The 144179-nt window shown below is 43.5% G+C and overlaps 4 protein-coding genes and 1 long non-coding RNA gene across 7 annotated transcripts; 2 read left to right on the plus strand and 3 right to left on the minus strand.

Annotated features, from left to right (window-relative positions):
- Positions 1-15037: 15037 nt before the first annotated feature.
- On the minus strand, positions 15038-35419 carry gnai1 (guanine nucleotide binding protein (G protein), alpha inhibiting activity polypeptide 1). The gene is made up of 9 exons (XM_030440099.1): positions 34911-35419; positions 27104-27146; positions 24851-24992; positions 24456-24613; positions 21969-22097; positions 18175-18304; positions 17930-18083; positions 16696-16923; positions 15038-16320 (listed from the first exon to the last, which is right to left on the minus strand). The coding sequence occupies exons 1-8, from the start codon at positions 35026-35028 to the stop codon at positions 16733-16735; spliced, it is 1065 nt and encodes a 354-aa protein (XP_030295959.1). The 5' UTR covers positions 35029-35419; the 3' UTR covers positions 15038-16320; positions 16696-16732.
- A 5513-nt stretch (positions 35420-40932) lies between these two features.
- cd36 (CD36 molecule (CD36 blood group)) lies at positions 40933-47059 on the plus strand. The gene is made up of 12 exons (XM_030440140.1): positions 40933-41291; positions 41697-41857; positions 41956-42097; positions 43889-44044; positions 44135-44226; positions 44431-44480; positions 44555-44624; positions 44867-45054; positions 45144-45262; positions 45347-45420; positions 46325-46379; positions 46493-47059. The coding sequence occupies exons 1-12, from the start codon at positions 41169-41171 to the stop codon at positions 46667-46669; spliced, it is 1407 nt and encodes a 468-aa protein (XP_030296000.1). The 5' UTR covers positions 40933-41168; the 3' UTR covers positions 46670-47059.
- Positions 47060-48162: 1103 nt separating this feature from the next.
- On the minus strand, positions 48163-95059 carry sema3c (sema domain, immunoglobulin domain (Ig), short basic domain, secreted, (semaphorin) 3C). 3 transcript variants are annotated; one of them, XM_030440139.1, is made up of 18 exons: positions 94783-95059; positions 89419-89592; positions 72001-72161; positions 71257-71319; positions 67149-67268; positions 64552-64642; positions 62625-62744; positions 62384-62526; positions 61929-62043; positions 60755-60824; positions 59048-59192; positions 58181-58403; positions 55981-56069; positions 54926-54967; positions 54521-54678; positions 53603-53670; positions 51752-51882; positions 48163-50126 (listed from the first exon to the last, which is right to left on the minus strand). In XM_030440139.1, the coding sequence occupies exons 2-18, from the start codon at positions 89552-89554 to the stop codon at positions 49701-49703; spliced, it is 2301 nt and encodes a 766-aa protein (XP_030295999.1). In that variant the 5' UTR covers positions 89555-89592; positions 94783-95059; the 3' UTR covers positions 48163-49700. The 3 variants fall into 3 exon arrangements, with proteins under 3 accessions (XP_030295999.1, XP_030295997.1, XP_030295996.1); XM_030440137.1 differs by lacking the exon at positions 94783-95059 and adding an exon at positions 91561-91728 and having other exon boundaries at positions 49701-50126; XM_030440136.1 differs by lacking the exon at positions 94783-95059 and adding an exon at positions 91255-91537 and having other exon boundaries at positions 49701-50126.
- LOC115595532 (uncharacterized) lies at positions 78625-79555 on the plus strand. Its single transcript, XR_003986715.1, has 2 exons — positions 78625-78759; positions 78984-79555. It is a non-coding gene; the product is annotated as an uncharacterized LOC115595532 (long non-coding RNA).
- A 28491-nt stretch (positions 95060-123550) lies between the features above and the next one.
- On the minus strand, positions 123551-129246 carry fam180a (family with sequence similarity 180 member A). Its single transcript, XM_030440141.1, has 3 exons — positions 129022-129246; positions 124432-124529; positions 123551-124144 (listed from the first exon to the last, which is right to left on the minus strand). The coding sequence occupies exons 1-3, from the start codon at positions 129095-129097 to the stop codon at positions 123815-123817; spliced, it is 504 nt and encodes a 167-aa protein (XP_030296001.1). The 5' UTR covers positions 129098-129246; the 3' UTR covers positions 123551-123814.
- Positions 129247-144179: the final 14933 nt, after the last annotated feature.

Genomic DNA, 144179 nt, shown 5'->3' on the forward strand with positions numbered 1-144179 from the left:
TGTGGCCGGCATGCTGAGGAAAATGATAATACAGGCTTTACGCCACAGACCCCCCTCTCCACCTCCTCCGACGCTCCCCTGCCGTCGCCTGTGGGCAGCCCCGTGACGCGACTCCCAATGAGTTCCTCTGTCTGACAAAAGTGAAGGACGACGGTTTCAGAATGAGGAGCAAGTTTGGAATGAAATGCAACGGCAGACGTGAGCCCCTCCGTGGGCAAACAACGGGGTGTTGTGTTTCGGAGGCACGATCGCATCAGCGGGGAGGGAGGGGCGGAGTGAAACAAACACACCCCACGGCACAAATCGATGGCTTGTGCTGCGGCTTATCTGTCATCCACACAGACGGGGAGACGGACAGGAGGAAGTCAGGGGACAAACTCTGTTTTTACGCTTGTCCAGTCAGTCACTTCACTGTCTTTCACACAAAGTTGCTTCCCGTCTTCGAGGAGTGAGACACACGCCTTCACGGGATTAAGGGTGTTGCAATATGCCGACGAAACAATCTCTTTCCATTCTCGTTTTGCCGTAGAGGGTTGCGGTGAAGAACCTTAAAGGATAAGTTCACACAAAATGGAAATCCAGTCACTATGTACTCAACCTCTTGTGGATGGAAAGTCAGGTGAGGTTTTGTAGTCCACAAAACTTTTCTGGAGCTTCACAGGAAAACACGACTGAAGCAGATGGAGACTTGTTTCAAAATGCAAGAAAAACAAAACAAAAAAACTCCATAAAAGTGGGTTCACGCACTTCGTCTGGTGTAATCGAAGTTGCCAGAAGCTCTGAGATCCCAACTTCATTTCAAAAGAGGTTATTTGCACCTTTACAAAAGCTGAAATCTTCACTGTAGCTGCTAACAGCATTAGCGTTTAAGACCTCGACGGTGTAAATAACGTCTTTTCAAATCAATCTGCAGCTGTGTAGCAAAGCTGTGTAGCGCTGTTCAAATGATACGACAATATTTACACTTTATCATGTGATCGAGCTCATGCAGCCACCTCAGACGGGCTAACGCTTTTAGCTTAGCAGCTACCTGAAGATTTCAGCTTCTGTAAAGGTGCAAATAACCTCTTTTGAAATGAAGTTGGGGATCTTATCATTTTGGGATCTTGGGGATTCCGGAGACTAGGATGACACTGGACAAGCAGTAAGAAGCCATTTTCTGTTTTGTTTTTTTCTATTTTAAAACAAGTCTCCATCTACTGTAGTCGTTCAGGAGAATGCCGCGATGATGTTTTGCTGAGAAGCTCCAGAAATGTTTTGTGGACTACGAAAAAATCTTCCCCTGACTTTCCATCAGCATGGAGGTGAGTCGTTAATGACTAAATTTTCATTCTTGGGTGAACTGATCCTTTAACACTGGTTGCATTTTTTTTCTTTTTGTAAATTTTTTCTCTATCATAGCAACAGACTCTCTACACCTCCCTTATTTTGAGTGTTAGTTGGAAAAAAAATGATGTATTTAACTGTCTGCTTGAGGATTTCTTCTCAGACTTAACAGGATTTTATCATGAGCATCAATTATTCAGGCCATGTGTAGTGAAAATCTGACATTGTGACGGCCCTGGCGCTGCTTTTTCATCGCGTCCTAGTGCTCGGCTGGCTGTTTCAGATGCAGGGAATCCTCCACTTAACTTTATCCAAGCCGTGGACTCACTGAAGGCGCTCTGGCAATCAGGAACTAAATAGTGGAACATCAAAAACATCAAAAACAATGTTGTACTTCAAAGGGACATCTGTTCATTTTCTCTGCCTTCCCCCCCCAAGAAAACATGATTGGATTGGGCTTTTTTCTGCTGTGATGAAATGATAGAGTGGTGACGAGAACACGCACACACACACACAAGCAAAAACAGAGACACACAGTCTGATAGATGCCAACCATGCGTGTCCTTGGTTGATGTGCTGTTTCCAGAGCAACAGGGGGGGCTTTATCGTCATCACACGGAGAGCCGGGTTACGCCGGTGCAGGAGTTCTTTAAATAGCCATCAGCGGCTCAGAGCAGCACAACTTCTGCCGACTGCCTGCGCCGTCCCCGACCATAATCACAATAACAATAACAATAATAATCCTTATTTATAGAACAGCTTTCACAAACGGAGCCGCAAAGGTGCCGCGTGTTCCGGAGAAAATGAAAAGCTTGAAGGAGCGGCGGAAGAGGAGACGATTAGAGTTCGTGTCTCGGTCTGGAAAATGGAAAATACACAAGTGGTTACAGGTGCAAAGACAGACGGAAAGAGACGAGATTATAAAGGCTGCATAAACATAAAGAGGGAAGAGTTTGTAAGTGATGACAGATAACACCTTCACTCGTCTTCAGTGCTAATTGAAACAGTGTTAGGGGAGGCTCAGGGAGGCTATTAATATTATTATTATTATTATTACTAGTAGTTAAGTATAGAATATACTCATAGGATTGCATAAATGTATCTAACTTGGTTAAATGCACGACATGTCATTTCTGTTGCGAGGGGTCACCCTGGAGGAGAGAGTCGCATGCAGAGCCAGAACTCCTGGACGAGTAAACACCCCCGATTCACATCCGATCCGGTCAACGACGGGAGGAGAGCTCGGAGATTACTTTTTAACTTCCAGTGTTGAAAAGTGGATTTTCTTCACTTCCGTTTATCAACCTGACCAGTTGCGTGCACAGATTTCTTGAAGGGCAGGGGCGAAAATACAGCGCGTTCTCGCCACTGAAGAGGGCACTTTAGCGCACGTTTTGGCTCCCAAGAAGGCACTTTAGCGCGTTTTTGCCACCAAGGAGGGCAGTTTATCATGTTTTAACCAGCTAAGGGGGCAGTTTAGTGTGTTTTGCCAACCAAGAGGTCACTTTAGCGCGCGTTTTCGCTCCCAAGAGGGCACTTTAGCCACGAGGGGGGGCAACCCCCGATGATGCTGCTAGATTAAGTTATTAACGTGAACGTCTTTAAGTCATTTTTATTACAATTCATCCAAGAGTTGCCGAGAAAGATCGCAAATGTCAACCTCATCTAGTGCCCGATGACATTTCACTGGATAATCCGACGTGATCCCCCAAGTTAGCAGGGTTCATCCTCTGTGGACTACAAATGTCTGCACAAGATATTTCAGTCCTTACACTCTCGAGCTGCGCCACAATACTGGCTTAACAAAAAAAATACAAAATTGCCCAAACTCGTCGACATAAACGCACAATTTATTCTCGTCTCAGCTGAACTTTACTTTGGTCGTTAGCCCGGTGAAAAACAACAAAGATGAAGTGGAGTTTAGTGGCCTGATTATCTCAGAGAAGGTGATAATCCCTTCTCTTCAGACAGTATTTATCATGAATAATCGCCTGTAATTCTGCTGTTTTTGTTTTGTTTATCCACCGGTGACAGACGCAGCCGGCTTCGCGGATTTACAAAGCAAAGCTGCGGAGCCTTTTTTTTTTTCTTCTCCCCTAAACATGTTTTACTTCCAGTCCTGATTTTCATGCGGTCTTGTGTTGAGTCATCCTCCCTAATGTGAGTCGTCTCCCTCCTACAACACGGAAGAATCGGCGGCACTACAGGTTAATTGGCGGTTGTAGAGCCCCACAGGGAGAGCTTTTAGCTGCCATTATAATTTCTTTCCCCCTTTTTGTTTTTCTTTTCCGTCTTGCATGGCAGCTGTTTGAAGGTTAATTCGTGCTCATGCAGACATCAGCCAAAGTATATTCCGGGGGACTAAAAAAACATTCTATGAATAACTTGGTTCCTCTTCAAAAACAACAAAACAACGCAAAAAAGAAATTATCCGCGGCAAGGTGAAGGAGGCTTAATGAGTTTTTACAGCTCCGGCGAACGCCAGGACACACACCATCAACTCTCACTATTTATACCGCCGTCATTTGCAGTTTGATTACATTACATTCATGAAAAATGGCTTTCTCTGCTGTTCACACTTGACACTTTTTTTTCCTCTTTTCGTTGGTAAGTTTATCATTTGCTTGTTTTGCTCTCGTGTGGCGACCCTGCTTAGTGTTTGATGACCGAGCATCTCTTCGGCGACTGGGGTGGAATTTTAAATCCGACCCGCACGCTTTTCCGCATATAAAACACGTGGAAGTGAGCAGCGGCGGGGGCCACAGTGACCCAGTTTTCGGAGACAATTTACTGTCTGAGCGGTGAAATGGTGATGGAGGCAGGGAAAGAGGTGTCACGGTGTTGTCAGACTTTCTGGGGAAATGAACTGCGGATGCAAAATGGACAAGAAACAGCTCTCTGAAACAAATACACACAATTAGGTTGATTTAAACATACTTCATATATTTGTAGTAGCGAGATGTTTGACGTTTACGTGGAAGTTTAAACTTAAACTAGTCAAACTGTCAGGAGTAAGGATCTGAATCGGCTCTCACCTTCCTGCTCTATATGCAAATATTCACATTTATTACTAAAACAAACTGATATAACTTATTCTTAACATAGAGACAATGTGCTAAATTTAAAAGAAGACTCACACTATTCAGATTTTGGTGTAGAAAATGTTTCACAAAGTTTATAAAGTTTCTCCAAACACAGCCGGACTCAAAATTGAGAGGTTTCTTAAGGGAGTCTGGTGACCATCTCCACTGACGTGAAAGCTAGTTCAGGTTCACTGTTTTGGTAAAATCTATGAATCAAATGTCGTCTCCTCTCATGAATTTTGTGCAAAAAAGCTAAACTGCTAAATGTTGGGAGGTCAGAAACACTTTAGACACAGTGACAAACGGGCTTGTACGGCATCACTGCAACACTTTTCACAAGAAAAGACACGTCTTAATGTTTTCTATCCAATGCCGAATTAACAAGATGGCTGGAGTGATTTCGAATTTGCCTCAGCAGTTTAGCAACATTTGTAGTTGTTTCTCCTCACGCAACAACTCTTAAAATCACACGATTTGTTAAGGGAGTCTGGTGATATTGTGGCTCCTGGTTCACTGGCACTAGTGTACATTTTGTTGTGGCTTTGTCTAGATTCTTGTTCTTCTTGCACATCAGGAGCAGTCTGGGGTTCAGTTTCTTGCCCAAGGACACTTCAGCATGCAGACCAGGGGAATAGAACCAGCGACCTTCCGCCCGGTTAAAAGGTACGATATTTGCGTGGAAATATGAAGTAGCAGAAACAATGGAAATACTTTTTTTTTTAAACTATGCAGGATTTGAGTAAATGTGATTAATTGTTTGTGTGTTTCAACAACCTAAATCTGTCTAATCTACATCTGCATATACATCTGACATTTCAATAGATCTTCAGTATCTCCACTAACACTCTAAAATAGATGCAGATGCATTTGTGCTTGCTGCATTGCCCACAGTCAGCAGAAAAACACAGACACACAGAGATATCCCCCCCGTGGCCACACATCATCTCCTCCACAGTGCTCACTCACAGATGAGATTATCAGAGAGTTGTGTGTGTGTGTGTTTTGGGGGGGCTGACTCATGCAGGATTACATTAATCAGAGGCTGCGTCTACATTAGGGTGTTTTGACATCGCCTGCATCTTCCAGCAACTGGAAAAACGTAGGAAGTGACAAGAGTCTAATCCAATAGGATCTAAATGTCCTAGCGTTATATCGCCCCGGTTATGATATTACAGCTCGGGAAATTCACCCTAATTTGGGGGGGAGTTAGTGTGAGCTCATGCGCTTCAGGTGCAGTGCTGCAGAAGTGTCTCTAGAGGGAGCTATGAGAATGGAAGCTGCATGAGGGGAAGGAAGGGAAGTCCAATGTGAAGCTGTTTAGATGGATTTTAGGTTTAATTCTGGTCAGATCAATAAGAAACTTTCAAAAATGTCCACTTAAAGATACAAAAATAGCTCATTTTCTCTCACTTCTTGAAGAGATTTACAAAAGTGTCACAAAAAACAGACAAAAGAATAAATGAATGGACTGAAAATCAAGGTGATCTGCTGTGGAAATACACTGAATCACCTCACGTTTGCCCTTGTGAAGAAAGGTAGCATGGTTCGATTTTAACAGATAGTTAAATTGGATAATGCTGCAGCCTGCTAATGTGCAGTGACACCACATAAAGCCATTAAGTGGAGGCTGGCCATGATGAACCCACTCTGACACTGTTTACTGTTGACAGTCAGCTCCTCCTCCCTCCCAGTTCTGTCTGCCTGCTGGATCACAGACTGCTCTGGCTCAACCACCCTGACAGCAATTTCCGGATACAGACATGAGGCGGGCACTCGTGTGTGTGTGTGTTTTAGGAGGTTATGGGTGTATGTGTGTGTGTGTGGTGGGCAATCACAGAGTGATAAATAATTAAAGCCAGTTTTCTGGCATGAAACACGTGGGAACAGAAATGATTTCAAAAGAGTCAGACGGAGAGAGGCTGATAATTACGGCTCCTATTGATTATGTGCTTTGCCTCAGAGAGATTTTTTTTCCCCCCCCTTTGTAATTAGGCATCGGATTCCACCGGAAGTGCCTCTAAACGACCATTTACAGGATTAAATATAGATGAGAGCTGCTCAAGAAGCTGTTCTAAGCCACAATCCCCGTTCCATTAACAACTATGTCTCTTTATGATTCACATCATAAGCTGATGAATTCAGATACATTCAGCTGAGACCATGCATAAGCATATTTACTATACCTACTGTAGGGACATTTGCGTTCCTGCATGGATGAATCTGAAATGTGCGGGCGGTCAGGTCAGGCAGAGTTCGAGAGAAGACGCTCCCACACTGGATTTGACAGCAAAGTGTGTATGTTTTCATCGGTGGGGGGGAAAAGAAATGGAACAAAACAATAATTTGGTGCCAGCGATCTTATGAATAAGAAGTGATTCATTCAGCAGAAAGATGCTGCCCACGGACAGGCTGGGTTATAGAGGACGGTGGGAGGAGGGTCGGCTCAGCGAGACAGAAGGCTCACATAGGAATGTGACAGGAAGCTGAGGCGAACATCACCGCTTAACTCCAACGGATGGAATATAGAAATCCAATCTAGTCTTTTCTTGTAGCTCATTAACTCAATTAATTAGTTGAATACACTGAGGTAGGCTAGAGGAGGAAAAAGAAGCTAATTGAATTAAAACTTGAAATAACCCCCCCCCCCCCCAAAAAAAAAAGACTGTGAGCTGAGCAATTTGTAAGATACAGCCAGGATTTTAGCTTAAATCATCCAAAAACATTGTTAAACAATGTAGAGAAACAACAGTGTTGACATTCTCAAGTGTTTATCCCTCCAGAGGCCCACGGCCGTCTGCTGGTAAAACACTAACAGGGTCGCTCGTCATTTCACAACACTGGCGTCCCTACGCTCCGGTCTGTTAGTACATTTAACTGCACAGCAAGCCATTAAAAGTTCTCCAGAAGGCACCTATAACACAAACACAGCCAGGTTAGCTGAGGAGATGCCTGTCACTCCCAGCGGCCACGCCCTTAATTCAGTTAGTTACATAATAATCACTGCCATACAGTTGTCAATCAGAGGCGTAATTAGATATTGAGACCTTTCTGCTGTAGAGTCGGGCATTTTAACATCTCTTATGAGGACTGACTCGCTTTTATAGCCAGCCTCATATGGCCATTACTGGAACTGCAGTATTTCGGTACTTCCGCATTGGCTTCATTTTTCAGGAGGTTTGACGCTTGGTTGGCGCCAGACATACACGTAAACGTAGTATTTTGTTAATGAATATGTATTTGTAACAAATTAAATTCACACTGGTATCACGCACCTGAAAATGTTTTGTTGCATTTGTACTGGATATTGATATCAAGGATTGAAGTTGCCATGTCAACATATTTTTTGTTCTGATTCCTCAAATATGGTTATTAAAAAGACTTGTGACAAAAATTTGTTATGGAGTCGGGGTATGTTGCAGTGTAACACAGAACTTCCCTTGTCCAAAATGACATCAGTGAACAGGAACAGTAAACTTTACTGGGAATTGATAAATATATTTTTCCCCCAAGCTTCTTTTGCTGCATCATAATCCTTTGAAAAAGGCAGCAATTAAAAATACGATTTGGTTATTAAAGAGTATCACTTATGATATCAAAAGTTAGTAGACTCTTGAGTAGAGACCATTTAGTCAAGCAGCTAAGATAATCAATTTTGACAACTTTTAATCACTGATACACTTTCCAAATTTGGCAAAATGTTCTTTTTATTCTAATGAATCAGGAAAGCCAGGCGATTGCCATCCAGTGTTGTTGTCATCTTTTATCAGAAAGAGGTCACAGCACGACTATTTCTGGACATGTAATGTGATATTGGAATCTGCGTGGGGGAAAATTAACACCAGTGTAACACGATGGCAAGTGTTGTCCACACTTTCAGTTGAAAAAAGCTCATGTGACTGACGCCGGACCTGTACTGTTCCTCAGTGGTAGCCACACAGGAATGTTAAGAGGGTGGAAAAGCGCTGTTTAATCCCAAACATCCTCATCAAAGCCTGCAGGCCTGCTCTCACTGGACCATTGTTCAGACTGAGTGGGGAGATGGAGGCAGACCTGCTTTGAAACTCAGCTCGACTCTTAGCGTGCCCTTTACTTGTTATTAATGAGGGGTTTTGTGTAGACATGGTACACTTCAAATAAATACACATGCAAAAGAAATGAACGTTTTTTTATAAACACGGACACAAAGAGCAGTGTTCCCAACATTTTTCAACTTATGAACCCAGGAGAAGAAACAACGTCCGTCTGTGACTCCTCCTCTCATGTCGTATACGTCAATACATTTAAATTTGTCCTCATCAGACTGTGAATGGTGAGTATCACCAACAGGGAAGGATTTGATAATGAAGAGTTACTAGAGAACAGTCTGGGAGATACTACGATGATGAATCAGTAGGTAATGATTAGTTTATGAATAATTACAACAGCATACTGACCTCTTTGTTCACAACTTGTTCCCGCTTAACTATTAAGCAGCTCCTGAGTGGCTCAAACTAGGGACGACCGATTAATTACTAATAACTTAATCATTAGTTAATCTTTTGGTGTAGGTCAGGTAAACATATTACACAGCAGTTACCAGGTAGACTCATTATTTACTAATTACTTAATAAGTAGTTACTTTTTGTGAGTTTTAAGTAGTGAAACATAGAAATAAGTAGCTACAAGGTAGCCTCATTAGTTACTAATTACTTAATTAGTAGTTACTTAAATTAAGCCTCTTTTAAGTAAATTGAAACCTAATATTGAGTAGTTACCAGGTAGACTCATTAGTTACTAATTACTTAATTAGTAGTTACTTATGTTAAGACTCTTTTAGTGAACTAAAACCTAATACTGAGTAGTTACCAGGTAGACTCATTAATTACTAATTAATCAATAGCTACAAGATAGATTCATTAATTACTGATTACTTAATTAGTAGTTACTTATTTTAAGCCTCTTTTAAGTAAATTGAAACCTAACATTGAGTAGTTACCAGGTCGACTCATTAATTACTAATTATTTAATTACTTTATTTCTGTGCACTGTCAAAATAAATGAAACATGATAAGTAGTTACCAGGTAGGCTCATTAGTAAATAATTACTTAATAATTACTTACTTATTTTAAGCCTCTTTTAAGTACATTGAACCTAATATTGAGTAGTTACCAGGTAGACTCATTAATTACTCATTACTTAATCATTAGTTACTTTTTTTAATGCATCCTCACGTTAAATTAAACATAATTCCTGGTATTTACAATGATTGTTTCTTAATAACAAACTCAAACCCCAAAATATTGTATTCATTATATTCAAACCACATATTAATATTCACATGCACCAATGATGCTGACGCCATCTTTGAACCTGCCGCTCAAACTGTTAAGTAACATGAGAGGGGGACAAATTGCGCAATACTACATGAAAAATCCGACGTTTGGTCTGATAACGTGGCAAAACAATTCTAAACTACATCTAAACACACTGAAAGGAAGCAGCAGAGGACAGTCTGCCAAAGATCTCCGCTCTGAATCAATTTCTGGCACCTCTCTGTTGTCAGTTTTGGTTGTAGTTTCTGGCTCATTCATAAATATTGCCTTCACAGCTCTGATTTACTCAGTTGATTTTGCAACTGGGGGAAACAGCTGTCATTGAGTAAAACACCAGAGCTGTTTGTTTTGCTGGAGAAATCGACTATCAACCATGCATGTAGTTCATTTTTAAAAGAAACATAGAGATGCAGACAGGCCTGACAAAATGGCAGCATGAGGAATGAGACCTGGTTGACCACATTCACAAGACTGCCATGAGAGCTCTGATGTGGCGCCCAGGGTGGGAAGCTCAAATGTCATGCTGTGTTCCAGATTGGGGCCATATTTCAAGGTCGAACCACAGATTCATAGCCCACAAGCTAATGTTAGCATTCTGTTACTTCCTAGCTAACAGTACGGTTTGATTACATCCCATGTGCTTCATTTCCAGACTTGCATAAATGTGTCCAAGGTGTGCGTTGACATTTTACAATTATTCTTGTTATATCATGTAGGCTAACACTAGCGACGTACGGTAGTTGCTCATCAAATGCGCTGTTTTACTACAAAATATGGCCTGTTGCCCCTCCAGATTTTCACTGCCCATTGTTTTTAGAGTTGCTAGTCAATACGGGAGGTGGTGAAGTGATCGTTTTTTGGATTCCCTACAGTTATACAACTTGCAACCTGGAACACTGAAGTATGACGCAAGTTTCCAACCCTGAGGAAAATGGCTGCCATGTGATGTCTATTTCATGTTTTTCCCCTTTTCCGTCTTGCTAATCATCTCAGGACTCCTCTGATTCATCTCGTGACACCTCCGGGACGCTTCCAGGCTGAAAAAGCCCAGACAATAAAATACACATTCACGCATCAACTGACTACAGCGCGGAAAAGAAACGCTCCCAGAAAAGACTGAACGCCCAATTGAACACAGGAAGTGGCGGGGTCGAGAGAAACCGGGAGGGGACGAGGCAGAGCAAATTAAAGAGCTGCGGGGGAATTAAAACCAATCAAATGGACGCAGACAGACGACTGATTGAGAACAGACAACGATAAGAAAGTTATTAAATGAATGGAGCAGATATCCACGCCCAGCTGTGAGCCATTTTTAGCTCATTCAACTTGAAGCGCTTTCTGCTCCACCTAACGCGTTGATGAAGGAGAGAAATCACATGCCTATTTCTGACAGGAAAAAAAAAGTTTCTCCCACTGGCCGTGGACGAATGGCGTCACTCTGAGTGGTCTGAAATTGCCACTTGACAAAGACACAATGTTCCCTGGTGACCAATCCTCGCCCTCCCCCGAGAGACCCAACCGTCCCCATCGTCGGACACGGAGGAACATCAGGAGCTATTTATAACGGCTTCATCCCCTCACCATGAAATAATATCTGTCCTTTTTCCTTCCCTCATCCTCTCTTGCTTCCTCGCTCACTGTTGCCATGGCGCTCCGAATCGATGACATCACAGGGGGAAAGAGAGTGTGTATGCTAGCATCTGTGTTTGTGTGTGTGTGTGTGTGTGTGTGTGTGCGGAGATAAAAGCTGGAGACTGAATGAGCATGGCCGGCGAATATCAGGTGACGAGCAGAAGCACAGACAGCAGGCGTCCAGCTGGAGCGTGCACACGCAGCTTCCTGCACATAACACACACACACACGAACACACGCGCCGTAAAAAACACACCAAGCTCATACATCCTTCCACCCGCCCACTCGCCCGGCCCACACACAACCCATCTGTCACATGCGTTCATAAACAGACACACAAATGCACCCTGCGAAAGAAACAGCTAATTGGGTTAATGATGATGACTGAACTTGCACTTTCAAAAGACCGCAAAATTTGTCAGTGCAAGCGGGTTATCACGACCCATATTTGCGTTTAGCGGTGACCTCTGGTGGACGGAGTTATAACGGCGGAAGCAAAGGAGGACGTCAGGTGATAAAAGAAATGGCAAAGTTCGTAAAAGGAGGCTGAGGCGGTCGGTTGGGTCAAACAAACAGGACCGGCACACAAGGTCTCCAAATCTACGCCATGCAAATCAACGGCCAGCTTTCCGATTTGTTGGCGTGACGTCATGGTGATTCTAGAGGAGTTTATAGAGGAACCGTTCATGCAGCATATTCAGGATGTCGGAGAATTCATTAATCAAAGTGGGCGTGTGAGAAAACCTGAATATCTACAATACCACCTAGCCTTTAAATATCTCTGACTGACGGGGCCTTCTCACCGGCAGCGTGAGAGGGCCACTTAAGAGCGTGTGGCCGAAGCAGCAGAAAATAGAAATCGCTCGGGAGATAGAGGAGCTATGCGATAAAAACACTCGAGCGTACGTTTTCTACCGGGCTCCAGAGACAGACTGCAGACTCACATGGCTTCTGTACACTGTGAAACATCCCAGTGTGTGAAAGAATGCGCAACACAAGCTCAGAAGTGTTGTCTAGTTCGGTGCTGCGACGCGTCCCGTCCGACGCGGCCGCAGAGCCGATAAGCCCGTCTTATCTCCGTTTCCAACCCACGGCCCCCGGAGAAAGTGACCGAGGGGAGAGCAGACAGCAAACATTGGGAAACAACGGTGAAATAATGCCTCCATTGTTCCATCTATTTACACCCTCCCTCCCTCTCCCTCACGCACTTCAAACATTCCCCATCCTCTGTTGGCTGCGGGGAGAGAAACCTCAACAGCGTCACCCGTGTTGCTTTTTTACACCGTTACATCATGGCCGCCCCCTTGTTTACTCTGTCTTCTTCTTCTTCCCTCTCATCTTTAAAAGGTGCTATAAATGCAACATATGCACCCTTCGCCCACGTGCGTACACACTTCCAACTCCTCCCGACTGGCAGCACACATGGGCTCCAAACCCCCGGCTTCATAGCGCATCGTCTCATAAACCTAACACCTCATTTATCTCTCTCAGACTCGTCCCACCTTCCCGTCAACTTGTAATGGGAGCTCAAACGCGGGGATGCCCGGGGGTTAACGCCTGCCCGCCGCAGAGGAGTCTGCTGGCACACATGCAAATCGGCAGCGTTCGTCGTGTGTGCAAGCAAACCCAGCACATGCAAAGCGCTTGGCTTTCAGCGCACAACTGGAGAAAGGCATCCCTCATGTCAGCAGAAGACTTGAAGTTGTGTTTCCTTTGTTTTTATCAAACCAGAAACTCCTTTTGACTGTGTCACTTCTAAGAGAAGACTTGACATCCTTCCTGTGACAGATTAAAGCTAAATTCATAAGACTATGAAACCCTGTTGCTCATGTGGTGTGACCTGTAGCTAACTGTGGCTAACGTTAGCGACCTGTAGGTAAATATTGCTCTGCCACAGAAAAAGCAGCCACCAAAACGCTGAGGTGACCAGGTTAGCTCACCTGTGATGATGAAGTCCAATTTGTTGTAGGGTGACCTGGGCCTGTAGGGCACAATGCATCTTGGGAAATAAAGTCACTGAGGCTCAACATTTGGATGCTTCCAGGTAGATTTTAGGCTAAATGAAGAACTATAGTATGGCGGCTAATTTAGGGCTTGGGACTAGTGTTGGGTTCTCTGCTGAAAAAAACACCACAGACCAGCACCAAAACACAACATATGCGGGTCTTGCTGGTTTTAGTGCTGGTCTATGCTGTTTTTTTCAGCAGGGTTTAAACGTCTCTAGTTGAGTGAGGAAGCCTCTTTAGCTGTTGAATTTTCCACTATGATCAGCAGCTAGTTGCTAACCTTATCTGCTGTTTGGTGCTAGGCAGGTACGTAAGCTAGGCCTGCTAGCAAACCCAGATGAGAGCAGTGAGACTCAACCAAAAATAGCTAAGTTGAAGACCTTTAAATGTAATACAAAATGACTCAATACAGTCACGCATCTGCTCGTGGTTAATTAAAACCAGCTAGCTTCCCTTTGCGTCTGTATTTACCGATTACTATTCAAACAGCTAAGCTAGCCTACATTTTTTTTTACAGTTTACAGTTAGCACACCTAGCTAACATACCTACCTTGCACCACACAGCAGATTAAGTTAGCAACTAGCGAATGATCACAGTCTTGGGACTTACATGAGGCCAACTAAGCAGCTAGCTTGGGCTCCCATTCTTTCGCCTCTGTCTTTTTATGACTATTTAAACAGCTAAGCTACCCTACACAGGATGCAAAAGTTGTTGAATTTTTATCACCAAACTTTTTTAGTTTTTTGGGGTCGCCGCTTACCATTTTGGTTGAGTCTTACTGCTCTCATCGGGGTAGCTAGCAGTCCATGCTAACGTACCTGCCCGGCACCCTACAGTAGATAGAAGTTAGCAACTAGCTGGCGATCATAGTGGAAAATAAAGCAGCTGATGAGTAGCTATGAGTAGGTGGATGCCAAGGAGAGTGATTATTGGATTTGCTAGGGAAGATGCGTTTAAAGCTTCAAAATAAGCAACGGTGTCAAATTCTCTCATTAATTCATCTCCTCTGCTTTTTAACACACAAGGTGACAGACCGCACCTCGCCGTCTCTCCTCTGAGGAGACATTGTTAGAAAGGGAAGCGTCTCTGATGCTCTTCACAGGTCTGTCACAGCACATTTACAATGCAAATCTTGTTAGGGCGACACGCGTCACAGATACACATCACCAGCCTTCAGAGCTTTATGTAAGAATAGTAAGCAAACAGGAAACACAAGATTAGGGTGGTTTTATATCAGTAAGTCGTGCAAAGTCAACCTCTGCGGTGTGGCTGAATGTTGAAGAGCGATCAATTTTCATCCCAACAAACATTCGTATTGAGTTCCACTGCAGGTGAGACAGCCCGTAAAGGCCACGGAGGAATACAAATGTGATGGAGGTTGTGTGTGGAACTGACAACGTCGTCTCTAATTGCCTCTGCGGGACTCCTTGTTTGGAGATAACAAGGTACCTGGCTTTATGAGGAATGCATACGGGCTGCACAACAGTACCAGCGCACGAAGACGCGGCACGCACTCCGGCCGCGTGAATAGAGGCATCAAAGCGTGACCTATTACGGATCTTCATCTGCATCTTCTAATTAAGTGGGTTTGGCATTTGAGAGCCGTGAAAGCAACACATCTTTGAGCGTCTTTTTTTCAAGGAGGGAACCAATTAAGATCATTAACAAGACATCCATTTGGTCTGTAAATGGTTTTTATTAGCAAAATAAGGGAGATGAGTCTACAAAGATCCTCCATCCGTGGAGAACATACACATACATTGACAGTTGTGGCAGTTTCTTTACATGAACAAGATTCAAGGACCGTAATATAATTCTCCTCTTGGCAAAGTAGTACTGATCTAACATCACAGACCAGGCTCCCTTTGACCATCTCAGTTTCCATCACCCCGAATGAAAGGGTTCTCGGATCCTCGAGCAGCGCCGCTCTACTCTCAAATCATCACTCGACAGGATCCAAGAACGACGTGCGAACCTCAGCCTTTACAACCATCGATTCTGTGGTTCAGTTTTTCTCTCCTTAACCCCCAAAATACATTAAAATATACATTAAAATGTGCCTACTCTGGTAGTCTGGTCTTTGTACTTTAAACATGTGAGCGTATTATAAGCTCGAGCCTCGACTTACCATTTTTCTGAATGGTTGGGATGAATGGATATTTTGTACAGTGTTTAAAAACCAGAACCCCAGATCTTTGGGGTAAATGTAACAATATACATCTCAGTATTGTACTGTGTGATTGGCCAGTAGGCCTTCCATTGTCATGGCGGTAAGGGGAAGGGTTGGAGGTTGGTGGGGGGGGGGCTGTGGAGGCTACATGTTGGTCACCATGGAGACCCATGTGCCTTTAAACCAGAGGGAAAATCCTCCTCCTCCTCCTCCTGATAGCTCAGTGGTGTGCACATAGAAGATAGCATGGACACTAACATATGAAAACAGTTTACCTCTTTATGTTTAGAACAATTCAGCAGGCAACAGAACAAGCATTGGGACTAAGACCGCAGTAAAAAGGCATGCGAAGGCACAAGTACCAACAAACTGGACTCAAAGTTGTACCCCTTTTCTTCCCTTTTGGTTGTAGGGAAGGAAGAAAAGAAGCATTTCCACCGACAGCAAAGGTTTTTTTTTTTCCTTTTTCCAGAGACAGCGGCAGAAGGAACAGCAAAAACGTGATCTTCTCCAAAAAAAACCCTTAAAAACAGAAAAGGAATTTTCTTTCTTTAAAATAAAAAAAAGAAGAAGGTGCAGATTTTTTGTTTTTTTTTGCGGTGACGCTCTTACAATGATAACAAACATCCTACACAAATGTGGTAACGCTAGTTTCAAAATGTTCCAAGACAAAAAACATAAATAAAGCTGTTAAAAGTGGCATATAGTACAGCACTGGTCCTTTGACTGGTCCTCCCGACTCTTCTCATCTTCCCCACCAAGAGATGCACAATAAACTGGCTCCACTGCCTGAAGACACAAGAGGAGAGAGGAAGAGGCATGAGGGGAAGCGAGGAAGGATGAGGGATGGGTGTGAGAGGGTTTGGAGAGCTCGAAAAACATCTAAATGGAGCAGAAAATGTATTTATGCCTCTGATAAAAGGAAGCAATGATTTCAGCAATCCAGTGATTAAATTATGCGTTTAATCATGATGGATTGTGTCTTTGTGGTCAGCAGCTATGGCTGCTTCATAATTCTGGAAACTAACCATTTGAAGCCAATTTGTTAAACACATCCGAGAGAGAAAAGCTAGAGTTGTAGGCACACAGTTAAAACCTAAAGGGGGAGCTCTGGTTATAAGAAAGATTCAGGAGGGACGATGATCACGATGAAGAGCTCCTTACCAAGAAAAAATGTTCTCCTCTTCTTTTGTCATCATCCTCAGAAGAGACCACAGTCTTTCAGGTTGTTCTTGATGATGACGTCGGTGACGGCGTCGAACACAAACTGCACATTCTTGGTGTCTGTGGCGCAGGTGAAGTGGGTGTAAATCTCCTTGGTGTCCTTCCTCTTGTTCAGGTCCTCGAACTGACACTGAATGTAGGCAGCTGCTTCCTCGTATGTGTTGGAGCCTGGAACAGACGGGAGGAGGAGGAGGAGGAGGAGGAGGAGGGGGGTCGGGAAGTGAAAGAGTCAGGAAGTCGCAATGCAGGAGAAGGCATTGAAATTGTATATCTGTATTGTTTTGAGGGCTGAGCGACATGGCTGGGCTTCATCCTGGAGTTAACAACTGTGGGGGGATTTTCTTGTGATCGTATGGTTTCACATCAAAGCAGAGTCTCATCACAAAGGACACATTTTGGATGGACAGCCTCAGAGTGAAGAAGACATCTTGTTTATAATTATAATCATTTATAAAGCTCTGCAGTTTCAGCTTCAACAACGACCTCACATCTCTTGAACTACAGTACACAATGTTCTCTCTGCTCTGTTGGTGTGAGCGGTTCAATCAGAGCAGACTGGGCATTCAGGAGTGGGGGGACCTTAAAGAGACCAAGGAGCTCAAACAGTCAAGAGCTGCAGACTGTTATTGAGCATTAAAGCACTCAAACCTATTCTAGGAGTAAGCCAAAATAATATTATACAGTCGTGTAATCTCGATGAGACTGCCTCGTTAAATAAACGATTAGATAAAATAAAATAAAACTGTTGAGTCGAAGTTTTATGGAGATCATGTGCTGAACTATATCTTGGCTCGGGACTCCCCCAAAGAAGTCAAGTTGGCCGCTTGCCAACATCATGAAAGAAGCAAGCTGCTTTCAGCTTAGGAACACCCCACTTACGTCAAGTCAAATCAAGTCAAGCTAAATCATTATGATTTAACAAAGCGGCAATTCATAAAGAAAGGTATCCCATGACACAATTTGAGCAGGTCTAGACTGTTGTCTGTACACGGGTCCTACATTAATGAGCACGCACCTGGCAACAGTGGGGAGAAAAGCTAGAAACAGGCCCGGACTCAAAGCTGGTTATAGCTTTATATTTGGCAGACAGAGACAGAGGTGAGAATGGTATCAGTTAAGCAAAGTAGTCCATTTCCCAAACTACGTTCATTGTGTAAACTGCTGCCCGTCTTACCGGCGTATTCTGGGTAACAGATGGTGAGAGGACTCTTCTTGATCTTCTCCTCAAACAGATCCTTCTTGTTGAGGAAGAGGATGATGGAGGTGTCTGTGAACCACTTGTTGTTGCAGATGCTGTCGAACAGCTTCATGCTCTCGTGCATCCGGTTCTGAGGGGGGAAAAAGGGAGATGATGCTGATCAGTGATCGGTAAACACGTCAACATCTTAAAGGGAAACTCTCGCTCCTTTAGGAACTCACCATCTCCTCGTCCTCGGCCAGCACCAGGTCGTAGTCGCTGAGGGCCACGCAGAAGATGATGGCCGTCACACCCTCAAAGCAATGGATCCACTTCTTCCTCTCTGATCGCTGGCCGCCGACATCAAACATTCTGGAGGGAGGAAATAATGAGTAAACATGTTGACATAAAAACTTTTGCATACACAATGCACGCAGTGTTTAGGAGGCCCAACAGCAAAGATAATAGAAGCGTCGCTGTGGCTGCTCTGGTCTCGCTGCAGGCTTTATTGATGACAGTGATAAACGGAAAAGGAAGCAGAAATTCTATGAGTCGACTGTTTCTTGAGATTAGTTTCGACAAACTGTAAAGATCTCAGAGCCACCCAGACGCCAAAATTATGTCAGCTGTAAACCTTTCTACACACCACTGATTCGTTCATGTCTGTGTGTGTCATAAGTAGGCTATTATGTCGACATTTCTACAAAAGGGATCAGCTTTCATGTTATCGACCTGACTGTCACGGCGGGAGGTGGAGGGGATGGTGGCTGGATTAGGCAACAATTCTGCCAAGCCAGTGTCCGCTGTCCACGACTGCGTTTCAGGTCTTACATATTCAAGTATAAGATATATTCAGGTACATTTAAGGTGAACTCAGGACAATTTCCAGGAGACCTTGAGACGTCTCTGGCCATGTTTCTGGCATCCAAAACCGGTATTTTATGACAAAACATCTACTAGGTTGTGCAGAGAATTCTCAAGTGTTCGGCAAACGTCTATACTTAACTGTGCACACAATGAATGTATAACAGCAGAGGAGAAAACAGACTTTAAACTGTAGCTCTGTGTTTGTCGTCCATTTGTGCAGTCAGAATGTACAAATATGGGAACATTTTATTTCTTGCTTTAAAGTGTATAATTAAGGGCCATTCTGGTTAAATGCACACCACGGCACATTGCTAACATTCAGAGAATTGCAGGGAAAATGCAAACAGCCGCGGCACGTTAAAGGAATCGGCAAGAGGCCCATTTAGCTGCTGTAACAGCCCCAAATGGTTTTAGGTTCAGGACAGGGACTGTCAAAGAAGAAAAACTTAATGTATGATTAGTGGCCAAAGGCAGTTAGTTGTCAAAACATGTCACAGACTGACGTCCTGGATCAGCAGGTAAGCCACCTTTTATTCTGTTTACGATACAGTTGGTCCTTCAACAGCTGGAACCATAAAGATGGAGAAAAACTTTGATTTTGATGGAGCTGAGTTAGAGGTAGATACAGTTAGTTAATGCTGTGTAATTCCTACATTACACAGAGTGATGGCCGACTTACAGAAGAACTGTAAGGTGTTGTGACACACAGTATTGTGTCACCATGACTGAATGAGTAAACAGAAACATAAGGTTGTATAGTTAAGCAATATTACCCGAGAGGGTGTACTTTAACGTCATTTGAGCACGACAGTGATGCGGTCAGGTCCGCAAGCAGCACTGAAGTGCTCAAATGACGTTAAAGCACCCTCGAGGGTAATATTGCGATTATACAACTAATGCCAAAAAAAATAAAATGTATAATCAAAATATATCCACGTTGATGGACAAGTTGCTCTCAAATTGTAAAGGTTTTTGCGAGTGTGCGTCGCATGTCAATTGACACACATGGGGTCTGACTAATAACTGAAACAAACCCAGTCATGTCAGTAGACTCATACGTGTAATGGAACGTAGTTTACCACTCATTCAAATAATCCAACCCTTAGTAACAACCTAGCAACAGAAAGGATTTTCTAGTCCCAGATGAGGAAGTCTGAGCTGACGTCAATGTTTATCGCGGTCTCGGAATTTCCCAAACTAAATCAATACTGCACAGATAAACAGAAAAGGCTTATTTTTATCGCCCAAGTTATAACAAAGATGTCGATTTTTTTTCTTTTATATTTTTTATAAAACATTTTCACCGCGGTCACAATAGTGTTCTCACACTGAAGGGAAAATAAATAATAGCCGGGGCGTTTATTTGTTTCAATCACTTAACAGACCAGGCGTTTATTTGGGACCAGGCGGCAATTTGGGACAGGTGTTTAATTCCTTCCTCTCAAAAATCCGGGATGAAAATGTCACAAACTTCGCCAGCTTCTCTGTGAATTCTCCGGCATCCTGCTGGGCAATAGTTGTCTTCTGCAAGTGAAGTTGTTGCGGCGGAGGAAACGATTCAGCCAACCAGCACTCACAGATAACTCTTCATCTCTGCTGTCACACGCGGTGGTGTACATTTGTTTCGCCATCGCCCTGATCATTTTGTGGGACACTCTCTCTTTGCTCCTCGCTCGCCTTCTTCCTCCCTCCAGCAGGCAGCCTGGTCCTGTTGCTGTCCTCCTCGGACAGCTCCGTTATATTTTATCGCCAATCTCTCACTCTCTTGGGGTCGACAGAGAAACGTCTCGCGGCTGCTTCTCCCGACTTTTCCTCTGCATATTTTACGGCAGAAAGTTTGAATTTCAAGCCGTACTTTTTATTTTTTTTGCTCCAGCTCTGACAGTTACTATGTTGCCATGGAGATGGATACACTATTGCCACAGACTTGGTGGGGTAATATTTTGAGTAATGAGTCAGGCGTGCTGTCATGCTGATTTGAGCACGGTCTAAATGTCTTGTTGACCAATCAGAGTGCTTGGTCGGAACTACTTGTTGTATAATGAGTGTTCATGCACTGTGTAACCTGATACCTGCGCCTCCAAGAGCAAGACCCTTCAGTACTTTTCCTGGTGTTTAAGCTGGTTGAAAAATGATTTCCATGTACGTTACTGTTGTACAACCAGACATCGAGTTTTCAACAATGTTTTCTGTTTGTCCTTTATTTTCTTTAACTGTTTATGCACGTTAGTGTGTTTTGCTTATACTGTTGCTATGCTATGTGCTGTTTGTTTGGTTTTGTTAACTATATTATTAGCGTAAAAAAGTTCCACAGAGATACCTACTGATGTTGGCATGTTAACCAGCTAGCCATGGCCCGTTTCCAGTCCAAACAAAGCTCCTGTGCTAGCGGGCTAAATGGCAACACTCCTTGGGTACTCTGAGCTCCCAGTCCAAATTTGCTAGCTGCACTGCTAACTGAGCTAACTAGCTCTGAATTCAACAGATGGCCAATTCTTACACACTGCACCTTTAAAAAAGCAGAGGTCTCTGGATAAGTCTCTTTTTTAGTGGAAAAGGACAACATATCTGCCCTTCAGCGTTTCCTACTTGTACTCTTGTTGGCACTGCTGTCCTTCGAGTAGCAACTACCAAAAAACAGGACAACCCGGGACATTAATCAATTATTTAGTCTATAATGGAAATGTCAGCCTTCTTTCTCCTGGGAGATTTCTTGCCCAGTGGCAGACATAATAGCTTATTGAAACAAGGCTGTCGTGTCATTGTTTTATAGCCATTACTCTGTGCGATGACATTTACTTCTAAACCTTAAGTTAAAGTAAAACTCATCAAATACCAGATTAATGCATGTGTATCCTCATTATTATGTGAGTAATAAACTAAACTCTCTTATTTGTGGCCATCCGTATGAACTTCAGTAACACTGCCAAACGTTTGGTATCATGACATCACCAGGTCTGCTGCCCCCACTTCCTGTTTCTGGGCTCTTACTGAGTCATCGCCGATGTGAACACCGTCACACACTGTGTCACAACTTACAGCTGGGCATAATCAAAGGGAATTTCTATGGCAGTGAATGAGTCAGTAGTAACAGGAAGGGGAGCTAATCAAGCCAACGCGCAGAAGATCTTTGAATATATGCCAGATGTGACGGGGATAGAATTCTCACTTGAAGTGCAGGTCCTTGAATGTGAAGTGTGTCTCCACAATGCCTGTGGTCTTGACTCGGGTCCTCAGGACATCCTGCTGAGTCGGGATGTAGGTGGCCTGGGATATCCTGTCCAAGTCGTTCAGGTAGCTGCACAATGAAAAGGAGGCGGGGAGACGGGGAGAAAAGAAGAAAGAGGGTTTTGAGAAAGAGAGCAGGAGGAGAAACAAGTGGGAGAAACTGTGTCAGAAGTATCAAGGTCAAGTGTGTAACTGAACAAACAACTCCCGGTGCATTCTCACCCATCAACCAGGTTCCGTATTTCAGACTGAAAACAAGTCAGGACTTGTACCTCTTAGGTGAAGTTTAAAGGTGAACACACAGTGAAGTAACAAAGTAAGCCACAGAATTTGCCTGTGGTAAATTTAGACATGATGGTTTAGTGTTCCCGGGTTTGAACCTGAGCCCTGGTATTTTCGGTGATTGTGCATTGTTGTCTCTGTGTGGTGGATTCCCTCTGGGATCCTCTCTGGGGTCTCAGGACTTGCTGCTAATTTGGAAACTCCCTACATGCAAGTGTGAATGTGTTTGTCAGTCTACATTAGTTCTGTAATGGACCAGTCATCTGTCTAGGGTGCTGTCCCACATCCAAACGCCTGCTCCGAGCTCTAGTGTTCTCATGGTGGAGAATAGGAACATATAGGTACAAAGAACGGATGAAAGTTTATTTAATCTTCATAACTAAAAGTAAGGCTGAGTTAAGAGCTCAGTGGAGGTAGATGTTCTGTTGAGTGAGTAAAACTTTAAAAGGCTTTCAACGACACTGATGAGAACATGTTTGTATCTAAAAGGACATTCAGCTTCTGTCCTCTGCTGTTTGTCCGTGCTGGAATTTCACACACACGGCATGAGGCTTCAGACTTCACGATGCATTCAGGTGCACCTCACAAACTTGTAAATCTACACTGCTTTCTGTGACATGGTGTTTGTGCCAAAAAGGACTTCATGGTGCGTTCACGCGCATCTTGTGATCGATATTCAGGTGCCACAAGGGTTGTTTAAAACGAGACTTTCCATATTTTTCTTATCCTCTAATTTTGAAATATATCTAATATTACTTCCTATATAAGCATTTTTAATAAGATCCCAAAATCTTACTTATCTTGCATTAATTTCTGCACAGGCAGATTTTAAGCACGAATTTCCGAAACCATTTAAATTCTTCATGTCAACATTAATACTTAATAATAATAATAATAATAATAATGCACCAGACTTGAGGGTTCCTTGTACGATCTACAGCATTAGTTCCCTCAGATTCTCTTCCAAATCCAAGCAAACTTGGTGTAACCGAACTGGGTCGACTCGAGCCAAACCGAATATGGTGACACGTCCCACAAGCTGGCACCAAGTATCTGCACCGCTCTGCATTTTTTAATTATATTTTAAAACTTCAGTGTTCTAAAAAGCCACGATGAGAGAGAGAGTTTCAACTGTTTCACAAAAGAATATAGAACAAACTCTCACCTTTTTTTTCATTTCCTGTCTCATTTGCTACACCAGGGCCCGGCCCGAGTGCCGCTGCTCGCACCTTTAATATGTGGCGTCATTACATGCTGCCTTCGCAACGGATTTCACACATACTGTAACCTACATTTTCACACACTCTGGGTGTACTGTAACTCAAGCTAACACCTCAAGGTTATTGCTGATAAATAACGAGGAGAGAGAGATTAGTGACCTCTAGCTGCCAGCAGACAAACACAAGTAATCTCCCCCTTCACGCAAACAAGCCTTTTGTTTGTCCTCCAAGGCATTAAAAGGAGTAAAGAACACACAAGGTTTAGTAATGGTGTTTCCTATTCATGAAAAGCCCCTGGACAGCGGGATTAGAGGAACCAATTAGAAAATGGCCAACAACGGCAGCCCCCCCTTGGCCCGGGACGTAACCGCTGATGTTCGTGCTGCAACAGCAGCAGCAAAACAAAGCAAATACCCTTTCTCCTGATAAACCACGATTGCTGCCATGTGATGAAATCATTTGTCTCAAATCCAAAAGACTCTTGCACAACCTATAACAGATTTGGTCGAGTGCAAGTATCGAGCAGTTTAGCTTCTCTCTGCGTTTGTTTTTTAAGCATGTGGTGAGTGTTCCTGTGCTGATTTGTAAGGTCAAAGATTAAGCGGTCCATCCAGCCCCTGCTCTTCAGGCTTAGCAGAGGAGGGCAAATATTGACAGTGTAAAAGTCCAGACTGATGCATGCTACTGTTGCTTTCTGCTCTCTGAGGGCTCGGACTACTCGTGTTTGCTAACTTGTGGCAGCAGCTTTTTGTGTGTTCGCAGTGGAATGGCAGCAATTTGTGCGTCCAGTCATTCTGATGTGGAAGACTTTGTTGTTTAAAGTCATAAACTGGTGTGTGGGACCATTGAGACTTTTCAGTGGGTGACTCACAGTTCTGGCTGCAACTGCTACCTCGGTTGTTTGTGTGTGCGTGTTTGTGACTCACTATGCTGCCGAGTCGTTGAGCTGATATTCGCGGGAGCGGCTGAAGCAGGCTTGAACACCTCCGTCCTTCCACAGCCGCTTGATGACACCGGCCAGCTCTCCCGTCATGAAGCCTTCCTCCGCCGAGCCCGCCAGCACAAACAGCTGCCGCGCATCGTCCTGGGAGGGGAGTGGCGCAGATGTCGATATCATAACTCAACGGTCAAAGCCGCTACACCACCGTTATAATTAACATTTTTCTTCTGCCCTGCTGAAAAACCAGTGGCAATATATTCTAGATATTTTAGAGACAGCTGCTGATCATATCACCACAAATAATCCGCTCTCATATTCCCTTTCTACGCACGTGTGACAAGTAAACGTTCTAAATAACACTCATCTTCCTCCCTCACTCACTGCTCTTGCGGCATCCCCGAAGTCGATCTTGAGGCGCCCCATGGCTCTGATGATGGCGATGATGGACTGGATGGTGTTGCTGTACACCACAGCCTTGTACTGCTTACATTCCTCTTCTGAGTAGCCCGCCTCGTGGATGATCCTGCAGAAAAAGAGGGGGGTAAATATGGTCAGCGCCACTTTTTAAAAAAAAAAACGACAAACAGCTGCAATCAATTTGTTCCGAATGCTACACTCATCAAAAAAAGATAAAATCATCGTCATGACCAATTCTCTCCACTCGATGAACTTCAATGGAAAGAATTGAACTTATTTTTATCCTGTTATCCAATATCTCTCGTAATACTCCGACCTTCCTCACTCATTGTAACATCTTCAGAAATACTGCCAGGCACAGCGGCCCTGATCTCTGCCCTCCTCATTGTTTGCTGCTTTAATCATGGCCGTCCAGGGAGTAGAGGCGCAGCTAAAGTTCGAATAAAACTTACTCTGGATAAAACCTGAACACGTACAATGTAAATTTATCATCATGTATCTGACCAAAGAATTCAGAGACTTATAATTGGTTGTCTTTATCATATTCATCTACATCTTCATCTACAAAATCACATTTTGTGGTTCTCGTCTTTGTACAAAAGTTTCCAGCAGTAAAAAAAGGAAGCTGTGTATTGTGATTTTAAAAGTAAATAGTACATATTAGGGACTGTGTTGAAATTTCAGTCATGCATTTGTCATGCCAGTGAGTATTTATAGCAGCAGACTGGTGAATGTGATCGACTCAAAACACAATTTTAGGGCCCATATTTATTATAACGATAGGAAAATGTCACCCAGTGCAGAAGGTCTGAGCTGCATCAGGCTACTGGTTACTGCAACTAACAAGCTATTTTCTCAATCCATTCATCTGGCAATTACTTTACAGATAAATTAACTAATTCTGAAGTGTATAAAAGGTGAGAAGGAGGATAGATAAGTCTGTCAAGAATTATTTAAACCCCGGTTGACATTTCAACTTGCATGTTTTGTTTGACTGAGAATACAAAACCCCTGTATTTCTATTTACCACCATGGTCAACAAAGAGACAAAGCAAATCCTCGCTATGGGCCTGTAACCCACGGATGTTTTACATTTATGCCAGAAAAACTATTTCAACGATTCATTGGTTAGCCGCAGATGAATCCCTGATCAATCACCCAAGGCTTCAGGCTTCTTTACTGTCATTCAAAGTACTCTTTCCTCCAAACTGTACTCAGCTGAAGCACTTCAGTGCATTTATTTACTGTAAACGTGTGGTGTTGTCACATTAAACTGCAGTTCATTCTCCTCTGAACAGAAACTCTCGACGCTGCTGTGTGTTTATCACTTAGCTCTATTAGCTCCATAGCTGCTCACTCCCTTAACCAATCACACAGCACGACTCTGCTGCCCACAGGCTGCTAACAGCTATCAGCTACATACTTCAGTCAATTTATCTTACATTTTTTACAATATTTTCTTTGCATCGCACATCTTGGTGGTCAGCAGATCAATATATAAGTGCACGTTGTTAAGCTAGACAGCTTTTTCAAGGCACTTATTATTCCGATTCATGATTATCCCGATGATGGAACTGCTTATCCTGAGCGTTTTTATTTCCCGTCCCTTAAAGCAACTCTCACCAGCTAACAGCATGCAAATATATTCTGTCACCTTCATTATGCTACAATAAGTACACACAGTAAATCTAATCATTTCCTTACATCAGACAGACACTGTACTATCATATCTCTCAGCACCCAGTAGATTTATGACTGTTCATTGCGAGTAAAATAACATTTCTACAGGAACAGTTTCACTGCTCTGCACATCCTGCACAGGTAGACAACCAACAGAAAAAGCAATATCACAGCTGCTTCTGCTGCGCATCCGACATGTCTGCTGTTTGATGAGTGTTATCTATAAGGATGTTTATGCAAGATATAATTCATATGCAGGACACACACACACACACACACACATGTGGATGATGCATAGGCAGAGTCTACATTAATGTGCTCTGCTGGGTTGTCTTCATGATCCATTATGCATGGTACCTGTTTGTACCGCTGTTCACAGAGCGTAACATCACCCGGAGAGACGCTATAAAAGCCTGATTGGTGTTTGACACTGTTTGTGTTGTGGAAAAAAGGAGTACTCTCTCTGTGCCATTATGCATATCTGATGAGAGAAGAAGAAGAAGAAGAAGGAGAAGAAGAAGAAGTAAATTAACTCACTTCATCTGCTTGACAATTGTACTTTTCCCCGATTCTCCAGCACCTGGACAACACAAAAAAAAAGTGGGTTATTAAGGGAGTGTAAATATTTCACGAAGTCAATGTTGCACGCTACAAGTAAAATGATTTTCGAAATCAATTTTAAATGCTTTTGTCAACCAGCTCACTTCCTTTGTCTGCATATTCTTTTTTAAAAAAGCACTTAGTGTTTTTTTTATCACAGTGATCTAATGTGGCCGAATGGCATGACGAGGAACCGTGATAATGAAACCGGAGCATAACCACGTCAACCTGAGGAGAACTGAGAAACAAAGAGTGTGTGTGTGTGTGTGTGTGTGTGTGTGTGTGACTTGAAAGGAGTTGAAAGGAGTCTGGTCTGGCCTCCGCTCCGGGCCGCTCCAGCCTGATACGCTGATTAGTTTGCTTTTTAAGCTCGCTCTAGTTTAACGTTCCTCCTTCTGACATTGTGTAACGCCAACTGTGTTCGGAAAGTTAACAGCAGCGACTTCACATCATCAAGGCTCTAACGATAAAATAGATTATTATTGACAGTGCTGCGAAGGCGCTGAAGACCAAGACGCTGTCGTGGCAGGATGGGCGGGCGCTCGGCGATGGCGACTTATTGAATTGACGGCATTGTAGTTGAGACACAGTTGAGACAACGCTGTGATGGAGAGCGCCGAGTGGGAGGGAGAGATAGGGCGAGCATGAAGGGAATCAGACTGTCGGCTTCTGCTTTTGCGGCTCTCTCAAACGTCACAGTGCCATGGCAACCGCTCTTGTTATATCCAGGACATCTCGAGTGTGAGGCCGCAGTCACCTGAGTAGGCTTTGTGGTCGTGAGCGTGTGTGTGTGACATGTTGTCTTCCACCGTGACTATTATGTATTATGCATCGGCTGCTCTCCCCAAAAGCAGTCGCTTGGAAGGGCCCTTTAATTTCTTTTTTTCTTTACCAATCAAAGTCATCTGTATGGAAACCCATTTAAGCCAGTTTGATGAGCCATTACTATGAGATAAAAAGCCAATTTATGGAGGTAAAAAGTCAATTTTGTTAAAAAAAGTAATTTTAACCTTATATTTATGACTTTCTTTTTCATAAAATCTACATTTTGTGACCATTTTTGCAACTTTTTTTACTTTTTAACTTATAGTTTTGAATTTTTATCCCATAATCTTACTTTTTTAAAATCTAATTTTCAACTTTTTATCTTATAAATCAAAGCAATCTGTATGGATATCCATTCCTGCCCTCTAATAAAAATAAGATGAAAACTAAACTTGGTGAAAAGTCAAAGTTATGGGATAAAAAGAGCCAACATTTTGATGCAATAAGACAAAATTATGAGATAAAAAAACAAAATAATGACATAAAAGTCATAATTATGATACAAATAGTGAAAAATGACAAATTAATTAATAGTTTTTTCTCATAATCTAACTATGACTCAACATGGGGTTTCGTATGTCATAAATGTTTTCCTCTTACTGGCAGATATGGGCTTCCATACAGCTGTGATGTCATCATGAACCCCATTGATTAGACTCATCCTCTAATGGGTATTACCATAAACTACACTAGCTCCACTAATGTGCCCTCCTCATGTTACAGCAGCAGGGGACTTGATCATAGCCGGGCAACTGGCCGACTGACACTGACGTAACGCTGCCCTGCCGGTAGGGAAGATTTTTCAACCCTCTTGAGAGCGTCTTTTCCCAAAGTAAACAGCCCCCACTTCTCTCTCCACTCTAGAAACAGCAGAAGAGGAAGCGGAACCATACCATGAATTCTACCATTATGTGTGACCTCGTGATTCTGTCAGCAGAGACAAGAGGGTTTACTCTTTCATCATAAATCATTTGCCTATCTAGTTCCACTTTATCTGACGTTGCGTAAACAACTTATATTGGGACATTTGTGACACATGCCACTGGTAGAACAGCCTGATTCATGCCGTCAGTGACGTTTGTAATTATTTTCACTCAAAAAGATTACAGATTTCTGTCTGAATTCCAACAAACTTTCCTCTCAGCATTATGTGCAGGCTGATAACACAGCTCTGGTACTTCACCTTCAGTATCATTCAATGATATTCACCTGAGGACACATTATTTTAATTACGGGCCAACACGCGGGTGCTGCAGCACCCTGGAGGGTGGTGACAATACAGTGGCAGCTCCCTGTGCTCTGAGGCCAAACACTTGCTGTGTGAATCCCTGTGGGAGCGGCTCACAGACGCAGATACGCTGCTCGACTGGGCACGGGCGGCCGGTGAGTTGGCACAGTTGCACCCTTCGGCCTGCCCGAGAACCATTTCCCCCCGTGCCAAAGACCCTTCACATACCTCTCGATTTGGGAAGCATGAAAGTCCACTCGAGGCGGGCTATGAGCTCACAGTGAAGTTCAACGTCGCCTCCTCGTAAAGGAGATGTTGAGCTAACTGCTAGTGATGTGACTTTTTTGTGGTCGTTATGGGTTTTTTATGGCTTTGGTTGCTAAGAAAAAGTTTACTTTACTGACAGGGTGTTATCAGCAGAGATTAAAGAGACCAGATGTCTAGAGCTGCAATGATTAGTCAATCAACAGAACTTACTGGCAATGACTTTGACATTTTTATAATCTTTTCAACGCCAAACACTTGCTGATTTTAGATGCTCAAATCCAATGCTTTGCTGCTTTTATATACTTGTCCTCTTATCATTGTATAATGAAGATCTTTAGGGTTTTGACTTTTAGCTGACCGAATAAGACATTAAAGGACGTCACATTGAACCCTGGGAAATGGTGATGAGCAATCTTTTGTTTTGACATTTGACATTAGACTATAGTTTGTATTTTGTGTTTTGACGTAAGTGTTGGATTCCTTCTGGTTTTGAAGGCTGCATTAATGTAAAGTGATGTAGTTACTGAACTTAACAGACTGTTCTTCTTGTCCTTACACTTGCCTTTATATCCACATTACTAATTATTAGTCAACAAATCTCACTGTATATTGTGTAAGTAAAGATGTATAGTCATCAACATTGAGGTATTAGGTGCTTCTGAGGAGATGTAAAACTATTGATTTATATATATATAGAATAAAGCGATATAGCCTATATACACCACAATATTATTAGATGATTTTACGACCATATCATCCAGAAACCGAGTAAATGCTCAGTGGATTAAAAGGGGCTCTGTGGAACATGTGTTGTGCTAGAAGTTGGTCTTTTGTTTAAACTAACGTTAGCTTCGTTAGTTCAAAGAGCCCTGATGGTTGAAACATGTTGGCTGGTTTAATGAGTTATCTTTTAACGATTTAACCACAACGACACAGGCTTTTCAATATTTCCTTCTTCGTTTCTTGACATTTTCTTTTTTTGGAGTGCTGGTATTGCCTTTGAAATGGCGTTAGCTAACTGTTGCTCTTTGTTTGGGGATCCTGAGTATGTGCGTAAAGTGACCTTTACTTTAAGCCGGTTGCGGGAAAATCCGATATTAGAAATCCATAATCCAGCAGCATTAAAATATAAACAAATCATCCACAGGCTTGTGCGGGCAACCAACAGTGACACTGAAGGTGCACCGCACTGGTTGAGAAATACTTGGATATGGTGAAAGCCATGACAAAATAAACAGTGACATTTGTGAATCAGTGAATCATGACGGGAATCTTCTAAAACTGTGAAAAAACACTTGTCAGGGAATAAAACCTACACCAACTAACTGCTGGCTAATTCCCAACGTGTCCCAATAGTTAAAGCTTGGACCCAGTACCTTTAATTCAGTTCTGAGTCTCCTTTATAATCAATGAGACGTGAGCTTTGGGTTTATGTAACTGACTTGGTTCTGGCCTCTCAACACCAGTGACATCATTAGGGTGTGGATCCTGTCAGAGCCTCCAGGCCTGAGCAATACAGAACACAGAGGTGTCCTGACTTTGACTCTATCTCTCACACACACACACACTCACACACACACACACACACACACACACACACACACACACACACACACACACACACACACACACACACAGCTTTAGGCCTGACCTATCGCTCCTGATGCAGAGTCATGTTACACACCCACAGCTTTGATACGCCCACCCCAAAACAGCTACAGACTAAAACCACTGGAGCAGCTGGTTTCTGTTTCTAGCGGTTCAAACTATTTTGGGAAAATCCAAGCTCACCCTTCCAGGGAAAAGGGAGGAATTCTCTTTTTTTCTCTTCTTCCTCAGCCGCAGAGAACAGAGCAGCTTCTATCTACCGACCGCAAACACATCTTTTCCTCTTGGAGCTGATCCTCCTCCTAGAAGTATGAAGGCAGCGGGGACGAGGAATGTTTTTATAACAATAGCAGTATAGAGACGAATGCGATTCAGATGGCTACCCATGCCCGGGCCTTACTCATTTATACATTAACCATACGTCGCGGCTAATTCTCTTGGAGAATGTGTGCTTGCGTGCAAACCCAGGGGCTCCACATTCGCCGCAGTTTACGTTGGCTTTTAGGTCGAATTGCTCGCACGAAGATACATTTCTGTGGGTTCAGGAGGTTTATGAGGGGCCAGGCTGCCTTCCCAACACGTCCACTTTTAGGTGAGAAGTCCAAGGACTTATGAAGCCTGGCACAATGTGCTAACCACATTAGTGATGCCACATTAGCAGCATGAGCCCATCCATCCCCCTCTCTCTGTTTTCCACTGTATACACTCTTCTTCCTCTTTTACATTCCCTCCATCCCCTACAGTCGTTCTCCCGTTATGATTTATTGTCCCTCACTATCCAGTTACTCTTTTTTTTTTTCCTCTCCCTCTGGGAAGATTTAGGTATGAGTCACTCATGAAGGATTCCAGGAGCCTCTGAGCAGTGCTACCCACTGAGGGAAATGACCATGGGGATCGATCTGCCAACAAGCAGATCGATAGCTAAAAGATTGTTTCCCACACACTCACTGGCACAGACCGGACTATTCACGGAGATGTCCTATTACTCTCGCGGCGATAAAGGAATGTGAACAGTTCAACTGCTTAGATTGGACTGTCCGTGCTTGTAGTGTTTAAGATGAGTGTCACTGTCACGCCAACATATCTTATTACATAACGAAAAAAATATGGATAGGATTCAAGTGAGAACAATGACAAAAGTTAGTCAAAAGGGCTGAGGATTATTAATAACATTTTCCCACAGTCGCACGACAGCTATAGAAGGAGTAATTAGGCGGAGGAGATTGTAATCTATTTTAGCATGTAGATATGAATAGTAGGATAATTGGGTCCCGGAGATGATGGAAATAAAACGAGAGCGAGAGCTAAATGAGAAAATGTGTTCAATTTTCGCATTCCCCCTCTCTCTCTCTCTCTCTCTCTCTCTCTCTACAGAGACACCTGAGCCTGCCAGCAGCAGCTCACAAAGATTCAAATCATTTTTCATGCAAATTGCGGGTTTTTACGTCAGCGTGATGATTCCGTGCCGGTGACGGGGAGCATGCATAAGCATGTGATTAACATTTAAAGACAGAGCTGGAGAGCCAGGTGGTCACCACATGAAGCTGCTCGTCTGGTCTCCAGAGGTTTTCTGCTGGATGCACACACATATCTGCGGCAGGGGTCACCTCCATGTAACACATCTCTGAGTCCCCTACCAGCCTTTTACTACCAAAGCCACATGTTTGTTGACGTTCTACCTCTTGTTGACAGGGTGTGTTTAGAGACAAGCACTCTCCTGAATGGCTTGTGCATCAACAGCAACAACACAGCATATTTTCACTGACTGTTTATCTGCAAGGTAAACAACTCAAAACTCCTAACTCGGGCCCCGCCGCTCCTCTGCAGCTCGCCTTTTTCATTTTTAATGCTTCAGTCATTAGCAGTGTTCTCATTTTACAGCCTTTCTCCTGCTCTCCCGTGTGTCACTTCAAGGCAGTAACCTGAGGAGCCCATCACGCCGAGTGGATCAAACACAAATGGCAGGGAGCGGTGCCAGAGCGGCAGCGCGTGGGGGCCACACGACCTGGCACACAACTGTCACGACAACGCAGCTATTCCAGTGAAAAGACGGAGGGCGCTTCAACTGACGTCACGAGGTTTGAGTCAAGAGCAGCGGCTTGATGAAAACTCATATTCCACCCCGGAGCCGCATAGCAGAAACTTGACCTAACTTGCTCGCCTTCAATCAGCAAGTCCCATCTGGCTTCCGAGCACCTGAGGAATGTGGCCTACCTTAAGCGAGAAAACGACACTGATACGGAACTAAATGTTCTGTAGCTCCTGAGAAATGTGTCATTTTCATGCGTAATCCAGCAAGAAGAAGTGCTGCTAAATTATGCAAAGAACATGAGGAAATGTTTATTTTCTCCGGCTCCCTCACAGCTCTCATTGTGCTCCTTCTGTTAGGTGTTTGCCTCATATTGTTATTGGCTTCGGTTCAGGCCTCACGTCCTGGTAACCCACATACCATGTGTGTGCATGTCAACATTTCCCAAAGCTAGGGCATTGATGGAAAAGTTTTTCACCTACGCTCTCTGTTTACATGGATAACAGTGTTTCCCCTTGTGTAAGTAATGCCATCAGTTTGCACATGGCTGGCTTCTGAACGCAAGCAGATCGAAAGGAGAAATTACACGGCAAAAACGCGTGTAACATAAGGACGTGGGCGTCTCCTCTGTCATTCACAATGTATTCTCGTAGCTGATTTTAAAAGGTGGAATATGCAGTTTTGGGGAAGACATTTTGACTATAAGAGAAAGAAAGAAACTAAATAAAAATTTTCATGACAGAGTAAACTGAAGAAGCAATTTCGTGCTGTTCTGCTGTTTATATATGGCGGACCCTGCCACCTTTTCTAGCTCCGAATAGCGTTCAGGATCCTCAGAGATCAGCTTGTTCATTCAGTTATAGAAAAGCTTACCATTTCTGAGTTTAATTTTGATTGTCAGTATCAAAAATCTGGGTTTGGATTTAATCTTCAAAAACGACACAGTGACCCTTTAAAGGGATACGTCAGTTTACCAAAATAAAAGCCTGTGGTGGAGCTTTTTCCCTAATTGCGTGTCACCAAATTTCTACCCCTTCATTGTTGTCATTTCCTGTTTTCGTTACGCAAGATACTTCTACCTTTTCTAATCAGTCTTATTCTTGAACTTGACCCGAGGACAAGACAAACTGGCTTCCAGACAAAGAGAAAGCAGATCAATTCAGTCACTCTTTAGGCTCAACTTAAGGGAAAAAAAAAACAAAAACCAAGGGTTGCACCTTTAAACACCCCAAAATGACTTGACTCAACAAACTTTTCAGCCAACATTCATTCAGGCCTGGGCCCCCCTAATGACCCATGGGCCTTTTTTTTTCTCCACTGGGGCTAGACGAGAGGAAATGTGGCATTGTTGGAAGGATTTAGACAATACAAATGGTCTATAGTGGCGACTGAATGGATCCAATGCCAACAATGGAGAGAGGGGGGAGAAAGGGAGAGAGTGGAAAAAGAAAAAAAAAAAAAACTTGACGTGTTTTAATTCTGACAACAAAATTGGCAGAAAGCTGAAGTTAAAACACAAATTGGTTGTTAATTTGAAGACATTCAGTTTGGTTTCCTTCATTTTTCCCTAACGTTGTGGTGCGTTCACTGACCCAGAGTTGACAGTTGGGCTAGCAAAGGAGGGGAGTATGCTAGCGATGCGGAATTGAAACTCCCCAACAGTTTATAGCTGGCAACAAAACACAAAGAAATACAAATAACTGACACTAGTATGAGCTTAACATTCTTGTCCCGGTGTTGTAGGTGAAGTTCGTCCACCTTCCACCCTCCCATCTTCTCCCTCTTACCGAGCAGCAGCAGCTTGACCTCCCTGGCTGCCTTCTCCCCGTCGTCCCGCAGATTCCTGTCGATCATCTTGCTGCGCTCCACCGCCGCCTTGTCCTCCGTGCTCAGCGTGCACCCCATCCTCGACCGTGTCCTTCAACACCCCGATGGTATTTAAAAAAAAACCAAAAAAATATCTACAATAGCATTAAGATGAAATGGTTAAACGCTGCCTCTGCCTTCACCCCGCACACACACACACGCCCTTTTTTTTTTTTTTTTTAAATGACAGGCGATCGATCTGTTCGGAGAGAGGGGGGGAAAAAAGGGGGAAGCGATTTTTTTTGTTTTGTTTAAAGAAAATAGTGCGGTTTGTCTTCAGCCCCCGCGCTGGTGTTTTTGGGTTAAAATCCTCCTCACGCACGACGGAAAGCTATTTTGATAGCGAAACAGTTCCTTGGTGATGTCTCCTCCACCCGTTCGCCTCCATTCGTTGCGGCGGCGACTGCCAGTACTGTATGAAGAGCCGCGGCTGGAGCGAGCGGAGAGATGTGTCCATCCGCCATCGACAGCACACACACTTCCGCTCTGGGCCTTCACAATAAAGGTCTCACTTACACTCAGAATCAGAATCAGAATATTCCTTTATTGTCCTACAAATGGGTAAAGTTGTTTGCCACAGCAGCCAAAGGACAGTAGTATTATAATAATAATAAAAAAAATTACCAATATAATTAAAAGGTAAGAAATAGAACAGAATAAACTCCTTTATATATACGGACATAATATTGTACAAAATTAACATGTAATTATTAACACATTCAAAACACATTGCCTTTAAATGCTATACTGTGCTTAATACAATTTTTTCCTTTCTAAAACAGAGAAAATGTTGTACAATAAATAGATGAATAAATAAAAGTACACAAAAGTCAAACATAAATTACATTTCAAAATAAAATAAATAATCACATATTTAGATATGTGTTCAATTAAAAATTAATAGTCTAAGTGCTATGCCAGTGTGTTGTATCTCTGTCTCTTGTCTGTTTTTTTTAGACTTACTCTTGTGCTCCTCCTTATTTCCCTCTGCACTGCCATGTTACCGGCAAATGTCTCCCAAGGGGGAATCAATAAAGGTACATCTTCATCTTAACTAGATGTGTTTCCTGAATACAGGAAATTGACTTGCATTTCTATAGCTCTTTTACAGTCTACAGACCACTCAAAGCGCTTTAAAACACTCACCCGTTCACACACACATTCATACTCTGAACATCAGGAGCAATTTGGGGCTCAGTTTCTATGGAAGCCGAGGAATTGAACCAGCGACCCTCTGATTACCTGATGTGTGCAACAGCTCAAATGATGAAACATCTCCAAGAAGCTGAAACAGATCCAGTTGCTCACGATACAGCACTTAGACACAGCACTTAACTCTTACAATCAGTGATTGATTTTTCTGTCGTAGACCAAAGCATGATAATATCTTAAGCCTACTGTAACCACAGAACTTGTTTCAGACCTATAACTGAGAATCAATAAAAAAAAACCTCATCGACTTTGAGACGAGTGGAACAGATGTGAAAAACGCTGACTGATTTCCGGGTTTCAGGGTTACAGACTACACCATACGTACACTCATTAGGTCTGAAGTTACTAGAAACTAAAGTAATTGACTCAATGATGTGAGTGAATGGAAATACTCCTTTTAGAAGCATTTTTCAGCAAAATACTTGCAAAAATAAATCGAGACCACACTGCACAGTAGATGTTATTACCTCAAACACAGGACCTACATCAAAATCTTTGTCAAACTTTATTTCCACACTGTACTGTCTACATTAATCTTCAACTGTCCCATCTGTAAGTAACAGCCTGGTATTTCATAATCAGAAATATTTGACTGCTACTGAAACAATGGCCTACATGAGTATATTACATAACGCATGCATATATTAGACCGTATGTATTTTTAATCAACGATAATATTGTTACGGTGCTTTTACTGTATGATCTTCAGTTTATTTTGTGATGTTCTTATTGGCAAAAAAAAGTCACATGTCAGTGTTTTTGCATTGCATTTACTGTTTGTGATGATTTAATACCAAAAACGACAATTTATTAATCTGACGCTTTTATTTTGAAAGTGGACGCCCAACCCGGAAACGCCTTAAGAGGGGAATGCATTTCCAAACCTGCACAACCTCAACTTTACCACAATAAAAGCTCATGTCATTTAAACATTATAGGCTCTATCATGTGAGGTTTATTTATATATAGAATAAACAATAATTCTTTACATTGTGAGTGCCAATAACAGGAGTCTGGAGTTGTTCCCATGGGAACCGAACCCCCAACTCTGGCTGTCCGCCCGTCCAACTGTACAGGACCATTGTTTGTGGTTTAAATAATTTAGCCCCGGGCACAAAGTCAAGTGTGCAGAGTCCTCAGAGTCAGCAGTCGGTACAAAGGCTGACGGCCTTCCCTTCAAGATTTCCCACACAAATCCCCGTGTTGTAATCATCGCCGACTTTCCATGTCATTTTCATTTCAAATGGGCCTCTTTGGGAGCACATGCAAATTTGTGGCGCTGACCTTTCCATTCTAATCCTGTGCTGGCTGAAGGTTTCCCTCTCTCTCATCCAGGCCCCCTCCAGCTTTGAGATAAAACAAGGCAGAGGGTGTATCCCGTAGGCAAATCAGATTATGCAGTTTTGACTAACTGAGAAAACACCACAGATGTGAAGTGTAATCAACATAACTACTGCTTATTATCACTGTACCTTTATTCCTTACGTCAGGCTGCAAGAGGAAACTTTAATTTCTAGATGGTTACGTGATGCACAGTCAGTGTTAAGCTTCCTGTATTTATTCAGTCATTTTAAATAAACATACCAGAATGGTACAAAAGATGGCATACTGTCCAGTATGCACATTGTTGGTGTTCCGGATGAATTGGACAAAACTGGTTTGTTAAAAACACACTCACATGCTGACGAGGGAGCGCTCTTCCTCCAGTTTTATTTACCTTTAATACTAATACATGTAGGATTCACTAATCTGGTGTTTTCAATGTCAAAGCCTCTGATGACACAGTGATCCACCAGGGTATTGTGTGTGTGACAAGCGAAATACCAACAACATTGAGGACATGATCTGTGATATCAGAGTGAACGAACAGACATATCAACAAGTATTTATTCAGACTTGACTGTACGGAAGTTATAAATGACTATAAATATATCAAGGTGCAGTAGTTGATGAAATCTGTCATAGGAAATAAATGCAGGATTTGATCTATAGGAGAGTATTTTGGCTTTCTGCTTCATTGCTGTTGTTGTTTTTCACTGTTAATTGAAACTCAGAAAGATCATTTAAGACCCCTGTTGTTTAATTCTGGAGAAGAAATTCTAGCACTAGCACCCTTAAAACTAAAAATCCACCACATGCTTTTATTTTGTTAAACCGGTGTATACCTTTAAAGTGACACTGTCCCAGAATTTTAATATTTACAGTAAAAATTAAACTCAGAAACAGTTATTTTTCCATAACTGAATGAACATGCTGTTCTCAGAGGTAAATGAACTTCCTGAACACTGTTTGAAGCTAGAAGAGGTGGCAGGGTCCGCCACATTTTAACAAATTAAAACAGCATGAAACTGTGTCGTCCTTTAAGGCCAGCTTGTTTATTCAGTCAATGAAGATCTTTATCCTCTGAAAACAATCCTCGGTGCTGTGTTGCTTCCACGAGGATTGAGGTGGGTCACACTTTTGTGGACTAAAAACAGCAATAAAACATTTTTTAAACTCCAAATGAATGATAGAAAATTGATTAAGTGTGTCTCCAATGAAGCTGACAAAGGTCAGTCTCTTATACATGATGTGAGTCGCTAAGAACAAAGACAGCCATTGTGGCACTGTTGTCTCACCAGTTGACAAGTGGACTGCTGGAACTAAATAATGAGAAACTTTTCACCTGCACTGTACATTTTAAAACTTTACTTTACCTCGACCTCACATAGCATGACTGCTAGTGAGGAGAGGATAGTGCATGCCCAGAAATCTAATCAAGATGTTCACATATTGCCTTCAAGGTCAAGAATATAGTCGGTCAGGTGAGAATGTGCGGTTGCTTGTATACACAGAGAGTGTTTGGTAGAGAGAGACTCACACAGGCAGCGCTGAGCGGTGAGGGAATGATGGTGCCGCCCTCTGGTGGTGTAAATGTATAGCGTCACAGAGGTGTGGAGGTGTATGTTGACAGGGAGTACTGTATGCTCAGCCCTACAGAGCTGTGAGGCCCCAGAGTGCTGTCATTTTAAAGGGGCAGTCCACAATTTCTCAAAGGATGAGCACGTGAAGCAGTTTCATAATGTCTTCAACGACCTCTGATGACGTCATCGTGATTTCATCAGGGTCATGATGAGGCTTGTAACGGAAAAGCCGGTGTTGCAAACTAGAAGTGTGGATTTTGATGGATACATGCATTTCGAGGTGAGGGAGGACATAAGCAAAGGTATGATTCTGCTGCATGCTGGGAAGTGCAGGATCCAGATGAAACTGATCCGTCATAAAAATACTTATCATGCTTATCTCGATCGACCATTGTGATGGATTTGTTTTCCTCTTCATGTGGGATTTAAGAGCCTAATCAGCAACAGTAAAACCATGTGGCTGGATGGATGCAATCCTTCGGACTCTTCGATGAGATTATAAAGTCATAAAAACTGTGCATGTGTTAAAGGGAATCAACCAACAAGGTTTTGCGTTATTTGTCCTTCTTGTACCCCAGACAAAAAAGCAGCATACCCCAGCACAACTGCAGCTTAAAGGAAAAGTTCACCCAAAGATACAAATGCAGTCATTATCTACTCTGCCAAGTGCCGATCGGCAAGTCAGGTGAAGTTTCGTAGTCCACAAAACATTTCTGGAGCTTCACAGCCCAAAAAAATGCTACAACCATCTTTTAAACATTTGAAGTAGATGGGGACTTGTTTTAAAATGTAAATAACAACCAAAAATAGAAACATGAAACGGCTTCTCACAGCTTGTCCGTCATTATCCAAGTGTCTAGAAACCCTGAGTGCCCAAATGGATTTATAAAGACAATATTAGCACCCGCGATGCACAGATGGGGTGCACGCTAACGCTTTTAGCTTAACAGCTAAAGTGCAAAAGGACGTGTGGAACATCTCCTCAAATCAATTTGAGATCTCTGGGCTCCTGAAGACTCGCTTCTTTATGCTTTAAAACAAGTCCCCATCTTCTTCGGCTGTTTAGGAGAATAATCTTATACGGTTTTGCCGTGGATCTCTCCATCTTTCCATCCACAATGGGGTGAGAAGATAACAATATTTCGTTTCGGCATTTGCATTTTGGGGTGAGCTGCTCCTTTAAGCGACTTTTGTCTGGACGGACGGCAGACAGTGACGCACAAAAGAAAAAGAAAAAATACAGCAGAACCCTCCTAAAAAAACGGGTCTGAAACTAATGCTCGCGCTGACAGTCGACATGTGCACAACTTATGTTACACTGTTGCTGATTGCGCAGCGTGACGAGGCAAAAGCATTTTTATCAGAGTGATGAATCAAGATAAGCCGGGCAAAATATCTTGGAGAGAGATAAGGGGCAATTCATTTTTTAACACTCCCCCCCCCTCTCTTGACATTACACAGTCAAACAGTCTCTGCACAATGTGGATATAGTTAATAATTCATACATCCCTCCTTTTGTTCTGTTCGCTCGGAGCTCGGATGAGCAGAATTTGGGGAGGATACAAGAGATGAGCGGATGATAAAACAAAGCGGGGTGGGAGGTGGAGGAGAAGATGGCAACGACTGCAACTTTATATTGCTTTGTACCTCCTGCGTGCCAACTCCTCTTTCAACCTTTCTCCTCAGCCCCGTTATCACCTGCTCTGATAGCGTTTACTGATACTTAAGTGGTTGATGTGTCTCAGCTGGAACTTTAACCTGTGTTGCTATTATATAATTCTATTTATGGGGGGTCCCTAGACGCCTCCCAGAGGTGTCTGTACCTTTACCTGGCCTCAACTTGCTCTGTCAGCCCCTCTTCATGGTACGGCTTGCTTGTGCTGCTGCTGCTGCCTCTGCTGCCGGGACGCAAACACAGACGAGCTGCACATACTAGCACACACCAGATACACAGAGACAGAAGGAGAAACAGGCTGCCAGGGAAGGCAGGCAGGCAGGGAGACAGGCAGGCAGGCAGGCAAGGGAGGCAGACAGACGGACAGACGGAGGGAAACGCACACCACCATGGGCTGCTGTAATAGAAGGTGCGGGCTGTTAGCCGGAGCCGTGTTTGGGGCGCTGCTCGCCGTTCTGGGAGGCATCCTCATCCCTGCGGGGAACAGCATCATTGAGGGGACGGTGAAGAAGGTACGGGCTGCTCAGTTTCACCTTTTGTTTCTGAGCGCAAGGGAGTGACGGAAGGTGTGAGCGTGCTGTGCGTGTGTGTGTGTGTGGTGCAGGAGATCAAGGTGAATCAGGAGAAATGAGAGGCGTGCATTTATTTAAAAAAAGCAGCTTCAACTGGTAAACAAGAAGCTGTGCAGGGGGAAAAAAAGAAGAAGAGGAAGAAGTGTGCCTGATTTTCATCTGTGACAGGATCAGCAGCTGAGATTTGTTTTTTTCCTTTTAGAGGACATTTTTAAACGGCTGAGACCTTTTTTTTTTTCTTCTCATCACAGTGCATCCATTTCATGTAACCAGTGGGGTAGATGGCCTGCTGGCAGTCTTGAGGGTAGTTAAAAATAGACCGTCTGTGTGTCTGTGGGGTTTTAGGAAGCCGTCATCGAGAATGGAACGACAGCTTATGACAACTGGGTGTCCACGGGGGCAGCGGTGTACAGGCAGTTCTGGTTCTTCGACGTGACGAACCCAGTGGAGATTGTGGAGAACGGCGCGACTCCAGTGGTTGTGCAAAGAGGACCTTACACATATAAGTAAGTTTGATTGTTCACCTTGTTTCTTTTTTTTTTTTTTTTTTAATCATTGTGATGATGATTTTAAACATCTAAAGTAATCCCCTCTCTGCCTTCAGGACAAGATATCTTCCTAAAGAGAACGTCACATTCACTAACTTCACCGTCACCTTCCTGCTGCCCCTGGGCGCCATCTTTGAGCCCTCCATGTCCGTGGGACCAGAGGAGGACCACATCACCGTCCTCAACCTGGCTGTGGCTGTAAGTGAGTGTCAACCCACCGAGCGGTGATTCCTGACTCGACTCGGCCTCGCTGTTAATAGTTAACTGCACCTCTGTACTGCAGACGAGGCGATCGATGCCAGTTCAAGCTGTGGCGGTCTGTGCCGGGTGTCGTTGGTGTGCAACAATTCACTTTAGTGGCGGTTCCTGGCCTTTTTTTGGCTCGTGACCCTCGGTGACATGCTGTTTGTGAGCTGTGAGTTTAACCACAGGGTGATTTACACCTCCCAGGGTGTCTATTTGAGCATCCAAGCAGAAATAGTCGATTAAACATCCTCAACTTCTTAGAATTATCTTGTGGGTACCGGAACGCCTCCCGAAAATGAAGATCTTTCTTTTAATTTGAATTGCCAAGAATTGGTAAGCGGAAAAAGACTGTGTACATAATTATTTGAAGAGGGAAGAACTACTCTCCCCACTGAACACGTTTCCTCATCTCACTCTCATTTTACTCGCAGCATGTCTGAAGTTGAAATCGTGGTAAACGTAAACAGCCCAATCAGTGGATTCTGCGAGAACAGCAAGCGCCACCGATGTGAAGCGTCTAGCGTTTAGCGTTTAGCAGGGAAGCTTTCTGTGATGCACTGTGCAATTAATTATAACAGGCCAAGCCAATGTAGCGGGCTAATTTCTGCATTTTACCTCATGAGTCTTTACACATCTTTCATGAATAGGTAGCAAGCTTAACGTGAACGACAATAGCTAATGCACCGGGCTAATTTTTGTGTTTAGCACATTTTTCGTTAATGGGCTAGCATGTTATGCCGGCTCTTGTCCTGGAAGATAGCTACAATAGCTAATGTGGGCTAATCTTTGCATATTACCTTTTTCATAAATATGTAGCTAGCGTGTTAAGTCGGCAAATTGCACCGGAAGTTAGCTACAGTAGCAAAAGAAGCTGGCTAATTTTTGTGTTTACTGTGATCAGTCCCAGCTTATTTATTTGAAACATTTCCTGTTAAGTACTGTTCCTGTGAATGCTACAATAGCTAATGTAGCGGGCTAATTACTGTGTTTACTTTGATGAATCATAGCACGTTTTTCACGGAAAGCCTAGACAGGTAGCATGTTTTCCTGGCGAGTTGCCCCGGAAGATAGCTACAATAGCTAATGTAGCAGGCTAATTTCCAATGTCGCACATTTTACATGAATAAGCAGCTAGCTGGAAGTAATAACTAATGCAGCAGGCACATTTTTGTATTTAAGTTGACGACTCTGAGAATGTTTTTCAGGAAAAGCTATCTAGTCTGGTTAGCTACATTTTACATGAACAGGCAGGTTGTTAGTTTAGCTAGCAAGATGCCCAGTAAATTAGCCATAATAGCTAACAGAGTTAAATTTTGACACAGAGACAAGAGTTTGAAATTATTTATATTTAAACAAAAACAAATTACGTTTATCAAGAATCTTTCGGATGCTGATGTTGCTCGTCTCAGATCGTGTTTTGCCAGCGTCGGTGTTTTCATAATCTTCACCGTGAAGGTGGCAACTGCCAGAGTACAGAAATGATTGACAGCTGGGATGTCATAATTTCATAATGGCAGTCTTTATCTTCTGTTAATGATTTCATGATGAATGAAAGCAAGTCTGTTTGTAAGTAATCATGTAGTATAACAGTCACCACAGTCGGGCGACCACGGCAGCTGTGTGCCAAGCAGTTGTAAACGTTTGCGATGTGTATCGTTACGGGACAACACTGTCACACTGAAGACATTTGGACATTTTAATTAGCTGAGATGTATCATTTTGATTTGTTTTGTTTTTTTCCAGGGAGCTTATTCACTCACTCCGACAACGTTGCATGGTGTGGTGGAGAGACTGATAAAGAGTACCAACTCCTCGTTGTTCCAACGCCGTTCAGTCAAGGAGCTGCTGTGGGGTTACTATGACCCTATGCTGAAAGTAACGACGGGCCTATTTTCACCTGTGAGTAAGCAGCTACTATGAAGAACAAACTGAGAAATCTATATCAGTAAATATATATAGTTTTATTAAATTCAATCTATTTCCCCTTAGTACAACGGCACCTATGACGGCCCCTACACTGTCTCCACCGGAGAGGACGACATCGCTAATGTGGGAAAGATCTTAAGTTGGCGCGGAGAGGAGTGAGTCTGATTTTTGATTGGAGCGAACGACATATTGAGTCTTTAGGTTCGACAGATTTAGACATGTGAGAATCCTGTTTGTTTTTTTTTCCGTTGTGATATTTTTGGCTGGCAGGTAAAATCAGGTTAATCCGGCTGAACAGATCCGACAAGTGAGAAGCCGCAGCTGTTTCACGTCTTGACAAATTGTGTTTTGTCCAACAGGAGTTTAACGTTCTGGGACGACAAGTACTGCAACATGATCAACGGAACAGGTGAGGCTCACGCGGCGCACAACAACTTATTCTTTTATGAGCCCCTTCTTGTAATCCTCTCACCTCTTTTTCAGATGCTTCGTCGTTCGCTCCCTTCGTGGATAAGAGGAAGCCGCTCTATTTCTTCTCATCAGACATCTGCAGGTGATGAAAAGTGTCATTTCCTGTCTGATCTCGTGTCTGATCTTGTCTGGCTGTGCTTTGATGACACATTAAGTGTCGGTGATGGAGGTTTAACATCTTAATCTTGAGAAGTTGACCTTTGGACTTTCTTCTCAGTAGCCACTAGAGGTCAGAGCTTTCCAGTGCCAAAGAGCCAGAGATTACTGGAGACACGTAGGGAAGACATTTGAACTAACCTCTGTGGTTTTTCTTTTTGCCTTCAGGTCTGTGTCAGCCAGTTATGAGGACAGCCTGGATCTGAAAGGGATCAAAGTGTACCGCTACACCCTGCAGCCAAACACCCTGGCCGCCCCCAACGTCAACCCAGACAACCAGTGTTACTGCCGGGATCCGAAGGTCACCAAGAACTGCACCATGGCCGGAGTGCTGGACATCAGCTCGTGTCAAGGAAGTCAGTTTGCATTTGTTATCCAGAGCAAACAGGAAGTTGAAGCAGCCCCAGGACTGTCCTCTGATGTCTGGTTGTCTTTTTCTGAACAGATAAACCGATCTACATCTCCCTGCCCCACTTTCTCTACGGCAGTCCGTCCCTGCGAGAGTCCGTGCTGGGCCTCTCTCCCAGCCCAGAGCACCACGACACCTTCATGGACGTGGAACCTGTAAGTGCATCAAAAAACTGATCTTTTCTTTTTTTGACTTTTAGAGAACTCTGATGCTCATTTTTTGTGGTATTTTCCCACCAGATCACGGGGTTCACCTTGAGGTTTGCCAAGAGGATTCAAGTAAATATGATGTACGGACCGTCGAAGGTCATCACGTAAGTTGTACTGCATTTTTTTTTTTTTGGGGATGTTTTTAGGTACATGTTTGCTTTTTGTTACGGGAGCGAGACGAGAAGATTAAGACCACTATCGTGTTTTGTAAATGTAAAGAAAGAGAACATGATGCTGTTGACGTGTGATACCTCGTTGCTTCAGTTGTTAAATTTTTTTCTTTCATGCTTTAAAATGAGGAAGATAAAATGAAGTTGTGGACCATTGTTCTGGCTTTATACGGAGTGATATGCTAACACGTAAGCTAAGCTGTGGTGTCATTTTTTAAAATAATTTGTGCAAGGGTGCATGATACAAATTAATTTTTTAGCTGGTACCATAAATGGTACCAATAAATTGTACATCTTTGTATTTTTAAGGAAGTATAGCACCTGTAGTTCATGCACACCGTCTCCTTCATCTTCATTTTGTTGTCCTTCTTCTTGTTCTTCTTCTTGGCATATGTCTTCCTTTTTGTCTTCCTCTTCTTATTCTTCTTCTTCTTCTTCACTTCCATCTTCTTCTTCTTCTTCTTGGCCTTCTTTGTCTTCTTGTCCTTCTTCTTGTTCTTCTTTTTCTCGTTTTAATTCTTCCTTTTTGTCTTATTCTTCATCTTCTTTGTCTTCTTCTTCTTCTTTGTAAAAAATAATACCATTACGATATTACATACTAATCAGGCCAAGTTTGTTCCCCTTGGATAAAACCAGGGCAGCTGTTCCTGGTGTTTGCACTAAGATAAGCTAAGCTAAGCAGAAAGACCACCTGTCGGCCTTATATCGATCCTTCAAACATGAACGTGTTATCAATCTTCTCACCTAACGAGCAAATATTGTACAGATAAAAAAGTCTTTAAAGATAATATTGCACATTTCAATACTGAACGCCGATTAATAAACTCTTTCCCTGCAGAGTGCTTAAGCAAGTCAAGGACTACACCATATTCCCTATTGTCTGGCTGAATGAGGTAAGATAAAAAACAGAACAAAATGGATCCCTGTAGTTGTGGATCGTATAGTCTGCTAACTCTCAGCTGTGTGATGATGACGACTCTTTCTCCGTCTCTGTGTTCGTAACCAGACGGCTGCGTTGGATCATGAAACGGCGGACATGTTTAAGGAGGAGCTCTTCTCCCGCGTGGAGACGTTGGAGGTGCTACAGCTGTCGCTGCTGGGCATCGGTGTGTCTATCTTCGTCCTGTGTTTCACCATGTACTGCGTGGTGAGGTGCAGACACAGCCCCGGAAAATTCGTATGAATGAAGGCATAGCACAGTGTGTTAAAGCTGCTAAAGGACATCAAGCCTTTTGATATAGACTTGCACTTTTTTGTAATTTATAATGTCGTACCTCCTTTGATGAAAAGGGGGGGATACTGTGATTTTTCGCAAAAAGCTCAAGAGCTGAATTCCTTTGCCAAGTATTATGTTTTGATTGCAAACACTGTAACAAATAACTCAATCAGGGATTTCTCGCGTGAGAGCAGATGGAGACTCCTCTGAACCGTCAGGTTATCAATCCACACAGAGGAGAAATGAATTTGCTTGATACCCTATGGAAATATAAGATGTACGTGAATCCGATCTCATGAAAATGTTCATGTCTTTTGCTCAACTAATGTCTATAAAATGAATAAAAGCTGGAAAGTATTTTGTTTTTGTGGGGTGTTCAGAACCGATCTACGGCAGAGACCTTCCTGCTGCTGAGACAAACCTCTGCATTGTGCGCGCTGAAGAGAAACTGATTTGGTTTCCTCTTAACCTTGAGTGGCCCATAAATCAAAAGGAGTTTTTAAAACAGACTGGGGGATGATTATACTGTGGTTATGAATGGCACTTTGGTTTGTTTGGTGAGAAAGCAGTGTTTCTGCCCACCGGGAAGCCCCTCTTCGATTTTATGGGTTTTAAATGACCCTGGTTCTGCAGCCTCCCGGGTGTGTTTGAGTTTACTGTTCGGTCTGAATCTGATATGTCACACGTATACGGGAATGTTTCACTGGGATTAAAAACAGCTAAGATTTACCCCCACGTCTTTACGGCCTTGAGGTGTCTCAGGTACTGTACGCTGAGATTTAGGACAAAACAATCTGGTTTGAAAAACTGGAGCTTCCCCGTAATATCCAACCTGTGGATCATCCACGTTACGTGATGATCCTTTTTTGGAATTAATTTTTATTTTCAGTAAGATTAAAATAATAAATATCTCACTCTACGTACTGTAAAAAGGAAGCTTCAGCCATTAGCTTGCTACCTTAAATCCACAACATAACTGTAAGCTGTTTCCTGGGTTTATCTAACAAAATGTAGCTGTTAGCTGTAGCTAACAAACCACTTGGTTATGTTCAGATAATTAAACAGCTTTCTTAAGATCAGCAAAAGATCAGGCTTTGTACTTGTGTAGATTTTTTCTGTTAATTACATAAAATGTGTTGCTTTGGACCGTTTCCATATCACTCTCTAGTCTTTTTACTAAGCTAAGCTAACCAGCTGTTGGCTACCGCTTCATATTTACCCCACAGACGTGAGAGTAATGTTGATCTTCTCATTTAACTCTCAGCAAATAAGCTTTTTTTTCCCCAAACAGTGAGGCTGTTCCTTCAAACAGCAGAATGAGAATAACACACCGTGAAATCTATCAAATAGAAAAAGGGGGGATGATGTATTGGTTAATAAAAGAAAGACAAAGTCCACATTTTGAGAAATTATACTAATAAAAATGTCTGACAACAAAATGCATGGTCCTTCTGTAAAACTGGGATTCATCTGAACAGATTTATTCAGGCTATCATGACATTAATAAATAGAAATACACGTTTCATAACACTGAAATTACACCGAGTTGAAGCTGACATGATGCTGGTCGCACAGTTTTATTAAACGTGTAGCAGAGATCTGTATGAGGGAAGGTACAGCTCGAAAAAGTCTTTTTTTTTCTCTCAAAAAATGAAAATAATACTGTATGTCTCTGCAATTTGCAGATACAGTCATACTTGGTGAAATATGTTATGATATGAAATTATGTACACAATGGAAAAAAAAAACTCACACACGATCGACACAACTTTAAATTAACGGGATGAAACGAAAACAACAAAAAAGAAAAATACTCTGTACACAAGCAACAAATAATCTCTATCTACATTAACTACACTACTGAAAAAAAAGTCTATTCACATGTAACAAATGATCTCACAGACTATCCCCGCTGATTATTACTGAACTATGAGTCTACTTTGCTGTAGACAATATGAAAAATGTGGATCCAGAGGAGGATATTGTCACGTCTATGATGTAAACTCCAAGTTTAGACACTACTTAAAAATGTGCGTACCGTATCCGCTAGTTTGTTTTGCCCCGGATCTGATCCGGGCAAGGATTAAAAGACCTCTACGTTACTCACAAACTTTCTATTAACATGCGTCTGTGCTGGAAACGAGAGACGTACGATAGGATATGCAGAGTTACAGTGAGGCACGTTCTCTTACATGTAAAAATCAGAGTAATACGAATAAATATAGCAGGAGAGAGATCGTATAAGACTGAAGACTTTTCATGTTTCTACTCAGTACTGTTTTCTGTTCGGGTAACATCGGCACTGTTCTTAGAAGTAATACAGCTTAACTTGTAATATAACACTTTTTATGGGGGCTGATCGCCATCTGCGCTTTGTATGAAAAGAGCTTTTGTAGACGAGGTTTCTTTCTTTTTTTGACCTTTTTTGTTACCCAAGATGTCCTTTTGCTGATTCTGTTAGTTTAAAGTGAGTACGGAAATGTGAGAAGACTCTAATAAAACGCTAGGATAATACTTCAGAGGGCACCTAATGTCAAACATGCATCTGTCTCCCTTTTTGTTCCTTTTTTCAATCTCCTCTTTGCACCATCGTGATTTCAAATTACCTTTTTTTTTTTCTAGTGGTGAGTTAATACCCCGGCCGGTCCATTCCCCCCATCTAATATCTTCAGTACGATAACATCTCATCTCACGGTGGGTGTGTTTTTCAACTGAGACCACAGTTTATTAGTGGCGTAGCGGGGGCCACTTCAGTTTGTGACGAACGAACTCGTGGGTGCCTGTGAGTGTGCGTTAGTGTATGTCACAGCCATCTGGTCGCAGTGCCTCATGCAAGAAAAATACAGATACCGCTGAACTCTCCCCGCACCCACCTCCTCGTTTTTTTTTTTTTTTTACTGTGCGTCCGCGGCGCAGCTCTGCAGTTTGAGATGAAAATGAGGAATAGAATCGGAGGAAGGCGTGCGTCAGTCTCTGCAGCAGCAGCAGCAGCCAAGTGTCACACCTCTGGGAGGTGATTGCGGCGGTTGCGGCTCTTCCTGCGGTCCAGCAGGGGTTTCAGTTTGGCCAGGTCCCCCCTGAGAGGCCCGGGCGGCGGAGGCTGCTGCTTCTGCTGCCTCTGCTGCAGGTTCTGGAGCTCCTTCCTCTCTTTGCAGTACTGCTGCACGGCCAGGCTCTCTGCGGGGCTGAACGCCGCCAACAGGACCTTGGGGTGCAGTGAGCTGGCCCACGCCCACGGAGACTGCTGTTTGTCCGTCAGCACGCTCACCATGGCCTCGCTCAGCACTCGCAGGCGGATCTTGGCGACGGTGCGCTTGAAGCCGTTCTCGGTGGTCAGGCAGTAGTAGAGGCCCTGGTCGGACAGCTGGACGGAGCGGATGAGGAGGCCGTGCTCGGTGGAGAGGACGCGGTCGCTCAGCTTCACCTGTGGTTGGAGCAGCCACAGTAAATAAAAAAGTCCAGACAGATGACGAATCAAAAGAAAACTTCAGATTGAATACTTTAATGAAAATGATGTGCATCATGTTATCAGAATTGCAGTAACCAGATTCAAACCCATTTTTAACTACAAATGGGAGAATATCCAGTCGAATGGCGCTCATCACTTCCCTATAAATACTAATTGGTTTATGGCTACCGTTATGTGGTCTTGAGTTGGGCACCATCTTGGTTTTAAGGAGCCAGAAGCGACCATATTTGGATGAGAAACCCCGCTTTATCATCTATTTTAGCCTAAATGGGACATTAATGCACAAACTGATCTTCACTCTGTGTTGAAGAAGACTTGAAACTCGCGATTGAGAGCATAAACTCGTAAGGAAACTGCTTACTGAGGTTATAAATCAAGTAAGAAGTGGGGTAATTTTCCCATAAGCTTACATGCAATTTGACTTCTTTTTGAAACCAGTGGAGTCGCCTCCGAATGCAGGTTGGCTGTGAATGTAAGGAAACTGCTGGACTATTTTATGTTTCTCCTTGTTCCACTTATTACTGCGCTGTAACTCTACTCCTGGTCGATCCCATAACACTGGGCGAGTGGCGGGGTACGCCAATCTCACGCCCAAATCAGAATCAAATACCAAATCCGGTCTTTGGTGTCGGACCTGAACCATTCACCAAAAGCGTTGATCTAAGAATGAGACTCAACAATCAACTTTCTTCTCCAGAATTACTTAAAAAGATACATAGTGTTTCTTTGATTTTATTTAGTTTTATCGTATTTCATTTTATTTTTCATCTCTCTGAATGTCATTCTAAGGTTTTTCATTGCCTGTGTAATGACTTTGTTTGGCCTCTGTGTTTGAAAGTTGCTATACTGTAAATAAAACTGCTCATCTGAAATTTACATATGCTTCATTTCTTTGACCAATTATCTGAAGAACTCTTCGCTGCTGAAAATTTTCAGTCAAAACATTTGAAATACTGACGTCAATACTTTAAAACAGCCACGAGACTAAACTGATGCTGACTGTAAAATCAGCCAGACTTTAAGCTTTGATAAGACTCCAATGATTACACACCATAAAACTAAAGTGATTTATTTTCCATCCCCACGAGAGAAAAAGCAATAAAACGGCCGTTACTCTGAAGCGTACCCGAAAGGGGCCGGAGCCAAATCCATAAAAGAAGTGTCTTTATCAAGCCCGCTCTGTCTCTCTCTCTCTTGCCCGGCTTTTATTTAATCTTTCAAAGGGTTCAAATATTTGTCAAATGTTTCCCTGCTGACAATCGGGGTCATTAGTTAAAGATCTATATCATGTTTGATCAGTATCGCTGCTCGTCAGTGTGCTCCGCTGCCAATAAACGTGGACTGTGTCATTCCTCGCGCGATGCAAGTCCTTATCAGACGTGTGAGCTCATTTGTGATATTTAACGATGTGACCAAAACACGAGAGCAGATCCCCATAAATCAGAAAAAAAGGACATTTGGGTCGTTTTATATCTCTAAGGGGTCACCCTCGTGTCCTTGGACCCACCTCCGCTTGTTGAATACAAGCAAAGGCGGGCTGTGAGGTCGACCTTTGACCCCCCTCTTAATGTCAGACTGACCTCTTTCCGCCTGTCATTGTCCCTCTGAATGAGCCAGCGGATAGAGGCCTGGGGAGACTTGGGAAAACACTCCAGGAAGGTGGTGTTGTTTTTCACGCCGTACTGCGTCATCTCCACTGCGTTTCTGTAAGCTGCCACACACACACACAAAAACACACACACACACACACACACAGAGGCAAAGTCAATGGAGTCACGTCAGACGTCACTCGCTGACAGACGCAAACCCCACAGATGGACCCAAATCTGTCTCGAGTCCCAGCAGCGAGACTGAAATGTTGACACAGAGATTAGTCTGACACCTGCACCCCAAACCAAACTCCACCAAGATTTCTTCCCTTCCTACAGACTCACAAAACAACCCCTCAAAACGCGCAGGACCGACTCGTCTCATCCACCGCGTCGCTTTTGTCGCAGCTAAATGGTTCATCACTCAGCTGGATGTACGACAGGGCTCCCACTAATTAGTGGTAATGGCCAGATGCTTGGTTCCCAGAGCTCGAGTTAATTTAGAGACGTAAACTGTTCATGGAAATGGGACTCTCCGGGGAGCAAATCCTCTCCCCTCATTAAACCGCACCCCGCCAGTCGACTGTGTGAATCTCGGCGAAGGATGTCGTGCTTTACCTGGGCTCGCAAACCAGCTCAGACACCCCTGGACAGGCAGCAGTTGCAGCTACAGCTCTGGTGTAAACTTCTGTAATTGTCTGTGAGTCGAAATGATTTCACACTGACGGTTAACTTGTCAGTGTGGACAGTTGGGGGCAGTGGAACCTCAAGATATAATACGTAACATTTCAGGATTAACTTACATTATCCAAAATGTTCCAGCATTGTTCGAATTTAGAGAATTCCAAATTTGATTGAAATGATGATGCTTTTAGCAGAACGTTGTTAGCTTTTAGAGTAATTTGACTTTTACATATCCATAATATTATTAGTCACAAAGCCCAGTAAGGCGTTACTACCTGAACGTAAGTGTGCAGCAACATTAGCATTTGTTCAGAGCTGTGTTTTCTAAGTTAACTATTTACTTTAGTTTTAGCCTGGTTGGATTTTTGGACTAATTAGCCGTTAGCCGCTTGTCGTCGCCAGCTATATGCTAATTTTGTCTACAAAAATTGACATATTAACTCCTTAGAAATTTGTTACAGCTAGCATGTTAGCAACTGGTAGCCCATTTACACATCCTGCTGACACGTCGCAGCATTAGCGTTCATTTGGTGCTGCGTTTCTGTCCACCGGAAACTTGAAAGTTGTGTATTTACTTTGGTTTGTTTTTTGGCCATTTAGCTGTTTAGTCGTTAGTTCTGTCGGCTATCTGGTGCTTGGTAAAAACAAGCTAAAAAACACAAGCTTGAAATGTTATCACCTTATAAATTTGTTAGGGCTAGCATGTTAGCAACTGGTAGCCAATTTACACATACTGCTGACACGTAGCAACATTAGCGTTCATTTGGAGCTGTGTTTCTCTACATCTGACGAATGCAAGTTGAATAAATACTTTCTTTTAGCTCCTTTTTTTTTCTAGAACTTAATAGCTGTTAACTTTTTTTCCTCGCAGCTATTTGCTAATTTAGTCTGGTGCTGGGCAGATGGGGTATAGAGTTTGTCTTTTTAAAATCAGAGCTTTTTTTGGTAGAAAAACAACTGGTAAGGTTAATGACTGTGTAATTTGTGAGCTGTAAAATCAAAACAATTAGCTAAAAGAGGCTAAGCTGCGAGGGAAAATGCACATGTGGGTGAAAATCCTCTGTGTTCTTGTCCCGAGGAGTGATAACTTTCACACATCACACATTCATTTGCTTGTTTGTTGCTATAAAAAATATCGATTAGTGCAGCTTTAATTACCTTTCAGGTTAAATCCTCTGCATTGAGTGAGCGGATTTCCATGCATAATGTCCTGCCTTCGGCTTCTCCTAAAAAAAAGAAGACGAAAATAGCAATGAGTATAAATACACAAAAAAAGCTAAATACAGAATCTGATCCTCACATGTTCACCTCATATTAAGAGCGTGGAGGGGAGCAGCCAGCATGCCAAAACAATAAGAGGAAAATCTGACTGTTATTCCACTCAGCGGTGCACACTCATATAACAGCTTGAGGAGGAGGGCACGTAAACAGCAGACACATTTCAGAGACATTTTCCGCGCCGCGCTTTTGTTCCGCGACCAAACTAAACTTGACCTACGACTGACTGGAATTTCGAGAGACGGGCAGCTGGCCGCTCAAAGAGACCGGAGAGAGAGGTAACGGCTCGGAGGACGAGGTGTCGCTCAGACCTCTTTGTCTGTGTTATGTCTAGATGGAGGGAGGGGAAACAACAAAAGCGGAATCAGTGACAGGGCCTGGACTGAAGTGTGCGCTGAAGGAATCCAGTCGTGTGATCTTTTAGCCCTCAGAAGTCAAGAACAGCTTTTTTTCTGTTCTTGTTGAACACGGGCGTGGTGCACTGATTGATTTCACATTTGTTGTATTACTGCAGAAGAAAATTATTTGGCCCCAGAATCTGCAAGAATCAGGCAAACAGAAATTGTATACTGCACTATGCTGGAGTTTATCATAACACTGGTGAAAGTGTTGAATAGCCGCCTCTTTGAATGGCCTCCTGTCACCACTTCATAACACTGAAAAAAATTTGTTCTGGGGCTTAAAAAGCTCGTTTTTCAACACAGCCAGGAGAAGAATCCTTGGTGGACACTAAACACTCCCTCGAATGGCATTCAAAGATATCGTAATACTCCTACAAAACTGTAAACCTTTGTGTACCTTTTGCCGCTGGGGTAGAAGCGCGAGCAGCTGAGTCCGTCCCAGGCGCAGTAGGGGTCCCTGGCGAGGCAGCAGTCGGCGCAGGCCGAGCCGTAAGCGTGACAACGGTGCAGCGAGACCTGCGAGACCCCGAACTCGGAGCTGACGTACAGCTGTTGCTGCAAAGTAAACAGTTCAAATGTCAGTCCGCCCTGTTTGTCTTAATAAGTGGCCGGCTGACAGGAAAATGAGGCAGAGCGCCGAAACCATTACGGCTTATTATTTCCTTGCCTTTGGGAGGTTTGTTACGCTCAGGAGATTTCTGTGTCAGGCATTACATAGAAGCCACAGACGATTAATAACATATTAAAACAATGAAAACTGTAGTTAATGTGTGAGGGAAGCAAAAGGTGGAGGGACACTTACTTTTTTGGAGGATATTCTCAAGTTTGTAACAGGAGCTTGATTCTGAAAAGAGCACACGCAAGAATCAGCTTTTAGCCATTGCAGAACATTTTTAAATCAGAATTTTAAAAGGAATACTTGGGAACATTTGGGTGAAAATAAAACCTATTTGAGACTTTAATGATCAGACCAGTGCCACTCTCGTGTCCACAAAGTAAATATGCATCTATTGCCAGCAGCCAGTTAGCTTAGCTTGGCACAGAGATCGGAAACCCGGGGGCACGGCTAGCCTGGCTATGTCCAAAAGTAACAAAATCCACCTTCCAGCATTTCAAAACCCACCAGTGACATATAATTATTTCTTACTTGTATATTCCGACCAAAAATAGAAGTGCAAATACGACACATTTTGGTTTTTGTGGGGGGCTAAGTAAGCTAGGATGCTTGTGGTAGCTTCATATTTACAGTACAGGAATCAGACTTTCCCCAAATATTTGTTTAAAAAACAGTTTTCTGTTGAAGAAATTTCTTTAAAGCTGCTACAAGGAACTTTAATGTTGTTGATTCTGGCGCCCCCTGTGGACAAAAGTGGTACAAGCAGCCCCATCTTAGGTTATTGAAATCAGACTGTTATTTGGCCATTTAAAAGTTCCTTGCAGCACATTTCACCATCTCAGCTTTTCGCCAGATGTCCTTCTCTCTCAGCTTTCTCGTATAAATATTTTCTGTCTTTTGAGAACACTTCTCTTCTTTGTAGTCGAAGTTCAAAGCGGCCTCAGCTTTTAAGTCTGATCACAGGTCGATCAGACAGTTTAGTGATCTGAGCTGAGATAAAGCAGCATGTACAAAGAAAAGGTTCCCTCGGTGCCGATTATAAGCATGTTCCCCTTCACTCCACGCTGCACTACACTGCAGAGCGTCCATCGTCTGATTGCCACCCATCTTTTGTCTGTCGGTGGCCTTGGTGGTGTGGCCAAGTTCGCCCTCCTCCTCCTCCTCCTCCTCCCTCGCCTTTGATTTTGAGATGATGAAATTAAGAGTGGAATAAAAAGAAAACAAAAAAAAAGGCTGCTGACCTTAAACACTTCCAGCTCCTCCAGGATCAGATCTTCATGCAGGGATTGATTGCTTGGCAGCACAATCACCTTCTGTACTGTACCTTTGTCTGGGGGAGGGCAGAAAACACATGTTGTCAACACACCTCCTCGAACAAACCGTGTGAAACAGATATGACTATGGCCAGACGTGTGTGAAAAACGGGAATACGAACGCTTGAAAAAACAAACAAGCTGCGAGTCTGTTTTCCTTTACCCGTGTTTGCTTTTGAATTAGCCACGATAGCCATGTTTCCACAGCAAAATCGACTGTGGCAGCGGCAAGGATGAAAGCTCTTGAGCCCCGCGTAACTGAGGGCCCACGAGAAAGGCCGAGAAGCAACACTATCACCACCAACGTGGCTGTTCCGTCCTGGGAGTCTGAGCGGCAGAGCGGGGGAGAAGGGAGTCGTGGTAAAAAGGCTCCTGGAAGCGCCTGATAAGAGCGTCTCCCTCATCCCCTCAGACAAAGCAGCGCTTTCTCAGGCTCAGATGTGGTTAGAAAGCACATGGCTTCTCTTCAAGAAGCAGGGCAGGAGAGGCTGATAAACACAAGCAGCTGTGAGAGAGAAGGAGTCCCACGGCAGCTTCGCTGAACGGTAACGCGACCACAGGTGGACGAGAAGGCGGCATAATTAGGTGCGCCCGCACACTTATTATTCTGTTGTGCCACTGTGTTATGCGCACAGGAAGCCCTTAAGATACTAATCTAAAAAAAAACCTGTGATAAAATTTGGATTTTTATTCAATTGAGACCAGGCGCTCATGTTCTTCCAGCTGATTCAATCAAATGAAACCATAAAAGGTCAAAGTCCTCTGCTAAGACACGTCGCCTTGTCCCAACGTCTGTGATTTATTCGTGGAATAATCACTGTGATAACGAGCTACGTGTTGTGCAACGCCGTCTGAGTTTTTTCATATTGGCCATCACAACCACACCCTATCATCCAGTCTGTTATCTGTGTATCTGATAAACAGCTGTGCTGACAGAAATCCACAGAACAATCATTTACTTTTATGACAGAGTGTTATTTACGGACATTTCAATGTAAATAGCTTCTAGCTGAAACTGCCTGGTCACAGGATGAAGTCACTGTCAGTGATTCCTATTAGATGTAGACGAGTCAATATTAGCTTGTAACAAAAGTATATATATCATCAATAAAACTGTAAAATGTACAGCTTAGTGCATATCTTAGTCACAGTTCCTCTATTTAATGGCACCCTTATTAAAAAATGTGTGCTTGTGGAAAAAAGAATGTTTATTTGCTGGCATCATCATAGGCTGGCTAGCTGCATGGCTAACTGAGCTAAAAAGCTAACAGTAGCTACAGTCATGGATGTATAACAAATATATATACAGTTAGCAGTTACTGTGGTGAGAAGCTGCCCCCTATGTTTCTTGAGTATGAATTCAAGGTGACTGATTCTTACATATACCACCTTTAAGTAATAAAGAAAAACTCAAATTTTACATCTAAATGACAAATTTGACTGCTTTTCTCTGTATTTCATGTAACCGATTCATATGAACGTACATTTCCTTGTCTGTGAATATGTGTTTTCTGCTCATTCATAGAAAGAGAAAGCAATAAACCCACCAGCTCAGTGAAAATATTGACATTTTCAACGCAGTCTCACCTGTTTTTGAGCAGATCAAATAAGACAGATCACTGAAAAGATGGAGATTCAAGGTTTGGACTGTGTCTCCTGCATTGTGGTAACATTTTTAACAACAAATAACAAAATAGTAAGTATGTCAAATGACTCTAATTCTGCTTTTAATTCTCAGAAAACACTCTCAGTCTTGACTGACAGAAAAATTGACGTGGCAGATTTTACAGCCTCCATCCTTTCAAACTTAACAAAAGAAATTTCAGAAGGCATTCTTCTCTCTAGGGCGTCTGACACGTGTCAAAATATTCCTTCTCCTCCCCGTTTCTTTGTCCGTCTCTTAGTCACTGAGGAGGACGAGGCGCAACAATGCAGCAGACTGCACACTGTACAGACCCAGAAATACATTCAGAAGAAACACAGGAGAAATTTGAGCCTGGGCGGAAACTGGAGTCTCCCAGGAAACTGGGGAGGGCCTACAGTTTATGGATATACGTACATGAAATTTGAATTTACCTTAACATGCAGCACAAAATACATTATTTGCAGGCCCTGTCTACTTTCATACCTGTGCCCAGGAAGAGCACTTGGTAGTTCCCGTCGGCAGCCATGACCTGGTCCACGGCCACCGACGTGTATTTGTAGTCGGCGTTGGTCCGGACCACCAGAGGTCTCCTCCCCACTGGGTAGATGGGGTTGAACATGACCGGATGGTTCCGTACGAAGGTCACCACGTCGTCTGGGAACTCCTTTGTTGTCTGGATGTCGGGTGTGAAGGCTCCGCCCGGACACTGGAGGTGCAAAAGAAAGTGAAACCACAGGTTTCATGCTTCAGACGAATGTTAAAACAATATAAAGTCAACTATATGGACAGTTTGCTAGTAATTGGCCTGAATGCATTGAGGTTAAATATGGTGTTCCGCAAGGGTCCATATTGGGGCCTTTGTTTATTCTTGTGCATTTATTTGTTTCTTACATCCATTTGTGATTTTTTTAAGGATGTTCCTATATTTTTTAAAGTTTGCAGACGGCTGAAAATGTGATCAATATGACCTTTAACTCAGACGCTAAACACTTCAGAGTTCAAATATTTTCCAGTTACCTCAGTTAATAAAAAATGTATAAAGAAAAAAGTACTTGAACAATATTCATGTTCAGCTGCTGATTGTGTGTGACTGTTCTTTAGCTAAGTTGTCTTTCCTCTTATATTTATAAATATATGAAAAAGATTGTTTAATCATTGATGTTATTTATCCATTTTTTAAGACGGAGGCTGGTTTAACAAGCATGCTCCTCTCCTTACTGCTTTTCTGGCCTGAGATGTGAAAGTAGGTACGGTGAACATGAATACTTTATATGAACTTTGTTTTGTGAATCATGCACTAAAATAACCAGTGAATGAATGAATGAGTGGATAGCCTTGAAATGAACTCACAGTTCCGGGCCTTGGATACGGGATGCGCCCTTGGAAAGCCACCCACTGAAAGTTGGGCCCGTCTCTGTGAGCGAAGGGCCCATTGAAGACGGTGAGGATGTCGGCCATGTTGTACACACACACGGCTGAGCCTTTGAACACGGAGCTGAGGAAACAAGATGAATACTTTAATGAGACAACGGTGGGAACCTGCTACACCTTGACACCCACCCAGCTGGAATATTCTGCAGTTGTTTATCAAGGTCTCTGTTTCTGTGGATGTGCGAGGACACTTTCCTCCCTCATTGATCTGATGTGGTTTGGCTCAGCCGTTTTAAACCACACTGCTTAGCACATAAAAGAGGCTTTGTTGAATACGGGCAACAGAAGCATATTGTGTGAAGTGGAGAAGTAATAACACACAGTTGAGAGACCTCAAGGACCTCACTGTTTGGTTTGGAGGTGTTCTTTGAGCCAGGATACACCGGCTGAACCCGTATATGATCCTGAGGTAACATGTGGACGGAGCGCCTGTGGTGGTGTCACCCCGGGTTAACCAGATGAACTCAGTTTGAGATGAGAACATGTAGATCAAGTGACCAAACCACCAAATTTCCCATGTGATGCTGACTGTGACCTTTAATGAGAGTTTTAATAAGTTCTATTTAGAGATTCAGATGGAATGTGGTGCACTTCTATCGCCTTGATTTCTTTCATCAAAGATTACGATGTTAAATATTCATTATTTTAATTGTAAAAGAATTCTAAGATGTGATCAAATTCACTTCTGGTATTCATTGGATCATCTAAAATACCTATTAGCATGAAGGTGAAAACAGGGTTGTTTTTAGCTCATGAAAAGCTGACATTTTGGAGGCTTTAGCATTATGCTGTTACAAGAGTAAGGAGGGATGAGAACTGTGATTTATGGGGAATTTAGTTCCTACATTTGGCAGAACACATGGTTAAAAGAAAATAAACAAAAGGACAAAAATCCACAAAATTGGCGCCAGGTGGCCAGACTGTCGTACTATGAAATAAAGGTAAAAATGGCCAAATCTATGGTGGCCCCAAAGTGTAAATCACATTACTACTGTATATAGGAAAGACAGCGGCAAATAGCAAAACACACACACAACACACAATTGCTGTGACCACTTGGCAGGACAGGTCTTTGGAGCAAATTGTTCTATATTTGTCTACACAAAGCACTTAACAGATGCACTAAATCAGATTTTTAGGTAAACTATCTCATGCATTGAACCATTCACCACTCACATTCTGCGAGACAATAGAAAGACAACATTTGACTATATTCCTTCCTTTTTTCTCAGAAACCTGATGAACAAAGCTTGGGTTTCACCTATCTCAAAAATACAATAATAAAAATCTCTCTGCACTCAGAAATACTGCTGTGTAATGTTTCTCTGTGCTGGTGGAACACATCCAACAATACATATCATGCAAGACATAATCTAATAAGTAATGTGCTGTCGCCTGCCATCAGAGGAAATGGACATCAAAATGAAGGCCGTATGGTGAAGCCACCAGGACTGTAATTGATAGCTCATCCTCTGACTAAGCTGATCTGATGCATGACGCATGATGTCTCTATGTCAAACGCCCTCTGACAAGCACATCCCCTCCTGCTGATATCCAGTCTGTGATTAACATAACCACTGAGGCCTGCAGGAATGTTACAGTTGGCTTCATCGCCGGCAGCCTTACCTTGTGGATGTGAAGACTCCAAACACCAACAGGCCCTTGGGCTGATCGGTTTCCAGCAAAAACATACTTTCTGAAAAGGAAAACACATATGTGCACATGTAGACAAATGCACACGTGTAGTACTTTCAGCAAATTCCCTATATCCCAAAACACCTCATCCTTCAGGTGAGATTGCCAAAAAGGGATAAATAAATAACTGCGCCTGTTGATAGATGGACTGGTCTGATGGACTGAATGGAATAGCAGGTTTAAAATGCTGCGAGCTGATGTTTGTAGTTTTGTAGAGCTGATAAAGGACTGGAATAATATGCTAATAAATGACTACAGGAAAACCAAAAACAACAGATCAATTGTTATGAAAATTGATAAAAGACTAGAGGCTTAATCCAGACCAAATAAAGGAGGTTCCATGGACTGTTTGTGGAGAAAGCAATCGCTGGAAAATCTTGAAACAAAAATAGCGAGCGTTCGGGAATTAGAGTGGTCTCTGCCATTATATTTTCTAAAATACAAAGTTTTTTTAAAACTTGTTTCAAGGGGAGTAACCAGCGTATGGAGTGGTCAATGTACATAGTGAGTGAAGAATGTCGGGAGTGACTAATGCGCAGAGTGATGAGCATATAGAGTGAAATAGTGAGTGAAGAATATAGGGAGTGACCAGTGTGCAGAATGATTAGTGTACAGGTAAACAAAGTGAATGAAGCCTGTAGGGATTGACCAATGTGCAGAATGATTAGTGTACAGGTAAACAAAGTGAATGAAGCCTGTAGGGAGTGACCAATGTGCAGAATGATTAGTGTACAGGTAAACAAAGTGAATGAAGCCTGTAGGGAGTGACCAATGTGCAGAATGATTAGTGCACAGGTGAACATAGTGAGTGAATGATGTAGGGAGTGACAAACATGCGTAGTAATGCAGGGAGTAATGTCTTTAGGGGGTGACAAATGTAAGGACCCAGGAATATAGGGAATCACAAATGCATGGAGTAACTCGGTTGACAAATGTCGAGAGTGGCAAACGGAATGGCGAATGTACAGAGTAACAGGGAGTGATGAATGAAGGGTGTGACCACATTCAGAGTGATGTAAGGAGCAAAAATAAAATGGCACTTGAAAGTCATTATGTAAAGGAAATGTGTGACTTAGAAAAACTATTTTTCCTTCACTTTACTTACCTAGTTCGTCAAAATGCGTCTCGGTACCATCTTCCTCCAGGACTGAACACACCATCCTGGCCTTGAGGAAGGTGGTCCATTTGTTCACCAGACTTCGCTGTCCTCCGATGTCATTCTACAGACAAAAGCAGCACATGGGAAGAAAACATACATTTCATGGTATGGTTATTTCCTGTTTGTTTCCTGTTGCTGTCATGTTCTACTTCCTGCTCACCTGTGTTCCTAGTGTTCTGTGTGTGCCCTGTTTCCCTGATTTATTCCTTGTGGTTTTCTAGTTAGTCTTCAGTTTTGTATTTTCTCATTGGACTCTCCTTTGCCCATCTTTTGATACTTGCTTTTTGGATTCTGCTCATTAAAGTTTGCTTTTTTTTCCAACCTAGCTGCCTCTGTGTGTCAGCATTTGGGTCCTATTTCCAACTGTGACAGTCTATTCAGGCAAAGACAAAGGCACTCACTGGACACACTCTGGCCACCATGGTGTGGATATTTTTAGTGTTTCCACTGTTATCCGTCAGCCTCTCGCGGAAGAAGAAATACAATTTGGCATCATTAGGGTCTGTCCCGTCTGGTATCAGGTGGGCGTCAACGAAGATTGGCTCTAAATGACAGAAAGGAATACATGGAAACTTCAAAAATTCACAGCAGTAAATATTTGTCTCATTTATTAGGTTTTTTTGAGAATATTTGTGCTCTCACCACTCAGCCACTTAGAGTTGTGCTGGTCTGTCCGCACTGCGTTTCTCTTGGTCAGGCTCCTGAAGATGGCAGCATCAGTCCCCATGAAGTCAATGTACATGCCAGAGAACAGCTCCTGGTCTTAAAACAGATGACAATACACCAATGTGTTATCCATAAAGTTGAGATTGTTTTATAAGTGGGTGTACAGTCTGTGTGTGTCCTGCTACTAATAGAGAATGTATGCTCTCCATGGCTTTTTATCATTCCTTTACTCTCACTTCATCATCCATTAGTTCCAGACCATCTGTTTTGGAGGATGGCGGGGCAAGTTAAGGGAGGATTAGGGGAATGTGGCCTGTATCCAAACTGGCTTGCTAAGGAGCGAGTGACGACAGCATTCAGACGACCACAAAGAGTCCAAAACATGCGGATGGGGAATATGAAGCACAGATTTGTATCAAGCCCGGACACCGCCTCTGATTGTCCTTCAAGGCTCGCTCTCTGTTGCCACAGCTTTGTGACCTCGACTCCATTTGGCAGAGCACCTTCCTTCCTACTCCCTTCAGGGTTATTCCACCCTCCCCTCTCTGGTTCCCTCCTTGGCATCTCTGAAGGCGCTCACTAGCTGGCAAAGCTGCTGCTGACATGGCCATGCTCAGGTGTCAGAACGCAGCGCTGGGGGTGCAATGTGCCGCCTTTAGTGGTGTCAACAGCAATCCTACACCCCCTGGCCAATAAGACATCAAAAGAGAGAACTGGGAAGAGGGAACGGCCTGAGTTGAATGAGATACTGCATTAGTCTTGAATTAAACCCTCTTTTAGTGCAAATAATCTGTGTTACTGTAGTATGAATTTCTCATTAGTATATGACGGTTCTTACATTTCATATTAATGGAATCTAAGCCTTTATGTTGGGGTTTCTCATGGCAGGGGCTGACTGACATTTAAAGGATAGCATTGCTGGGATACGCACTGTCAAGTTCCATGGTACACTACTGACTGGGACATGTGATATCATTGAATGACATGCTTGGTTGGTTTTGAATGTTGGCAATTTAATATGTCAGATGAGCTCTATCTAAGGAGTGTGGTCGAGCTGGCATTTGCTGTATCTCGTCATGGATACAGCTGTGGTGTGATGCGGTTGAGTCATGAATGGAGGGATAAGCATAGGGAGTGACGGACGAGGAGAAATACGAACATGCGGAATTACTCAGGGGGTGGCGAATGTAGGGAGTGACAAACATACAAAGAGATGAAAGTACGGAGTAACATGGGGATTGAGGAAGGTAGGGAGTGACTGACATTCAAAATAATGTAGGAAGTGACAAGTATGGAGTGATGTAGGAAGTAACAAACAAAGGGAGTAACAAACATATCTCGTCATGGATACAGTTGTGGTGTGATGCGGTTGAGTCATGAATGGAGGGATAAACATAGGGAGTGACAGACGAGGAGAAATACGAACATGCGGAATAACGGAGGATGTAACCTATGAAATAACTTGGGATGGCGAAGGTAGGGAGTGACAAACATACAAAGAGATGAAAGTATGGAGTAACATGGGGGTTGAGGAAAGTAGGGAGTGACTGACACACAAAATTATGTAGGAAGTGACAAACAGAGAGTCATGAACGTACAGAGTAAGGAAGTGAGGTAAGAATGTAAGGAGTGATTTATGTAGCGATTGACAATTATACAGCATGACATAGGGAGTGATAATTGTAAGGAGCAACATAAGGAGTGAAGTATTTAGGGAGTGACCAACATACAGAGTGATATCGGGGCTGATGAATATAAGTACTGAGAAATGTACAGAGTAACATAGACGGTGATGAATGTAGGGAGTGACCAATGTATGGAGTGATGTAGGAAGTAACAAACAAAGGGAGTCAGGAGTGTTGAAGAGGCATAAATCATGGAGGTAAACTTGAGAGGCACCTACTGAGCATGACGGAGACCGTATTCACTTGTGGGTTGAAGGAGCACCTCCCTTTTCCAGATTCGGTCCTCGAGTCAATGTGAAAAACTTGTTCCTGTCACAAAGAAAAGAGGAAGTCAGGGGAGTTGGAGACAGGTTTATATGATAGGTTATTCCATGGAGTGGCCTCAAACACAATAAAACTGCACGTATGAGAGTAGCAAATGTCCCAAAAGGTAGCCCGGCTCACATTTCCCCTCTTTTGTGGTTTTAAGGAGGCACTGAAACGGTTCTGGCCAGGTCCACCTTAACTGGCCCATCCGGGGCAATAAAAAGAACATTCCATTCGGGAGGAAAAGAGGAATTTCCCTGCAAATGTGCTGGATAGCCATCTCTCCATCTCAGGTGGAAAGACTGCCAAGATTCAACCCACCCCCCCCAGGGTGGCGGTCTGGACGGTCCAAGCGCCGTTTACAACAACTTGGGTAAATGATTGAGATTCCTGTCCAATCGTATTTAGCTCTGACCCATGGTGGCAATGCAACCTCCTTGAATGGGATGAGGGTGACGTCAGCCAAGGAGTATTCTTCCAGGAAAATGCGTCTGGTTGCCAAGAGGTTCCGGAGGTGGACTGGATCCATCTGGTAGCTTCTATCATTTACATCAACACTGAAAAAAGTGTCTATTTTCACAAGTAATTTGATTTTGCAATGGATCATTAAAGCCCCAGTCAATGCGAAAATGTGTTTTGTTTATTCTTAGGTCATTTAGATGTTTGACCACCGCCTCAAAGAAATCTTTAAGTGCAGACAGGCTGTTTTCACAAACACAAGCTGTGCTCACCTTAAATCTTAAGTTAATGATGTGTACGCTATGACATCACACCTCGTTTGGACGCCAATAGCAGTTGATATATGCAACTAATGCAAGTGTGATGTGGAAACTTGAAACACCCGACATCCACACACACTCATATAAAATTGTAGTGAATAAGGAGATGTCTTGCATCAGGCAGTTAAAACTTTGGCAACAAAACATATTTGCGTATTATTCAAATCAGAACATTTTTTATCATCTTAAAATATGTCTGGTGGGGTTTTTTTTTAAATAACATTTTATCCTTTCAACAAGCAACATCTGCTCGTATTGATAAAAGATTCAGGGGGGAAATGAGTTATTGCACCCTATGAAAATAAAAAGACTATATAAAAGACTAATTAACTCAGCGGGAGGGACTTTTTATTGCCTTGCATCTGAGAAGCACTTTTGAAAAATAAGACACATGCAAATAGCCTCTCTGTTGCAGCCGTCCTATCCAGTTTTCAAAACAACATAATAGCCCGGGGCACGCTCTAAGTGCAAAGGTCCACGCTGCAGCTCGACGTCAACTTCCCACCGAAGCAGCTTGTTACACTTAACAGATCCTTTTCCTTGGGACGCTGACGTGTTTGAGCTCAGAAGTTGCAAACAGAGCAGTCTGCCTTTCAAACAAATACCCCCCAAATGACAAAAAGGCACCGCAGTGCGGAAAGTGTCTGGTTGGGAGTTCTCTCGCTGTGCTTATTAACGTTTTGGCAGCGGTCGGCTGTCTGTGGCTGAATGTTGTTCACTCAGTGAGCACTTTTCTCCTGGAGGGCTTCCCTGCGCTCACTTACAGAGCTGTGCGGCCGGACGTGAGAGCCCAGAAAACAGCCTTCCATCCCTGACGCTAGAGCTCAATTTTCCCCCCTCTTGTCTTCAGCCTCTCCTCTTATGGGTATAAAAACTTTGCCTGTGCATAGTTACGAGGAGTCTCACTGTCGGATGCTGCAAATAAATATAATTCCAGTAAGAGATTATGGCATTTTCAGGTGGGCTGGTTGTCATCACTTCATACCTTTCCAAGTACTTGATGACTCTGTTTTACAGTAATGTCGTTCTCCTTCCATTAGAGAGCGGGGTAGAGGAATTATTTTTCATATTATTGCAACTATACATCAAAAAGACATTATATTCAGTTTTGAATCTCTGTATAATTCGATAAAATCTGATTTACCAAACAAACACATTCTCATTCACATTCCTTGGGGCATTTTTATCATCATTTAATCTCTCTTTCATGAAAATAGATTTTGTTTACTTGCTCTGGGTGGCAGTATTCCCACTACTTTGATTCTGCTGCACTCAGGGGGTGACATTAACAGTCAGCATCAAGAGGGTTTTAGAGGAAGAGAGTTTTAAATTACTGTCCCGGGTGAGCAATGAGAACATTAATCACATTAACGCAATTAAGTCAATTATGTAATTAGCTTTATTTCTGAATGAACCACAAGGGAGCCACTGCACATTAGATTATTTTTAGCTTCATCGCCAAACCACATCCACTTCATTTTAGTCTTATGTACAGTTTAGGATTGGATGTACAAGATGTTTTATCTATTCACTCTTGAGATCTTGATGATCAGCAGTGGGGTAAAATTCAGAAGCCTGCAGTTTATTCTCAAGCGCAACCCAAGTGAATAATCGACCTAACACACTGCAGCTACAGTAATGGCTGTGACCGGGCGGACGTCCCCGAAATACGGTTTATACCATCACGACAGTGTATATTTAGTAGAGTGAATCTGTCATCGTGTTCCCACCTCTGGTCTGCGGCCCCTGTTGATGTACACACAGACGGGACTGTATGCTCCGCTGCCGCACATGAACAGATGAGTTCTGTTATACGGCTGCACCACCCGGATGAAGTTCCCACAGCCGTGCTGGAAAATACAGATAAACAAAGAGAGACACGCGAAAAGTTCAGTAGGTGAGAAGTGACAATAAAAAAATTACACTCTGATACATTAAGATAACAATGAACCTTTTACGAGATGATTGCTCTTGCACATGATTTTAAAGCAACACTAAGTTACTTATGAAGGAAGTAAAAACAGATTGTTTCTGCTGGAGATGAAGAATAGTATTCATAGGCAATGAAATGCATCATTAATAAACTCAATACACTAATGGGTTCTGCAGCTACAGCCTTACTTGGTCTGGTATGACCAATAGCTTATGACTATTATTGTTAGCTAATGTTAGCTAGCTTTAGATAAATATTATTGAAAAAATAGGTATAAGCGAGTCAGTTTGCCAAAATTTCGACTCTTCTTCCTAATTGGTACAGTTAGCATAGCTCGGCATTCTGGCTAAATGCTAAATAGTAGTTTAGCATTCTGCATCATCGCATAATTATAACAAATTTTAAATACTGTGACTTTAAAGTTCCAACATGTAAGAATTGGCCTCCTGTTGATTCATACTCCCAAACAGATAGGGGGCAGCAAATCATCAGCATAATTGCTAACTGCTGCTAATTGTAGCTAACAATAGCTAGTTTTAATTCACTTACGTATGTTTTAAATTCTTGCATATTGTCCCGTCAATGTCCTTTCACCTAATAACCGTTGTCATATTTTCTTAATTCTCAGCTATGACACAATGCACTAAAAAAGACATAAGAGAGGATAAGGTCTATTTCCTGGTTCACAGCCAAGTGAACAGAACTTGTTTATCTGTCCTGAAGTATCCGATTCCATATGAGGGAGTAATTCAAACTTATCTCACTCGCTTGACGGTTATACAATCACATGCTGCATGATAAAACAATCCCAGTGCTCACTCGTGTGGTATTAAGGCCGGTGGAAAAAGAGCGTCATTGGTATATGTGATATGTCTAGGTAAGGCAAGATTACTGATCTCCCTCCATCTCTGCTTTCACTTCCCAAACCCGAACGGCAGCACCAGGAGTGCTGGACTGCAGCTAATCAAGCCTGAGCTTGCAGAAAAGGAGTGGAGAGAGGAAGACGGAGAGGAGAAAAGTGGGGAGGAGAGGAAGACGTATCCAGGGAGCCGTCAGGAACTTGGCCATGGCTGAAGGAATGGCAGCTGCTGCTACTCACCGTCGATGCACAGCTCTACTGAGAGCTTTTGACGAAAAACAACAGTCACACACCCAACTCTGTAATTCATTTTCACCTCCTTTATCTCCCTCTGTCTCTCTTGTTTTTTTACCTCCATCTTATCCCACATTCAACTCATGTCACCATCCAACTCTCACACAACTACTGGGTCTGAGACCTGGACCCACATCTGATGTCCCACAGAGACCCATATTTGTTGTCAAGTCCCACAGAGTCACATATATGTAGCTTCCTATGTGACGATTGTAGGGAGTGACGAATGGACAGAGTAATGTAGGAGTGATGCAAGTGGGGACTGACAAACTTCAGGGGGTAACAAATGTAAGGAAACATGGAATAACTCGGGGGGGGGGGGGGGGGGGGGACAAACATACAGAGTGACGAACATAGCGTTCTGTAAGAAGTGATGAAGTGTGAACAAATATAGGAAATCATGTGGGGGACAAGTTGTTATGTAGGGAGTGACATAACTAGTGACTGACAAAAGTACAGAGTAATGTAGGGGGTGACAAATGCGGAAAGTGATTAAAATACAGAGTGACAAACATACAGAGTAACACAGGGAGTGACCAATGTACAGAGTAATGTAGAAAGTGACGAACAAAAGGAATCATGAATGTGCAAAGTAAGGAGTGATGATAATATATCTTCATCAAATGTACGGTGAAACATAGGGAAGGAAGATTGTAGGGAGTGACAAATGTGGGGACTGATAAAATTACAGAGTGATATAGGGAGTGACCAAAGTAGTAGGGCCTCAAGTCATGTCATATCTGAGATAGTGTAATTATGAATTTTCAATCCCTACACACACACACACACACACACACACACACACAGCCTTTGTGACCATGCCGGATAAACAGCATCCAGCCACATGGCCTCAAGTGTAAGTGGTGATCACATTGAGTTTGAAGTGGGGGCTTTCGACCCAGCCGCAAACAGAGTTAATCAAGCTGGTTGGTCCATATTTCTCCTTCGATGCCACCCTCAAGCACAAGTAATGTGCGGTCGCTCACTGGAGTCGCGCCTCACCACAGTTTCTATCGGAGAAGAGGAACTTAATATATACAGTCGGGGAGGGTCACCATAACATAGGGGATGGGGGCCCTGATTCATTCGGAGGAACCCATGAGAAAGTCGAGGGGCATTATGGTCGAGAGAAAATGAAATATACTGCGGTGAAACAGCAAAACCAAGAGTTGGAAAAAGTGACCGAGAGAAGTGGAAAAAATAGTAAGACAGAAACTGAAATTTGTGGAAGAGAAACTGGCAGCGCTGCGAGTTAAGAAGGGATGACAGGAGGAAGAAGTGGCTCCACACAGGGATGGCTCGCCCAAATATTTGCGGGAGCGTGTCGGTGACTCAGAGGCAGCACAAATCACTCGGTGTCTGGAAACGGCTTCGTCTTTAATCCTGCAACAGCGTGTTGTACAATACCCCCTCTCTATCGGCCCAGCTGCTGTCAGGGGACGCGGAGCTGGTGGAGAATGTAGGACACAACAGGCGTCGCTGGCCCTTGTGTGATGCTTTTTATGGTAACTTGTACTGTACTCTTAAAAAAAAATAAAGTTTCAATCTATGTAGAAAAAGTTGCGAGGGAAAAGTTTCTTCTTTAAAAAACTTCTCCCTGTCTTCCCCTGCACTCTGCACTGCGGCGTCTATAGGCAGCTGTGCATTATTCCAGAACAACCCAATTAGGGGGGAAACAGAGGCGGAGGAGGAATCAATCTTCTGAGTCCTACTGTATGTCTTCATTAAATCTTGTTTGCAGCTAACAAGTGCTGCTCAGAATCAGGCCGGGTTAGGAAATCTCTGCGTCAAACGAGCTGTGGCCCATTTGCAAGCTTTGATTCTGGTTTGTTTTTTCTACGGCGCTCCCTGGCCCCTTCGATTCCTCCCACGCCTCACTCTCGTCCCGATTGCCAGGAGGACTCCAGGCGAAGCGGGTGACCCTGGAGACATCTGCTGCCTGCTGCACATGTGGTTGGACCTGACACAAACTCACAGATGGGAGAGGGAAATCCCAGGAGGCGGTAACGCACAGTTCCGCTGGAGACCCACTTGGAGGAACGGATCTGGGAACAGCTGATAAAACCTAGATCTCGACCATCGTGGCAAAAAAAAAGCATTTGGGCTTGACGAATATACAATTTTCCTATGTAATTAAATAGGCTGGCTACTGTAAGCAACCTCAGTATTAACATATGATGTATTAATATGTCAGAGTTGTCCGTCCGTCCCATTCTTTTCATTGCGATATCTCAAAAACGGCTTGAGGAAATTTCTCCAAATTTGGTGCGAATGTCCACTATGGCTAGAGGATGACTGGACTAGAGTTTGGTGGCTAAAGGTCAGAGGTCAAGCTTTCGTTGACCCAACAAAACACAATTACACTAAAATTTGACAAAACAAAATGTCATTCAAAAAGTCAGAGGTTGGATGCGTATTCAGCAACTGTGATGAGGTAATTCTATTCTATTCTACATATGTGGAGATTAGGATGCTTCAAGCCAACGCTGCTCTCATTCATGGAGAGTTGAACCCTTCTGCATGATTGACGGGGCAACAACATCTTTATGTAAATCAATAGCTGGTCAGAGAAGCTGTTGTTGGAGATAATGGCTTTTTTCCTTGTCTTGGTCGACGTTATGTTGGCTGAGATTTCTTACCTTATGACACTGATACCAGTATTGGTTCAATTGTGAACAGCACCCAAACTTAATCATTTGTAGTATTTGATACAATCTATCGGTTTGACTTGAAAAGACAATGGTTTTCTCACCGTGGGGTCCTTTCCCGCCATTTGGCATTCCTCTATCTTGCTCGTAGACGCAGGCCAAAACACCTGAGGGGTAAAAAAAAAACAAAAAAACAGCACAGCATTTAATGAAGTGACAGGTGGAGAGCTGAGGAAGCCAGTAACAGATTGATAAAGACATAGGATGCAAACGTCCGCGTTTAATTTTGATCATAGCCCGTTTACATGGAGGGAAATCACAGGGAAAATTAGCGTAAAATAAACAAATGTAAAAAAGTTTGTGCCGGTGATTACAGCAAACTGCCGTCTGTGGAAAAATGTGTATGCTTTCAAGCCCGGGAGATGGTGCTTAAAAGGTCTGGCTCGATGAATATATCAAGCAATTTACTCTGAAAAAATGGCTGCGGTGCGGCGCTCCCTGGGGAAACCTAAATGCTTCCCCATCTGTTTATGCACTTCATGCCTGTCAATTACACCGACGATAACTCCTTCACTGCATGCCAGATCAGCTATCAGAGAGCTCCCGCATTTTTATGCCTCTTTCGAATAACCCTAAAACTGTTCCGATCGTGGCAAATGTAAGGTAATTTGCATATCATTGCACACATTAGAATAATACCTCTGCAGCAGTTTCGCAATGCGCCTCACACACTGTTAAATTCAATTTTTTTTTTTTCCTCTTTTGGAATGGCAGGAAGAAAACAGATGCCAGCGTCGCCTGAGAACACGATGTTGATGAAAGGCAGGAATAATAAGCAATCTGCTGACCTTAAGCGTGCCATGGGTGATGTTGTTGATGTCCATGGAGAGGACGTGGTCCTTGCAGCCCACATACATCCGGTCCTGGTCCTCGTCCATCTTCAGGATCCTGTAGTCCATGGCCTTGTCTGATATGCTGTAGTGTTCAAAGGACTGGGACGCCTGCAGGTCTGAGAGACGTACAGAGAAAGGAAAACAGGTATCCAAATAAGCTTGTTTCCACACTGAGATAAGAGAAATTTTCTCCCACTTCTACTAAATTAAACTCAAGAGAGACAACAGAGACGTACAGGCCCAGTTTATAGCTCTCTGATCAAAACAAGAGATATCCAAATTAGGTCTCTTCATGAGTTTTAAAGAGAAATCTTAAAAGAAAACTCAACAAGACTTTTTAGGATGCTGCTCTTCAAACATGTGTTTCTTACGTAACAGCAGTTCCACACTGAGGGTAACGTAGGCATGGGGACTGGTGTGGATGTTCAGGAGTGATACAGTTGCATGCTGGATGAAAAAAAAAGAGTCTCCCCTCTTCCTCTTCTGCTCATTAAAAGCGCGCATTGTTCACGCACACGGCGGTAAACATCGGCAGACAGTTATTTTCAGCCTGTTTCGCTCCAGAGATAGAGGAACTCTCAACCATACCATCAAAGGCCTCCACTGTCGAAAGCCAAACTCATGCATATTTATCACTTTTTCAATCTGCGCTGAGAGCAGGGGGCCGATGTAGATCCACACCCTCCGTTTCCTCCCCTCCGCTGACCCTCTCCGAGCTCGTTTTGTATTCCCTCCTCTAATCAACAAACAGGTTGGCTGTGCTTTCGCTTCGAGCCCGCGGCTAAAGTCACATTTTCATTACTGTGTGACATGCAGCTTTTTTTTCTTTCATCTTGAGGGAAAGCTTTTCTATGGCACCACTCACGCTGATCACAGGCCGTTGTTTGGCACGTTTCTCCGCGCAAAGGCTGGAGTGTTTAAACTTTAAATAAAGGCAAGTTAACCACTTCAGGCACAGGCAAGTTTCCCACGATACTCCTATCTGAACATCCACCGTGTTGAGGTAAATAACTCTTCACGTCTCAAAGTGTATTTTTGGACATATCATTCGAGAGCCTCATCTGGCTGCTAATGGAGAACCACGCACACGGCGTCCGTCTCTGTTTCCACCTGGCTTCCCAGAAAGCAACCGCATCCTGTCGAGCAGTATGTGTATTTAATAAGGTGAAAGTTATAAAAAGAGCGATCGCGTCAGCCTCCCCCTTCAAAGCTCGAGGAGATAGTGATCGCAGAAAGCATCGCAGAGAGCCAATGTTTTCTTACCGCCGTAAAGGCTCAGGATGTTACGTGCTCCGCTGAGCCACCGAGGGTGAAAGACTCGCTAACAGCTAATTAAAAACAGGCAGGGCTCGAAATTCGGCCCAGAAAAATCAATTATATACATCTTCCTGGAATAAAATTCTTGGAGGTGATTTAGGAAAAGCTTCTAGAACCGAACTACTGTACCTCAGTGTTTCTTAACTTCAACTTTCTTGTAGCTTCTGGAGCTCAAACGTGGCAGCTGTCATTAAAAAGATACAGCTGCTGACAAACGACAGTCTGGGGTAGGAGTTTTAGCTTTTACAATCGTACATTACAGGCAGAAATAATCTCGGCGGTTGGGTGGGTAGAAAACCAAAAGACCACAGCTTTTTAAGTTATATAAAGTTTGGGTGTGAAAAGGGCAAGAGGTGGAAGAAGAGGCTGTGAAACACTCACACACAAAATGCAAAGCAGCTGAGCTTTGGGCACAAAAGCTGTGTTTTGATTAAATAGTTAATTTTTACAATATGACTCACATTGTAAGTCATTGTGATTGGACTGTGGTCTAAGTTAGCTAGTTGTGGCTGGCTAGCTAACTTTAGTTTGGCCGACATTAGCTCATTTGGGAAAAATTATAGCTTGCGGCCCCACTTACGAGCTTGGAAAGCATAAAAATAGAGTTGGCTTAAATGTCCCTATTTAAGCTCATTGTGAGTTAAATTTTCAGTTTATCTATGTACTATCCAAGAAAAACTTAACACTTAATGAGCAAATCATTCATTACAATTATCAGGTTATCCAGTTTTTTTTTCAAAATATGTAAGATTTTAGTTGAAAATATTTGAAAAATGACTAAAATAATCAGCAGAATGAGAAGAAACAACAGTTTTGATGAAATCGATGTGTTGTGTTTTCAGGTGTTGAGATATCTTCTGAAGTTAGCATGCTAGGCAGCAGGTGCTAGCAGTATAAACACAAACAATTCCTCCGAGCTCCCGTTCTGAATTGCTAGCTGCACAGCTAACTAGCTCACAGCAGCTACAACAAGCAGCAGATAGCGGTTACTCTGGTGATATGCTAGCCCCCATTTTTTCTTTGAGTATGAATTCGACAGGTGGCCAATTCTTACGTATGGCACCTTTAAATATTGCACCTATGGTCGCAAGGTGTCTCTCAATCACAACAAAGGACACAAGTAGCATGAGATTATGGGAGTTGACGGGGGAAGAACTGTTAAAATACAAGTTCATTTATTGACATTTTGTCCTATTTGCCAACTTCCTTCCTCACTCTTACAGAAGCAGTCGACCAAATTAGGTGCACCCCCACCTTGTTATTTAGGTACAAAACTGAACAAGAAATGCAGAAAAGGTGTCCCAATTTTTGGAATTTTTATGCAGCAATGTTACGTATTATATCTTTAAATGTTGCAAATCTGTGTAATTCAACATCATGAACAGGAGACCCTCCTTCACTGGCTCAAGTGATATAAATATTCTCATTCTTAAGTGACGGAGTGTTGACAAGGAATGACACCATTTTCAATGGGCAAAACTTTCTTTTTCCAAACAAGTTGGCTTAATTTATGCTGCTGAAAACACTGCGGTTCATCCTCTGTCATTTGACTAAGATCATGTTACACCCTTGTCTTTTTAAGCTCTCGTCTGACAGCGTCCCTCCAGAACATTCCACATGGGGAACAAATTGTTCGGAGGGGCGTGGCGCCGGGGTGGAATAATTGTTTAATATTATGGTGAACTTTGTATTGTTTTCTCAGCGGGGGGAAACAGAAGACTTTCATTTTTCCTTCGTGAGGTTTGGAAGGCCGGTTAAGCCCCGGGTGCTGTGATGGGATGCGTCGGAGGGCGTGTCACGTGGATCCAGCTACAAGTCAAAAGAAACCGTCTGGAGCACCGCATACCGTCGGATCCAGTATCTTCTGGGCGCTCTGCTTTCAATCTCACAGAAACACATGAGTCATTGGCCGCACTGCTGCAGCGTCGTGGAGCAACATGAAGAGGTCACAGTGCCAGATGGTGCACCTGCTCTGCCCTGAACAATCATCAAGGTTTTTCCGGAGTCATCCGGTATATGCAGCGGGACCAAGTGTTTACAGAATCGAAGCCAGCCTGTATCCTTCGTATGAGGTCTTCTTTGAAAGACTGACGCAGACACCGCTGTCGAGTCCAAATCCATTCCCTCAGCCACAACCTCGCAGTTTACACGAAATGTCAAAACGAAATGTGCCGAGCGTCAATTTATGAAAACAGAAAAACAAAAGCTTTGAGCGCAACTGTTTTCATTTATTTATTTATTTTTTTTGCCTTGCGATGAAAGACAATCTGTCCGGACCACATGTGGTTCGTTAGCCGCGTACTTTTATAAGCATTCCTCATTGTTGAGATCACACAACTTCCCCCTAGGGAGGGAAGCGTGCCAGAAGTGTTTGTGGACATCATTATTCTGGCATCGTGTTGCGCTGCTGGGACGGAGATTTAAGCTTTTTTTTTCGGCGGACGCCGGAGGATAGAACAAAAAGGTAACAGAAGTGTGAACCTGTCATGCTTCGCGAAAACAAAGGAGGTATGTCGTGCAGAAGTAAAGACGGCACGCTTGAGAGTAAGATTAAGGAAAGCTGGTGTAATGTGAGTGATGACACGGATTACTCTGTGTAGTTTTGCTGCTCGGACAGAAAGTAACTGAAAAAAAGAGAACGAGGAGTTGTGGGTCTGAGCAGCGACAGTTGGTGGGTTTTCTATTATGGATGTGGGCAGGTGGGCCTGACACCTCCCCGCGGACCTCGCAGCGGTCCCCAGTGTCCCGCCTTTGACTGTGGGCTTTGACCCATGGTGCCCCACTGGTGCAATGGCAGGACAAGTGGCGATTCAATCCACCCTGATCCGTGCGCTGGTCAGTGGGGGTTAGCAGAAAAAGGGCAAGGTGGCGACCGGAGAGCCGAGACTTCCTCTTTCTTCTTCTTTGATGTGTCTTTTTTGTTGTGTGTGTGTGTGTGTGTGTGTGTGTGAAGTGGTCAAGCGGAAGCAGCACAAAAGCCTTTTGTTGAGCGAGCGGTCATTCAATATTAAACAGCAGGTCGCCCTCTTTTGCTGCAGAAGAGATCGTATTAGCTGAAAAACCTTCCCCACAAGTCGGAGGACGGTCGATGGGATGCAAAGGGAGTAAAAAAAAGAGCGAGGAGACAAAAGTTTCCCTGAAAGAATTTTTGGAATAATTGATGAATTATTGACAAGGGCACTCCTGCAATTTAAAGTTGGAGAACTTGTGAGAAGACAAAGAGGGTCAAAATAAAGGCACCAAAGGCCGAGTATGGGTCACGCTCCAAGGATTCTGGATCCTACAGTTCCCACAATGCAACATGATGGAATCTTTTAGAAGGCCACTTCCTGCCTCAAGTGTTAAATAAAGGATTATCTTCTCTGACTTTGAAGAGCTCTCCCAGGGATAGAGAAGACATTAAACACTCAACTGACCTTTTTGTGTAAAATGATGTAAAAATAAAGCAAACATTTTCTATTTTCAGCTTCTGAAATGTGAAAACTTCAGCTCCTTTTCTTTAATTTATATTAGGGATAAGCACATACACCATTACCTGTATCTATATCTGTACGTCTGCAGGGTGCGGTTTGAACAAGAAGTGACAGATTTACGTCTGAAATGGATATGGGATGACCCGAAGTCGCTATATTTAGAAAACTATCTACAGAATCAGAGTCAGAATTAGTTAAAACAATCAGTAGTCGCAGCCCTAGATCAATGCCCGACCTCCATGTCGACTGATGCCCTGACTGACATCCGTCACGGAGAGTAAAAACAGCCCTTTGGCTCCAGACAAAATACTTTTTTGTTTGTGCGGTTACTACAGCTCTGAAGAGAAGAAATCTCAAGAAACTACAAGCTGTGATCACTGTGGCGGGTCATTCAGCCCCTCTGCAAACCGTAAGAGAATCGATTGTTCATGGCCACAGGCTCCAGACAGGGGCAACAAGCCGCCGAGTCTCACAGACTTAAAAAAAAAAGAAGAGAACATCCTCTTTCATGTGATTGCGGTGAAGTAGAAATAGAAAAAGAAATGTGGGCAACCGGAAGGGACCTGTCAGTGCCCCTTGTTTTTGTGCCAGCAATTAAAGTCATGGAGGAGATTGCAGTGCTCACTTAACTGCCTTTTTTTTTCTCTCCGCTGTGATTATACAGCCAGAAGAGGAAAGGCAACAACCACAAGGAAGCGTCACTCAGGTTTTTCTCAGAGACTTGGCCTCCAAAATTGTTTCCCCGATCAAATAACGGCGTTTTACAGCAGCGCTTCCAGCAGTAAACAATACTTCCATGGTTCTGGTTTTGGGATGTTCAGACAAGGAGCGGTTTGTTGTCATGCAGCATCTCGAAAAAATCGTAGAGATTCACAGCGGCTGGAAAGTATGTGGGATCTTCATGAGAGAGGCGACTGTAAATTTGGACCGCATGCATCGAAGGTTTTGAGGAGCCGGTGCCAACCGACTGAGCTGGTGTCGCTTCAGCAGCCTTATCTGGGTCCGTGGCGTGAGGGCGAGGACGCCAAAAATGTCGTCATCACATCTCTGACATTTAGCGCAAAGGCTCTGCAAGTCACTGGTCTTGCAGCCCTTGCACTAATAGTATATTATTTCTGGGGCCTTTTTATGGATTCAATCAATAATGCAGGTGAAGAGTGACAGATTTGAAACCTGGGGCTCTACATGGGGTGCTGAGCTACTTGGGTGCCCCTGAGTTATCACTTTTTTTTAGCCTTTATTTGGTAGAAGAGCCTGGAGTGACAGGAAACAGGGGAAAGAGAGAGAAGACATGCAGCAACAGGTTGGAATTGAAACCTGGGCTGCTGTGACAAGGACACAGCTTCTGGCACATCACTGGTCAACAGCCTTAAACCGATCAACGCAACCTTGCAATGAGGGCACGTAGCCATGTTCCTCTGATAAACACCATGGATATGTAGCCCTGTGGCCCTTATTTTCATTCATTTATATGCAGATATTAAAGTGTTTCTGTTCTTAAAAAATAACAGTTCATGAAGTGTAAATACGTTTAAAATGTGTCAGATTATAATATGTCAAAACATTCATTCTATATACAGTTAAAAGTCAGAAAGAAAGAAGAGTGGTGTTAGTTTTAAAAATCATTCATAGTTGGTTGTCTGCACAAATACCCAAAGACCACGTTTGTTTGTGGGGCAGTGAAGCATCTTTTATTCTCTCATCTCTGTTGGTATCTCCTTAGCCAATCCTGTCCTCACCTTGTCCAAGGAGGAGGTGCTTAGCATCACCTACGTGCTGCTTAGCGACAGCAGAAGCAGCCCTAGTAGCATCCGAGCAGGATAGCTGAAAACGCTAAAAGTAAAGTAAGAACACTCCTAGCTTCCAAGACTGAAGGAGAGTCGTCCTGTGGTTGATGTGTGTGAACTCTGAGAAGCTGCCAGAGGTAAATACATGTGTTTTGATGTACTTGGTGCTGTTGTTTGATTGTAATGTGTAAAAGACGAGCTGAATTGCTAATCGCTGCTAGCCGTTAGCTTAGCGTGCTCATTGACTTTCATACTGTTAATTCCGCATTGCAGCTAGCAATTGCTCATTTGTTAAATACTGTGGGGTTTTCGCCATGAATTAGCCTGTAGCTTAATTACTAAGAGGAATTATGTGATTCAGGACTGGACATTTGCCATAAGAGGGAGAGAGTGAGGACCGGGAGAGCCCTGGACCGTTGGAGAGAGACTGTAGCTGCTGTACTTGATCGTTGGTTCAACGCAGAGTGTGCTGCACCCCACGTTCCCTTGCCGCTGAAACTGCACCTTGGCCTTTGCCCTTCCCCCATTCCCCAATCTTCATCTCTGACTGTTGTGGACTTGTGAGTACACTTCTAACACCGTGCACGTGCTTTTTGTTTATGCTGGGTAACCAGTGAACTGGCCATTTGTTTCTGGCCTCAACGCTCACAAGCTTCGCCTGGGCCTGCAACGCTTTATTTTATTTACTTTTAATAGCCCGGTGTGAATTTGTGTGTGAGTGTGGGCTATGGACATTTGAGTTTTCTGGTCATTTTGATTTTACCTCTTCTCTGTGTGTTCATCACGGGTCATTTGTAAACCTACCAGAGCATGTCATGGAGGAGAGTTTTGAACACTGTATCACCACCAAAGGTCAACAGTGAATCAGTTAACTAATTTCCAACTAACCAATTTGTGACTTTGTAATAAACAAGTCTTGTTGTTTCTACTAAATCCTGTGTTGTAATTGTAAAGGTGATACTTTTTGGATAAATAAGTGGTAAAACAGGCTAAAGTGAACTGTTGATTTAAAGGGGAAGTACCACATTTTGTGTTTACTTCTTAATAGTTATTGGAGGCACAGCCAAGTTAATTATCATCACTATCACAGTTTTCACAGGTACATAGCGCCATCTTCAGACGAACTCAGGCCCCGTCCCATTGTACTACAATACCCTAATTGTTTATCAATCAATATTTACTAGCTACATGGGACTGGGGTTACAGATATAACAAGTACAATCTAGATACAGTGCCAGAGAGGGAGTCTTGTTCATTCCTTATGAAAGCTGCTTAGTGGCAAAAAAAAGATCGACTTTCCAGATCTAAAACTTCCCGCATCTTCCACGCTGATTTCCGCCTCTTGAGCCGGCTCACTTACGGTTTAGCTTCTGGCCAACTTGAAATTTAACTTTTGGCTTCCTCTCAGAATGTTTTACTTGTTCGCCCCCCAGTGCTTTAGAGAATTACTGCATCTAACAGCCTGTTAAGAGTAAGCGAATGCTCGTGCCTGGTTGTCTCGCGCTCGTATAAAAACAATGCCGTGGGGTTTTCATTCCAGTATAAAAGGAAGAGATGAGAGAACATGAGCGGAAACAAAGTGTGGCATCGCGGTTTTTTATTGTGAAGGGATTTGCGGTTGAGATTGAAAAACACAGCTGTAGTTTATAAAGATCTCCCTGCTGTTTTGCAAAAAATGAGGGAGTCACCTCATTAAAATCCATCTGCGGAGACTTTTTCGGCCTCCATGAAAAAAAGGCGATAAAAACCAAACATGGGGCAACAATATGGGATTATTTTGTCAGAACATTAGCTTAGCCCTTGTGGAGCGGGGATGAACAGCTCGGACCACATTGTCTGGAGTGTTGGGTTTTTTGATTAACGCCAGCATCTGAACACAAGCCAAAAGGTCCCGGCACCTAATTAACACTTCAGGGTGGGACAGTGGGCCAATTACGAACCAACCTCGGTGTCTCTTATGCAAATCGGCCTTGTACCCCAAAGGCCAGCATGAATAAATTAACTCCATGCTAATGGTGCTTGCTCTCCATTCACTTTGAGGAGAACCTGTTCTGTGGTTGTCAGGGGCAGCAGGTGGGAGGACCCCAATCACCCGTCATGATAAATATTGGAGCAGGGGCTTATACCGCCCCCGTGCAATTCATCTCCTCTCAGAAGATGGAGTGGGTTTCATCAAGGAGGCCTGACTTCAAACCCGGTGCCAAATACCATTGCTCTTTGTCCGGACGATGCTGAGAGCTCTTCGGGTTCAGTTCTGGATGGCTGCACTTATCTAACGCAGCGCTGGCGCACTCGCACATACTGCGCCGGTAAAAGACTTTATCCTGGCAACTGACAGGCCCCTCTAGAGATAAAAGATGGCAGTTGCCCGAACTGGATGTCCAACCACTCTTCTCTGGAACGAGCCTGATGGTATACAGTACCGACTGGTGGCTTATACATATGTCAGAGGGGCTGTGAAGGTGTCGTTCCGGCGCGCGGAGACCACCCAGGAGGAGTTTACGCCAGCAGACAGAGTCGTCCGATTGTCTGCCCGACAGACGCGCTCCACATTCCCAGGCAGGCTTTGCTCGGCACTCAAAACAGCATTCACAGATTTACTGTAGCGCAACTACTTGTCATGGACGGCAGCCAACGTTGGCTCAGGGAAGGAGGATGTTATACTACAACTCATTCATTTTCGGATTGTTGTCTGTCGGCAATTGTCTACATCCAGACACGGGTAATGGGAATCATATGGCTGGACAGAATGCCTCAGCTCTCGTGTGTTCCTCTTCTCTCACATTAGCTTTCCGAAGCAGACGCCACATCTAAATATGACATGTGAGCCAGGAGTGTATTTTCCCCCTTGACTGCATGTGTGTTTGTGCGGTGTGATGTTATCCAGCACCAATGTCAACTGCCGGTTTCACTGCACGCCTGACCTGCTAAGGCGTTGGCTAATATTCCCTGTAGGAGCCGTAACTCGAGATGACAACCTGTCCATCACGCAGCGATCGTTTGCGTTCCCACTGCTCCAATTAGCACCTGGCCTCCCCTTCACATGTCACCGGCTCCCTTCGCACAGAAACCAACCAGCCTCTCCAGCCTTTTAACTGTGACCTCTCACCTGCCCACACCGGGAGCCTCTAGTTACATCTCACCTCCAGCAGACTGTAAATCTGTGTGATTTTACTGTCAGGGAGGCTTTCTCAGAGCGACGGGGGGGCTTGCAGGAGATATGGGTCAGAGGATTCTCAAGAGTTGACATGTTTACTAGTCATGGAGGACGGCCAGAGGAAAGGAGGGAAATGCGTTTGGCCAGGTGGGACTCCTCTCTGCCATCTTCAAGGCTGAAGCTGTGTCAGGTCGGAAAAGATAAACTTCCCTCGGTGACATGACGTCGCTGAGGTCGAGTGGTTGTTTCTGTGGTGTTGAGTGAAGGTAAAGATCTGCTGTGAGGGCAACAATGACAAATGCACCTGTTGAAACTTTCACCGTTCGGCTGTGGGAAAAGGTTTTTTGTTTTCTGTTGTGCTGCTGCTTTTACCTACAAACAGAACTCAGCTGAAGTACTTCACTGTAAACGTGTCGTGTTGCCACATTTAACTGCAGTTCACAGTTTAATATTCTTCGGAAACAGAAACTTCCAGTCCGGCTGCGTTAGCTTGATAGCTTTGAGCGTTGCTAACTCAGTTAACCAAACACGCTGCAGGACTGTACTGCTCTCAGTCCCAACTCTGTGTTCCCTGTTAGCTGCCTAAGCTCCGTTAGCTCCATTAGCTGTTAGCGCCGTTAGCCAAACACACCACAGGACTCCGCTGACTTCGTCATTCACAATGTCACATTGTCAGGGAAAATATAAGGTGCGTCCTCCATCCATGTGTGGGTTTGCTGCGTACTCTTGGATTTTAATGCGTCATACTCTTCATTGCGCTCGTGGTGAATAACCAGCCAGTTATACAACGTACGGTAACAGCATGAGAATGGGATGCTCCGTTGTATTTAGATTTCAGTTCCCGAGCGATATTAAGACAAGAATCCCTCTCCTTATGGGGGAGATCTCTGTTTGGCCCGAACACGTTTTCTATCATCCCTGGGATGACAGAAATCATAAAATATCTCCAGTAATGGAAAAGGAATCAGTCTTGAGCCTTAATCCAGAAGTATTAAGTATATTTTTTTTTATACCCCTGCAATGCTCATCACTGCGTATCCAATGCAAAAGCTCTAATATCAGAGTAGTTATTGAACAATTCAATAACTGGAGCTTATAAAATTCATCACACACCAAAGGAAGGAATCCAAACAAACTTGCATGAATAGTTTTATAAGAATCCGTCATTGATTTATGATAATTCAGAGTATTTTTCCAGTTGACCTTAGCTATCCTTGAAGAGACACTGTCTTTGTCCATACTGATGGCCATTGATTACCTTTCAACATGTTGCGGAGGAGGAATAATAAAACATTCAACAGGGCTAGCAAGGTCGGACGCTAGAACGGTTAAACACAGAGAGGCCGGCTGACAGAGGAGCTGTCAAACATCTCACACACTGTTAGCCCCGAGGCGGTGCAAGCTGGAGCTCACAGCGCTCGCTATCACTCTCGCTGAAAGTGTCCATGCTGCAACTCAGGCAATTAGATGGACATCTTAGGACACGAGTCTGGGGGAATGCAGCTACACACATAAAGAGATGAGTCTGTTCATGCCATGTGTGCCAGTATTCAGGGTCAGTCAACACACACACACACACACACACACACACACACACATGCACTGATAACCCAAAGCTATTTGTAGCATGTCCCTCCATGCCGTTGCTGACAGCTTCGACAGGCTGACACTTTGTCCCGCCACGAATTCCCCGTAACTACAGAGCATCACTGATTTTTACTTCACCACAGCAAAGTGGAGACGTGCAGGTTTAATGTAAAACAGAGACAGGAAGCCGTCCTGAAAAGAAAAGAATGAACCTTGAGGCGCAGACATAGACATCCAGGCCTGCTTCTGGCTACTCGTCAGCGCTGATCTTTGACATTTTGATGACCCTAAAAGACTCCACATGCAGCAGTCCAACAGAGTCTGGTGTCAGCAATAAAATCCTTAAAAGGTCTGATCATTTTTTTTGAGCAGTTGCGATCTCAGACAAAAGAAGACCATGTGCATGAAATTATTCCTTGTAGTCATTTTGGATTTGAATCTGAGACGTTACCTCACAAGCGAGTGGAAAACTTCACAGCTGTGAAATGAACCCAGTGCTGAAGTGCCAAAAACTGCAGTTCCTTCAACGGCCACTAGATGCTGGCTCCAAAAGCAATCAATCCCCATAAAACGGCATGTTGGAATGCCTTTACAGCCTAATTCAAAGAAGGAGTTTGGTCTTTAAGGCTTCAAGTTATGCACAATTAATGGTGGGGACACTGTGATTGACAGCTCGCTGTTAGCTGTCTTGCTAGCTGTCAGCTCTAATATGCTGCGGCCATTTTTGGATCAGTTAGATGGATTTAGTCGCTGTTTAGAAGTCAACAGCTGCAGTCGCCACACCAAGCTACAAAATGGTGACGTCACATCCACGTCTGTGGTAACTTTTTAGCTTTAACCTATCACTCTAAAGTAATTAACGATTGCATAATGACACCAGCCACGTATAGATTGGTTCCCACTAAACCTCAGTTTCACGATGCTATTTGGTCTACCACCAGGTTCGATTTCTCCCGCCAAAAGGGGAATTATGTCACAAAGGAAGTGTGTCTGCCATTGTACAACCAAAACAAGAAGACGCTACTGAAAAAGAAAAAGAAAAAGAGGAAGACAGGATTCACTCAATGGAGAGCGCTTTTTGTTGTTTTTTGCTTTACGGTAGCCAGGCGATTAGCGATAGCCATGTTGCTAACGCTGGTGCCAACAGGAACACCACAAGGAAACGCTAAGAAGGAGAAATTTGAGAAAGTTGAGTTTGAATATTTACATTTCCTGCTACTTTATACCTCCACTACACCTTATTTTGGAAGCAAACATTGTATTTTTACATTGCTGGTTGCGTGCTCCATTGGCGCAAAAGTAACAGATTTTTTAATGAATTCATTTGATCAGATATCTGATAAATCAGCTGACTATAGGATACAGTATTCTACATGTAAATATATATGAAATGTAGTTTAACTTTTGACTTCTAACTTTCTGTCAGTATCTAACATTTTGCCACTGAACTGCAATCAAGTCTAAAGGAATTCACATCCAGGCCCTTTCTCTCCGACAGGCACTCCTGCAAACCTTCATTACCAAGTAAACATCCTTAACAGACTGACCTCCACCGACTGTGTATGAACAGTATCAATGCTGTATGAATAATGGGGGGGCGAGTGGAGCTAGTAATGAGGCATGATAAAAGCGAGGAGGGATCCGGTGTATCCGCCCTCTGATGCCTGGTTCCCGGTCTCCACGCCTGGTTCTGTTCAGGCTGTGAACGAAAGCCCATGTGGCCCATACCAGCGCGAGGGAGCGCTCATTAAACCACACACATCATCTTAATCAATCTCTGCTACGTCTCAGCCGGGCTCTCCGCCAAACACACGTGTGCAAATTATACATTATCCACGCGAAAGCACGCCAAGGCTCCTTACATTCAAATAAACATCGTCCACGGTTGACATACGTACTGTATATATTTCTGAGTTAATACAGTACCGAATACTGGAGCTTTGCCAGAACAGGGTGAGACCGCTGATGAGGTTAAATGATCCTGATCATAAACACAAGATGACCATTGCCCCAACTGCCAGCTGAAGGAATAAATGAAGCTGAATTCTGGATCCGAACACTTCTGGAATGGCATTTTGGCAACAGCGAGGCCGACCTCTGATACAGTAGCAGAACTAATCAGCAACATAATACACTAGCTGTGTCTCTCAGTATTAGAGTACTTCTTCCTGTTTACAGCATTTGAAAGCGACGTGTGTTACTTTATGTTAATGCTCACAAAAGACGTTTTATTTAATTTGCATCAATGTTCATTCTCTGGAAGTTGATCTTGAGATGATCAATATCCAGAAAATGAATATTAGACAGAACAACAAGTGTTATTTAGCTTGAAATCAGCACTCATTTTCTGATACTTAACATTTGAAGAAGCCATAAAAACCCGCCCAAGTTTTGACTCTTGTTGAAACACAAGAACTTTATGAATTAAAATCTGATTTGGTAAAGTTTTGTTCCAAATCTGTCAATATCTAGCCAAAGAGAGGGTTACAACATTCACCAAAACCTTTAACAACAGCTTTCAGAACCTGTCATTTTTTGTCAATTTCGGTTTTGAAATATTGCTTTATGGCATCGCAGGACAAAAAGGCTGCGAGATACTTTACATATAATGAGATTGTAATAATACAGTTTGACTAGGACTGACAATTGTTGAAGTTTTGAATGTCAGAAAAGTTTAATATTGAATCTGTAATGATCTGCTTGAATTAAAGTTCATAGCAACGCAACTGAATGTAGCGTTTATGCCGACGATGTTCAGATAATCGTGACAATCTGAGAAGTGTGGAAGCATTTTCGGTTTGATACCATCAACGGAAAAAACTCTTTGACAAAGTAAAGACTGTTGGCTGGCCATACGGGAACTTCAGCTTGTTACTCAGCAGGGCAGACTACAGTACGTGCATTGCATTTGAGCAAACCTAATTTAAGTGATGTGATTACTGTTCATTGAATTGATTCAAACTCTTTGAAAGGCTGGAAGCTCTAACGAGGACTTTAGAAAGAAGGTTGAAGGACAGACATTCGTGGAGGTGCTGGAATCTCATTTTATAATAAGACCAGATCTATTTCATCAAGGACATCAGTCTGGATCTTTTTGATTAGTTTTGCAGAGGTGTGGATGGTAAAATATTTCTAAAGTTTCCACTAAAATCTTTACAGCAGAGATTGATCAGGACTTGATTATCTTTCAATGCACAGCTTCAGTCAAACTGTCTCCATCAGATCAGGATACCGCAGCATTTCAGTCTGACGGCAAATTTCTCAAACCGACCATGAAACGGGCCAAAATAAATGTCGAGAGCACAAGTCATATTTAGAGCAAATGTTCAGGAGTCATTATCTTTTATCACACTGGGTCTCCCTAAATAGCTTTGCTGTATGGAAGGAGGGGGTGGCTGTGTTTGTTATCCGAGGCACGGAAGAGAAAGGCACCGCTCGAGAGTTTATTATTTGGGTTAGCTGCATTTTTCACTGTTTATTATGCGGTTTTAATTGTGGTCTGGCTGTGTTCGCCTGAGGAACACGAGAGTAAGCAGCAGAGCGAGGCAGCGAGGAATGTCAGAGACAGCAACTTCTCTGCAGGATGTGAGGCTTCGCCGGGAGTCCCGTGAACCTGCCTTACCCCTGGATTGGATTTCAGTTGGACACGAGGAGGAAAAAGGGGGGGAGGATATTCCAGCGTCCAGATCTATGAACAACCCAAACGTCTCGCTCACTGGTTTATTTTCTTGATTTAGTTTTCTCCAGCTTGTGTTAATCAACCAGGGAGCAAAGAGAAGCCAGACTACAGCACTGACCTCTTGGCCACCCAGCAGGTGCCAAACCACCTGCGCCTTATTCCCTTCTCCCAGTCTTCTTCTGTGACTCTTCATTCATCTTTTCTGGCTGATCTGGACGGAGCCCAAATCCATGAATTCTTCCCTCGGCGAGGACTTCCAGTGTTTTTTGGGAGAAACAAACCTCCACCTTGGGCTTTGAGAGTCTCTCTACAGCTGTTACTCACCGATGCCGAACTTGCTCCCACAGCCAAAAAGGAGTCGTGACCCTCATCCTCCATCTTTTCTAACTCAAAAACAATAAGGTGGATCCACTCAAAGTGCTTTAACATTTTAAAGGTGCGATATGTAAGAATTGGCCACCTGTCACATTCATAGTTAAAGACCTCAAGTTTTGTTGCCTCGATACAGGCTGGAAACCTGTCCTGTGGTCCCCTTAAAAATATTTGGACCTGGCTTTGGACCGGGCCAGGGTTAGCTGGTTAGCATGCTAACTTTAGCAGACACCTCTGTAATAAAATACATAGACATCATGACAGTAAAACAGTTATTTCTTCACTTTCTGTGGATAATTTGTTATTTTGAAAGGTGCAATATGTAAGAATTAAATTCAAAAGCATTCAGATAACTAAAATTATGAAATGAATGTGAAAGAATAACTATTTTGATGTTATGACGTCTATGTATAGTGTTGAACTATCTACTAAACCACTAGCTGCACGGCTAACTGAGCTAATTAGCTAAAATCAGCTAGAGTTAGTAGCACTTACCCTGATAACATGCTGCCCTCCATTTCATTTCGGTATAAGTTTGACTTGTGGCCAATTCTTATATATTTCACCTGTGATACTTTCAACTATAAATCGTACATATTGCACCTTTAAGCTCCAGTGGCGAATCAAAGCTTGATAGTAAATTCACGCCTGAAGTTTGCTTTTTAGCTCTGAGCAAACATCCTCCTGCTTCATGCTGCCATTTCCTCATAACTTGAACCTAAATGCAGCTTCCAGCCCCATCAAGCAGATGAATGCTCATTAAGAATAAAGTCCAGAGCCTGTTAAGGAATAAGTGCGCTGCAGAAGTCAGACTCTCCTTTTATGGTCCTCCCTGCAGCGATACCCACCTACAGTGACCAAACACAGATCGAATCTAATCCGCACTCTGAGAGAGAATCGAGCGTTCCAGGATTACAGGGATCGGCTCTTTTTCAGCAGCGGCCACCTCTGACCTTTATAAGCTGGCTGTGAGGAGCGACGGGCGAGTCAAAAACCAAAGATACGAGAGCGATGATGTACGGTTTTCCCTCCGTGTTTTGTTGTTTAGTTTGGCTTTTTATCAAGCTGTCATATTTCACAACTCTGTCTGTTTGCAGAGCAGAAGCAGACTGCGGATTTTGGTTCAGACATTTGGAATGAAACAACTGAAGAAAAAGCTGAATGCATGAGAGGGAAAAACAGACAGATAAGGAAAGAATGAGACCAAATTGGGGAGAAGGGAGAGGGGGAGAAAACTACACCTGCTCTGGCCGAGGCTTTATTAACTGAGCGGCGAAACCTTGCTGACGGACAGCCTCAGCTGCTCAGTGCTGCCTACTGTGCAGCGAGAGGTAGTGAAAGGTGATCAAACGTCTCCTTCAGCCCCTGCACACTATCCAGCCATTGCGAAAAGGTTACTGCACCACTCATAGCTCAGGGGATCGGCCGGCTGGTCTACACTGACTCACGCAACACGAGCCCGACCCCTCCCGATCCCCCAATGGCGCCTCTCATTTTCAAGGGGAGCGTCGAAAAAACTTCATAAAATAATCTGTGTCAAACAAATTAAATAAAACAAGGAGAATCAAAACCAGAGGCAGCAACAATGCCCACCGGCCTGCAGCATGGAAGGGGGGGGTGTGTGATTAAAGTTTAACTAAGAACAGATTCAGGGCAGTTCTGACGCGTAGTGGCACCTCCTGCAGAGGTTTGACTTTTTGCTGACACACAGCAGGACGATGGATGCGCCAGGGTTAGTGTGCGTAATTGAAACCTTTACCCCCCGTCATCGCACAAACTATCGAGGACAGAATCTGATTAAAACAAACAGCCGAGTTGTAAGCTGTAAACAACTCCGTAACAATCGCCCACAGGTACGCCTCCATTATCAAGCATTTGTTCGGCATTAGCTGGGCCGAACACATGGCACCGCTGCAGCCTCATTACATCTTCGAGTGGATGCAGGCCAAGTTGATGGTTTACATTCACTTCAGGGGGTGCATGCTTGTTATTTCTTCTTACCCTCAAAAGAAAGGAAGACTCTTGGCATGGGCTGTGGGAGGCTGGAGACCCCGGTGGAGAGGAGAGAGAGAGCCAGGAGGGAGAGCGCCATAGCGGACACCAGAGGTGGCCTGGCCAACCCCTCCGGCCTGCCCATGACTGGACCGCTCAGGAACCACCACCGGTCACTGCTGCCTGGTGGAAAGAGAGAATCAAAGATTGAAGTTTATCAATAAGTTTAAAGAGGCTCTATGGAACAATTTGCTGCTGTTTACATGCATTGAACACATTTTCAAAGCTAATAACGAAGTTTCACAGAGCCCCCTTTTTAAGCTTTTATTTCTCCTGCCACTTTAACTTTCACCGCTAATGCTAATGAGTCATTTCTTTGGTGTAATACCAACAAATCCCAATTTGCTGAAATGTAAAACAATCTTCAAAACGGACACAAAATGTGCCTTAAAAACGCCCAGGTTAGAAATGTTTCAATAATTGCTGGGTGTTTTTTTAAGCTAGCCAACAAACTTAATGTTGTTTGATTAGCATTTAAAGCTGTATGAACTGGAACACAATGCAAACACATGAATTCAATATCAACTCTTAAGTTGATATGGCTAATGTGTTAGCAAACAACTGCCTATTTACACATCTGACCAACACAGAGGGACATTAGCATTCATTTAAAGTCAAGTCCAGTTGATATGGCTAATGTGTTAGCAAACAGTCAGGTACTTATTTACTCATTTTGTGGACACGGATAGCAACATTAGCATTGATTTGAGTCAAGTCCACTACTTGGTCTCCTTTTAGTTCTAGTTCGGTTTCTATTATTTCCTGATGGAGATATCTGGCTCTGTAGCAGCTAAATTCTCAACTATGCTCAACAGCTAGATGCTAACTCTGTCTGCTATTAGCGGCTGGGTCAGTATAGCGTTCAGTTGGGTTATTAGAGTAAAAAAATTTTATCTAGCTTTTTCTGGGAACGAGGTTGACAAAATTAATTAGCAGCAAACAAACTACAACAATGAGCTGGAAGACGCTAAAAGTTTGTTAAAGCTAAGAAAAGGGTCACAACATTTATGGCCATCAGATTTATTTTCAGCAATAATTTCAGCCCAGTCGGCAGTAGAACATGTTGGCTGTGAATGTTTCTGTAAGGCCACTGATACATTCACATTTGTACGTGTTAGCGGCTCCGCACCATATTGACATTTCAACCAAAGGCCTCATATCGTGCTCACATTACATGTTTATGACCTGGCTTTCATGACAGGAAGTGGAGGGGATGGTGGTGGAGCTCAAACAGAAGACCGCCAAGCCATTGACCGCAGTCTGAGCCTGTGTTTCAACATTTGTAAGTGTGAAACCACTGGATATTTTTAAGGAGACCTCAGGGTTTAATTCCAGCCATGTTTGTGGCACCAAAAAACTGATATTTTTGACTGGATGGCGAGACAATGAAAGATATATGAAGCCAAAACATGATCTCTGCATGACCCTAAACAAGTTGTTTTTGTGCTCAAACCGAACCGGAACATAAGCAGAGCCCAAAACATAAATTTTGGCATATAATTGGTTGGCAGAATGTACAATGCCACCATTTTTTGTGCTGATTGTCTTGAAATGTTCCATAATCTTAAAGAAGCTGGCAAATATTGTCTTTCAACGCAACACCTTTTGTTCTGCAAATGATCAAATCAATGCCTAAAACATCCATTTCCTTGAGTATAATTCATTCTGAAGCAGGACAGAAATAATACATACAGTAAAAACAGAAGTCTGTCAGGTCCAGGTAATAAAAGCAGAGCACAAACTACATTGAAAGACAGATCAGAGAACAACATGTCAGTTAAATACCGCCACTGACGATATCCTTGCGATGCACCTCTCTTAAATATGGATGAGTTAAATCTGCACAAAAGAGCTGGCGGAGAAACGCTCTCCCCTTCAGCCTCCTCTAGTTCCGTTTCCATAACAGGACAAGAGCAGCTCAATTATTGATAGTGGCAGGTACTGTACCGCCTGCGGGACACCAACTCCTGCGATGCAACAAAAACTCCACCGCTGGAAAAGGAAAGGCTGTTTTTACCAACACACAAAACCAGCTGTTACACTAACCTGTGTGCACAAAACACACCGCGCTGCATAAAAAGACCTTTCTACCTGGAATAAAGAAGATAATGTCGTTGCAACGGGGAGTGTAGCTCTGCTCTCATGGCTTATAGATGTGCGATGAAAAATTGATGGCCAGGAGATAGGAAAAGCTGCGCGATCGCTATGAAAATTTCAGGTTCGGGCTGCACTGTACAAATAGGTTGAGGCGCAGGGTGTGTGTGGTGGAGTGAGGCGTGACTGATGTATGGAATTCTACAGTTCAGGTGCATCAGGGTAACAGATGGAGGAGCTGCGGAGGAATGAGATCTCTCTGGCTGCACTTGAGGGGGATAAAACATCGTGAGGGCTCGTACAGCCGCCGTGCTGCAGCCCCCTCTCCTCCCTCCTGCTGCATCATCCACACACACTCACATACACACACTCACACACACACACACACACTTCCCCTGAGGCGATTCGGCTCGGGCGTCTCCCTCAACTTTAGCCTCCAGGTGTACGACTCTGATCTTGTTCTAAGGCTCTTGCTTTTGTCCTTTCTGCTTTCTTAAAAGGGTTCAGCCGCACAAATTCCCCCCAAATACACTTTCTCTTTCTTACTTATAATGATATATATGCAAATCTTTGTTAGTTTTGGTTTCAAGTGCTCTGTTTGCAGAGATTTCTCCATCCACCCCAGTGCTAAGTCGGAGCGGCGAGTCTCAAGTGTCTGAATGTTGACCGTGAAAATGACATTTTCAGTTCAAAGCTGTGTTAATAGCTGAGGGAAGCTAACTCAAATGCATAGTTAAGCTTGGTATGTGGGCATGAAAGACCCTCATTTCACTGTGTTATTGATTCTTTTTAATGTTTCCAGACCAAGTCGAGATCCCTTCTTTTTTAAGTGATTTAAAGATACAAAATGTGACATTTCTGCATTCAAATTTATAGAAATGCTTATTTGTTGTATATTTTGTCAAGCTGTGCACGTACAATGTTTAAACGAGAGAAATCACGATTTTTGTTCAGGTTAACGATGCATTTCATTTGCTCCGCCTGTGACTGTAACTTGTAAAACGTCTGATGTGAGGAAGGAAGACGGCGAACTTGAAGAAAACTTACTTAGAAGTTTATCTCATCTGTTACCTTGTTTAGGCAACAACTCCTAACGACATCATTTTAAAATGTCTGTCATGAAACATTTCTTCAGACGGCTGAATTTGTTTGATTATGCACAATGGAAAGAAACACTTCTGCTCGTATTTGTATTACATTCCGCCAAGTAGGTCATGTTTTCACCATGTCCGTTTGTTGGTTTGTGACGAGGATTACACGAAAACTACTGAACTGATTTCCACGAAACTTGAATGAAGGATGGGTCTCAGTCCAGAATAGACCCCATTACATTTTTGTGGAGATCCGGATGAAGATGACTGATCCAGGATTCTTTTCTTACTTTCTTTTGACATTGCGAAACTGAGAAACAAACAGATTTAAATACGTGTCACTTGATATTAAACTTGATTATATAAAAGAGATGTGTGCTCTACTGAGTGTAATTCTAGTTTCTAAATCTTTTCAGATGCTGTGAGAGGCACAAACAAACCAGCAAACCAACAGTTTCTGTGTCGCGAGGCAGAAAGTAAGGGTTTGCAGCACGCCTGACTCATGGAGGAGACTGGAGTTTGAGCCCCATCATAGACCAATTAGCATTTTTACTAGCTCTTAACCACATTGTTTCCCTCACTTTAACCAAGTGTTTGTGTTGTCTAAACTTAACTTTACACCCAGTGTTTACTGCCAACACCACAATCTTTCCTCAACCTAAACCATTTGGAAATTAGAGAAAGCGAGAATTTTTGAAACATGTCGTTTTTTGAATGTAATTTGGGGGTTTTTACAGAATCTTTAATCAGTGACATTCTTGTCTGGCGTCAGGACTGATTTACCACTAATTGAGAATACAGTTTTTTTTTTTTAATTTTGAGTAAACCGACCCTTTAATGTTCACATCTTCCCTATCTGTGGGTGAGAGGGCTCGCTGGAAACTCTCACAGCTGCTAAACTCATCGTCCAGGGAGTTGGCCTCCCGCTGAGCGTCCCGTCAGGTTGAGACACTTCCTTTCCTCGCCGTCTCTGCGATGATGAGCTCGCCATCGGCCTCCCCCCTCGCACTTGCAGCTCACTCGCCCCGGTATAATGGGTCTCCATCAGCATTTGTTGCCGTGCACAAAAATAATAAATACTTCAATTAATTTTGTTGAGCTCTAACGGGAGTCCAGAAATTCCAGCGACGAGGCTGCCAGGAATCTGTGCGACGGCAATTAAATGTCTTCACAAAAAAGGAGGTCAGCCCCGAGTGAGCGAGCAAGCGAGCGGAGAGTTATATTTCCAGTGGGGTGTAATGGTAATTGTGTTTATTGTGCATTCCTTGGCTGACGGCCTAATGAATTTTCCATCTCGGTATTTCAGAGGTACAGCTCCAAAAAAAACTAATATTTATGAAAGGGAGGAAAGAAAACTGCTGTAATTGTTTGGCTCCCGTCTGCTCCTATTAAGACTTTAAACATGTGAACATAATTCAACTTACAAGAAATTCAAGTCCTCCCATTTGGATTTATGTTTCATAGGTTGAAATATTTAGCATTAGGCTTTTATCTTTCAAGAATTACACATGACATGGTAAACAACTTGCAAGCTGCTACCGTGTCCCGGCTCCAACAGGACAGTGTGTGTTCATACCACACCCTGTCAACAGCTCTGTTACAACCACACATTCCCTCACACATGTCTCGCAGGCGCAGCCAAGAGCAGCAAAATCTATTTATTTCAAGTGTTTAAAAGTTTAAGATTTACTTATTGAAATACATGAGAATCTTGTGATGGCAACATTGTTGGAAAAACCTTCCTCACAGCATTAAAAAAAGTGCCTTTTAAAGCTTAAAACAGAGCGGAAAGCTGCTCTGGTGCATTAAAGTCACACAAAAATGTTTCTGTTTTTAGAAACTCCAACAAAGTCATGATGACTCATCTGGAAATTAAGACTGTATTTAAAATAGATGCAGATGAAGGGGGGGAATAAAGTCTGCAGTAGCCTGATGTAATATCACACAAGATTTAGAAAAAAAGCAGCAAGTGAAATGTAGTAAATCTGGCGCGCTCTACAGCCATCAGACTGAGTTTACTTCCAATTCTCGCTGCACCTGTTAGCCTCCTCTCCTGCCTCCACTACAGTCGTGCGCAGTACAGCAGGTAGACCCCCCCTCCGGATCAGCCCCGTGGTTCAGGACTCACCTCTCAGTGAGAGCTTCCTCTGGTGCTGCTGAACAAAATAAAAAAAGCCAGGTATCACCACAGCAGCAGATCTGGATCTTATTTATCCTCCTAAAGAAATAAAAAAAAAAAAACACCTTGTTTCCAGTTTCCTCCAGTGACAGCAGAGGAGAAAAATGCTGCTATTCCATCTAAAGTGCTCACAGAGCAGCAGGCTTGACTGAGAGAGGAGCACCGGAGAGAGGAGAGGAGAGGAGAGAGGGAGGAGAGCGAAAAGACAGAGAGGGCTGGTGTCCTATTACACACTCTCCACTGAAGTCTCCCTCCTCCTCCTCCTCCTCTTCCCCACTCCTCCCCTACATGATCTCCCTCCCTCCCTCCCTCTGTTAACTAGACAGCAAACTTTAACATATGCGGCTCAGCACATCAGAGAGGTGGAGGACAGGAGGTTAAACACCGTCAGGGCCGAGGCTGCTTTTTGAATCTGTGGACGATCAAAAATAACCCAAAGTTCCCCTCCGTGATTTGAATGAAAACAGACATTTTCCATTCATTTTCCACTTGATCCGTCACATTAAGTGTCATCAGTTTTTCCGCAATAATGAATCAGCTTGTAAGGGTGTGCTGGAACCTCTCAAACGGCCACGCCGTGTCTAACTATGAGAAGAAATTATGACTCAGGTGTAGAGTTTCATACCGAAACCGATTACGGAGGTGCAAGCAGCTGCGAGGCTGTGCGTGATGTGACAGGAGGATGAAAGCGTAACAATCTGTTGGTGTGGAGTTAGAAAGAAGTGAGTTAACCAGACAACCGTAGCCAACCCCTTGTCTCTGCTTGAGGCTAGCGGCTAAATTAGCTGCTACCAGCTCAACCAGGCCCACAAGAGCATCGGCCATTGATTTGTGTAATAACTAGATACCAAGAGCAAAGATAGCGCCCATTCAAAGCAATGAGACTTGCTCGCCTAGCACGTACAGCAAAAAGGTTTTCTGGTTTCCGTGTTTACTAAAATCACTTTTCTCAGCTCATTGGAAGTTTTACAAATATCTACTTAGACCTTCATCGGGTTATCGAGATAACCCGATGAAGGTCTAACTACAGAAAAACGTCTTTGTCAGTCAACTTTATTGCAAGTGTGCGGGAGTCTTTTCCCTGATTTTGTCGGCCTCCGCTCCTCTCCTACGCACCTGTCGACCTTCAGGTGTGCAAAAGTTGCACTCTGTGAAGTTTGTTCGACCTCCATGGACCTCTCATGCTGGAGGTTCACCAAAGTCAGTAAACCTCAACTTCAGGGGACCATGAATATGAGTTTTCACGGTAATCCGTCCAGTATTTGTTCGGATGTTTCAGCCTCGAACAGTTAACAGAACATCCCCGGAGCTACGTGGCCAAGCGTGGCTGAATCCAGCTGAGTTGCTATTTTTATTTTGCATTCCTTCTTAAACTGTCCGAATCATCTAATACATTCAAATTCCCCTCCTTTGAGTGATCTTGCTTGCAAAAGTGACCGCGAAGCAGAGTAATAACATGGGACATTCTTCATCCGATGTGGTCAGCCATTAAAAAAAAAATACAAGGAAATGCTTTTGGTGAGACAGTCACACCAGGAGCCCGCTAACCGGGCTCATAAATGGAAGATGTTCGGGGACATTTAACACACGATCCCTTTAAAACTGGCTTATTGGAGAACGCTTGCTCAGCACGGGGAGCTAAAACGCTATGCAGCGAGCTTGAAGCGTGCCAAACCTGCACAAACACCAAATTGCTTATTCCAGTACATATTTGTAGCTTCGACACAAACCAGAGGAGTCAGGAGTCTAAGAAAGACTTGGCTGGATGGACGAGCGAACGCCACGCTGCCATGCGTTAGCCACCAGCAACATGCATTTGATTTAACCATTTCCACACTGAGCTCCAGAGAGAGGGGGGAGAGATCACGCTATGTTTGCATTTTCATGAATGGATGCATTTGTGTTAGCGTCGCCGCAGGTATCGGGCAAAGGATGTGGAGGATTTTTACACTTTAGCACTTTGTCTTTGAGGTGGAATTAGAGCTTAATGCTAAAAAAAACGGAGAAAGGTGGAAAGGAAACAGGGAGAGCGTGTAAGCCGAGGCAGACAGAAAAAGTGAAATGGGGGGAGGAAAGCCGGTGAGACAGGAGGAAATAATTACCCTTCTCCCTGACAATGGAGGCTGATTTACGCCTCTCCAATTAAAGTGTCAGGATGGCCCAATAGAGCGGTGTGCAGGTCTTTCATTGGGCCCGGTTGAGCGCTGATCATTGGTGGAAAAGGACAAGAATGGAAAGAGGAGGGGTGAGAGCAAAATGAAGAGACGAGGCGTATCCTTCACGAGGCCCCACAACGGAGCTCCGGCAGTAAATTAGCTTAATGAGCGCAACCGGTCGACGAACGGCGCGCAGGTGTCACGTCCGATGGGAGACGCGATTACGGCGAGTGATCGTAAATCCTCCACGTCAGAAATACAGACGGGCGGTTTCGCAAACATCCAGTGTGCAGGTGACACTGTGTCGCCCGATCTGTCCTCCTGTGCTCACATCTGTGAGCATCCTGTCCCTTGTTAGCGCTGCAGATGTTCTTCATTTGTCATGCTGACGTTTAAATGCGGCGGTCAAGGTCGGGGGAGGGCCTCCCGCCGCGCTCGCCGCTTAACAACCACATGGATGCGGTCGGCAAGATATTGTCTAGTCACAGGCTCAGCTGAGGCGTATCAATATGCTGTCGGTGCTGGTGTAAAAGTCTGATTTCGGGTCACTGCTCACTTTCTTTTTTTGCTCTTTCCTGTGCACGCAAGGCTGAGGAACATGATTGACTTTACGCAAGCAGTCCTTTTATTTTCCTATAAAGCCGAACAACCAGGAAATCAGTAATCCGATCAGTCTCCCTATGTGGTTTGCTATTAAATTACTGATTTTCTTCTGCATCATTTGACAGAATTGTGGGGAAAAAGCTCAGTCGCGTGAATAAAATGCTGGCAGTACACATTTTTGGCAATTTCATACGTATTATATGAACGTTTTGTATCATGTTATGCTCATTTTACATGTATATTAGCTGACTTTTTCATCAGGAGTGGATTGTGGGGGTGTTATACCTTGGAGAAATGGCTGCCAAGTGAGAAACCTCCATTCATTCTTGTTTCAACCCACAAAACCGGGTAATTTTTGTGACTGTCTGGACATTTTCCGGCAACCAAACCAGGTATTTTAAGTCAAACATACACTTCCTAACTGTGATGAGCTGGTTTTGAGCCTAAACCTAACCAAACCGTAAGCACAGCATTGTTATGTCTTTAAATCAAAAACAGACAATGTAAAGAAAGTTTCAACATAACGGTGGTTTGCAAATACGCACAGTGCCTACATTTTTTTAAGCTATGGGATAACAGCAAATACTTGTTTTATAATTGATTAAACTGTCTGACATTTTCCAATGTAATGACTTATTGTATAACAAATGGCCATCATGATTACCCAGAACACAAGGTCGACTTTAGAGTGATTTGAAACCAAAAAGCTGAAACCAGTGAAAGTTACAGTTTAACCCTCATTGTGACTTCTCTTCAGGGTCATTTTTCTTTTTTATGTCTTGCTGTTTTTCACCATTTTATTCAATTTCTCAGAGAATAGTGAGTGAATCTTGATGAAAAAGATTGGCATATTTATCTATGAGTGAGAACAACGTCTTGCATATGCTAATAAAAAATGCAAGTCAAGCAGATTTAAATATGTTTTATGTGATGTTGGATTCAGCTTGATTGGATTAAATGGCGACTGTTGGGCCTTGGTGGAGGTTTGCGCTCTACTGGGTGCCATTCTCGTTTGTTTTCTGATTTAATTTGACATAAAAACTGTCTACTTAACGATAAAAATAATAATTCGTGTCCGCAAGAAGGCAAATCCGCAAACGGTCACTGTGCACATCAGCATCCCTTCAGACAAAAGTCTGTCCTCGGAGATTAACGCTCCCTCTAACAATCTGTCAGAGAGGTTATCTTGGACACTAATTACATTTTCATTTTAATCCGTGACCAATTAAATTCGCAGAGTGATCAGTCACACACATTCCAGGCAGTTTAACACAGCAGGACATCTCAATTAGCTTTGTTGATTGCTTGATAATGATTATTGAAACATCAGCGTGTCATTTCCCAGCTCGATGCGCTGAGTGAACCTCAGCCGATTCTGCACATATTTTTTTCCAGGAATAAAACTAATTTTCCTGCCCTGTCAGAGCAGCTGATCTGACTTTGCATATGTTCATTCCATCTGTGCAGCCGGTGCGTACTTGCGTCCGACACTTCTGTTAAAGTGAGAGGAACAACAACAACAAGAAAATTGAATCGTTCATTAGCTGCTTGCCGACCAAAAATGGCAGATCTGATGCATGCTAAACAGAAAGAGGCGGCGTCCTTCACTTTCGGAGATTAATCAAGAGGTTTCGGCCACCCTTGCAAAAAAAAGGAAAGAAAGAGGCGAGGAATTCTGCCCGAGTCACGCTCCGTGTCAGAACAGCTCAGGGGAAATCTCCCTGCACCTCTCTCTCGGTGTCTGAAGTCATCAGCTGGAATCCATATATTACTGTACGAGCACAGCGCTGCGTGCTGACTGAGTCGGCACCGCTGAGGCCCTCTCTGCTCTGTAATGTGGACTGACTGTCGGCTGGAAAGTGAGCCGTGAGCTGTGAGAGCTTCATTTGCATAAGAGAAGGCCTTTGGCGGCGCACAGGCAGCGAGGAGGGGACGAGGAAAGGTGGAAAGACAAAGACGGTGAACTCGCCGCAGTGATTCATTCGTCCGCTGACTAACCGAATCTGAAACGCAACCAGACCCACATGCCGCGGCTCCGCTGTGGATCTAAAAACCTCCCGGTACGCGAGGATGTGAGCAGGCTTCTCCGAGTGGCTTGGAGCATCAACAACAACAACACCAGTGGTTCAGAGCTCTGGTTCTCTGGGTTGTTTTAACATTTTCCAGTAAACAAAAGGGAAAAAAAAACCAACTCCCCACACAGAAATTCCAGCAGCTTTAAACACCAGACGGTCGAAAACCACCTTCAGTGAGCAACGGTGGGGCGGAAAACAATTAAAACGTACACTAACCTGTTTACATTCAGGATTGAGATACTCTTATTCGTAAGAGTAAAAAGAAAACGCACTTCTTTCTCCTCCTTCAGCTTCACTTGGTTCAGTCCTGATCACCTGATCAATCTGGAATCATTACCAGTGCCTGGTTTCGAGCAAACACGCCAATTTGGTAAGATGGTCTCCAGCCGAGTGTCTACTGCTGCGTTTCTTAGGTCACAGTTCCTTTGCCGGAATTCGCAGCCTCTGATCTCCAAGGATTCCAGATGCAGCACGCTAAAAAGTTGACAAAAAACTTGTGTGTCTGTAATGAAATTATATTTCTTTGCCAAACCCTCAGCAGCGCAGCCTCCTTGCATGTATGAACGAATGAGAGGAGGGAAACGACACATGAGGTACCCGGCGCCATCATACAGTTTGATTTAACGCTGGAAACATTTCTACATATCCATCACTAGACTAATAAAAAAGCTGTTATCTACAAATACATCATAGCCCCGTCCCCAATGGGTGCTGCCATTGTTGTGTGACGTCCGACAACACTGCCCCCTCATGAAGTTGGAGTCGATAGATTTTACCTTCAGTTTACAAGCAGGAGTTTTGAATTTGAGAGGCTTTCCCTAGTTGGAAAAGTCCTGAATTGCTTCACAGTGGGCAGGAATGATTAATACTGGGATGCAGTGACTACAAAGTTGGGAGTCCTACCCTCCTTTACTCCCGTCTCCTTCGCTTGGACCACATCGACCTTCAAACTCTGCCTTCACTTCGATCGCATTGATAAAACTTGTCCACGGATGGTCAAATATATAAACCTCCCACTCAAAACCACCGATTTGATTCCCCCTAGAGACATTTAGTTTAATTTACAGGCATTAAACTGAGATTTTAGTCGTCACGTAGGAAAATCTGCGTAGCTTTGTCATCATTTAAGCTTTTTCTTTCCAGTTTCCTGCTCCGTGGCTCGCGGCCTCACCTTGATCACCATCACGCACTGTTGCCAACATGGCAGCGTCCACAGCAGCTGTCCCCACATGTCCTCAGCATTAGAGAGAAAAAAAACATCTTCTCATACCTCCGTCTTTAAATGGGGCATTTGTGTTTTTTTATAGACTGGGAGGAGGTAATGGGCTCTTGATTGAATTTGTCTTTAATCCATTATGTTAAAAAAAGAACACGATGCAGCCGTGTTTAGCAGAAAAGCAGTGCTATTTTTGACCCTGACGGCCGGTGTGGAGCCCATCTGTCCCTGTTTTACCCGACACACAATACTGTTGAATCCTGCCACCACCGTGCATCATTTCCTGTCCTCCACACTTCCATCTCAGCGGGTGGGGGGACATAATAAATCAAATTAAAAGTTCTTCACTCGAGGCATTAACTTCCACAGGGGGACTAATGGAATCTGGTTATGTTTTCTCCTGCTTCCTGCTTCTCGTGTAGCTGCCGTGCACGCTCCAACGTTAGGATGGAGCGAGCACTTAATAGAGAACTCCCTACACGTCCGCAAGTTTATTAGTCTGTCTAATAAACTTAATGAACCTACATTAAAAAACGACCACTGTTGCAGTAGTTGTGGTTAGTCAGTGGCGGCTTTACAAGCCTCCTGCAGGATTTATATGTTGTTTACTGGTTTTCTCGGCTCTTCTCCAGATATTAAAAGCTCTGTTTGAGGGCAGGGTCGTGTTCTGTGATCATCATTACTTGATTCATGCGTCTAATTCCCTGATACGGACATTGTGGTGCTTTAAATCATCACTGATCCGTCTTAAGGGATGGGCTAGATTACTTCCAAAACATTACACCCAACCTCTTGAATTTAGATTTAGGTTTCCCCCCTCAGAAGCTTCCAAGTTTCAAGAAACTCATATTTTCTTCACGCTGTATTATAAAGACAGATATGTCTTCCACATGTTCTGTTCTCGTGCTTGATCCGAGCCATTTGATACTTTTAACCTGTTCAGCTTCATGTGGCTTGTTTGCCAAACAATACAGTGTCACAGTAGTGCGTTAAACTCCAGCAAAAGGTGTCTTCTCTCATCACGAAATGTCCAGTAGATTCATTTCAGTTACATATTTAGTCCAAAACACAGTATTCCAGGATCATATGATGACAAAATATGAAAAAAAGAACATGTCTGCGGATAGTTTTTCATGGTCTGTCTGTAATAAGTTTAAAACACCAGCTAGATCCTGAGCAAGGAGCTTCTTTGCCCGCCCTAGAGCCTGCAACCGCCAATGAGTGATAGCGTTGACAAGTGACCCACGCTCTCTTCTCTCTCCTGAGCCACTTACACGACAGCTTCTGAGTGATTGATGCATCATGTAGCCAATGAGATTTCAAGTCCCACAATATATAGTTTATGTACATTTTTAAAGCCCTAAACTTGGACTTTTATGTAGTTTTATACATTTTGCTCTTTGAATAGGCTGTTTTTTCCACCTAAATACTTTTTTATTTTTACTCTTTTATATGCACAAAGTTGGTGAAAATAGGGAATGAGTTTAATGCTCCTGGTACTCTCAAGCAGGGGTAGTTTAAGGTCACAAAACACCTGAATATTTCCTCAGAAACACAAGTGTCAAGTGTAACCTTTGTGATATTATTATTAAGTTTAAACTTGGACTGTGTAAGACTATATGTTGGGGACCCATTGTGTGTTTTCCAGCTAATAGGGGAAGTTACAGCTCACCTGCAGCTTTATTTGTGCATTAAAGGCATCAAAAATAAGTAATTATCAGTGTGTTCAAACTCCTATACTGTACCTTAATGCCACTTACAGAGCTTGTGACAGCCTGGGGGGGAAAACATCAGCTCATAACCATTCAAAAGAGTCCAGAACCTGTGATACAACGCTTTAAATTTACTTTGGAAGCCCAAATATAAAAATTCTGGCTTCCAGTTTGATCCTTTTACACTAATTTCACTGTAGTTAAGTGTGACATATTTGGTATTTTTCTGATATATTTGTGATCTTGTCTGGAGTTGAAAATTAAATTCTTTGGGTTTAAATGATAGACCCACTAGTTGGTCTGGAAAAAGAGTTTCCTTTAAACAGTCGCAGACCTTAAAATTTAATAAACCAACAATCCACCGAAGGGTGTGGATTCCCTTCCAAATTGGACCAGGATGAAACTATCCTGTATTTCCTGCACTTTGTTAGATAAATTGAAACAGAATATACAAATAAATGTGAGAAATGTCTGGACATCATGAGATACTGTAAGGTATTATTATTGTATTACTGCTCGGTGAACCCTTGGTTTCATGGGACGTCATGAATTAAAACATGGAACACAGGAGATGTTTTTACAAAAAGGCTGGATGACATTCAAATACACAGTAATACAATAATATGTCCTGGGTGGCAGGGATTCACAGAAACCATGTAGTGACTAACACTAATGCTGTGCATGTAGATATCTGGCTCTTAGCGGGGATGAGGCTGAACACTCTGGGATTAGACACGATGAGATAACCGGCCCCCGAGACTCTTGAGTTTGGATCGAGTTTTTGGATGCAGGGGAGTGACAGCTGCTGGGAGGAGAGTCCTGGAAGCAGATCCTGGAGTAATGGACTCGCTGGAGGGTGGGGAGGCTGTTAGGATGATAGCTGTGGGAGAGCGCTGTTGGCCACCGAGCTGGACTTTGCCATGCTGAAAAGGTAGAGGCGGCGGCGGCCAGAGAAATTGGGTGATAGCGTTGGACAGCTTTCAGGTGGTTGAGTGTCTGATGAGCTGCTGAGAGAGTGAGGGCTGAGACAAGAGCCTGGAAGGGGCTGAGTGACGAGAAGGCAATGATGTCGCCTCAGTGAGAGCTCGAGGAAATTTTTCTGCAAAGTGGATTGGGAGTTTGGGCCAGGGATTGTAAAAGAAAGGGCACGTAGGCGAGCTGAGACGACGACAGTGTTGTACAGATTGTCACTTGATGAAGACGCTTGTTCCTGCCAGGTAGTCTTGGAGGACAGACGGACTCTTGGAGATCGCTTGGCTGGCATATGTTCTGGAGGAGGCAATCGGCAGCAAGTCTTTGGAGAGGAAAGAAGTGTCAGTGTTTCAGTATTGAAGTCCTTAAAAGCTTTAAAAAGGCAGTCAGATAAGAGGAGAGTGTCGAGTGATGGTGAGGGATAACGGGATTGATCTAGTTTGAAAGAATTGACAGGGATCGTCAAACTCTGGTGTGTTCAGGCCCTGCTGAGATGTCTTTGCTGCTCTTTTTCTTTCTAGTTGAGGCAAAAACTGTGATCATTCTGCAGTCTAGCTGAGCAACCACCATGCCACAACCTGACGCTTGCCTTTTGAATCGCCCGGCGCCAGCAGGTTTCTTTTGTTGTTTGTCTTAACTGATCCCCTTGATATCAAAACCCCTTTTTTTCACCTTCAGTTTCTTCCCATTTCATTTTATTGGGGACTTTAGAGGTATATTTCAGTTTCATTATCTCCTAAAGAGACATTTCCCATAGATATCTCTCTATATATATATATTTATGTAATTTGGGGCTGTTTTTTAGGCGTTTTCTTGCAGCTGGTTCTTTCACCATGAACATCCCTGGATCTTGTTAATAATCCCCATTTTTTTTGGCTGCAAACTGTCCTGTTGCCACAAACATGGCCGAAGACTGTCCTGGCATCTCATGACAAACATCCCGTGGTTTCAGGCTGTCGAACGTTAAGGCGTCACCTCCAAAAAGTGGGCTCATGCTTGGCCGCCAGCTGGCCCATCACCAGCAACCCCCCCCTGTTCCTTCTGACGTGACGTAAGTCAGCCCATGAAGTCTGAACGTCACGTGGCAATCGTGTTACAAATGTTGATCCGCTACATACCGTCGCTGTCCAGTCAAAACCACGATTCGCCAAATTTATTCTCCCATTTCTTAAGCTAAACAAACCATTTACAAAGTCATTGAATCATCTCAAATCTGCACCGCCGCAAAGCTGAAAACACGACTGTTTTTCTTAGAGATAAGTGGTTTTGACTGGACGCCGTCTATGCATCTAAATATGTAACATTTAAAACGTCTGTGGTTTGCCAGCATTTAAATCTGGCGATCGGGCTGCCGTGTGGCTAACCTTCTGCTTTCCTAATCAGAGAAGACACGACACAGGCACATCCAGTAGCATTCGAGAAGCTACCACACCGAAAATACAGAAAAGAAGAAGCTGTAGAACAAAGTGAGGTCTTGAAGCAAGCGTGCAGGAAACAGGCAGGTATAATTTCAGCTCTTAAGGTCACTTACCCCAATTCAGAACACCTGGTCCATCCACCACCACGACGTTGATGTGTTCATCCGGATTGTCGAGTCGAATCAAGCTCGTCTCCTTGATGTCGGAGAACAGCAGCGACTGATTTGTCTCCTTGGTGCAGTGCTAGATTGCGAGGCCTTTCAGGATTTCCTGAGCTGAGCTGATGAGTTGAAATCGAGGAAGAAGCTTTGCTTCAATGTTCTCGCTGAAGTTGGCCAAGTGAAAACCAATGGCTGTTAAATGCGGCAGACTTCTTATTAGGATTTCTGTGAATGATGTCTGTACTCAAAATCTAACACAGGTGAGCTGGCCGGCATTGTAATGAAAGATGAAGGTGCACCTCTCTTTGGTGTAATTATAAAGACTCCCTGCTGCCCTTTCACCAAAGACGTAAGCTTTGTAAGCACGCTCATTCTTCTGTTTACTCCAAACATCTCTTAAAAAGCCTCTCAACCGACTACAGAATGATTCAGGTATTTAAGAGGCAGGGTGTGTTCATGTTTGTGACCAAGGCCCATAAGAAAAGATTGATTTTGCATGTGTTTCTGGTGGAAATCTCTTATGCGTGCGTGTAAGTGCAGGGTTGGGGTTATCTCCAAACCTATGAACTCATTTAATTCTCTGTATCCGTCCCCTGTCCCCGTTACAGCCAAAGAAAGCTATTCACAGCGCCAACAGATATCCACTCACCAGACGCTAAATAAGTTATTTTAATGACGAGCATGCCGGAGAGACAAAGAAACACTTGAAGATGGGGGTAGTAAGAGAAGGTACATTATGCTACACCCACTGAGAGCTACATTCTCATTCAGCATCATCATCATGGAGGGAAATCCATTTCGGCCTGTCAGCTACAGCTCATCGACTTGCCATGCCAGCTCCCAGCTCATTACTGTGCCTTCTGGTGCATTTTATTGAATTTCATCCCTCATTTCACCGAACTGTCACTGCGTCCATGTTTTTTTTGTGTGTGTTTGTTTTCACAATAGCAACACACTCAGACGAGCACCGTTCAACTGCAGATTGTTTTGGGACTCCTTCTGTCTCGATAACAAGCACAATAAACCATTTTTCCTGGCAGACGTTTTGACTTGTCAAAGCAGGAAAAGCACAGGTGGGATTTCTTAGATTAATAATGGCTTCATTCTATTTGGGTAAGCTGGTTTTAGGGCTTTGGTGCATTGTGCATGCTCACTTACTGGCAGTGTTTATTTAATAATCATAATATTCCATTGATAACCAGAATAAACGCCCAATTAAAGAGACTGATGGGATACGACCTGATTTGAACACACTGTAGCAAAACCAAAACTGTGATGTGGCCGATACAACTTATCTGTTGGGAGTTTCTTTAAGGAGTTAAAGATCGTTGTACACCTCGATTGTTGAAATGCTTGATACAACAACTTGTTCAAAGAAGTGTTTGATGAGATGAGCGAAGCCGGAATCCACTGGACCAAATCAACAACCTCTGGAGAAAATTGAAGGCAGCCAACTTAAGTTACAAGACTAAAACTAAAAACGGCAAAAGTGGTTCAGACCAAGACAGACTTCTGGATGATCTGGACGATTGGCGATATATATTCTCATTACAGCTGGAAAAGTAAACCTTCTACTGTTATATTTCCAGCAGGCAGAACCACTTTACACATGTCAAGAAAGCTACATTCTGATTAAATGCTGGCGTGCATGTCTCAGGTTGAATAAACCATCGTTAACGTTGGTGGTCACACCTGTGATTTTCCTGCTCTGACAAGCCAAAACGTCTATTCAAGAAAACGTCAATAAACAAGTAAGCATGAAACTTAATATCGTCGTAAATCCTATCATAAACCGACATGCGCCGAACCTCCCAAAAATGGCTTTGATCAACTGATAGGAAAAGTTGTTTTCTTCTCAGTTGATTTCCCCTCTCGTGTGTTTGTTCAACCTCGGGTTAAACTCTCAGGTCAGGCATGTGGCTGATTTGTCCGGTGAATACAACCTCTGATAAGATCTACAGTGATTACACTGACAGTAAACACCCTCCGTGATTGATGCTGATGAGATATTACACATCACATCTGAGACAAACCACCACAGGAGAAGGGGAAAAAAAAAAGCCTGTCGCAACACGCACATTCCGCCAGAGCGCCATTTATCATAATTTACATGACTTCAGCGAATAGTCCAGGATGGAGAGTGAGATAAAAGTCCGCTCTGGGCTGGACTGATATTTATCTTCTTCATCTGAATTCCTGTAATTTCACTGTCACTGATCTTCATGCAGCCCCTCCACAGGAATTCCAATCAAGTGGAGGGGGCGGGGGGGGTCTCCACAGGGATTTTTTTCTCAATCCCCTCAAAGCAACAAGGTCGCTCAATAGTTGCCATTGTTCAATGCGGTTTATGGCTAAATTTATTCCAGAGGCGTTCCTGGCTTTGAGGGGATCATGTCGGCGTCGGTTCTGAGCGGTCATGATTGTCCGATCGAGCCTTCGTTTGAGGTCAGGGGTCACCTGTCTGTCATCGTCCCGGTGTCAATCACAGGTTGACCTCTCTGACCGCGGTTGGGGAAGAGGAGAAGATGCAGATTTTTCTGCTGTCGCCTGCAACTCTCTCCGCGAGTCAAAACACAGCGACCGGTAATGATGTGGATGGTTTTGATCAGAAGGTCCCCGAGAGTTTAAAGAACGAGGAGGCCAAGTGTCTGGAAAAGTGGAACTTTTAAAGAGAGCTCCACTGATTTTGCATTCCTATAACATTCTTGGACTCATGATGGCTAAATTGACACAGCAGAACCAGAAGTATCATTTTTTTCATTGTCTTTTATCCAAAACTCAACACAAGAGTCAAATTCGGTTGTATTATGATAGCTGCTATTCTAAAGCAGTGTGGAGGAGCAGGCTGCAGAGGTCTTTCCTTTTTCAAACTTGCAGACTTTGACTCAAGTCACATAAGTTGAAGCACTTTATCAGACTTAACGCTTCACCTTCTAGAGCCACAGAACATTTTGAAACTTCCTGCGTGTATTCAGGAGAACTGGGAAAAACTCAACTAACCTCTTTTCCAGCTCTAACCCCTCGTTTTCACACAGTTTTGTTTCCTGTCCATAATTACGACTGCACACCCCTAATGTTTATTGCAAGGACACGCATTTCTTCACCCAGGTATAAAAGGAGAAGCTTATTTTCTGTTACTATATCCGCAACAAGCATTTTCTAGACAGAAAAAGGACCAATGATGCATGGCAATAAACAAGTTAGCCTGCAAGACGTCGAGTTTTGCAAAAATATTTAGTTAATTTGTGAGATACTTATACAAGCTCTCTATCTCTATATCTAACCCTTTGCTGCATATGTTGGCTAGATAAATGGGCCATTGAACTTTTCACTTAGAAAACATGTTTAAATCGAGCTGTATTGCTTTTGTCAGTCAGTTCGCTAATTGGTTGATGCTAACTTCCTGTGGCACAGTAATGTCTGTCTAATATCCGCCACAAAGTTTAAAATTGTTCAACGTACTTGAAACATATTCCGCACTATGAAAAGGGAGGAGTGTTGCAAACACATTGGAGATCAGAGGATCCCACAGGAATGACTCACATTTGCACACAGAGCTGTGTGGAAACGGAGCTCAAAAGGAAAAAACGAAAAAACTTGACGTGACCTCAAACAATATTTTAGATGTTTACGTGTTACCCAGACCATTACAAAAAGAAACCTTTTTTTAGTTATATTGGATAAAACAGCAACATCTTCTGACTGCAAGAGGTCTCCATCACTGCGGGAAGCTGTGAGGTCACAACCAGTCACTGTTTTACCAATATGTCCGACTAAATAAAGGTTTTTTTTGACATAACTCCTTCTCCTCGTTCTACTCAAAAGAGCATGAGGAACGCTTTTTGTGTTCGGTGCTGTGAGAGTATTATGGAAGTCTGGTATTACAGTTAGCCAAACAAAAAATACCACAGTGTACACAGAGTGTTTTAAGCTAAAGGCAGCTAGCGTCATCCGTCTTAAGCAATGTAAACACCTGAAGTTCCCTGAAGGCCCCTTTTTAACAATCATTTCAAACACCCGCGGACAGCTAAATGGGACACTTTGCAACAGTCCTGGCAATGTTTGAAGTGCGAAGACGGATGGATACTTTAAACCTCAACGGGCGAAAATAAAGCCCTTGATGTATCGGCGTCTTGAGCTATCTCTCGATGCATCTCAATAAGAGTCTTTAGGATTCTTTCGGTGTCCGTCTGCCTCCAGAGCAGCTAAATCTCAAAGGATATACGACCTCATTAAGCTGAGAGCCGGGGTCCCCCTGGAAGCACATGGCTCAACTGCCATCAATTTATAGACATCGGCAGATTGTTGGGATTCACGGAAGCCGCAGCCCCCCCACACGCTACCTGCATCATGAACAGATGTGCCGGGAGCTGCAGCCCCCTGATCCAGCGACGTATGACGAATGGCTGAATTTCACCAAAGGCCAGGGGTCAAGTCGTATCCCTTACCCGACCCTGGCATTAGACACAGACGCATGATGTCAGTTCCCATGTGGAGGGCGACTGGGAACCCCTTTGACACGCCTCAGACTTTTTTTTTTTCCCTCCACGGAGCTGCAATCCCGGCAACCGTGAACCGTGAACCCTCAGTTCCCAGAGACCCACCTCGAAATTATTCGGTCCCGGAGGAGCCGCGCGCTTTCTTCCGTTCACCTTCACCCGCCATTCACAACCCCCCAGACGCCCAGCAAAGTCACTCACCTGTGGAAGGGAGCGCGTTGTACAAGAAGAGGTTCGCATTATGTGTCATCTTGTAGGTCATAGTTTCACCACGGCCCTGCCTTGTAACTCCTGGTGCGCTGCGGCTTCTTTTCATTATTTATTGAACACTACACAGACCCGCCACTTTGTGAATTCACTCCAAAAAAAAAAAAAAAAAAAAGAAAAGAAAAGAGGCACTGCTGCACTTTTGAGCTTCCTCTCTTGAAGTGGAAATCTCAACATTTGCCCTCTTTTAACAGAAAAATGGAAGAACCGATCCAGCGACTACTGATATGTTCTACTACAGCTTTCGAGATGCATGTGCTTTTATTCAGCAGATGTTGAATTTAACGTGTTATCTGTGTCATCACTGGATAAAAAGCTGATTTCATGCAGCTGTTTTTTAACGCTCCAAAGAGGTTCCACTCCAAAATCTGCCTTCCCAAAACATGTGGCTTGGTTTTTCCACCTCTGCTGTACGCCACCAAACTCTGTTCACAAAACCAGAGAATAAAAAAACATTGAAAACTCTTCCAGCAGCTTAATTTGTGTGTTTCCAGTTTGACTCTTTCTGGCGTCCATATAGTTTTTCTCATGGCTGAATCTTAAGACCTCCATGGCTGTTCTCTCAACAAACGTACAGACTCAGCATACACGTCACGCGGCCCCATGATGTATATATTCCTGCGAAACAAAGGCCCATTTATCAGATTAGAGTGCCTGTATGTGCAGCAGCAGCGATCGTGTATTGGCCCCCGTGTCACCCATCGCTTAGAAAACTGGGGCTTGTGTAAACTTCCTGCTGTTTTTATATGCTTCCGCGGGTCAGGGGTCGGCTGACGAGCATGACAAATCGCGAGATAAATCAACGTCTGAAAGCATTTTGTCATCGCCGCACTCGAATTCGATGAGCTTTAATTCAACGTAAAGAGCCTCGATTGGCTCGTGTTGTTACTCACTGTGATGGATGATGTTTGTTTAATGGTGAACTTACATATACACTGTGCAGACGCTGCATTAGCTGGAAGTGCTGAAACATAACAGTTGAGCTGCAATGCAGATTACTTGAGAATAGAGCAGTCTGTTTTCTGTTTATGGAGGCTCTTCGGTTGGATGTCATACTTCATAAAGATGCTAACATGGCTGACTGTGACTATTTTTTGTTGGAGTGATGTTTCTGGGTTGAAATGTGGTTTAAAACCCACCAAAAAAGTCCACTGTCTAACGCGCCAACATCATTTTCTCTCTATTTCCTCTTTTTATATCAACTCGAAGATGTCGTGCAGGCGGCTGACAACCTTTTATTAAAATGTAATTTTAGCTTTAGTACCCGTTATTTATTTTGTGCTTACACTTTCAATCTGCGGGCCCCTAAAGACCGAACCAATCAAGCCCTGAGTGACACACTGATTGAGCCTCAGGCGGTTGAATCAATATGCCCGGGATTAGAAGTAAGACTGTCGTCTGAATAACTGCGCTGCTTTTTAATTATGTTACTGCTTCACTCGCTGGTGTCGGGGCAGTGCTTTCAAATAACCGTCCTCGGCGCAGAGCTGAAACTCTGCCAAGTCTGTTTTCCTCTCTGTCACTTTAGGTAAAGTTTAGTCACAGTCTTCCTAAAAGGTATTTTTCTGGTGCTTTAAAGAAGTCACTACAATCTCTGATAATTACAGATCCAGCAATAAGATCTGCAATATCATTTCTTACTTTCTCTGCAGCGTGGAGGTAGTGCAGCATTTTCTAGAGGCCGAGTGTACCGTTGGAAATCAAATTTTCCACTTTTCTTATCAGTTCTGCTTTGACTCACTCACAGTGAGCTGAGGGTAATACCATCTTGAAAGTGTAATTGCATGGAGGGAAGATTATATTATAGCAGGAGGATACAGCGATGACTTCATTCGGCTGCTGCTTCCAAGGTTAGACCCGCTTTGTTGCGAGGAAGAGGCTCGTTAGGGCGAAGCGATCACGGGGATTGTAAACACATGTGGACAAGAGGCACGAGTTAGGTGTTTGGGGCTTGGCGTTATTCAGAAGTCTGGAAGAAAACACCCGTAGGCTCAGTCAGGCTTTTCGATTCCAGCGGCGATCGAAGACTAATCGTTCAAGTATGGAAATCCTTGTGACTCCTCGTTCCAACCTGCCCCTCCCCCTCCTCTATATCACTTTGAGTTGTTTGTGGTTTTGTCCGCCACACAACAATTCAATTACGACGAGGTCCCTGCGACCTGCCACTCCCCATTTTCCTGATTACTTCTGCAGGGTGACCAGCGACAGACTTCAGGTCCGGATCAATAATCAAACCCAGACCAAAATGAAGAATGCCGTTCCCAACCCCCACAGAGCTGTGAGTAAATGAGGAGGTGGAGGAGGAGGAGGAGGAGCAGCGAGGGGCCATAAAGAGCCAAAATGTTTAATTAGTTTGACCCTGTGAGTGCCATGGGATCGTCTCCACCCACCCAGCAGATGAATAGTGCTAATTAGCTGAGTGGGAGATGAGGAATACTCGCAGGTAATTCCGCGCACGGCTCTCATTGATTAGGTCAGAATTAACCTGTGGGCTTCTCTCAGGGGACTGCGGGGCGGACGTCTTTGACTCAACTCCAGATTGGTTTGGACGTACATCTGCCACAAGCGGGACCATCAGTTCTGCGGGAAAGCGGCCACTTTGTCGCGGCACCGTATTCAGGATCAGACCTAAAGTGATGTCTCTCAGACTGATACAGATCTCCTGTTCAACAACAGCCATCGTTTCACTGACAGTTACTCTTATGTAATGAATCGCGCGCATATTTGTGGCAGAGCTATAAAACTGACGGCAGCCTCGCAGCTCACTGACATCTGCCAAACGCTAACGGAGCCAATATGGACTCACGATATGCATATTATTAGCAGCGGGACGGGAAACTGTGGCTCACCTCGAGTGCGTGTTTGAGGCCAACAGTAACCGTAGTGGCAGCGAGAGCAGAGCAAAGATGATTATCTTTTCGACAAAGCTGACTGGTGGAAACATTTCTGCATCGATCACAGGTGAGGTTGTTCATAAAATGCTACATAAACTAGCATTTTTTGGGGACCTCCAAATTCACATACAGCCAGTATGTTGGGTCCATACCATACCAGTGACGTATAGGATTGGCAGGAAAACCTTGTTAGAAGCTGGAACCAACTGTCGGATAAACAAAAATTGGGACCTGACAAATTCTTTTAAAATGACTGACTCATAGTCACATTCATAAAGAAATACTTTTCTTTATTCCTATAGCTGAAGAGGTCATTGAAGTAGACAAGTTACAATGAAGAGGTTGTTTCTGGCTTTTGCTTCACCGACATCCAAAAAGTTGTAGTCTTTCAATCGCTGGTTTCTCTTGGCGTTAAGTTTAAACTTTACATTAAACATACTGATGAATAAGTACATATCTATTTGTATTATTTATATACTTGTGCTTTTAAATTCTGTAATACTGACAGGCTAAAACAGTTGTCTCCATGAATCATAAAACTATTTAGCATAAGACCTGCATAATCAATCTACATTCAGTATTAGCTTTATTGACATCCCTATTGATTGATTGCATATTTTGTATACACCCGACATTGCATATCTGGCACTGTATGCCAAGAGGAAAGTATTAGACCTCACTGCAAAAGAATGTAAATGAATTTCATTATTTTTATGAGGTCAGGGCTGAAAACAGGCCATCAAATTTATGCTAACATAAGCAGCTCTGGTTTTGTTGTTTTTTGTTTGATTATATGCAAAGTATTCACGGCACAGGAGGAGAAGTGTGTTCTGGACTCAGCAGAATGTTTGAAAACCTGCTCTGTGACTTTGAGCAGCCCTGGCACCGCAGCCAGACAAGGATTTCCTGGGTAAAGATGGCTGGGTATGTCGGGGGAAAGGCGGACGACGACGCGGGGAGGAATGCGGTCACATACGCTGGTGTTTTTGAAAAGGAATGCCCAGAGGCTGTGCATATTTCTGCTCATTACACATCAATTATGGATTCTTCTGGATGAAAAGATCCCACCTGTGACACTGGAGTGAAAAGTTCAGTGGATCCGAGTTTGGAAAAAGTGGTTTAATGAGTCGGAATTCCAGAAAAATGAACTTTAAGTCCCACATGTCGCAACGAGTGTCTATCTGCTCCCAAAGTAGAAGCATCTGCCGAGCCGCTTTGTGACCGCACATCTGTTTCTTTACAGTGAATTGGACTGCTATAAAAACGCAACCGGAGGCCAATGAATCTTTGTTGTCTTTGTTTTCGATCATTTGTTTCTCGTAAACATGTTTCCTTTCTGTGGATGAAAAAGTATTTACTAAGCGCTGGAAGCAAAGACATATCTGAGGACTGTGAGGTCAGGATGAGGGCGGATGGCCAGCTGAGTTCGTCAGACCTCAACAGATGATATACAAATCAGATGGAGAAATGAAAGCGTAAGTAAAGTGTGAGTTAACGGTTGGTATACGACTCCCAGGGGCCCCGTGCACTTCTTCACAGCCACTTTGACACCAAACACATAATGGGGCGGGCAGGCAGTCTCTGGTGATTTGCCCAAGGCAGCAGCAGCAGCGAGCTGCAATTCGCTGTTTGCTCTTTGAGAAACAAACACTCCTATTCCCTTTTCTGAATGTTAGCTTCCTGGCTGTGTTTACGCAATGCACAACATCCACACAAACCAGACTGAGATGGTCTACAGTTACAGCAGAGCCTGCGGAGGGCTCAGCTTCAGTCCCTTAATGATTAATTGTTCTCTAAACAAAGAAAAGCACCAGAAGAGGCGAGACGCATCAGGTTGAACTCATTTACAGTCGAGTGTTTGAATCTCAGCCACCTGCCGTTGCCGTATCGCTTTACCATTGATCAGAGTTCAACGGAAGCGAGGCTGAGAATCAACAAACATTCATATCCTGAAGAGGAAATCTAATGTTTCAAGATTCAAATCAGCACCCCCGATGTTTTTAGAGAAAGAAGAGACATATTTAAATGTGTAACGTGAGAATTTCCGTTGGAAACATCAACAAATTCACTAAAATGATCAACATAATATGATCATGTTGAAGAGCTATCCACTGAAGTAAGCATGCTAACAAGCTAGCCCTTGCACGTCCTGATCCAACACCTGCTAGCGGTGTAAGTGTCTACACTTCCCTGGTGCTCCGAGCTCACAGTCAGGACTGCTAGCTACATCGCTACCTCGGCTAACTAGCTAATGGTAGCCACTGTTGGCAGCATTTTTAATCCTGGTCAAATACTGCCCCCCTATTTATTGGCAAATTCTTACATATTGCATCTTTTTACATATTTAAGATCTAAATCGTATCCCTTTTTTTTTTTTTGCTTGAGGTCCGGATCGTACTGTTAAGTTTCAGGAAGAAGGATTGGCACCCCGGTCTAGACAATTAATTTCTACTCGGGAGGACAATTCTCTTGCCTTTGCTGTTTATTCATCACTGATACAAGCAGGATCTGGTTCCACGGAGTCCCGCCAGGGTCTATCTTTGGCCCACAGTTAGATCCGAAATCTCCACCAGGATAAGTTTGCAAATTTGCAGCGCTATATTAGGAGGAATTCTGGCGGTGGCCCCTCCAATCCTGCATATGAGAGTGCTATGAAACTTTATACGAGAGTTTATATCAAAAGAATCTCTGCTAATGCGGCCACACAGAGCCAACAGGCGAGGATTCATTACACAAGGACAGAAGTGGCTTAATGGTTATGCGATGCAGCGTTGAGGATATTCAGACATTCAATTACAGGCTGGTTGAGGTCAGAAAGCTTTGAACCGCAGTTATTTGCGGTCTCCCCCCTCTGCCATAACATTTTATCAGTAAGCCGTGGATTTAACAAAAGTTGCAGGCCCTCATTATAAGGTCGGCTCAAGACAATGTTGAGTTGTGAGACATCTGAAGAACATTAAAATCCAATAAAGATCCTCTGTAGTTTTTTTCTGTTTGAATTGCCTCCGTTAATCCTGTACGTCTTCAAGAAATGACAGGGCAAAGAGCTGTGTGGAGAGAACACGAGATGGAATATGCCATTTGTCACGGGCAGCATCTCCAGTGATGTGAATTTACTGCTCGTCCTGGCCCTCCGCCAAGTGAGTACAATGCTGTTTACTGAAAGAAGGAAAAGGGGTTCTTCCACATTGGTGCTGCGATCTAGTTTATGATACTCAAACATTTTAAGTGTTGTTGTCGTTTTAAAAAAACTTCCTGTCCGTTTTGCAGGTAGTGATCCACTCCCTCATCTCCCTTTTTGCCTCTTTTCCTCAACCGTTTTTCTTCATAACCATTCCGACTGTAATATAGAAGAATTGACACTTACAGCTGCTTTAATGAATCATAAGCATTGATCGGTGCAGCTTTAAAGCAATCCTCACTCCCTCCATCTCGTCCATGGGCCCTTTTCAAGTCTGACTGGATGATAAAACTCCGTCCTCCAAACGAGAAAGATCTTAAGAGCAGTCTGCGAGATAAAACACCAGCATACCTAATATCACCAAGAATCTCGTCCACGCAGCAGCGTTATCAATCACTCAGACTTTCATGGGCCCGACCGAGGTTTCCCTCCGAGACCTCTCCACCTGTGGCGGGACTGCACCGCGCCAAATCAAATTATGGACCTGGAGTGTGATGAAAAACAGCATACCACGACTCCCATGTGAGTCCTGCGCCTCTTCATAACAATGTGTGATAAGACTTTGGGAACATCATCCTCTATCCTATATCCTGTGGCCTGCCAACTCTCTCCCATCACCTTATCGAAAAACTTTGTTATGCCAAAGTTGGTGGGAAAGCTGAAGCTATCCCAGCTGCGTTGGCTTCACTTGTACGATCTGAACGACATAAAATGACAAAACCCTAATTATCTGAATCCAGACTCCGAATGTATCAGGACAACTCACACAGCACTGTGTCCCAGCTGTTGTGATGTTTTTGTGAAATACTGTGCTGATTCCTGGAAGCCAGAGAGAATGGGAGGGTGTTTTTGAGCAGCAGGCTCACTCCGGCTGTGTAATTGTCTCTCCGACACAGTGATGTGTCCCACTCCCTGACTGACACATCTCACCTCTGCCCAGCCATCCATCCATCCGTCCAGCCATTCATCCAGTTTCCCCCTGCTGGCACTGCCTTTCTCCCAGGCTCAGCTACTATTATACACACCACATTAGCCACATTAGAATAACAGGGCTGCAGAAAAGGACCCTGACCTGTTTCCAGAGTTGTGGTTTCCGTAATGAGCTGCTATAATGCTAAAACCTCACATGTTGTTCAGTCAAAACCTTGAGATAGTCACGATAGTCATTTTTAAGACTTAGGAAGCATGTTGATACCAAATGTGAACAGCCTCTGGGTGCAGGCACAGCTGTAGTTGCACTGTAGCCATTTAACTATCAGCAATGCTACCAGACTCCCTTAACAAGTCGCATGATTTGAACAACATGAGTTGTTGCGTGAGGAGAAAGTTAGTGAAAACAGAAATGGTGAATACTAAACCAATGGTGCTGTCTTGTAACTGATGTCACCCATTACACCAAATTTATTAAAGAATAAAAACATATTGATCCTAAACATTTGTAAATACAGTAAACTGTTATAAATTATACTACTTTTTCGTCTGTGGAGAAAGTCCCCAGACTCCCTTTAAAAAACTCTCAATTTTTAAACTTGTTGAGTTATGAGAAACTTCATGAACTTTGTGAAACGCTTCCTACAACTTAATGTGCAACTATTTGGGCTAACTTGTTAATTCGGCAGACATCGATATACTGTTTGTAAAATACGTATCTGTTTGTTCCAGTGATGTTGCGTAAGGAGCGGGGAAGTAAGTTATCTGATCACTCAGGGCGGATGGTGAAACCACATGTGAACAACGTCTTAGTTTCCAGAGCATGCAGGGTGGTGTCACTTAGACTGGTATTAGCAATGCAAGAAAAATGCTCAATCACCCACTCAAGACACTGGCATGACACTAGCGGACAGGCACATGCTGGTGACGGATGGATACGTTTTATAGACAAAGACAGAAATATCCTCATGTATAACATTTGCCGAATTAACAAGTAGCCCCAAAGATTTAAGAATGTGTTTTTAGACAGTTTCATAAATTTTATTTATTTTCTCCTAGTTCAACAAGTCTCAAAATTAAGCGTTTTCTTAAGGGAGTCTGGTGATTCTTTTCACAGACAATAAAATCTAGCCTATATTATTTACTGTATTTGTTAATTTTGACATGTTTACTGTCAACATGTCATATTCTTTAACAAATTTGGTATAAATTGTGAAATCAGCTGACATGGTGTGTTTGTTCAAACAGCTGCTGGGAGGTACTGTAAGACAGACTTCAGTTGCAGAAGCAGCGATTCCATGGCAGACGCTTTTTTAAACAAAAAAATGTTTAGTTTTTAATGCCGAATTTACAAGGAGGCACCAATAATTTAGAATTTACCGTAGAAAGTTTGCAAAGTTTCTCCTCGTGCAACAACTCTTAAAATCACCCGATTTGTAAAGGGAGTCTTGTGATATTGTGGTTATGAGTTAAATGGTTAGTGTCTGCTGCAAACGTTGGCACATTAAGAGATCCCAAACACGTAATTTACACGACAGTGAACCACAATTGATGTGTCATGTAGGGTAGTTCCCATCTGTACTCAAAACGAAAGCTCTGACTCAATGAGCCTGTTCGCGTTTGGCATCAACACCCTGTTTACAAGTGGACGGCTCTGTGTTTCATTCCTTCTTGGATCTAAAATTCAGATGTGTCTAAATTTTAAAAGATGTTTGCATGTTGTGTCAAAGGCCCTTCAAAGAAAGTAACATGCTGTGAGTTTTGCCAGAGGAATGTGTCAGTGGTGTTTGTTGCCCACGAGATCGAGATTCTGAATCATTTTCTCAAAATATGCGGTGAAGACGAGGCCAAGTTCTACCGCAAGACATCTGACTGACAGACGGGGAGAGAATCCATCGAATCTCTCGCAGGTTTTTATTATGGCAGGTTGAATCGCTCATTCTACAAACCACATGGAAAAAAAAGGTATTGAGTTATTTCAGTCGGCGTAGCGCGGACACGTTGTGATATCTCATCGGTCCCAGTCTGCCAGCAGAGAGGGACTTGAAGCATGAAAAGATGCCTGACAGCTGTAGGGGGAAAACATATGCAGCTGATAAGCTTGAGTTAAAACAACTGCGTGTTCAGCTGGAGGTGATCACAAAGTATTTCTGCCAGGAAAGACACATTCCAGTTGTGACAAGCCTCGGCTCCAATTAAGAAAACCGCAAACACGAACACACAGAAAGACGAAAACAAGAGAAATCCAATTAGAGATGCCACGTTGTAGTTTTTTAGTCAGCAGCTCATATCTTCACAAACAAAATACTGTAATGAGTTCAAGAGTGCACGAGAAAGAGACTGAGGGAACAGCATTACTGCCGTCACATGTTGTCCTGCTCAGTTTGGACACATAATCTGCACAAATCAATAACAAACGACAGCATCATGACAACACGAGTGAGGCTCCAGCAGGGAGTCAAATTTGGAAATGCTGCCACCTAGTGACCAAAGTTCAGCTGGTCAGACAGATAAGACGAGTTTAAATACAGATGTTCAACCTGATTTACAAATAAATTGATTCATAAAGATCCCAATTATAATATGTGAAAAACAATTTACCAGCTGTGTGCATGTTCGGGCAGTTATTAGTTATAGTAGTCATCAATTATAGGGCTTTTATGTTTTACAGCTCATGATATGATAATTTAAGGGTTATGCCTTTCTGTAAAATGTCTTCCAGCTTTAATGGTTTCTGCTAATTGGATGATTGGAATTAAAAACCCTGTTTTGTGACAGATCTGAAGAGCTTAGGAGGGGAGACAAAGATGTGTTGCGATGTACCGGGAAAGACAACTGTGATTTTAACAAGACTGTATGTATTTATATTTTACTCAATTGCAAGTAAAACTACTGATATTCAAATAAGTAAATAAGTAAAGGTACAAAGTATTCCTCTCAAACTCCACTCTCAGTATTACTTACCTTTTTGCTGTTGATGTTTAAATGCATTACCAGTTAGTTTTATGTTTTTGGCCATATGTCAGGGTTTTATTGATCTGTTTGTGATCACATTGACTTGTTGACTACATAAATCCATATGAAAGGTTTAGATATCAATTAAAATTGTACTCAATTATTTATTATGATCTTACATGGTGTATTGCATACATAAGTACTGTTTTTTTCTAGTCTGTAAAATTACAGACTAGAAAAAAATATTTATACAGATATTTAAGCAGATGTAATAATCCACTTGGACTGCGGCTTATCAATAAGGAAAAGCCTTTAGTATTCAATAGTAGTCAGAAACATTAAGTAACATTTAAAGGTGCACCATGCAGTTTTGGGGAGAAATATCTTCACATACTGAGTTTTATTTATGCCTTAACAAACTAAATAAACAACTCTCTTTATTGTCATGACTGAATAAACTAAATAAAACAAACTGACCTTAAATGACAACGCAACTGTTTATACGTGGCGGACCCTGCCACCCTTTTAGCCTCAAACAGTGTTCTGGGGACCTTTTTTTCCTCTGAGAACAGCTTATAGGAAAAATAAATACTTCTGAGTATTTAAAATATGAAAATTCTGAGTTTGAATTTCCTCTTCTGAACTACACAATGCCCCTTTAATGCATATAATCATTCACGATCATCTTGCATTGTTCAGGCTGATTATCTTCAAGGAGAGTCATTACTTTAAAGTTAATTAGATCTCTTCATCTCTGGTATCAGGATCAGTTACTATCATACGGCCTGATATTAAGCATTATGGAGATACTATAGTTATAATTAGAACATATAAATATTGCTATGACAAAATAATATTTATATTTTGTACCATTGTATCACCAATCCTCATAAAAACAGACATCCTATCATAAATTTGACATCAAGCTTCAAGAGCGTGAGCTTTCAGATGAACTCCACCGCTGCAGTTCCGCCTGCGGCCACTTGGTGCTGCTCTCTCAACATGCATCACGCTGCTGAGGGTGACACATGACATTAAGGGGCTAATACAGTAAATGGATGAAATATCCCAGGCTCATTTTTCACGCGGTGTGCTGATAAGTCAATAAAGCAGGTAAAAGCCTCATTTTTCTTATTAGATCTACTCTACAATCACGGAGGAGGAGATGGAGATAAAGAGCAGCAGCAGGGGAGTAAGTCATTTTAAGACTTTGAGGCAATTAAGGTGAGGACTGTGTGATTCAATATCAGGAAAAAGCCTCCAATATTTTCTATATTCAGTGAAGTTACGGAGCCAAAACCAAACCACTGGCTCTGCAGATGTCGTAAAACATGGCACGTCAAATGTCAAAGATTGATTCTTTGACATTCCTGCGTATGTTTACACAGTCTCTCGCAAAGCAGGATCAGCTTTAAGCCTGTAAACAGCTGCATTGAGCTTTATACACTTTAGACATGGTGATTTTTTATATAAAAAGCTCCTATGAAGTGCTATAAAAGTACTACGGCCTTTATAAGTCATTGTAAGACGCTGATTATCATTCATAGGACTATACAAGCCTCAATTACAGCATCATAAACAAATGTATGGTCACCATATAAGACAAACAGGAGAAAGACAACATCATACAGTTATTGAGGTAAAGCTTACGTAGTGAGAGCTTCTAAAAACGTACATCAATAAAAAAATTCAGACTAACTTAAAATCTTAGCTTATGTTAGTTAACTTCTAATAAATGCTTAATTAAGTATGTATTAGTGTTAAAAAGCAACTAAAAAGCTTAGGTTTAAAAATTATCAGCACTACATATGTTTTTAATGCCACTGTAAACAATTACATGAAACTTATAGACTTTAATTAACATTATTCAGCATCGGTAAGTGCTTATATATAATCTGACAATAAACTTGTGCATTATACACACGTGAAAAGCATCTTACAAGGGCTTAAAAGGGCCCGACGCTTGCCACAAAGACCTCAATATGAAGCGTTACCCGACCCCAAACTAAAAGGCACTACAATCTGTGAAAAGTCAGATAATGCACAGAACACAGAAGTCTTAATGAAACTCTGCTGTCAGGCCCGAGCTGAGCTGTTCTCTCCAATATCCCGGCTTCTTTATGCTCTGTCAAGTAGTGGCCAGAACCATCCCAAAACTCATCATCATCATCGTTAGAGCGGTGCAGGGAGCGAAGGCTGATCCCTCCGTCTTGAAAGGAAATTCCATCGCTACAGTCTTCACCTCCTCATCAATCAGTCCTCCCGACTCGGCGCCAGTCACGTGGGCATCAGATGAATGCCGAGAAAGAGACTGAAACATGTGAAAAAGAAAAAAATCCTGTCATCATCATATACGTTATTTTTTTTTTTTAGAAAAACGCAGAACGCAGCTCTGGCGGCAGGAAGCGACAAACACTGATGTGGCCGACGTTTTTCCGAGGCTGGGATGAAAGCCGCCATTGAAGCGAGATGTAAGCAAATGTAAAACCAATTGAGACGAGGAGGGAAAACAGCACAAACCAGATATATACTTTCTATCCACTCCAAGATGAGTGAACTGCACGGAAAAGCCTATTACTGCAAGTACCTATTTTCCATAATGAGTGGGGGGAAATGTGTAGCTTTGAAGCAAACATCTATCAGACATTTTACAGTTTTCTCAAATGAGCAATCAGGGGTATTGATGTACACACACTCTTAAATACAAATCCGTGGCTCTCGCTCAAAAAGGGCTTTTACCGACAAATCAGACGAGCTGAGCAATCTTTTTTCGAACGCCGCCTGAAGTAATCTGATGACATCAAACACAGTCAGCGCGGAGGTGACTCTGAAAGGATGTGTCAAACTTAATACACAGGTCAATCAGCCTAAGGACTTTTCACTTTTGGGCGAACTTATCCTTTAAAGTCAGTATGCAAATATTGGGTCTGTTGCTATACCCATGATTTTTTGTAGTAGTAGCCAAGTGCTTACTCCGATGATGTATTTCAAGTTCATGTGGAAGTGTATTAGAGCTCGCTGGGGCACACTTGATTAATGGGGCTTTGCTGCTGCAGCTCATGCAAATACACGGAGAACAGACGCTTTGCTGGTTTTATATTTAATTTTCATATAATTAAAAATAAGTAGGATAATGTATTACAGTTACAGTCAGGAGCGGGTGTAAAAGAACTGCATATTTATGAGTCTAGAGGAGTGATACAGTTAATAAAGCAGTCAGATCAGTGTGTTCCAGTACGTCTAAGACACAACGTCATATTCGATCTTGGCCAAGTCGCCTGGATTAAATGTTCGTTAAGGATTCCGCAAACCACTCGGTGTTGCCGTCTGTGTACCAACATCACGAGTGGACCTTCGTTTCAGGAGGCAGGGGGGATGGTGGTGGAGTTGGTGACTGCAGATTGAGACTGTGTTTCAACATTTGTAAGGCTCAAACGTACGCGGGACAATTTCCAGATACAAATTCCGGATATTTTCACGAGGAAGTTGAAGCATCTCCAGTCGTGTCTGTGCCAACCCAAACTGCTAACCCCAACCAGCTGGTTTTCGTGTCTAAACCTAATCACAAACACAGCGTTGTCTCAACATACAATCGAAAAATACGTTGTAAGCTGAAGTAAAGATAATATGCATTCTGTGATTGGGTTGTTTCATCTTTTATGTAAATCTGCCACAACCCCCCCCCAAAAAGAAAGCACGTGGATGTACTTGAGACATGCTGTAATGACATCTTGATTTTTTTTCACTTTAGATAAGGAACTTATCACTGACAAAATGGTACAATGCTTCATCTTTTATTTTCACAATGTTTACACGTTTTCTTTTGTTTATTTTTCACACATATGGGGTATTCTGTCCTCAAGAAGAATGTTTAAAAAGTTAAAAGACTTGGAGTTAATTTATTGAAAGGATTTTCTTCCAAACACTGCCCCACACAATACCTCATGAGAGTTTGAGGTCTTTCTGAACGGCTCTGAACAGCTTTATCGCAGCGTCTGTCCACGCCTCTCTCTCCTGCTGGCTGCTGACTCGAGCCAGCGTCTGAGTCGTGTAGACCAGCGTCAACACTGTTCTCTCAAAGTCCTGCCGGCTCAGAGGCTGCCGGCGCTGGGCGAGCTCTGCCATCAGACGGCGAATGTCGGAGAGCCTCTTGGGCAGGATGTCGTCACAGATGACCTCCAGCTTCTCGACGTTCCTCATGGAGGCCAGCTCCTCGTCTGGGATCAGCATGGAGTGTTCTGCGCCGTCTATCTGCATTCCAGTCAGCAGGATCTAGGAAACATCAGGAAAAATACTCAGGAACTTACCAAAAAACACCTAGTATACAGATTGTTTCTTTCATCGATGTCAAGAAACATGTATTTCACATTTCTGCTCATGAACAGCAGGACAGCATCAGCAGTGTCGTCATTTTTTAAATCAGGAGCTTTCAGCATTGGAGGTCAGACCACAAATGTTTGGCTCGGACAGATCATTTGCACATTCTCAACATATCTAAATTGGTTTCCAGTAATGAACCGCCGAGCAACAAACTATTCCAGTCCTTCTTAAAAACTGACCTCAAAAAGCAGGTTGACGTCCTCCACCGAACGCTGGAACGCGGGGTTGATCAACGAGTGTGTCTCACGCTTTATCCTATATGCAGACGGATACAGAGCTAGAACACACGAGAACAGGAAATTGGATTAGGGGAATCGCCCTCATACTCAAGAAATTAGGCACCGCATTAACCACCCTGGCATGCGTGTGGGTGGGCCAGAGGTTGAGTCAACACAGATATATTACTGCTCAAATATTATGCAGGTGTGACAGTCTGGCTCCAGCTGTGCAGAGGGTAACTGGTCTTTGACCTGAAGCGCAGATGGTCTTTCATCTACAAGTGGCAGTGGCAGGGGGGGCAGGTGTTGTTGACCTCATTTGGTCAGATTTCAAAGTGGTGGTCCGTATAAAAGTAGCAGACCTTGCGGTGCAAGGATAGGGCTGAATGAAACCCCTCACATGATTTCCTGTGGGTTTGTGAGCAGCTGAACCTTTGTCAGTAAACAAAAACATTGATTAGTTGGCCTTTAATTTGTCTTTGTGCAATGTTAACCAAGTATGAAGCATGCATCTCTTACTTTTCATTTTCATGATATTTCAAATACTTTATAATGGCTTTATAGTACACCATTCACCCTGTTATCTAGTGGCATTGTCTTTTCAAATAATTCAGTTAGGTCTTTATTGTTAAGTCTGAAAAAAAAAAAGCTTTTATCTACTCGAGCCATCTTTCGGTTCACTGGCTTAAAATGCAAAAGTTAGCTAAATTCTTAATGATCAGAAGGACATATCTGTGTCCAAGGAATGATTTATGAACTGTGATCCCACGTTCTGGTGATCTACATTCTCATTTCTGCATAACAGCGCTGTGCGATAGAGAGCACATATTCCCACTGGTTATAGAAGGTCTTTGGGAGGTCAAGTCTAAGCAAGGATGGAATAAAAAGGAAAATGAAGAGGTATAACAAGGAAGCAGACTAACCCCATCTTAATTTTTCCCTTCCATACCAATTATATTATGACTACATTTCCGCCCACACGGTTCAAGATTTCATATTATAAGATCCTCAACTGTGTGAGACTCGTATACCAATCTGATGATGAAAAATAAAGTTGATTAGAGCTGAAAAGGGATTCACAGCATAAAACAGTAAGTTAAACCTTCCTTTGAGCGTCTCCAGACATCTGTTTTTCCTCTGTTTCACATGCTGTTGCCATCCAGTGCTTGTTTTAGCATGTAAGCTGATGCACAGATCGCACACATGGATCTTAATGAGCTGTACAGTGAAAACAATGGGTTGCATCTGAATTCGGATCCAAACGTCCTCCTACCCGACAGTGGCATCTACGGTGCGCTGCCACGCCAGTTCTGCAGTAATGATCAGGCCTGCTGCCTCAACAGCCAGATATATTTAGTTTTACAGCATTTGTTAGACCAGCCAAAGCCACATGCACCGGCTGATCTCCTCATGTACCTGCTTCCAGCCTGTGTGACTGCCGGTTGGAGCTCCAGCTTTGTTTTTATAATCTGGACACCATTCAGAATGTAAAGAAAATCTGCGGCTTTATGTTGCAGCGCGAGAATAATAAACCTTCCAATTTGCCACAATCAATATTATCTCAAACCTTTCAACTCTCAAATCTGCCCCAACCACTGCGACCATAGCCAAGTAAAAAATAAAAAGAAAACAAGGTCAAGAGTCCAAAGTCCTCCAGCGCAACCCCACCTATCAGAATCACCCTTGGAAGATGTGTAATTGTATTTTGTTTCCTTAGATCCAGCACTGACTTGCAGCTATGGATGCAACTTGTAGGCAAAGATTTATACTCTTCATTGAGTGAGTGACTCCCGGATGCACGATCAACGGTGGAGGAGGAATGACTGTGCAGTCATATTAGATCCTGAAGAGACACTCCAGCGTCAGTGCAGCATTGTCAATGAAAACAAAACTACACCCGGGGGAAAGTGTGCTCATTACAACAAGGGTTATGTTACTAAAGGATGGAGGAGCTGCCGGGGAATGACAGCTTGGAGGACGACCCAACGCTGATTTGCATTTAAAATTAATAACCTGTGATTTACATAAAAGTTGATTCTACTACTCTCTGCTATTGTTTGCTGTAACCCAAGACTCCTTTAGTGTGTGTGCTTTATGTTCCAGCAGCAGAAACAGCAGCTTGGAATGAAAATGTTATTGCTGCTTAGTGCTCACATAGTTGGAGCACCACAGGAACAGGCCACGTGTCTTATAATACTTATAAGGCTGCAAACAAAAAATACCCTACGTGGATCGAGTTCAGGTTGTAGCTGTAAGTAAAACAAGTAGAGGATTCACAAACATGACTCAGGTGAGCTAAAAGCAAAGGTTACAGTGTAGAAGTTCGAAAACATGGTTCAGCAACAGACTGTTGAGAAACCGGACAAAGGGATACTAATAAGAAATGCAGACAGACCGGCGGCCAGACAGAAGAAGGCTGAAAAACAACAGACAATCTGGCAGGAAACTGAGGGAAATTCCTATGGATATACGTATACTGAGAAGCTGAAGAGGGGATGGAGAACAGGTACGCAGCTGAGCATGGAGCTCAGGTGATGACAAGAAGTGGGAAAAGTAGGGGGTAGGGAGGGGATATAAGGGTCTGGAATGAGAGCAGAATTAGAAAAAACTGCTGCTGTAGTTGGACGCACACAGTGAGGCCACAAGGGACTTCGCGCAGACTTAAAGTCTTGCAAGGAAAGCATGGATCCCACTGCTTTTCTTGCCAGAGCTGCCATATTCTGGCTCTGACTGGCTTCCATCTATCGGTTGTGTATGACAAAAAAAATTCCCGGATGCCATTGTGGTCCACGTGAAAACTAGAGGGAGGAAGGAAGGTCAGTGGGCCGCAATTAATTCACCCTTTAACCACACCACACATGAGACAAGGACTAGTAAGCTGTTTCCTAACTGTATGTTCAGTAGCTGTCCAGCTGCAGAGCTGATACAACAGATTTTGAGCTGTAGTTTCCCCAGTAAACAAACCGACTTCTTCGGCTGTTGAAGCTGCAGTGAAGAGCGACTCCAGAGGACCTAGAGGGGCAGCAGCAGAAAGAGAAGGCTGAGGACGTTGGATGAAGTTTCATAGTCCCCAAAACATTTCTAGGCGAACTTATCCTTTAAGATGTCATCATGTGAAACATATTTGTGAGTTTTAACTAAAGTTGCAACACTTACATGCAGGGGAACAAACAAAAGATTAGGCGATTAATATGTTTTTCTAATTTGTACTTTTCTCTCTTACACAACATCTTAGCTTTTCCTGCTGCTCATTCTAATCCTGCTCATCCCTCATGCCCGCCCCAGCGCTCCAAACAATCAGTGTTTGGACGGGCAGGCTTCCCCCAATGCCATTATGCACAGGCAGGGAACTTGTAATCTCCTGCTAACTGCTTGCAAGGAGATGAGGGAACAACAAAGATCCATTAATTAGCAGGGCTAAATGGTATTCCTGGCTGGAGGGATGTCTTGATGAGAGAGAGAGAGAGAAAGAGAGAGAGGAAAACAAACAAAAATATAAACAAAATGGACGTGTGGATGCCTCTGGCTTACGCTGAAAGAGGGTGAAAAGGACACGGGAGAGAATAAAATGTTTGCCGCAATGGCCTGTCGTCTGCTTAGCATTTTCAATTCACCTCCAAATGATGTTAAAATACAAACAAAGATGCAAAATACACCCATTTAGTTTGTAAACACAGACTTTCCCATCAATACACCCGCAGTGAGACAAATAAATGTGAAGCTAAGATGCAATAAAGTCACTTTGTTTTGCCAGGGAAGATGACTGTGGACTGTAGATATTACAGTACTGGGGGAACTGGTGATGCCTTGGGACACTGAAGAATGGTGACATAATTGTATTTTTCACTGACCATGCTCTCTGAAGTGATACTTGGCATTTCTCTCTCATGAGAAATTGTAGGTGACCTTTGTCTTACGTGTGCAGTTGTGTACAAATCTGGAACACGTAACACAAAACAGAAAAATAAGATTGCTATTAGTCACAGTATTTTTCTCTCCTAGCCAGTTTAAGCTTCATGTGACTTATCCGAAGATTCAAAGTTATGTGAGTCCCGAGAAAGGAATTTCCTCAGTGAGTGGATCCAGTAACAACAGGCCAGTCACTTTTCATTGGAAAATGATCCGGTGATGTCCTGCACGTAGCAGTGATCCCCATATCTCCTGAAGATAAACAAATTCTTTCACACACAGACACATTTTTTTAATCACTTTTAGGGGACATTGCATTCTTACATTAATTTCCCGGGCGCTAACCCTAAACCAACATCAACTTTTATGCTAACACCTCTTCACTCCAAACATTTTGGTGGGAATTACAGGGTCCAGCATTTTGGTCCTCACAAAGCTGTTGGTCCCCAAATCGTGAATGGGCTTCATTGGACCCCACAAATACAGAAAAACAAGAACACCCCCCACACACATACAGAGGAATACCAATTTTAAATGATAATGAATGTTTATTTTTATTTCCCAAGAGGCTTGTTTCTTGCATTCAAATATAATGTTGGCATTAAGCAGGTGAGTCTGCACAGCCTCCACAAGTCAACTTACCTTTTCTGTGGTGCTGAGTGGCTGCCAGGTAGATGGACAGGTAGACGACGAGGAACGGAGCCCACAGCTGCGTCATGTTGGTTATCCTCACACACGGATCGACTCACACAAATGAACATCACAACGGTGGGTGAAAATGCTCCGACTGGTGTGTTTTGGCATCTCACATGCACTGCTTTCATTCACTGTTTTCATTTTTCTGTCCTCTCCTCCCTCCTGACATCCGCCCTCTTCTCCCTCTCTCTCTCTCTCCCTCTCTCTCCTTTTCTTTTCTTTTTTATTTCTGTGTGTGTGTGTTCTCCGCTCAGGCCTGGCTGTCTGGGCTCTCATCTGGAAATCATCAGGATTTTGGTAAGCGCCTGCCCTCTTGGCTGGACTTGTGTCTCAGCGACTGGCTGACAGCTTCACTGGCCGACTGGTTCAGTTACTGAGCGACTCTCCAACTGACTGGATAACTGTGACTGACTAACTGGAAGAGTGGCTGACCCACTTGCCGATTGATTAACTGAGCCCTAATCGCATCCCATAAGCCAGAAACAACAGCAGTGATAGCACAAAAGACGGATGGCCTCCTCGGCAGAAGTGCTCTAGCGAGATCAAGCGTCCTTATCATCTTAAAGGATAATTCCAAATTTATTTAATCTTGGCTCTCATTAGTTATCTGCTAATTTCAAGAAACGAGGAGTCACATTTGACAGATTGTAAACAAACCGGCAGCGTTATTCGGCTTTTTCTTTGAAGGCAAAACAACATGACTGCATCCAAAATGTCTCACAACGGCGAGCACAAGGTAAGTGTGGTGCTTAAGCTCATGTCGGCCTTTCAGCAGCTATCTGATTGCAACGTAAAGCAAAAATGTTCAAAAAAATAGCACCCACAAATATGTGTTTTTAGGCATGCCTTCTAAAATACATCTTGCTGTCGGTGCCGTTTAGCAGCCCAACGCTCTTCTTCCCTCTTGGTGCTCTGTGCTGCCTCTCCACAGAGCTGACGGTCATCTACCGCAGATAACACACTGACGAGGGATAAGTACTTCATACACCCCCACATCAAAAACCTGACCTATCATTTGATGAGTGCAATATTATCATAATACAATCACGATTGTGTGATAAAATGATTTATTACAACGGGATTCATGTCCTGGTATTTTTCTTCCCAGTTAATGTATTCTGTTCCTCCCTCCTACACACACACACCTTTCCTTTCAAGTGTTTAAATTCTACTTTAATTAACTGAAATCCTGCGCCGCACAAGAGAACAAAGTCTCGTCTTTAAAAAGGCCCATTTGATTGCAGGTAGACGACGACTACACAGGCTGGAGACAAACCGCTACGTGTTGACAGTCGACGATGACGCCGGGACCACTCAGAGCATCTTGATTCAAGGCTGTAAAGACACCCTCCACGTCTTTATACTCGCTCCTCCACAGCCTCTTGTGCTCTTTGTTGTCACAGAATATGTGCAATAAACACACAGCTCCCTGTTCCACTGCCAAGGCACATAATAGACTGTGTAGGTGCTCTGGGTTTCAGATGGTTTGCTGTCTTGGCTCGGCTTCCGATGCTGCATCTGTTCAAATAAAACGATGTGTACGAGGAGTAAAAAAATAAAAAGGGAGGGGGGGGGGCACTTTTATCCAATCAGCAGATTAGAGTGCAATAATTAATTATTCAAATAGAGGCAAGATATCAAACTTATACTTTATTCCAACAATGTAACGCTGATAAGAGCCCACTATTCCTTATCGACGTTGGAATAAACAATGAACTCTGGTATCTGTGCCTGTCTGAGTGGTGAGCCCTTGTTTTTTCAGGTAAATCTCCTCCCCGTTGTTGCCCCCCGCTAGCATCTGAAGCGGCGAAATGCAATCATAAATGGCAGCACGAGACAAGGACGGTGCTCCGGTTTCATTTCTGGGGCGATAAAAAAAACAAAAAACACAGAATGGACACGCGGGAGCCATGACTCCCGACGTTAATCTGGATACTTTTTCAAGCTTCGTGGAGAAAAGTCGTCAATAACTCGCCTTCATGTGCCCCTTTTTAAAACAAATGTGATGCTGAGAAACAACTCTGCCCCGCTTGATTAGTCGTAATCTAGTTGGCATTCAAAGATTTGATTAATCTACGCGCCGCTGGAAGCCATATGTTTGATTTAATACTTGCTCGCAGCAGATGGGCAACGCAGGTACGATACAGCCTTTACATAAAACGCATTTCCACGGATGAGGAAGCTGGAAGAAAGCCTCGGTGGACAAGCTGGAGCTCCTGTTTTTCGCATGTGCTTCACATGACTCACACACATGAGGGGAAGGCAGATGGAGGCACATTCTGAGGGCTCAAAAACAAAAAAGGAAAAAAAAAACTCTCTCCTGCAAGCTCACGTCTCCTGCGCTTGCCTGCAGGTGCAACAGCTACAAGACAAGAAAAATGGTGGTGACCCCTGAATGTGTGGGGGTTATAAACACACACAGGCACATGCGGTTGCTTTTTTCGCTTGTGGCCATGAGGGGGCAGTGTTATGACATCCTGAGAGAGCCACAGCCCCCCCCCCCCCCTCCACAACTATACCCAAGATCCTGCAGTGATTGCCTCCGCGCCGAAACTCTTTTGGTGATGCTGCATGAATTCAGGAAATAATTGAAATCCATTCAGATAAGGTCTGACAATATGAATGCAGCCACTTACCAGAGATCAAAGGGTTGTTTGGGTTCAAACCAGGTGGGAACCCTCGAGACATCCTTTAGTTTAATTGCTTCGGTGCTGTAAATCACTGGAATGCCTCGAATATGCAGATTTGCCACGAGGTGACTGTACATCTGAACGTGGGCGAGACTCGCTTAATAGTCGCAACTGCCGTCACACAAAAAAAAAGTCTGCAGCTGCACTTTTTTACAAGAAACTGTGTGTCGGGATAATAGGTAAACACCTGACCTGATTGTGCAAATACAGAAAACGCTGAGATGTGCTTCCTTCCTGCTGTGGGACTGCGACTCACGGGGAGCAGGTTTTTGATGCTCGCAAAATACGTTCTGATGCGAGTGCTCAAAGTTAAAGTCATGTTAGAATATGCTGAATATTGCCTCTGACAGACTGCAGCAGCCCCGAGCCTGCAGGCCACAGCAGGAGATCGCATGTACTGGATGTAAAACCCACCAGCTTCCTGGAGGAGAGCCTCCAGCTAAGAAGTGAGTCGTGTGTGTGTTGTTACCGTTACTGCAGCTCACTTGTGCTGTGGCTCACGGTCTGTGTAAAACCGAGCCAAAGCTGTTAAAAGGTTAGGAGTTAGAAATTTTAATTAGTTTTAATCCCCGACCAAAGCTCTGCTGAAAAGCTTCCTGCCTCCACCGTAAATGAGACTTTGTTCTTGCTCGATCATGGAGTTTGAAAAGGGGTGAAAGTAGAACAAAACCACAAAGAATGTGATTTTGTGGTGGATTATATTCACAGCTTAGTTCAAAACATTTAAAAATATACCAAAATTATCAACAGAATGACTCCTCTTGGTCGGCTCACACACGCCTGAGCCAGCACTGCTAACAACGGAGCAGCTGTGTTAAATTAACTCTTACCTGCCGAAATACCTGCAAGGCACACATTTTGGAAATGTGTGACATGATGACGTTGTGATGTCACAAAATCACAGAATTAAAGGCGCATTATGTAATTTTGGGATCTTCATTAATAGTTTTTTTTATGGCTAAACAAACTAAATAAACAAGCTCTTTTTTTCCAGACTTTTTTATTTTGTTTATATTGTTTACATGTGGCGGACCCTGCCACCTTTCCAGCTTCAAACTGTGTTATTATTTTCAGTTATGGTAAAAAGAAATATGTTTGTATAATTACTTCATTAATATTCTAAATATTAAAACTCTGAGCTTGAATTTCTTCTGCTAAACGACATGGTGCCCCTTTAATAGCTAGACTTCTGACGAGGCATTTCAGGAGCAGAGTTTAGTGTGGGAGAAAGGAGCTTCTGTTGCTGTGACTTTGACTTTTACATGCACAAGAAGCTCCATAAAACTTCAGAAAAGGAAAGAAAAAAGAACAAGTGTAATAAGTCCTCCCTTTAAATCAATGAGCGAGAGAAGGATATTTGAGTAGAAGACCGCTAGAGAAAGTTCTTTTCTTCTGTGTCTCTCACAAAAGCCTGACCGAGATTGAAGCTGATAAGATGTTCGAGATTAGTTGGAAAAGGAACTCTCTGAAAGTTTAAAACCAAGATCCATTGATTGACCATGGCTAATGGCAGCCGTCACAACAAGTAAGGTCGGTGCGAGGATGGGCTGTCTCGCGTGTCTCTGCGGCGCTGGCAGGAGGAGCCTCGCGCACCAAAACAACTCAACGAAATACTGAGCGTCTGAGTGTTCAACCACAATGCCTAATCATCATACCTCAAGCAGAATAATTACCTCGACTGTCCATCACACCTCTGCAAACAATTTCATCAGGGCCCATCTGAATAGAAGCGTCGTCGCTGCTCAGTCTTTAAATGGAGTTGGCATCTCTTGGCCCCGGTGGATGCCTCCAACCCCCCCCCGAAAAAAGTATCTCCCTGTCTGCCTGATATACGCCGCCCGCCAGCTCGGAGACAGCTCTACACCATTCTGGTCTAAAACGCCGAACGCCACCTGTCTCATTACCGCGGCATCCACTATTCATCACCAAACAATATCGTAATTACTCATCAGAGTAAATAAAGGCCTCCGGAAGCTGTTTGTGAAATTAACAGAATGTCTCGGCAAAAGTTCACGTCGCTAATTCCCTCCTTTGTTCTCCTGCTTGTACTTTTTTGACCGGTTAATTTATAAACGACCCGATTCATAGTCCAGATGGCAGCCCACAGCCGCGACGTGCGAGTGTGCGCCGCAGAGCGAAAAAATGAATAACAGGCCCGGCAGCGTGGCGTTATGGTCGCAGTCCAAGAAAAAGAGGAGTGAAGCAAGATGATGGGATAAAATGCTACAGGTAAGATTTTATGACGTGGCACTTTTGGCTCGTCGTTGCTTCATTGTTGAGCTCGACTGTTCACAGTTGACCTTGTAGGCAGATGTTGACAAAACGATATTCAAAGCCGGCAGTTGCTCCGGGGCCTCACACCCTCTTTGGCCCTGAAGGCAGCAGTGACTTTGTTGGAATTTGATTAATTGCAGATTTTTGGGGGGGAGAAATGTGAAAGACTAAAACACAATAAAACTGCAAAGGTGGCACATTTGACCTCATACTGAGGCTCTGTCTCTAGTTTTTATGGGATTACAGGTGCCTGCAGTCTCGATCTAAAGATGCCAAACCAGACAAAGAAATACGAAAATCTTAATATTTTAATATTACTCCTCATTGTTCCGTAATAATAAAACTAAGTGGAAAAATAGACCAGAGAGTCTTCATACCATTTGTAATGAGAGTTCGCCTCGGCACACATGTTGCCTTTGTTTTATTGGTTTTTGCATATCTCAGTTGGGTTTGTGCTGATTGTTGTTGTGTGCTGCGTCGACCTTTTCTTTTGCCCATATCTGTAAAATGTTGTAACACACCAAAAAACAAACTATTGTTGTGTAAAGTGCAAACAAATGGGAAAAGAATGGCAAATATGAATACCGCAGAATAAAAATTTAATTTTCTGGCAAAAAAAAAATGTCAGAACTGTAAGGAAATAAACGTGATCATCTTAAACTTAAATCAACATTTTTTTTAATTATTACAACAGCTTCAGCATCATGTTGATGGTACAGCATCTTGTAATGGAGTTAACTGCATCTCTATCAATTGTTTCTGCACTATGTCACTTCAGTGTACTTCAACGTACAAGTTTTCAACACCAACATTACATCTGACAAACTGTTAAAGACCTCTGATTTGTATTTACCTCAATGGTGTTGCTCTCAGAAACCGCGGGGGGGCGCCAAATACCACAAAATTGCCAATTTTCGGCATCACGTTGCCTCAACTTTTAATCGAAAAAATGTTGTTACACCTTGAAAAAAAAAAGAATATTGTGTTACAAGGACACAAACTGGGAAAAGAAATGCCAAAAGTGCAGGGTCACAGTAAAATGTTTTTCGGCAAAAGATGCGATAAAAGCCTTTAAAAACCTGGTGTGTCAAAAGTTTAAACCGCAAGTCGATAAGCATAGTTAATCCCCGTGTTAAAATGCCTCAATCTTATCATCATCGGTGCAAATCTCTCAAATTTCTCTCATTTTGCAACCTTGGGGAGCGGATATGAGCCTAAACGTGAGATAAAGCAGCAAACTGCGGAGCACTAATTGCTTGACTTTTGCCTGAATCCAAATCCTGCGTCGCCTCTTAAAGCTTCTCATTAAATGCCAACGGATGTCAATATATAAAGCTTACAGGCTTTTTTTCAGGGGATTCGGCTCTGTGGTGGAGAAAAGTTCAGACTGCTCGGAGCTAAAACAGCAACATCAGTGAAGATTACCTGGTGTTGATTTCGGGTCTTGCTCGCGGGCACTTCAACAGGGTGTACACCTACAGACTTCTCGGCCTGACTGTGCAGAGAGACGGTTCTCCTCTGTGTCACCCCATCTGCCAGTAAGTGCTGCCTAATAACTAGAATAATGATGGACGCGTAAACTTCATTTCCTGTGTAATCACGGGCGCCGCTCATGCTTGAGTGTGCGTCGGCGGCCCCTCTGCATGTTAATGAAAGGTGCTTATGGAGTCGTGGCGAGAGGGCGAGCGCACGGGCCGGGACGATAACATCTGTCACCGTGATCATGACCGACGCGTGAATTGGACTCACGATCGTTCCAGTTACAGTCATCGGCTGGTCGTGAGTAATGGGGATGAGTTCGATCATCAGCGCCTCCGTATTAACACACCCCAGAGAGGGAGATGTCACGACGCGAGCTGGAGGCGATGACACGAAACGAGAGGGGGGGGGGGGGCCTGGAAGTCGTGCACGGACAAAGTAATGAAAAAAGCTTTGGTGCTTATGAAGACAATGACGCATGGTTTGTTTGCGTCTGTGTCAGTGTAATGAAGGAAGTTCCAAAAAAAGTTGTCTGAAGAGAAAGAAGAAGACAGAGATTTGCTTGATGGCGTCGTGAAAAGATGACATCATCACACACACACACAACACCGGCGTGTTCGTATGTCTTTAGCGGGAGCTGTACATTCTCACTCAGTTATAACAGTCAGAATTACATTTGGAAGCACAGTGTAGAAAAGCACTCGCTCAAGACCAATGTTCCCTCCACCCTGACTCAGTTTCATGACTTCCGACTGACCAGAATTCGATACACAATCAGTCGGAGAGTTTGAAAGTTTTGATGGGAAAACGTCTCAGTTCTGAAGCTTTATTCAGACCTCTCCTTCACATCTCCAAAGAAACAAAGATGTCAATATTGTAGGTCAATATTCACCTTATTCCTGCGTATGAATGCAGAATCTGTAGGCCAGGGGGACGAGAGTTTGGCATCGTTAAATGTTCTGATTTAAGTTTGTAGTCCAGGAATTGATCGGTCATGTTCAAGTGGTTTGGAGTGATTGCGTGCAGGTAAAAAGTCCACACGGAGAGCAAAAGAAGCAGAAAGCACTCAAAAAAGATTCATGTAACAGAGTGTGAAGGAACAACAGTGTCATCAAAGATGCCCACATAGGCCTTTTGTCTTTCAGAGACGTCACTTTGGAGCAGCAGGACGTTAATGCCGCTGTCACCAAGCGCTCAATCGTGTTGCTGACGGCCGTGGTGACTCCCCCTGTGATCTGAAGTCCACTGGTTCCATGGCTATCTGTGCCATAAGCTAATTAGCTAACGGTAGCTAGCCACAGCCAGGAATAGATAGCAGAGAGCAGTAGTCGGTGACTCGGGTGTAATTATGGCCATATTCTACCAGTTACACCATCCTTGTGTATAAGTTGCTAATCGAATTATAAATCTTGGCTTTGATTTCTGTCGGCTACATCCCCACATCGCTGGCTGCTGGTTGAACGTAAACAAAATATGTCTTGGTCAACACAATGAGTTTCTTGGTATTACGGCAAACCTCAAGAAAGGTAGACAAATATTTTCCCTCCCGGGGCTCCGTCGCTCTGCAGGAGGAACATGAAAGATAGACCCTGCATTTATTCCAGTGGACTTTAAAATCGCTCGACTCGAGGCTCTCCTCTCCGGAACACCTGTGCCTCTCGCGGCGGCTTCCTCGACCTCAAGCGGGCAGAAACCTCCCCGCACCTGGTTCGCAGAACAAAGCTCTTGCCCTGCGAGAGACGTCACGCGGACGAATGAAAGATGGACGGCCGAGGACTCGGGCTGAACCCGGCAAATGAGGTCAGCTCCGGGTCTGGGAGGCCGTGTGGGTGTTTGTGTGGTATCATCAGTGTGTGAGGTGGCGGGCTGAGGCGGGAGGTGGTTTGAGGGAGGTGCAGCCGAAGTGTTTGCTGTTGGCCCTGAAATGGAGAGCTGTTTCGAAAAAACATCAAAGCTTGGACCCCAGATGGCTAATAGCAGGATCAGACTGCAGCCGTCTGCTGATCAGGCGCTACAAACAGGTAGAGGAGAGGCTACAGACAGCTAATTAAATAGTTTGCATCTCTTATAGACCACTGAGAAACAGCATAGAGACTGCGGGGGGGGGGGGGAATCTCTACATAACGTTCCTTTAACGCAGGTTTATGGCCATTTTAATGCCTCATCTGATAGTAAGTTGAGTGGAAAATAACCAGAAATCTGGATCAGCGCCAGGACCTCCACCATGGTATATTTCCGCCAGATGATTGCAGAGAAAAGCGATAAAGTAACATATTTTCAGACTGGGGACTAGTTCTTACATTTCATTGCCTGTACCGGTGAGATAATGCCCTTTAAAAGAGATTTTATTCAGTGTGTTTGTGAGAGGCAAAGCCACACACAAACCTACTCTCTTTACATTTTGGCCCCTTTAAGATGCTGTGAAGTGAAGTCAACACAGAAGTACCCAAAACTGAAGTACCTCAACTGGCCACTTGAGGCAGGCTCCAGAAATGGCACAATCCCCTTAGAGACCCATATTAAAGGGCCCAACTGTGGAGCACATGTTAACAGCCCAGTACAACCAACAAACAAACAAAACAGTATTGTCTTTATCGCTTATTTCCCATTAACACATTTTTAAATCGTAAATTAAAGGGATATTCCTGTGTAAATTTAATCCATGGTCTAAAATTGGATCCAATATAAACCGCCACCAAAAAGCCACAAATAATGCTCAGAACAGCACCAAACTTCAGCAACAGTACAAATAGGGTCTCAGCACATAGTCCAGGGCATTAAAACTCCGCTAGCTTAGCTGGATTTCTGTTGTGAAGCTTAAAACAGATTTCAACTCTCCTCCATCAGCTTCCGGGTCGGGGAAGTCCCGACATGACGATTACCGAGTGCAGTTAGAAATGCTCAATTCCGTTCTTTTCCCTGTCCGCTCTCGATAATAACTGTTATAAACTGGCAGGTAAGACACATATGAACTTTGATTGCTTTTCCCTGGAGTCATAATCATACATTTTCATCCATGAGCCGCGGAACTCTACTGCACTCGGTAATCGACTCGTCGGGACTTCCCGTCAACAGGAAGCTGCTGCAGAAGAGTGGTAAACTTAGTCAGCTTTTCAGTAGAAATCCAGCTAAGCTAGCGGAGGTTAGATGCCCCAGACTATGTGCTGAGACCCTATTTGTACTGTTGCTGAAGTTTGGTGCTGTTCTGAGCATTATTTGTGGCTTTTTGGTGGCGGTTTATATTTGGATCCATTTACTGCAGTGTATTGTTGTCGTGCGGTCGTTTCTGAGGTTGATAAAACTCCGTAAATTAGCGGTCTGCTAACTTGAACTCTCAGAGGGAGTCTAACACAGTTTCATGGTGATTTAGACCATGGATTAAACTTACAACGCAATATTTCTTTAAGGCTTAGAGTTGTGCATAATTAAGAGTGGGAGTGCTTTGAGTGACAGCTAATGGCTAGCTTTTGCCACAAGCTGAGCTGAGCTATGTCTGCCCCGCCTCAAAGCAGGCTTTGTTGGCGTCTAGAGACCGTGACCAGCCCTTTGACAAGTGTGAGTCTCAAATCGATCCTCAACTCACGCCTGAGATTTCCAGGAAGACGTTTTTAAAAAGCCAGTGTGTTCAGTTCCACTCAGTCTCTTCAGTTTACTTCGTCCTGTTTGTACTTTCAAAACGTCTGCTGTGTTTCCCTTTTACACTTCCAGCTGTTTGGGGAATCGGGTTTAATTACTGCTGGTGAAAACGTGCCATTTCCTGTCACTCTGCTTCAAAATAAAAGCTTTAAAATGAGGGGAGCTTTTACTGTGAAGAAGTTATAGGAAATGAAACATGTCTGTAGCTGAATTAGCAAAGCCTCTCGACAGTAATCAATTTACATTTATCGAATGAGAGGTTAGTGACTAGCATTAGCCAGTGTGGAATGTGTGCATTGTTAGGTCCTACCAGTATGTTAGCTTAGCTGTTAGCTAAATATCAAAGTTCCTACTTGCTAAGAGTTAAATTCTAGAGCACAAACACAGCCACACTTTTGGTGCGTTGTTTTTATACTCTGGCTTTGGTGGAGTGGTAATACTAATGATAATGCTATTATTGAATGCAACTTTATTAACACGCAGACAGAAACAGGGGCATGTAATATGTGATGCATGTACAGACACATGGCTGAGATTTGTTGTCAATGTGTGTGTTCATTAAAAACATATGAGACCAGCCGGATTTGTGGCGACGTATCAATGTTACAGACGGAGGGTTATATGTATGCACGCTACGCCGAACATCCGCGGAGGAGAAACACCCGTCTTTCAAACGCATTTCATCTCCCAGCTCGTGACCGGATTTGGGCGCCGTCTTCCTCAGCCCCTCTCCGACAACGCTCAAGCCTCGACTTTGTGTGCGCGATTTCAAAAACAACATCTGGAGGGAGGGAGGGGAGGAGAGCTCAGCTTGAACCTGCCTTTCTCTCGTCATTGTGGCGCCGCGTCTTTGTGACTGTCAAGCAGTCACAAAGCCAAGACCAAATCCAAATCTCTCCCTTGTTAAAACCTCACACTCCTCTCTCCTCCCAATCCTCTCAAAAGCTGTCTACCGCGGAGCAAAGTGCCTTGTTAGATCAGATCTGTCGCCCGGTGCTCCTGCAATATCCCCGGCTCGCAGAGTCGGGATTATACAATTAAAATCTGCATTTTTTGCATTTCAAAGCTGAAGCCCTCATCAAAAGGACAAACATACAACATGGGCACTTTTTAAGAAGGAGCAAAGAAACTTAAAGGGCGCCTACACGGGACTTACGCACATACGGAGGAGCATATATTATAAACAGAGGGCGTAAACAGCCGCTAATTAGTTTGTCGCAGTTTGTGCGTCCGTAACTTATTTCCTTTCTTGTCTCTGTTTTCTCTTTTCTGGTTATTTACTGGGAATGTGATCCTTTCCTCCCCTCAGCCGTCTCATTCACCCGTCTCATTAGCCGCGCCGCTGTAAAGTCGGCTCCCAGAGCTGCCGCCATCAAGGCTTCTTCCTCCGGTAGCAGACTCGCTCTGGTTGCTTTTGCTTGTTCCCCTCACATCCTCAGGACCAGTCAGTGACAGCAAATAGCCCAGGATATGCCTCGCTACTCTGCCTTTAAAAAGAAAAGGAAAAAAGAAACAGCTCAGTTGTTATGTCTAAAAGTTAAGTCTTGATTCCCTCTGCGGTGAATGTTTTCCCCTCTCTCTCTCTCCGAGGCTGGCTTGTTAAGGGACCCCCCGCTGAGCCGAATCAAGCCCGCGTGTCACAAGCTTACAGTTACATCTTTTTTATGTCAATGACGTTTGTACTTCTGGATTGTAAGCCCTGATTTTTCCCACTCACTGACTATTTTTGGAGATCACAGACAAAAGAGGCCTAATCAGAGGCAAATTGGCGTTCACCTAGAGTCTAACGTCAAATACAGAGACAAAACAGACGGTATCCTGATTTTACAACCGCTTCTTTTAGGGAACTTTACACCCAATAATGTGACAGATTCAAAGGTTCCATATATGAGATTTTGAACATTAATTGTTCCCCCCCCCCCCCCCGAGTAACCTGATGGGTACATAACTTTACAGGCTCGAGCAGGCGTGATAGCCATCAGCTATTCGAGACTTAATGAATTTGTTTTTGCAAATGTTGGAACCTCGAGACGATTTGGTCCAATTTGTAAAGTCAATTTTTGAGTCTCATTCCCAACTCGCCCAATACTGACGTTTGAGATTGGAGGTGGATCAGCTGCCATCAGAAAGGGGGAGTGCACCTGCAGCACAGAGGGGATAAAAGACAGGTTTTAGGCTGGCGAAAAAACAACTGAATTGTTGAAAATCTACTCAAAGAGAAGCCTTGGTGTTACCAAGGATGGTTTCAAAACCAACTGGAGAAAGACTGGAGGGGAAAGACCGGCTTCAGACAGGTAACTGGTGATCAGTGTCGATGGAGCGCCGGTGTGTGGAGCAGCAGGAGAGAGGAGTCTGGCTGATGAGCAGAATGAAGGACCAGCCTGAGACAAACCCTGACAGACAGAGGGAGACAAACACACAACAAGAAGGGAGGAAGGAAGGACACAGGAGAGACCAGGGGGACTAGACAAAGCTCTGCATATCCTGACAGCGCTGATGGATGTTTGGATAGAACCAGGCTAGCTGCCCTCCACTATGCTAAGCTAAGCTAAGTTTCTCCTCAACTCAATCACCAGAAAGATATTTGTTAGCTGAGAACGTTTTTCGCAAAATCACAAACAAGTTCAAACAGTTTATGTTGCAACTTTAGGTTTGTTTTAGGCTGAATCTTCTATTTCTCTCGCCACAATGTTGTGTTCGTGTTCTGGTTAGGTTGAGGCACAAAAACCACTCGGTTAGGGTTCGGAGAAGACCATGGATTGGCTTAAAATACCTGTTTTCGTTGCCAATACCACATATGGAGATGGTCTGACCTTCTGTTGGACATTTCCCCATGTGTCCTGTGTCCAGTAGTGTGACTCAGTTGGCTAATAAGTACAGAATGTGACGGTGATATGCTACGTTTGGTAAAAATGTGAACATACGGGCCTCGGCCGGTCTCCTGGCTGTTCTTCTGATATACAGATGTGAAAGTGTTATTAATGGTCTCGTCTTACTCTCGTCATGAGTGAAAAAGCCCACTCCTAAAACAATGCAGAGCTGATTCTTTATTCTCGAGGCGTCCCCACTGGCACAGGATGTAAAACGCACGACACAAAGCTGCAGCGAGTCCACCAGACGTGGTGCCGTGTCTCCACCGCTCTTGTACTCTGGGTATAATTGCAGAGGGCTACAACATTTCCGAGTTAATATTTTGGCTGCCTCTTTTTCGGGGGCATCTCTGCCTGATCAGCAAAGCGATAGGAAGGAAGGATGAAATGCTGGAGATCAGGGGCGTCCTCGTGTGAACCCCTCCGCCTCCTAAACACCCGCCTGAGACTGTGCTGCCTCCACATCTCGCCTTCCTATCGCTTCAAAAACCGCAGCCTGCGAGAGTTCTTTTCTGATGATCCAAATTGATTTTAAGGGGGAATTGTGAAGCATAAGCTCCCTTCTGACTTTCGCCTGCAGCATTTCATACAGCCCTCCCGTTGACGATTCGAAAGGGGGGGAACTCGGGGAGGAAATGGCAACACAATAACAGACGGGACTGTACAGAAAAATTTGGAATTTATTCAATAAATTTTTTTTTTTTATAGGATAATCTTTCAGATTTGTTTTAATCTTTCCGTGCCCCGGCTCTGTGAAGAAGCACTGCCCTAGATGTGTCTCTCCGCCCCAGCAGTCATTTCTGTTATTTATCTCCCCCCTGCTCTCTATCTGTCCATCTTGCCGACTCATAACTTATTCCATTATGTCTCTCCGTTTCCTCCTCGCCCGAACTCCCCGAGCCCCTCCCACCCCCCCTTTTTCACTTCCTTTGTCTTCCTTTCATTTTCTGTCAATTTCCCTCCCTTTAATCCTTCCCTCTTGGTGTTGGGATGTTTCTCACTCAGCAGCGTCAAGGTCAGTTTTTTCTTTTTTCCCCCGTTAGAGGCGCCCGACAACGCCTCACGGATTAAACAACTCCAGCGCTGACCCAGCCTTGAGCGGGGCGCCGGGGTTACAGTCAGGAACACAGTGCAGATGCATACGCGGGTCAGGATTGGGAGGGGGTCGCGGTGGTGTTTCGGCGCCGAGCGCATCCGTTTATTTGTTTGTTTGTTTGTTTATCATCATTTGTCCTCTGCTGTCACGCCTCCAGGTCCGCCCCCGAGGTTCCGGGCCCCTCTGGCAGCGACTGTTCTGACCCCGACAGCCCACCACAGCTGCGCACGCTCGCTCCTCATCTACATGTGTTGGCCGGGGCCACAGGCGAGGAGGGATTTGCGACCTTGCACAGAATTTTCTATGAATTCACACGGGCGCGTGTGTTTGTGAATAGAGAAAATGAGGCCACCGGTGGGGTTGTATGGATTTTTTCCTCCCTCGCTTTCTCTCTGCTGATGCCTCTCAGTGCTCAGGGGAACACTGACCCTGGCAGTTAGTTGGCAAGCCCGGGCCCCCACATTGATCAACCCTCACGCGGCGAGCAGAACCTCTCCACGCTCCTCTTCCCTCCCATCATCCCTCGCCTGGCGACAGGCTCCAGGGCACAAACGGGCGACGCCGGGCCCCGTAATCCTGCATTACCCTGCTGAGGGTTTTTTTTTTTTTAATGCATTGTGCAGATAAAACTTTACCGCAAAATAAATCACATGAGGAATATTTATTAAAGCCGAGGGTGTTATCAGCGCTGAGTAGAGCGCACACGGCCTCAGAATCCCAATAGAGTTTGGAGCAGATGAGAAAAGATATTAGCTTGGAAGTGTGGAAGTTTATCTATTCATATATTTTTAAAAAACATCTTCTGGGCCGTGATAATATTAGATGGAGGTCTGTGTACCTTCTAAGAGCTTCAGAGAATCGCGCCACAGAAGGTTAAAGGTTCTGGCTGAGCGCTGCTTATCCAGCGAACCTGGAGCAGGCGAGCTGAAAAAACCCTTGAATTTTCAGGCGATTGCATGGGAACGCCTGTGGCGAGAGCTTCTGATGACATCACAGTGTTGCGGTGCTGCGTCGCTGACCTCGGCAGCCTCTCCTGCGGCGGCTCGCGCTGTTCAAGAA

Source organism: Sparus aurata, chromosome 14 (assembly GCF_900880675.1).
Source record: "Sparus aurata chromosome 14, fSpaAur1.1, whole genome shotgun sequence".
NCBI classification, from domain to species: Eukaryota; Metazoa; Chordata; class Actinopteri; order Spariformes; family Sparidae; genus Sparus; species Sparus aurata.

Excerpts from the sequence above, each read along its gene's own strand:
- gnai1 (XM_030440099.1), bottom strand. The coding sequence starts at position 35,028 with ATGGGGTGCACGCTGAGCACGGAGGACAAGGCGGCGGTGGAGCGCAGC. Across the intron at positions 18,084-18,174 it reads TGGCCGAGGACGAGGAGATG|AACCGGATGCACGAGAGCAT; the intron begins GTGAGTTCCTAA and ends TTCCCCCCTCAG. Across the intron at positions 16,924-17,929 it reads CTGTTACCCAGAATACGCCG|GCTCCAACACATACGAGGAA; the intron begins GTAAGACGGGCA and ends CGTCTGTTCCAG.
- cd36 (XM_030440140.1), top strand. The coding sequence starts at position 41,169 with ATGGGCTGCTGTAATAGAAGGTGCGGGCTGTTAGCCGGAGCCGTGTTT. Across the intron at positions 45,055-45,143 it reads CATCAGCTCGTGTCAAGGAA|ATAAACCGATCTACATCTCC; the intron begins GTCAGTTTGCAT and ends TTTTCTGAACAG. Across the intron at positions 45,263-45,346 it reads CCTTCATGGACGTGGAACCT|ATCACGGGGTTCACCTTGAG; the intron begins GTAAGTGCATCA and ends TTTTCCCACCAG.
- sema3c (XM_030440139.1), bottom strand. The coding sequence starts at position 89,554 with ATGGGCAGGCCGGAGGGGTTGGCCAGGCCACCTCTGGTGTCCGCTATG. Across the intron at positions 72,162-89,418 it reads AGTCTTCCTTTCTTTTGAGG|ACCTGCAGGCGTCCCAGTCC; the intron begins GTAAGAAGAAAT and ends TACGTCTCTCAG. Across the intron at positions 54,679-54,925 it reads TGAGAATATCCTCCAAAAAA|CAACAGCTGTACGTCAGCTC; the intron begins GTAAGTGTCCCT and ends TTTACTTTGCAG.
- fam180a (XM_030440141.1), bottom strand. The coding sequence starts at position 129,097 with ATGACGCAGCTGTGGGCTCCGTTCCTCGTCGTCTACCTGTCCATCTAC. Across the intron at positions 124,530-129,021 it reads CACTCAGCACCACAGAAAAG|CTCTGTATCCGTCTGCATAT; the intron begins GTAAGTTGACTT and ends CGTGTGTTCTAG. Across the intron at positions 124,145-124,431 it reads ACGTCAACCTGCTTTTTGAG|ATCCTGCTGACTGGAATGCA; the intron begins GTCAGTTTTTAA and ends GATGTTTCCTAG.